Consider the following 144,179-nt stretch of genomic DNA (forward strand, 5'->3'; position numbering starts at 1 on the left):
TTGAATACTAATGCTCTATCACTGTATAATTTGCCACTTTACAGACTTCTAGTAACACTTATGGTTCTAGAGTTCTGAACATTTATTTGAACTTTGAGGTAATAACTTCATTTTTTAAAGGTTCAGGCCACGCCCACTGGACATTGAGAGGACAAACACAAGAGAGCTCCATTGGAGGGAATGAGTTATGATATATGGCACTGAATATTTGTTGTTCTATTTTGCTGACATTTTCCTCAAATAGATGCACAGATGTTGACCGCAAATACAATTGCCATGCAGAGGGTAGTGTCAGCCAAAATATAGTGCAGGGCCAGAGGAAACTGAAAAAGGGAACTAGATAAGGAAAGTCATAGGTTAGCTGAGGGAAAAATGGGAACTACAATGTACTTGTGCAGCTTTAATAAAACGTCTTCATACTACAAAACATAAGGGAGACCTTCATTACTCTGCTGTCACCTTTAAACTACACCAGTCATGATAATAACTGATGAAACTACTCAGCACAGTTTCATTTCAACAACACTGTGTTCAATGACAAGGGCATAATCCTTTTAGAGACATCTGCATCCATAGAGATGTGCCCTTACCTTAACCAGACTACATTTCATTGTGTTCTAACTGTAATTTGTAGCAGCAACATGTTATCTGGAAGCATCCCTCTACAGTATCAGATGGTAATCATAGTGTAGCTCATGAGTTCTCGACATCTAGCCCGGAGATATAGTGAGGTGTTGATAGTAATAATGCACAAGGATGCATGTACATCCCATGGCACTGAATGATGTTTTTCGTCTCTTGATACCTTTGATTATCTCTTTATCCCATTATCTATGACAGTTTTGTCTACAGATGGTATTGCCAGGCTTTTCTGTGATAACTCTGCCTCTGTTGTCTGTCTGTCCATTCTTGTGTTTTTACTTCATAAGACCACTGTTGGTCTCAGATGCTCTCTTCATTTACCCAACATCTTCATTTTATTTACAAAGATCTCTATTATGTAGCTCTGATTCTTTACTCCTGCCCTTTTCTCATCAGGTTCCACAAGCACAAGCCTTCTATTTAATACTCTGTTTCTTATCAGTGTCATCTCAATAGCAGTTATTTTCTTCCTCTTTGCATGCCCTGCTCCTTTGCTATTGCCTTTTGTCAGTGCATATTCCTCGTTATGTTTCTGATGTCATGTGCGTCCTTCTGTCAGTCTTGTCATCTGCTTCTCTGTTACTGAAACCCACCTCTTAACATGATGAGCTGCACTGAACATGATTTCTCTTCTCCCTGCTATAGCTATCACTGTTAGTTCCTCAGTCTACAGCAAACATAAGACTCCAAATTTCCTGAAATTAACTGTAACAGTCCTTAGAATCTGAGCTTCATAATCCTAACTAGTGTCCTCTTTCACTCTTCTTCCAAATATTCCACCCTCCTCTTCACTCTGCATCTCAAAACTATCATGCTGCCTTTTGGAAGAAAAAATGTCCCATGCATCCTTGTCTTACTGCATCTTATCCCTTTCGGCACTGAACTGAAAACTCAGTCTGACACAAGAATATTTTCTGTATTTGAGTGCCCTGAAATTACAAATGTTGTATAGAGACATCACATTTCTTATGATTCAGACCCATATTACTTTTATTCTGGTTAACTAGTCTTTGAAAAGTTAAACTACTTAAAGAGAAAGCAATGAGTATCACATGATATTTTAGATAAAATAATAATATCTTAACTGGGAAGTGCTGGAACAGGAGAGGAAAATGAACAAACTAATTAAAAAAGCAACCTGAAAGCTAAATTTTGCCTTCAAGGCTTTTGCTACTTGGTAGCCAGTGTATTTCTTGTACAATGTTAGTTATTATCTCCAGTTCACTTAGTCACCCATTCAGTTCATTCATTCACTCATGCATGCATTCATTCAATTGATAACTGGGTAAATGAACTGGTCTGGAGATCTTATTCACCCATGCCACAATCCAAAGGCAAGGAATCGGTTGAATGTTAAGCAGTTTCTGGCATAAATGAATAACAATGCCATCAGCAATTCAATTTCTATTTCATTTTATATGTGTGCTTTTAACGATGCGTACAACAATTAAAAATAATTTCATACAGAAAGCAATTCAGCAAGTAATAAGACAAAAATCCCATGAAAAGTAACATATAAATAAATGTTACTAAATGCAATGAGCTAAACTGAATGGGATAATAGTTACAACATCAGCTAAAACAAGCAAAATACTAATTTAATTTAGACTTTCAGATGATAAAATATATATTTTTCAATTAGGCTGAACAACAAAATTCTCATTTGAGAAAAACAGCAGCACAGGTTGCAGTAATATTTAAGAAATTAAAAAAAAATCATGGTCCTTTACTGCTTCTGTATGTGGAAAACGTCATAAATTACCAGCTTTGTTGAATAACTCCTGCAAAATAACAGAAAAAAAATATGAGAACATTTAATGTCACATGTTCACAACAGACAGAACATTTAAACCCAAACTAAGCACATTATACAGAATATAATACCGTGTTTGCCCACACAGTATGATCATGGTCTCAATGCATGAATTAGAACCAACCATTATGTAATTCAGTACTCACTTCAGCAAACTCATTTGCTGCGTTGACTCCAACTTCCATACTGAAATTCTCTAACTTGTGGAATTCAGCAGGAAGTTGCAAACTCGGATTTCTCCACATATCTCCAGCACATATGGATTTAAGGATTTACAGCAGCTGGTGACTCTCACCCCTTCTTGGCATAAGCATACAAAACATGAGCATGCAGTCCTGAAATGGGTGATCAAAAACTAGGTTCAAACATCAAATAAGATACAGCATAGCTGCTTTTTCGGTCAGGTCCTGGATAGTTAAGTATCTACTAAAATGACATAATTGCTGAATTTGATTTATCACTGTCTTGAAGGCACTAAGCATGGATTGCACACTCAGAACATCAGCTGAATGTGTTAGTATGCTGACCTTCACAATGATCCGACATAGAAGTAGTGTTAAAGTGGATAGTTAGAAAATAGATTTTCTACGTGAAAATGTAAGTTTAATGGATAAAAGCAATTTCTTGTGGCACATGCATGAGTTAAGAATTCAGTTCATGGCATACCATAGTACTGTGAGCATCATAGCAAAGTGAAACTTGAGACTGGACACACATATTTATTTAAATTCCTGGACTGGCAACTGGTACTGGAATACCAAGCCAAGTTGCTTCTTATGTGCTCCCTGGAATGTTACAAAACGTAAATGCAAAGCACCATTTTTGAACTTTAAGATGTTGACTTCATCAGTGTAGATAATAGGAAAGCGCTCAAGAAATAGTCATATTTAGAAGCTTAAGCTGGACACAATGATTTACATGTCATCTACTACACAGTTCCCCAGAGAATTAATTTAGAAAACAGTTCTTATAGACATTAAACCATATATACGACATCTGTGTGATTATTAAATTAAGATGTTGGTGAGTGGAAAACAAGCACCTCCAGAATTAAAAAAAATATATAACTGCAGAAGTAAAGAAATATATTTACTTCCAAGAATTTTTGTGACTGGAATAGAAAAATGCCATGGACATAGTTGGGCTGTCCTGGAATTCCTGTGTTTCAAGGAAACTTTGTAGAAAACTAGAAGATAAACATATAGATATCTGATTTATTCTTCAGTGTAATTGAATTAGATAAAAATGTTAGAAAATATGCAAAGTGTTGTATTCCTACATGTTGTTGGGAATAAAACCAAGACTGTATTTGCTTCTTTTACTTTCCATGATGCAGAAGAAGACAAAATAGCAGCATGCAAAGATCAATTCAGTCATTACTGTGTGTCCAAAAAGACTTTACCGTTTATAGGATATTTGACTTTTACATGAACACAAGGTCCTACAGAGAATGCAAATTCATATGTTGCTCAGTTAAAGAACAGAGCCAATGATTGTAGACAAGACTGACATGATTCTCTAAAAATTAAGAAAGAATAATCTGAGATAAAGAAATGATGAAACAAGAGGCAGACATTTAGGAGAAGCAGAGCTTACCTTGTCAAAAGTTGTACATTTCATGAGTTAAGTAAAATGATTATTGCACAGACACATCCATTAACAAAGAAAAAGAAAGTGTGCAAAATAAAATGTGTCGAATAACAAGCAAATGCCTCACTATATAACAGAGGGGGTTAAAGTTTACTAAAACCACATTTGAGGTAAATTTGGCCTCCCAGGCCAAGGAAAGCCACAAGGGATTCTTTAGCTATATCTGCAACCTCAAAGGCAATACACAATTATATGTAGAGGTCATTGTTAATGGATCCACATATGCTGAGCAAGAAGATAGAGCAAACCTATTGGGAGACAAATTCAGTTCTAATTTTACCCCTGTCTTCCCTCAACCTCACCTCAGGAAATACCATCAGCTATAAATACTCCCTACTATCACTAAGGAACAGGTCCTCAGTGCTCTCTCTAAGGTCAAGAACACTGCATCAATGGGCATAGACAATATCCCATGATGCCTGTCAGGCTCTCTGGAATCCCTATTTAACTGTGGCCTCTAGACAGGCTTCGTGTCTCATAAATGGAGAAGAGCAACAGTCATCCCTTTGCAGAAAGGTAGACCATCTGCAGACACTGGATATTACAGACCCATAAGGCTCACTAGTCTCATATGCAAACCCATGGAAAGAATTATCATGAAAATGATCAATAATGACATTGGAAGACTCCAAACCTAACCCAATTTGATTTTGTCATGAACAGGTCATGCCTACTCAGTCTGGTGGACTTCTTTGAGAAGGTCGTCAAAGCAATGGATAATGGCAAAATGGTGCACACTGCCTACTTTGACCTGGTCAAGGCATTTAACATGATAACCCAATTGGGCATTGTTGATAAACTCAAGAGATTAGGTATAACACTTAAGCCACCCAACTGATAGCCAGTTGGCTCACAGATATGACCAAGGATGTTAGAATTGGGGATTCCAACTCTACAAAGCAGTCAGTAATGAATTGGGGATTCCAACTCTACAAAGCAGTCAGTAATAAGCAGAGTCTCTCAGGGATCAGTTCTGTGACTGCTCCTATTTGGCGTTTAGTTCTCTGAACTCAAGGATCGAGACAGATTTGAGGTACTATTGAATTTTCCTCATGAAATTCTGGCTAAAGGAAGTGCAAGGATAGATGAAGCCATATAATAGAATTTTGAGGAGTTTCCTTGTTGAGAAACTCCTCTTATGTGTTAGATTTGGGAAATGCTGATAGTAGAAAGAGACTTTCTCTAGAGAGAGGTAAGCTACCATCAGAGAGGTGTCTAGAAGCATACTAGAAAAACTAACCAGTGAAAATGGACCAGGAAAGGCATTTCCAGATTTAACGTGAAGTCTAAACTACAGAACAAATTCCCAAAGAAGTGAAGGGATACCAGCCAGAAAGAGACAATTGCCCAGATAGGGGACGATGTGAATTCCCTGAAGTCTGCAAAAGGCAATGACAGGACCCATGTATTTTGTAAATACCCTTGCAGTGTCAGAGGGACCAAAGGGGAAAGATGTAAATCCAAGAACAAAAAATCTTAGATAACACTTGTAGATTTTTTGAGTAGAAATATGAATATATGTATCCAAGAAATTCTAATGTGGTTAAGAAGACATTGGGAGGAAGAAGAAGAAAAAGTATCTGCTTGGTTAATATTTTGTACTTTTTGATTAGGAGGAAAGTATTTAAAACTGGTAGGTCTACATTTTCAATGTTCAATGTTCATTAAAATAAAACTTAAAGCCTAGAAAGGCCTTGAAAGAGTTTGCCATCTAAATAAAAAAATGGTCTCCAGATGCCTTCCCTTTTGGGTACTAGAAAAATCCTTGAATAGAAATTTGCCCTGTTGGGATGGAGGAGTAACAGGCTCTATTACTTATTGGGGTAACACACCTGATATGATTTGGGAAAGCAAGTGTGTTTGATTCTACTGATGCAGAGGAATTTGTGACTTAAATTGTGGAGATACCCAGTGAACCTTGTAGCTATGCTGAATTATTTTCAATACCTTATATCTGACTCCAGAGATGTAAACAGTGGGAAAGTTTGCCTGCAAACATGGAAGGATATCCAGGCCGGGGAAGAGAGAGAGAGAGAGGGATTAGCACTAAGGCTAGTCAGGCATTTTTTTATGGATCATTGGAATGCATTCCATTTCTTTGTTTGAGTCTCTCTGCAATTTTTTTTCTTTAATTGTTTCAGGATTTCTGTGCAGGTTTGAAGGGATTACAAATGAAAGGCCTGGGACTGTAAGTATAGTTCCTTTGGTACTTTGTGACAAGAGATAAAAAGTGTTGTTTAATCCAATAAATCAATTTTCATCACTTTCTCTCTTCTGCGTTTTTTACATACAGCAGCAAAGGAATTTCCAAAAAATAAGTCTTTCTCCTGTACAAAAAAAGTAAATAAATAAATAAAATAATAGCCTGGTCTACAACAGATTTTCTGAAAAGAAACTTGTGAGTGCTTAGCATTTTATAAAGTCTGTCTGGTTTTCTTCGAGCAGGGGGCTGTGAATCAGGAGAAGCAGCAGCAGCAGCAATAAAAGCATCTTCCAAAGCTCCCAGAACTGGAGGGATAGCTTCTGGGTGTCTATGTAGATTCATGCCATGTTTTTTTGAAACCCAGAAACTTCCCTACCCTCCTTCTTAAAGATCTCCTTCATCTTAGAGATGGTATCAGAGAAAGATATTCCTTTAGTAGGAGAATCTATGGTCAGGGCAAAGAAAAGGAAAGCTGCAAAACATAGCCATGCTCTTCATCTGATGCAGAGATGAACTCCTCTTCAGAGGAAGAAGATCTCTTCCTCATAGCTGGGGTAGACATGGGACTGGGTGTCTGTAAATACTGCATTACCTTAAAAATCTTCTGGGCAAAATTGTACCAGTCTTCCTGAGAACACTTTCAGCTGAAGGGTTTAAAGGGAGGGGTAATGCTTAGTTTTCTGAAGCTTTTTCTTAGGTGCTTCTGGTCTGATAATTTTAAGGGAAGAATCAAGCATCTGGGCCTCCTTCGATGAGGCAGTGACTTCTTCAATTACCAGGATCTGGTGGATTCCTCCCTAGCCCTCAGAAAGAATAAAGTGAAGATTCTGCTTCTCAGCTAAGGCTGCTTGACGTCTGGTAAGAATGAACATGTGCTGTTACTGAGCCTTAGTACCTTCCCATAGAGCATAGTCAGATGGACCAAGTAAATCAGTTTGATAGTCTGAGACCTGAAAAACTGTCTCAGTGGAACTGTGTGCCCTAGACCTCTGGTGGCGGTGACTAAATTAGTCTTATCAGAAACCTCTTTAGATTACTCTGTCTTTTATTTTATTTGAGGGGAGAGATATTATGAAGGAGTGTCAAAGCTATAATCGTGCATAACATAAAACCACACCCTTAAGATAACATTGCCCATTTCTACCAGGTGGGCCCACCGGACTCAGAATCCCTTTTATGGAGTGACCCAGAAGAAATGTCTGGTTAAGTTGATTTGCTGAATGTCACACAGGAGGAGGCAAATAAGGAATGAGGTTATCAAATATGCACTAAAGGAGTTAGAGCACACGGCCTTAACCGTCGTTACCAACTGCCAGATATCAGTTCTCAAGAAAATACCTCAGAGAATTCTGTCTACTTCTAATCATTTTAGATGTACAGGATAAGCAAATGTCACAAGCCATAACATAATGATGTTCTACCTCAATAGAAAACACAGGCCATTCACATGGACATTCACTTTTCCTGACAGACATATGCCGAAATGGAAGTAACCTTTCAACAGACAAAAGGAAGATCTGCAATGCAGCATTTATCTTCTTAATAACTGTTGAAGAAACCATCTACCAATACTCCAACTACTATGCCGATGAGATGCCTGACTAAAGACAGAAATCTCCGAAGTTTGGCATCCTTGCAACCTTCATATAACAGCATCAGCATCATCATTATCATCATCATCATCAGCCCCCTTTTTCCCATTTTCTACATGGGGTTGGGTTTTCATGTTAACTGTCGCCATCTCTTTTAATTGAATACCACACTCCTGCCTTCTTCGACACTCATGCTTGACTGTCACAGATCGTTTCTCACACAACTCATCCACATCTTTGCTCGATTTCCTTGTCTCCTCTTACCTTCTTCCTGCCTGTCCCAAATCTTCTTTACCAGATTGTCTTCTGCTTTTCTGCACATGTGCCTGAACCACTATAATCTGTTCTCTGATCTTTTCTGCAAACGGAGCTACATTTTGAATGGAACACCAGATGTATGCTTAGGGTTATGGATGCACCACAGTCTGATATCTGTGATTGCCTCCACTGCATTGAGGACACCTTGGATCAGTTCATTGTCTGTGCTGGAATGTGTGGTTGGAGTAGGGCATCAGACCCATGGACATAGGTCAGCAACACCATCTGCTGAGAGTCCATGCAGCCGTGCACAGTTACACTCCCATAGTGTCAGTGTATATCCAGGGGTACAGAGGGGAGTGTGCTATCCACACCACAACATGGCAGACCATGGGTTCAGGATCCTGGTTGGTCACGTGAGGGACACAGTCCCAGCAGACAGCAGTCACCATCAGGTACTAGCACCAATTTTGACTTTGGGCATGGTGGTGCTAGTGCAACTCCTGGCAGAGCCAGTTCCCATGTTCAGGGCTGGAGATGGTGAACTGTCAACTCTACCATGTATGGCCCAAAGCTGTCCAACATACACACATGTAGGGCTAGCACTGAGCTTGACTGTTCATGTATACACTCACACACCACTATCACATGCAGATCACCTACAGACACACACAGCACCTCTCCATGGTCCATCTAACCTGCTCCCCTTCCTGACTTACACACATGCTGTCAACTGTTTTTGGCAGCCTAGGCCTCCAGTACCCCCCCCCACAACATCCTGTGCATGATGATACCTATGCAACATCCCTGTCATCCTTCCAATTGATGCAGGAAATTGAAGCTATGTGTCTGATGCACAGGGTGACTATATTACTTGTCATGTATTTGTGTAATGCAATATTGTTTTGCCATGCCACTTGTAGCAGTCACCAACATATATGGTATATTGGCATGTGTCATGAGTACGGAACATACTTTTGTGTACCCTATGTTGTATGATATTGTACTGGCGGTATTGTTAAACAATGGCAGGTATGTCATGGACCTTGTATGTTTTTGTTCCAGGAGTCTGAGGGGTTAGCTTATGGACACACAGCAGCAGTAAAGTGGCACAAGATGGCATGGCAGCACAGCAGAAATATGACTTCAGCAAGGTACAGCAGTATACGTGCATGGACCCATAGGTTCATATGTGTATGACAGTCTAACAAGGACAATGGCAGCAGTCAGCATACTCATGTATTTATAATTTGTGATAAGGTCTGCTAACCTTGATATGTGTCACCTGTGTTTTTGGAACTTACACATCTACATGCTGTGGTGATGGAGTGTACCCACTACAAATATCATGTGTCTGGTTCTAACAGGTGGCCAACATCAGTTATGATTGTCGCGTTCTGCATCCCACTGTGTAACCTGTACATGATGTGTGTCACAGCAGATGTGTGCTTTACATGCATGGGGGGGCCTGCTTCATGTAGGGTGTACTGTCTGTTACTTAGCAGTCTCCCCAGTATGTACTATGTATGCCACCTTGATGTTGTAGATGTATAGAACATGTGAGACATGTATTACCCCTGTTATGGCAACGTAGGAGGTACACAGAGGGATCCGACACCTCCTTGTATGGGGACATACACTTCCCCTTCAAAGTATTTAGGAGACAGACTACATTTATATGGTCATGACATGGACTTCATAGGACATGTTATCTACACTGTGTATTGGTGTACCATGGCACCTGTTTGGCTAATACAGTTGTACGGTATGCTTGTGTGGTGACATGACAAGGATGCCATTGCACACAATGATAGGTGTGCTGGCTGCCACATTCAGTATAGCAGTGACAGTCTATCATTTATATCCAAAACCTGTCGGTAGAGGTGGTACAACAGTGAATGCATCCCCACAGCCTAATGAATAGTGACTGTCAAAGGGTATAATACAGTGTGTCCCTACCTTCATGTGTAATTGCTCAAGTGTGTGTGGTGTGTGGACACAACAGTATTGTGCTGCGGTGGATGATATCCCACAGGGTAGTATTATGCAGTGGTTGGCATGTTGTCTGTGTCAGTGGCTCAGACAACTGTGTCATAAGCCATTTTGGATAACTGTTGGGTCTGTGTGGGAGTCAGTGATGGCTCCCAAAATGTAACCACCTGCTAATGTACCAGTCAGAAGTCTCTGACAGTGGCTGTGACTACAGGGAGGGAATACCTAGAAGGGGCATGCCATTAATGGTGGATGGTGAATCCCACTGGTGAGTAGTGTTAGTGCAGTGTAGGTCTCCCAATGCTATGTTCCCAGGGTATGACTCTCAGTCATATGCCTATACACCAGCTGGCATACCACTCTGAACATGGTGTACACAGTTTACAGCATGGCCTGCTGCCCTATATACACATAAGCCTTGTCAGGTTGGTGTGGTGAGACTGCTGTCCAACATCCATCTTAGTGTAAAAGTCATAAGACTCCACCAGTCACAGTTAGTAGGCATGATCTGGCATTGAGCAACATTAACAGTGTTTGGTAACCAGAGTCAGTAGGTGTATGGCAGTGTTAGTGCTGGTATCCATAACATGAATAGGAAGCTTGTTCCAAAGGTGGGGCAATCTGTGTGAGACAAATCTGTCTCTCCAGCAAGTTCTGTTGATGTCACATACAAGGTTAAGGTGCTTTGAATGAGTGACCAGTGTGCCATTTGACTTGTGAATGTGCAGCATTTCCATTAAAGCTGGGTCGGAGATTGCTCTGTATGCCAGCCATGTGTCGCCTCTGAGCAGTCTGTATGACACAAAGTAAAATGACAATGATTTCAATCTGTCCACATAAGACATATCTTGAAAACCCTGAATTTTCTTTGTAAGGAACCTTTGTGGTCTCTCCAATTGCTGCAGCTGATAGGAAAGGAATATACCAAAGGGAGCATTGTACTCTATTATCAGCCTGATGAGGAAAGACTAGAAGGGGCTTATAACCTCTTTTTTTCAGGAGGCAATGCCCTTACTTATGAAATGAGCAATATAAAATGTCCTTCTTACCACTGTGGAGACATGGTGATTGAAGTTAAGGTTGTTGTCAACCTGTGTACCCAGATCACTCACCAATGATTGTGTACTTAGGGTATTGCTATTGATGTGGTAGAACATCACCCTTGCCAAAGAGGACGATAATGCATTTTTTGCATTAAGATTAAGCCCATGACTTTGGCACCAGTCATTAGTCTGCAGAAGGCCTTCTTTCAGGATGTTGACAGTGCTAGGGGTTTCAATGATTGCTATCAGTTTGCATTCATCAGCAAACTTTGTCAGCCACAGTCCTTTAGTTTTAGCTTGCACATTGGAGAAGTAGATTCTAAACAGTAGGGGTCCCAGAACAGCGCCCTGTGGAACACCACTGGTTACAGGTCTGCTGGAGGAGGTAGACTCCCCTATTTTGACCAGATCTATCTGATAAGACTGAAATCCATAATATTGAATCCCACAAGACCGAGAAGAAATTGCCAAAACCTCACATGAGTGCACACCCGGAACATTGATGAACAAACTCCTGAAGGCATGCAAATTATAAAGACATATATAAATAAAACAATCATGCCCAGGTTGTCATGTATCTAGGATTAGGTCTTGAGATATGACCTGACCTCGTAATCTAATAAATAGAACTAGGTTTAGCAACAGGGACAGTCATTGGGGAATATTCTACTTCAAGATTTTCAAGGATACTTTCAGGAACAGCAACAGATGATGAAATGTTCTCTGGAACAGCAACATTGGATAAATCACTAAGAGAATTAGCGCCGCCATTACAGACAAGATGCTGTAACACTGGCTCGGATACAGATAATAAATGTTTCCAATTCTGCCTGCATTCCCTCCCTTGTGATTCCACAATGTACAGTCTCAGTTCTTCACACAAATGGTTCACAAGTCCAATTTGATCAAATCCTTTTGTTGTCTGCATCCTCACTATCCCTCCTTCTTTCAATGGATTCAGAGGTTTGCTGGTTTTGTCATAGTAGGATTTTTGGGACAAATGCTTCTTTAAGAGTTGATCTTTTACTGCTTTGTTGTTTTTAGCACTTGGAACCAACAAATTCTTACTGACTGGTAGTGTGGTTCAGATTTGTCTCAACATAAGTCTCTGGGCAGGTGAACCAAGTAAATTATCACAAGGAATGTTTCTGAGATTAAGCACATTTAGAAAAACATCAGTATTGTCTCATTTGGATTTCTCTAACAGTTTTTTTGGACTTCGAACTGCACATTCAGCCAAGCAATTTGACTGCGGGTATTCAGGACTACTAGTAACATGAACTGCTGACTTGTAAACTCTGCAGCATTGTCAGACTTTGTGCAGACTACCATGGACAGAAAAAATGTTTCTTCAACTTAGTAATCACAGTACTGAATGTTAGGTTAGGAAGTAGGTCAATTTTGAACCAATTTTAATAAGAGTCTACTAATACCAAGTAATGTTGACCATTCCACTTGAAAATATCTGTAGCTACTGTCGACCAAGGTAGTTTAGGAATCTGGCTTAACCGAAGTGTTTTTTTTTTGTTTTGTTTTGTTTTTTGCTGCAGTTTAGCACTATTACAAACAGAACAAGAAGACAGTACCTTCTCAATATCTCTTGACATAGAAGACAAAATATTAGTCCTTTTGCCCTTCTTTTGGTAGAATCAGTTCCTGGGTGGCCATGATGCAAGATTTTAATATACTCTTGTTGCATGAATTTTGGAACAATCACTTTTGGACCTTTCGTGAGGATACCATCTTCCATCAAAATCTCGCCTCTCTAAGGAAAATACTGCTGCACATCTAATGGTAAATAAGATTGTTTTGACAGCCATACTTGACTGATAATGCGGTTGAGCTTTTGAAGAACTGGATCTGAAGCTGTATTAGTTTTAAGCTCATCAAGACAAGTGGAAGAAAATGTTCACTTCCATGACTTCAAAATCAGGTTTCTCATTCTCATGATGTTTAGTGTTTTTCTTGGTGATTGGGATAAAGTATCAGCAAGATAAAGAAGTTTGAAATTGTACTTTTGTAATCTGAGCATCATGCGCTGCAATCTTGCATGAGCTGTGTGCATTGTTTTTTTGAAAATAGTGGCCAAAAGTTGGTGGTCAGTTTCTGTTTGAATAGGACGGCCATAAATATAATCATGAAGCTTCAAACATGCAAACACAATTGCCAAAAGCGCTTTTTCAATATGAGCATACTGCATCTTGGTTTGGGTATGAGTTCACAATGCATAGGCTACTGGTCTACACTCTTGAAGAATGGCTGAACCAACACTAAACAATGAAGCATCACACGAAAGCTTTACTGGTTTGTGAACATCATAGTATCTTAAAGTAGGTGAATTGACAATTTTCTGTTTCAAGACATCAAATGCTCTTTGGTGTTGTTCTGACCAGGACCAGGTTACATCTTTGCATGTCATCTCTCTTAGTGGTGTTTGAAAGCTCACTTAGCTCTGAAATGAACTTGCCTAAATAGTTGACCATGCCAAGAAAATGTTGTAAGGCTTGGACATTGTCTGAAGCTGGCATCTCAAGAATTGCTGTTTGCTTAGAAGGATCTGGTCATAAACCTGAACTGGTAGAACAAATAACCCACGTAAGTAACTTCTTTTAGCTTGAATTTAGGTTTCTGAGGACTCAGCTTAAGATTCACTTCGCAAGCATGTTCCAGAACTTTCCTGAGGTTTCTATCATGTTTGACTTCACTATTGCCTCCTACAAGAATATCATCTACTATAATAGCACATGGATAGCCAGAAAAAAGTTGCTCCATTGCACATTGAAAGACTTCACTATCAGAATTTATTCCAAATGCATTCTCAAAAATCTGTACCTTCCAAATGGTGTACTGAAATTGGTTAGCAATGGAAATTTTTGATCAAGAAAACTTTGACAAAATTAACTTTTTTTGCATCTAAGACAGAAAAAAAACAGTGACATTTGGCATGAGGGCAGCAACTTCTTTGACTGTATGCATAGGATGATTAGGTTGTTTTAGTGCTTTATTCAAGTCTGTTGGATCAATACATATTCTAATATCATATGAGTTTTTTTATGAGCTACTACCATGGAAGATACCTATTCATTTGGTTCTTCTACTGGACAAATTATTCCTAGCTACCCCATTCTGTCTAGCTCATCTCTGACTCTGCTCTGCATAGCTACTGGAACTTTCAGTGCTGGTCTGACAAATGGGCTGACCTCATGGTCTAACTTCATGGAGTATACAAGTGGGAGTTTGCCTAGTTTGTCTTCAAAAATATCAGCAAAATTCAATCTGTTATCACTCATGCTTACATGGTGGACTTCTTCATTAAATGAAAATAGTCCCATTTTTAATCTGTCCTTGAGGTCCAGTAATGACTGCATGTGTCTCTTGACTATGTAAAACTGCAAGTCATGGCTATCCCCAGCAGAATAACATGAAAGCACTACCGAGCCTTCGGCTTGAATTTCTTCACCACCATCAGCAACAAGCTTTGCACACTTTGCCAGATCAAGTTTCTCACCAGCTTTTATCTTAGCAAACACATCTGCTGACATAACATTGCACTTTGAACCAGTATCAACTCTGAGCTCTACAGGTCTCCCATAAATCTGAACAGTACAAAATATTTTGTTCTTTTTCCATAAATCTACTGCATCAACTGTTTCACCAAGCACATACACACCATCAACATAAAAAGTAGGGTCAGAGCTTCCTAACTGATCAGCTTACTTCTTCAGATACTCTCTTTTAATAAAAAAGTAACCCTTTAGATTTACAGACCCTTTTGAAATAATTCCACTTTTTACATGTATGGCACTGCTGACCAAAAGCTAAGCACTTCTCTCATTTGGATTCATGGTTTCCACCACATTTATGACAGTTGATTATGAAGTTTGTCACAGGTTTTGCTGAGTCATCCCTCTGTTTTACTGAACATGCCCTGGGTTTTACTGAAGCTGCTTTGGGTTTTGCTAAAATAACCATGGGTTTTGCTAGGGAGGCCCAAGGCATGGTCCTGCCTGTAGGCCTGTATCTTTTAACCTCCTGCAGCATACTATCAACATTAGCACTAGAAGAAGCTGCTTGCATGCCTTTCTCATTTGTAAGCATATTCATGGGATTCTCTGTGAGCTCATATATCTGACAAATCTCTATGGCCTTATTCAAAGTTAAATCACTGTCTCAAAGCAAAATCTTTCTCACTGCATCATCTCACCTCTCAGATCACCTGATTTGCATGTTTTAACCTTGTTGCCCACGTCAGCTACATATGCTGAAATGTTTCACCAGGCTTTTGATCTCTTATATAAAATGTGTCTTTCTATTGTAACATTTGTTTGCGGGTTGCATATTTCTCTAAATTTACATTTTAGGCACTCAAGGTATTCACACATTTCAGCCTATACCACAATATGGCGGTCTTCCCCCTCCCCTGCAAACACAGCAGGTGCATACACAAATAAACGCACCCTTTCAATGGCTTCTGAAACAGATTAAGCAGAATAAATGATTTTGTACATGCATCTTTGTCAGAAAATGCAGCCTGCATGAAAATATCGTACTCTTGCTCAAACATTCTCCAATTTTCCAAAACATTATTATCAAACGCAAGTGGGCTTGGTTTGCGAAATCTGTCTGCCGTGCCAATAAATTGTTCTTGTAATTATGTTCAAACATACACCAGGTACTTGTAATAATATTCAAATGAACACTAATCTCTTTGAAATTACTGTTATTTGTGAAATAACTGTACTGCAATACTGCACACACTGCCAACACTTTGCACACTTCGGATACTTTGAATAGCTTAAGTTAATATGAAAATGTAGCACACTGCAAAAAATGCAGTTGTTTTCTTTTCTTTGTACATTTCATGTGATTAAGAAGTTGCTTTAAGCAGTATAGTAAGTATTTCAAATAGTTCTATCAATATGTCACAGTTTCGAACATTTTGTTTAATTAGAAATTCATTTTGAATGTTTTGAATGCTTTATTTTACAGTAGTTGCATAAGAAATCATTTAAGTGAGTTTTAGTACCTGCAAATTCATTTCTGACCTATTTGTAAGGTGTTTGAGCTTCGGATGATCCACTCCTGTATATTCTTCCATTACTGACTGTGCTTCTCATGGTTTTGACTCTGTGTCCCACTTCTGACACCATGTCACTCGTCTTGTGTATCTAAATAAGATGATGAGGTTCAGTGTTCTTTTAAGTAGTTTATTACACAAACACATCTGGATGGAGGACTGGAACATTAAACTTAAATAAACTAACTGACTGACTGCTACATACATACATACATAAATACATGCTTTCACTCTGGCTGCTCACTCAAAATGGCACTCTTGCTTGCACATGCTCAGTATTTATATGCATGTGTCCACAGACTGGAATGCTTCTTAAAGGTACAATGCACACTCTGTTCTATGAACACAGGCAGCCTGTAAATGTTTTATTTCTCAAAATCTGCTTACACTTATCAAGGGTACCAGTGATCATTAGACAAGTGCACACCTATGAAAACAGATATATATGCTCCCACATGTGTGCAGACACACACACACACACACACACACACACACACACACACACACACACACACACACACACACACACACATTATCACTGACACTGACCCTTTACTGATAATTCTATGTTAAAGCCTCCTCCATCACTAAATGGATACACAGCAGTACATTTTACTTTTGTAATCCTCAGCACTCAAACATTTCCATGTGAAAGGTATCACTCTTGTGCTCCCTTCTCCAAATGTGCAAATGATTCTAACTGTGCCCTCTCCCTTAGGTATATTGTTGGGTTGTCTATGTCTGATGCAAAGCATGCCAGTCTATGCATAGGTAAGCACAGCTTGCTGTTGATTTTGCATGCATTATTTTTACTTTAGCATATCTGTTTACTTTTGCTAACTGTGTTGCAAAGCTATGTGTAAGCTACTGCCTCTTTCTTAGTGCCACAGTATATCATGCCAGTCTACATCTGGGATGGCCATCCACTGCTGCTGGTTCCACTGATTCCTTATCTGACTCAACTGCCACTGCCTGGTGTGTTGAGGACTGCTGCATGTGCAAATGCCCACCCTGCTGTAACTGCTTCCCAGGTATGATATTGCATAAAATTGCACACACTAACAATATTTTTGCACATGTGCCAGGATCATACTGCAGAGTATCAGAAAAATCCACATAGTGAACATGTGGCTTCAGCAGCCTGAACACTCATTGAATATTGTTCATCGTTTGTGATAGAACATGGTTGTACCAGTAGTCTGACTGATTTTGTGGATTTTTTATTGGTGCCACAAGCCAGGGTTCCAGGACATATTTGACAACACCAAAAAGATGCCCCTGGGGAAGTCACCTTCTACAAACTTTTAATACAAGTCACATGTGTGTAATATGTGGGAGTAATGATAACTGCCTGGGTGGCCTGCACATACACATTGTAGATGATACCCTGTGCATCACAGACCACCCGGCAGTTTCTGAAGTGATGATATTTTTGCTCATGTACGTCTTTCCCAGTTCACAGAGTGGAGCCTTTATTTTAATATGGGTACAGTCTATGGCCCAGTACTTCAGGAAAATAAGCTGTATCATAGAAATCCTGTATAATGTTTTCTATCTCCTCTGGGGTAGGTGACAACCTTAAATGCTCCCCTACAAGCTGAAGCATGACAATAAGAAATTCATGAAATATTCTGTGGATAATTGTCTGAGATACTCCCACTGTGTCCAAAGTAGGCTGTTTAAAAGTGCCTGTAGCTAATATATGTAAAATCACTCATACTTTAGTGCCCCATGGGATAGGTTCTCCATGAAAAAAAATGTTCTTGGGTAAAAAAAGCCAGGGTACCATTTGGCTAGGCTTATATAGGCCCTAGGGCCAATAGCCTAGTACCTAGCTATGAACCTATGACTTCCACAGGGCTGCAGATAAGGGCAGACTAATGTAGAGGTTCTTGAATGGTGTCCCTGTCTACATAATATCAGTCCACAATATTGCTGTTGTTGTGTCCATGAAATGATATGAGTAATTGGAAGATCTCATGCCACCAAGGGCAACATAAATCACCATAGGCCACAGCAGCAGCAATTAGGGCCTTATTCAGATACACATTTGCTAATGAAGCAGCAATCCCTTACATTCTTTCCGGTTCCCTAACTCTGAACACAAGCATTTGTTTGAGTTCAAATTTGCTTTGGGCACAGCACTATTGTGTGGCATTTATACATTTATGAACTGTTCCATTATCTTGTTTTGCCTCATTGCCAGGCACCAAGAACCTCATTTTAATAATACTGCTCATTAATGTTATTATATGGCTGACTGTGCTGTTTGGCCTACCCAGTTCTCAAAGCCTGTTTCTGAATTGCATACACCTTGATGGTTGCTCATCAAGAAAATTCTGCTTTCTGAATCCAGCTTTAGGTTTTTTTTCCCATTATGGGATCAACAGAGAAATCCCTTATATAATTTCTGTTGCATCAGTTGTATATAAATGAAGAGTATGCACCAGAATTTTTTCTCCTTCGGTTCAACAAATCATTATTTTATGGACTGGAATTACACTGCTTTCTTTACTTTATTTGTAGTGTTATATAGCTTATCACCTTCTTATTAGTTTTCTCTTGTCTGTATTATTGTTATTATTGTTTTTAATGCTGCTTGTTTAATGCACTCATTATTTATGCTATTATATCTGAATATGATTTAGAAAGCTAACTAGATAGCTATCTTGATAATTTCAGACTAGTAATCTGCCCACAGCAGCTTTAACGGAATACAAAAATTGGTGTAGAGTTAATCTTCAGGTATTTGGGCAGAAACACAACCACAGCAGCTGAACAGAAAAAAAATCATATGAAGGGAATTATAACTATGAACAAAGCTACAAACCAAGACTACAAAAATAATCAAGTTTGTAAAAATAGATCAGGAAAAAAGTATTCCATAACATTTCACAATTATAAATAAGTAAATGCTTGCAGATGTATACAACCCAAAACAAAATGAGAAATGCAATTGAGAAGGAAAAGTTTCAGACTCGTTTAGAAGACATGGAAAGAAGTAAAACACTATACTTCAAGGTATAAATAAGAATTTTTGAAGGACATTTCTAAGTCATCTTTATTAAAATTATAGAAGTGAGCAGTATTATGTGCTTGAAAATGGTGGCAAGAACTTTTAAGTTTGTCTACTTAAAGTGTATACAGTCAGGCCTAGTATGTTTCTACAGATTTTTGTTTAGACATTTAGTCAAGTCTGACTTTTTCAGGTTCTATAGTACATTAACACTTCAGTCATGTCTGTCAACATCTCCTTAAGGTTTCAGCTTCTTTGTTTCAGTAATGCTTTTTATTCATCCTAGCCTCTGCCAATCCCTTCTTCTTACACCTTCAATTTTTCCCAGCATCGCATTATTATTTATTTATTTATTTATTTACATTTGTTGACCGGGAGTGTCTGACTGGACGTAGGTCCATTTTCAGTGGAGGCCCGGGAAGAAAAGTTCCACAGTTAAAATAAACAGACAGTAGTTACATTGGATTACATAGCGATTAACAATTTAACATAGCAATTAATTACAAACATATTTACAGATGAAGAACATAGTACATCAGTAGACAACTGGAATCTTTATCTGTGAAGTACATAGCAGACATTAACAAATGTTACAATAAGAAGTTCCTGCTGTATAATAAGTACCAGGCTTATGAGCACCTGAGCTTGCTATAATGTAGTTAGTGGGGTGGAAAGAAAGGTAGTGGTTGGATGGGGTGGGTGATATTAGAGTGGGAGTTGCAAGGGCATAGCCAGGATGTTTTTAGGTGCGCTTTTAGTAACGTTTTGAAGTGGGTGCATGATGGCACGGAGGTAATTGTGGGTGGGAGGGAGTTCCATAATTTGGATATGGTGCAAGAGAATAGTGCTTCACCAGCAGAGTTATTGGCTTTAGTGATCTGCAATTTTTGTTGTTGGATCTTAGTGGTCTGGTGGTGCGATAGGGTTGGAGTAGATTCTGGAGGGATGGGACATTTAGTGGATGGTTTACTAGTTTGTGGGCGAGTGATAGTTGATACCATTGAAGGAGGTGAGGAAGTTTAAGCCAGCCCAGTTCAGCAAGTGAGAGACAGTGGTGACTACGGTAGGATGCCCCTGTAGCGAATTTGGCAATTTTGTTGTAGTAGGTCTCTAGCTTGTTTAGATCGCATTGCCTTAGGTTGGTATATATTAGAGAGGCATAAAGTAGGGTGGAGATAAGGTGGGAATTTGCTATTGGAATCTTTGCTGCTTTGGTGAGAAGTTGCTTATTTCTGTGTAACGCTCCTAGTTTTTTGTGGACTTTTTTATGGTCATGGATATGTGAATGTCAAATTTTAGTTTATTGTCTATTTCCACTCCTAGCAATTTGGTGTGTTCATTTGGATGTATAACCAATATTTCTACCCTTATGAAATGAAAACAAGCACCTGTCCCCCAAAATGGTAGAAAAATAATCATCAGCCTGTAGTATATTCCAATGTCTCTGCATGCTATTAAGTAAAAGATCTGTATTTCTGCCATAAGTGGTCACCAAACAAATGACTGCTTGGTTGTTCACTGATTTCTGTTTGTACTTTAAGGTATCCTGCCTATCCATTGTAGACACAGCATTGCTAGCGCTCAGGAAGTGCCCCATTGCATAACCTCTATCTTTGAGTGTAGAAATAAGATCCTCCCTATAATGTTCATATGTGTTAGTCTCAGAGCAGATACGTTTGATCCTGAGAAACTGGGACTTGGGTATGTTCCTGCAGATGTGGGGTGGATGAATGCTGGAGGCATGCAGAAGGGAATTATACTGGCGATACTTGTGGTATACCTGTGTCTCCAAAGTATGATCATCATTCCTCATAATTAATGATGATCATACTCTGGAGACACAGGTATACCCACCATTTTGGGGGAACAGGTGCTTGTTTTCATTTCATAAGGGTAGAAATATTGGTTCCCATTTGAGTCATTATAAGCACATCCTTAAAGGACCAGATAATTTAAGCCAAAGGGCATTGACTGGGGACCAATTAGTAGGTTGTGTACCCTGTGGCCACTGCACCCATTGTAGAAATGTCAGCAAAACAAAGGACTTTTCCAGTTATAATATGGGCAATGTCTATAATATTTGTTTTCTTGCTAACTGTGGGACTGACTGGCTGTTTTTTCTAGCCACCTGCACATGCTCTGCTTTCTATGTAGGTTAGACCTCTAGACCACTGAGTATTCGGATTTCAGAACATTTAAGTGAAATTAGGAATAAAAAATCTAGCAATGCTTTATTTAATCATACCAACAAACACCCTAATGCTGTATTCAGGTTTACAGTTATTGACAGCATCATGGGCAATAGGGATAATAAAGCCAGATGGCATGGCCTTTTAAACTCAAAAGAAAAGAAATGGATAATCAAATTAGGTGCATTATTTTAACCTGGATTAATTGAGCATTTGTGAGGGACCAATGGTTGCTCTACATTTTTTCATAAGAATAGTATTTAAATGTGTTCATCATTATTCATTTATTTTACACTGAAGAAGGCTAAGTCAAATTTCAGCTGAAACTGGTCTGTCTTTGTGGACTACCTATGTATTGTGTAGGAGTTTATTAAATTCACAGTTTTGCCATTGTCTGCTGGCTTTGTTTTTTTGTTGTGTTTTTACTGGTTTGGAGCCCTTTAGTTGCCGTACATGCAGGGAACATTTTCTGGTTGGGGCATCCCATATGGCCATTTACTGGAGGATGCTGGCTGCACACTGGAACCATGGATGATGACACCCATCAGAAATGCACACACACCAACTGAAGAACACCATAATGAGGCACAAGCACAAACTAGAAACAAAAAAAAGCATGTGTTTGGGCTGCTCAAGCTACAGTTCCGCTGCCTTGACATATCCGATGCAGTCCTGCAGTACGCTCCAGCCACACGTGCACACGTTTATAGTATGTGCCATGCTACACAATATGATCCTGCAGAAACAGCTGTAGCAGGCACATCCAGGGAAGGGACACACAGCCCCCCAACAGTGCCAAGGTCCCCACAGGCACAGGGGAACTCGGAGGAACCCCCTGACCCTTTTGGCAGTCGTAGGAGTGCCCAGTACACTCTGGCCTTGGCAAAGAGGCAACACATATCACATGCACTGACAACCTAGGGACCCAGGGACTGACACCACACTCTGACCCACATACATAGTAAAAAGGATGTCAGCCACACCACACTACCTGTACCTTACCATGTACAGGCTGTGTACTGCATGCATCCAACAGAGTCAGACCTGAAGCACCGTGCTCTCTACTGCTGTATGCACAAGGTAAGTCACTCTTCTTAACAACAAATTAATGGGTTAGTAGACTGTGGTAGCATATTTATGTTATTGCTGCATGTATGCAAGGGAATGGAGTGGGCTACCAGGATAGCAGCAGACAACTGACAGATATGTGGGACAGCAGGGACTCTCTACCAAGTACTGGCTGCCCCAGAATATGAAGTAGGCCCCAAGCCAGCAAAACCCACTACACTATGTGAGGGACTTACAAACAGTGGGATCATGGGACAGATGCATGGATGTCAATGTTGGAGTCCCCTACATACGTCTCAACCTCTTAGAGCAAGATATCTGTACAAAGCCATAAAGAAAAGTGGGACAAAGGCCCAAAAAGAAGGACAATTGTTAAATATTGCATTTACAAACTTAGAAAGTTGATAGAATAACAAGTTTTGCATTAGGATGAATTTTCTGAAGGGTATGAATTCTGAAACTCATGTCTGTCATTATTTGCTAACTTTAGTCTTTAATGATTTGCTAGTAATTTGGCAGAAAATCATAATTTTATAAAAAAGGGACCCAAAATACGAGGCAATCATCTGTTCACTCTGTGAAAATCTGTACAGTTGAAAGGTATGGTCCCCTACCCCCGACACACCTGTGTTCCCATACAACTACAGTAACATTTATGTTTGTAAGGTAATAGCAGCAGACCACGCATTCCCAGGGCTGTCCCAATCAACTTGCTAACATGTTCCATTTCCACAATATGCATGGGTTGATGTGCTATGTATGTGTGTGGTTAATAGTGTCATGATGTACACTGTACTGAGTGGTGGCCATCATGACTTAGTGGGCTAAGTATATTACTGTGGTTGATGGGGTCCATGGCTGTACCTACTATTTTGCATATGAACTACACCTATGGTAGGAGTTCTAAAGACTGCCCAGATGTCAGTATTTCTTACTGCAGGGAAGCTGGACAAAGCCAGAGACAATGGGTGGACAGGGAGCCACAAATATGGACAGTACACAGCTCTAGTAGAACAGCAGGTTGTGAAAAGTCACTGTAGTGCCAGGATATAAAGGCTGCCATGTAACTGTGTCAGTACTGACAACAAGTCAGTGGACACCATCCACACCCCACAAATGACAGGGTTTCACAGAATGCCCACGTGTATACCTCATATATCTGTTCCATTTGTCATAACATTGCATTTGTTTGGCAAACATTTGGCAAACCAATAAAGGTTGATGTGAAAACATAAATGACAGACAGTTGAGATGCAGACTTCATAAGACCCATAAGAAAATGCAAGCTAATATGAAACCAGTCTACCAACTGTCTACATTTGTAACAGCAATATTAAGATCCTGTCCCCATGTTTGGGCCTGTGTACTACAGTTATATATGCATATGTTTGGCTGTAAGAGTTTGAGATGTATGGCCAACATGTAGACTTATAATAACAGTGCAACACAAACCATCTCAGGACCAGTAGATGTATATGGTACAATGCTGGGCAACCTGCAAAACAGGTACAGTCAGAGGTGTGAAGTCTGTAACCTTGTGTGTGGTATTACAACTTCTACCTCAGTCACACCATATCTATAAGTACATAGAGCAGCAACTGTGGACAAAACCTGGAACTGGAGCAGAGCAGGACATAGGCCCACATATAAGGGGAGGGAGGAAACACTGGCCAGATAAATGTAGAATGTGCAGACTACAACAAATCGTGCAGTAGCATGGGTTCCCTGCAGTGTATGGAGTCAGTACCCAAATGTCTGTCAGTGGTTACTCACATTAATCTATATCAATCTGTCACTGACATACCAGGAAATCACAGTGCTATGTAAAATGTACCACACATATTATGCAAAACTCTGCTCAGTCCAATACACTCTATACCCACCCTACATGAATTAATAAGGATAGCACACAGCCATGAGATCCCTCAGCCAGTATATCAGGAGGTGCTGGGCAGTTTAAACAGGTTCATCAGCCAGGTGGCTGTAACACACAAAATCCTGGACTAAAGTATAGGTAGGTCTGGCCTGGAGTCCCACTATTAGTATTGATGGTCATACTAGGCATGCTCATACACTTATGTAATTTCAGCCCATGTCTGAACCTACATCTGACTATAGAACTGTGATGTCCATATATGCCTGTGCATACAGACAGCTATGTACACCTTAACTGTCTACCCCCATCAGATATGATTACCCTCATCTATCCGTATGTGGCACATATAAGATATATTTGGATCTGTTGAGTGTGATATATATATATATATATATATATATATATATATATATATATATATATATATATATCAGTAACATATGCAAATATATCATGTACAAAGAAGCAGACACAGGAGGAGAGAGAGAGAGAGAGAGAGAGAGAGAGAGAGAGACCATGAAAACCATACAGTGATGTAGTGCTGCAGCCATTCATACACCAATAGTAACCAGTGGCACGTGCAAATACTATGGTGAGCTCCATTGCATAATAGTAGTTAGGTAGGGATTGCAATCTCACATCACCTGCCTTTGTGTGTGTGTGTGTGTGTGTGTGTGTGTGTGTGTGTGTGTGTGTGTGTGTGTGTGTGTGTGTGTATGTATGTGTGTCACTTTCTGTATGTATTACACATACAGCAGAATACACACACCCAACAGGCCTATGTCTGTGTAATGATCACCCATTTTATGGCTCTGTGACTAGTGTCCTGCACAACAGTGGCTCGTCAGCAGCTACTGATGTCATGCACCCCAACAGCAGTGGCAGACACTATCCATATGCATAAGCTCTGTGGCACATGTGCTAAGTATGTAGTACTATAGTGTAGACAGTTAAATAGGTAGGGGTTCTAATCCCAACAACAGCAGCACAGTGACTGTATGTGTTTAAATATATCCCCTTGTGGCTATGTGTCTTTCCTGCCTGTGTGTGTGTGTGCAATGCCCCTACATTTTAAGTCCTGTTACACTCGGTTAACCCCCCATTGCACTAATTTACAGGGCCTGTCAATGTCATCCACTTTTAGGGTTACCACCTGTCCCATTTTGCGAGGGACAGTCCCTCTTTGGGTAGTTGTATCCCTGCAAATAAATTGAAAAAATGGCAAATGTCCTGAGATTTTAGGACAAAAATATTCTCTATATTTTATGTAATAGTTGCATAAAACAGTTATTCTGTATCTGAAACACATAAATGTTATAAGTAACAGAATAAGCAATTAAAATGCTACACGAATAAGCTTATATTTTGGCAAAAAACTGAAGTTCTGTCCTTTGTACTAGCAGTGGGTATGTTTTGCCCTGCAAAATCTGACATTTCTATCAAAAATGCCTCACTTTGACCATTTGAAAAGGTGGCAGCCCTATTCACTTTAGATGCACCGTTGGACACTCTCCAGTTATTATAAGCTCCATGGTGCACGCATTAAGTACATAGCACTATAGTGCAGGCAGTTAGATAGGTAATGGTCTGAATCCCAGCAATGGGAACTTCGTGAGTCTGTGTTTAAGTATATCCCTTTGTGGCTATATGTCTTTCCTGCCTATGTGTGTGCAATGTCACTACATGTTAAGGCCTCTTCCACCTGTTAACACTCCATTACACTACTTTACAGGGCTTTATAGATGTCATCCACCTTAGATGCACCATTCTCATCTAACCTCCACTGTGCATGCGATAAATACATAGCACTGTAATGCATACAACTAGAGAGGTAGGGGTTCTAGTTCCAATGCTGGTAACTCTGTGTGTGAGTGGGAAGTATATCCCCTGTTACAGTGTGTGTGTTGATTATACCATTTTGAGGCCTGTTCTAACCTGTTAACCCCCCATTGCACTACTTTACAGGGCCTGTAGATGTCATCCACCTTAGATGCACCGTTGGACCCTCTCCAGGCATATAACCTCAGTGGTGCATGTGATTACATAGCACTGTAATACATACAACTAGATAGGTAGGGGTTCTAATCTCAATACTGGCAAGTGTGTATGTGTGTGAAACATATCCCCTGTTGCAGTGTCTGTGTGTGTGTGTGTGTGTGTGTGTGTGTGTGTGTGTGTGTGTGTGTGTGTGTGTGTGTGTGTGTGTGTGTGTGTGTTAAGTTGAGGCCTGTTACACCCTGTTAACCCCCTATTGCACTACTTTACAGGGTGTGTTGATGTTATCTGCCTTAAATGGACCATTGGATACTTTTCAAACATATAAGCTCTGTAGTGCACATGATAAGTATGTAGCACTGTCTTACATACAACTAGAGATGTAGGGGTTCTAATCTCAATACTGGCAACCGTGTGAGGGTCTGTATATGCATACCCCCTGTAGCAGTGTGGCTGTCTTGCCTGTGTGAGAAATGGTTATACCATTTTGCGGGCCTGCTCCACCCTGCTAACCCCCCATTGGCAAACATTCAGGACCTACTGATGTCATCCACCTTAGAAGCACAGTTAGACATTTTCAATCACAATAGCACTATAGCGCATGCAATATGTATGTCATTCTATAGTGTATGTAACTAGTTAGGTAGGGGGTTCTAATCCAAAATGTAGTAACTCTGTGAGTGTATGTGTGTTTGAATGCACATCCCCCTGCAGCAGTGAGTGTGGGGTTCTAATCAGAAATGTAGCAACTCTATGACTGTATGTGTGTTTGAATGCATATCCCCCTCCAGCAGTGTGTGTCACAGTTATACCATTTTAAGGGCCTGTGCAAACCTGTTAACCCCACACTGGCAATCCTTACAGCACCTGCAGATGTCATCCACCTGAACAGTAGTGGCAGACACTGCAAAAACATGTAAGCTCTGTGGCGCATGTGAAATGTATTTAGCACTATAGTATGTGAAACTAGGCAGATATGAGTTCTACTCTCAACAAGGGCAGTTCATAAATGTGTGTGTGTGTGTGTGTGTGTGTGTGTGTGTGTGTGTGTGTGTGTGTGTGTGTGTGTGTGTGTGTGTATGCTATTTTATTTATTTATTATTTGTTAACCAGGAATGACTGACTTGGAACAAACCAATTTACAGCAGAGGCCCAGGGAGAAACACTCCAGACACATGTCTTTTTAACATGGAAGGAAACCAGAGCACCTGGGGGAAACCTACAAGAACACAGAGAGGACATACAGGTGCCACACAGAAGGCACCCCAGCCAAGAATTGAACCAGAGAACCTCTTGCTGTGAGGCAACAACACTAATGCTGCACCACTGCACCATCCAATATATCCCCATCCAGCAGTGTGACTGTGTTAGGGCCACCACCTTACCTCTCAACACCTTAGAGCAAAATATCTACATAATGTCGTACAGAAAAGTGGGACAAATGCCAAACATTAGGGTCAATCTTTAAATATTGCTCTTACAAACATAGAAAGTAGATAGCATAACAGGTTGTGCACTAGCATGCATTTTCTGTAGGGTATGAAGTCTGAAATGACAATATCTGTCATTATTGTCTAACATCAGTCTTTAATCATGTGCCACTAATTTGCCAGAAAACCACAATGTTATGACAAATGGACTTAACTATGAGGCAAACATCAGGACATTCTGCAAAACTCTGTACAGGTGAGAGGTATGGCCACCACCTTCCCACCCTGCGGGTTGCAGTCCATGTTTGGCTAGGTGTGACTTGTGAAAACAACTCAAGCAATACAAAGGTCCCAAGAGTGTAGGACAACAAACATTTCCTAAAGTTGTGTAATAATTGCATAAAGCAGTTATGTCACATCAGAAGCACCTTAATGTTATGAGAAATAGCATATCTTATGGAAATGTGACACAAATAATTTGTCATACTGGAAAACCAAGAGAACTCCTGTCCGTTGCTCTTGCCATGGGTATGGTTTGTCCTGCCAACTCTCACGATACTATAAGAAGTGTCCTAGATTGCACATTTTATAAGGAGGCCACCCTACTCTGTGTTGCCTATGTGTGTGCAATACATAAACATGTGGAGGCTCTGTGAGTAGCTGCTGTCCCCAAAGGCCCACATGTATCTTGGCATGAATGCTAACTGGCACCACCCACATTTGTAGGTACTGCCTAAGCTGTGGTGACTGTAAGTAGTGCGCTGTCTGTCACTGACCCACCAATTGATGTTACCCCACTGCAATGGGGTCATACATTGAGTATGGAATGGTGCCAAAGTCCTGGTGTCAAGCTGAATGCAGAAACAGTACCATCATACCATACGTCAAGGACATGGCCCCACTATTTCCCACATCAGTGCCAACACCATAAACACACAACCTGGATAGTCAGGTTGATAACACTGTTGCATTCAGCCATCAAGTAGCAGCAGTGGTCAGAAAGGGCTTGTATGTGGTTCACCACATAGGTAAAGGGAGTGCATCCAGACTAAAGATGGACATTACCTCATTATAGTCCCCAGTCAGCACAACAGCTTAGTACTATGGCCCATTTGGTGTGCACCTATCTAGACATCTGCAGAAACTGGAAAGGCCATAGTAATACCCACAAAGGTAATCCATGACCCCCAACACCTGTTCCATGCAGGCAGCCTCAATTCAGTAGTGGCCCACTTGGTATTGGACAAGTTGCCCACAGGAAAGCTGTGGCATGCATAGATGGCAATGTTGTGCCCAGCCCTTCAACAGTTGTCCCATATATGTGAGTATAACTCTTCATGCATTACCAGCACAGCAGGCTTGGATCTGATATGCAACATCAACAAAACCTGCGGTAGAGAAAAGTTTGTCTCCCAGAGACTGCTCTGTTGCAGGAATACACTTCCCAGACATGACAGAATACCATGCAGACCCTCATCAAGTGCACCCATAATGAGTGGATGGGGAACCACAAATCTGTCCCAGGGTTTGCACCTGTGTCCCTCAATGACAAAGGCAACAGGTGCTGATTGATGATTCTGTCAGGAATAAAGTAATGGCTAGGCTTGTAAGGGACCCAGGGCCATTACTCTAGTAATCTTCTATGATCCTATGAACCTGTGATCTTACAGAACTCCCAGGTGACATGTATCAAGATTAGCATGCAGTGTTAAGGGAAATGCATGCAAGATTACGCTGTCCACCCCCATTGTCCCTCACACACTGTTCTACACATATGCTCCTAGGTAACCATGCACATACACAACCATACCTTGGAGATGTCACATTTCTGTGTTGCCACTATGCCATCCTGAGCTGCTGTACTGGCAGCAGGTCCCCATGATATACACACACAAACACCTGTAACAGAAACAGAATAAGGTGTGGGAGACAACAGTCACTCACCAATACTAACAGCAATACAGCATCATTGCACAAAGGTACATACACTTTGATGTGTACACATGACAATTACCAGCAGACAGCACCTCACAGGGCATGACACTACTGCACTACAAACTACCATTAACTGTTCTATATTCACCCTGTGCATCAGACACATATTAGCATGTCCCTGCATCGATGGTATGGAGGACAGGGGTGTGACACAGGTATCAACACATGCACAGGGTGTTATGTGGGGTTGTCAAAGGCCTAGACTGTGCCACACAGTTGACATTGTGTGTGTGTGTGTGTGTGTGTGTGTGTGTGTGTGTGTGTGTGTGTGTGTGTGTGTGTGTGTGTGTGTCTGGAGGGGTGCTGGTTAGCTGGGCCATGGAGAGGAGCTGTGTGTGTCTGGTGGTGATCTGCATGTGGCAGTGATGTGTGAGTGTGTGCATGTACACAGTCAAGCTATGTGCCAGCCTGACATGAGGATATGTTGGACAGCTGTGAACTGTATATGACAGAATGGACAGTTCACTGTCTCCAGCAACAAACAGGGGAACTGGTTCTGCCAGGAGTGACCCTGGCACCACCATGCTCATGGACAGATGCAGTACTACTTGCTGATGGTGACTGGTGTCTGCTGGGTCTGTGTCCCTCATGGGGCTGCCCAGGACCATGTGCTCATGGCCTGTCATGTTGTGGTGTGGTCCCTTCGGTAGTGCTGGTGGTACTGCTACTATGGGAGTGTGACTGTGCATGGCCATCTGAGCTCTCAGCTGATGTTGTTGCTGACCTTCATCCACGTGTCCAAAGGCCTCCTCCCACCACATTTTCAAATACAGACATTGCACGGTTAAGGACTAACAATGCCTCACCCCACCATCTATCCACTACATCAGCAAAAGGACATAAGGCATCACCAATGCCATGGATGGAGCCATGTATGCCAGGCAGTGTGGCATCCATGACCCTGAGCATCCATCAGGTGTACCATTCACAATGTGCCTGTGCCTCCATGATGGACTGAAACATGCATTGGGTGACACTTGCTGTGACACATCTGACAGGTGCCGGATGGGCAGCAGTCCTCCTTTAAGCACTCTTGTCAATCTGCTTGTGGGCAACCATGCCAGCTCTCTGGCTATGGCTAGTGTCTACAGTCAAAGATGCCATAGTCACCACACTCACCTGTTTGATGCCACCACCCTCTGTCTGTCCAATATCTGTGGCTGCTGGGGATTGGATATGTGTGGGCAAACTGACTGTGTGCGGGGACATTGGGGGAGGAAGTGGGATGTCAACCAATGGGACAGATTCAGCCCACAGCAACCCCACCTGTGCCTCACTATGGCCACCGTCATCATCAGAATCTGATGAGATGCTGACATCAGGTTGTGAAGGGGACACACTCCAACACCCATGGTCACCTGTGAGGGGAAGACAACATGACTACATTAATTCCTGCACTATAATGTCTGCTGATTGACATACATATACACACACACACACACACACACACACACACACACACACACACACACACACACACGCATATGCACACACACGCACATGCACATACACATAAATATAGGTGAGGTGCCACAAATGCATTATACAGACCACGCATTATGACTGATGCCATGCACAACACACAAGCAGACAACAACAGACACACACAAAACAGGCCCTTAACAATATGCAGTGCAGCTATTTCCAGTTAATGTTGCTAGTACTATACACCTGTGAGATAAGTGACATGTCAGTATATGTGCTGGACCGTCACCTAAAACACAGTGCAACCATAACCACAATAGTAATGCACCCCTTTATAGCAGAGTGCCTACACCTCTACAAAAATATGTACTAATATGTTACAGCACCTGCAAATATGCTACTGTGATTACTGATGTAATGCACTGTAGTGAACCCCTCCACAACGGAACATGCAAGTATTGCAAGCTTAACAGTTGTGTCCAATTGCAAACTGGTAGCCCTTAACATTCCTAGGGTATAAATGAGCCATAGCAAAACAGTTCCACACTCACAGGCTACAGCATGATGGACCCCAGCCACACCAGAGGTACCTATGGATTTGTGTGGGAGAGGTATTGTCAGCAGACACAAATGTGGCATTGGTACAGGATAAGATGTGCATGTATCAACATGTACAGTACAAACTGTGATACCACCCACATTGATGACATTTACAATATGTGTGCAAACATGTGCATTACAACCTCCTCCACAAATGCAGATTGACCTGACATATGTGTACAGGTATGCAAAGGTTGCCACTATGAATACTACAGTATTAACATGATGACAACTGAATGCTTATCTGGATGCTTCTCAGCTGTGAAAGCTGTGCGACCCACCTCCATGACATGTTATTATTGATTCTTGTGAGCTGGTGGCTGAACCCAGGTTTGCTAGGAACTCCTCTGTGAATGAGAGTGGTCATTGTGTATCAGGCCCTCCACTGGTGCCAGTGCGGTCGCTGACCACAGCTGTGGCCCTTTGCCATGCATGATGTATGACATCAGTGGCCCGGTGTCAGACCTCCTCATAGCTCCTGTCATGCTGACCCACATGATTAACTGATGCCATGAAGTCTGCCCACAGTGCAGCATGTTCTTGCTGGTTATTGCGGCTCCTTGACAACAGCAGCTGGTGATGTAGTCTCAGGGCATCAATTATAGTGGCGGTCTCAGCTTCTGAGAAGGGTGAATTTCTCCGGCAGTACATCCCACCTAAAAGACATGAAGAGGGGAACACATCACAGGACCACATACATTGCTCACCATTATGTACACACCTTGCACACCACATTTGCCACCACTATCCACTGTTAACTCCCACATCATACCCTGCCATCTATCACCACAGTAGGTATGTCGCTATCAGCAGCATAGTGGCAATACATTATGCATTGCCCTCCAGATCCTGATGTTTCCTCCTACTTGCTGCATGTCCTATAAGGTGTTCAAATGCATCCCTATTGCACCTATTACTGCTTGTTCATAGACTGTCTACATTGTATGCGGTGGTGTTAGCATCCTACTGTTGTATTAAGGTACCTGGGCTGTAGGCCCACCCCTTAGGTCTCCCTGTCCTTCTTCCCTCAGATTCTGGACTATATGGCTGTACAATGTCCTATGGTTTCCCCTGCCAGTCCAGTTGATATGGGCATCCTGGCACAGTCTAGCATCTGCTTCATGTGCATGGATGGACAACCATCTACAAACACCAGGAAGTAACACACTGTGTGAGAGATGCAATGTGATTAGGAACCTACAGTCCATGGTTTCTCCCTGTCAAGCCTGCATATCTGTCCCTGAACAGGTTGTGAACACAATCAGTACACATCACACACCACACACACACACACACACACACACACACACACACACACACACACACACACACACACACACACACACACACAAACATATATGCAGAGGTCTTCAACATACACATCCACAAACAAAGGAGACCTTTGAGGCAAAGCCACACATGAACACCACAGCCTTACACAGCACATACCACACATGGCCACACAACTGTGTCCCACGCAGGTATCATCACATGTCAAACATATTACACATAGGAGACTCCATTGTGAGACACAGTGATGTGCCTCTCACCTGGCTGTATATGTGGATGGTCACAGTTACTTGTGTGTTAGGTGACAGAATCCACCATATCGCATATGCACTGATGTCTCTCAACAACAAGTACTATCATGAGTCTGTCACAGTCGATGTTGGCATGCCTGACCTGAGATGTACATCCCTGGACTATATGCAATGAGACATGGGTGAGCACACTGATTATGTGTCCCAGGCAAGTATGTCCCTAGCCTTATGCAGCATTCGGCTCTCACCCAGACTGATGCAGCAATACATTCAGGAAATTATTGACCTTAACATGTGACCTTTTATCCTGTGATAGTCTAGGGGGTTCCAGTACCTGTGTGCCTGGGATGATTTGGTCAATAGAGCATGATGCTTTGCCAGAGATGGCCTCCATCTGTCTCAACTGGCCTTCAGGTGTCTGGCAATGGTTCTCGCCACCCCATAGTGCCTTCATTAGGAAAAGTGGTGAGGTTATCACTACCAACATACAACTGTCAATGCAGCACACATTGAAGGCCATGCTGCTAAATGCTAGGTGTCTACACATGACTCTGCCCTCAATCCAAGCATTCTTAACCCTGGGATTGGCTGACATCGTTGCAGTCACACACACATGATTCAAAGCTGCAGAGAGCACCCCAGTCTTACCTAGTTCACCATCCTATCATACAGTCATACCCCAAAGTATGGGCAGAAATGACATGGGACATGTGATTTCAGTATATATGAGATACATACACACCTCCATGCTGTACAGGCAGTAAGATGCACAGGGGACACTGTAGGGGCAGTTCACCATTGCCAACATGCCTATTCAAATCATAGCTAGCTACTAGCCACCACATGTGACCAGGAAGCACATTCTGCCTATATGGACCTCATCAACTGTATTATGATTTGGGTCTCTACCCTGAACCTGGGTCACTTAAATGACCCAAACATATATTGAAAGATGTACCCATGCCAGCACACAAATGGCCAGAGAGCCATCAATAGTGGAATTGCAAACACCTATTTGCAGCTAGGGGCTACACCCACATGAGGTAAAGGTATGTTGCAGTTGATATTACACAACACAGGTTATCACAGCAACAACTCTACAGTATCATCCTCCGTGACAAAGAAACCATCATGCAGTCATGTTTGCAGTCACCATCTCCCATAATACCCATCTAGCTAGGGTTAGACATACATACACCTCCGTGCAGTCACACACACATGATTCAAAGCTGCAGAGAGCACCCCAGTCTTACCTAGTTCACCATCCTATCATACAGTCATACCCCAAAGTATGGGCAGAAATGACATGGGACATGTGATTTCAGTATATATGAGATACATACACACCTCCATGCTGTACAGGCAGTAAGATGCACAGGGGACACTGTAGGGGCAGTTCACCATTGCCAACATGCCTATTCAAATCATAGCTAGCTACTAGCCACCACATGTGACCAGGAAGCACATTCTGCCTATATGGACCTCATCAACTGTATTATGATTTGGGTCTCTACCCTGAACCTGGGTCACTTAAATGACCCAAACATATATTGAAAGATGTACCCATGCCAGCACACAAATGGCCAGAGAGCCATCAATAGTGGAATTGCAAACACCTATTTGCAGCTAGGGGCTACACCCACATGAGGTAAAGGTATGTTGCAGTTGATATTACACAACACAGGTTATCACAGCAACAACTCTACAGTATCATCCTCCGTGACAAAGAAACCATCATGCAGTCATGTTTGCAGTCACCATCTCCCATAATACCCATCTAGCTAGGGTTAGACATACATACACCTTCAACATGGAATACAGCCTCCTGGGGGGTGATATACACAGCATCACAGCCCCAAACCCCTCTTTAGGGACTGGCACCAATATCCACACATACACACAAGTGCTAGATGTGCATTGGTGTAGATGCATGGAGTCAGGTATAACAGACAAGACTACATCATCCTCTGCAAGGATACATACTATCTGGTGGACATCTGCAATACATAAGTGTCTATAACAGGGATGACATACCCTTGTCTGAGACAAAGTAGGAGCAGCTGCCTATTTTGGAGCAATGTCTCGTTAGCATGAACAAGCAAATGGGATCACTCCTGGAAACCTGCACAGCAAACCCAGAGCCTACATTGTCGACATCCACTACACACAATCATCTCCTATTCTGCACATGTGTCTGCAACATCACAAAAACCACCTGCATCTGCTCACTTGTGGTGGTCAAGGACACCAGCTATACCAGTGATGTAGGTATAGCATACTTGATGCCTGACAGAGTCAGTGTAGGCTTCACCCCTTGTCCCCCCATCAGTACATCAGGATGTCCACAGTACCTGCCCCCTTCTCCTAAATGTAGGGAACAGGTGATCACTGCCATGTGAAAGTCATGGTATACATCTGCCATGGGAGCCTATCACATCACAGGATACATCCTACATACCCCAAGCATAACCTTGCAACACCATAAGTCACTGTATTCAAAGGAGGCCTGACTACCACCTTTGTTCCAGCTGTGTGCAGGATAACCACTGCCACCCCTTTGCACTAAGGTGGTGCATCCACCAATCTGTCACATTATGCACCCATCAGACTAACTTGGCTGTTCTGGAAGGCCATAGCACAGTTTATAGTGCAGCTGATTAACAAGGAGATTGGTGACCTCCACACACTTCATCACACACAGTTAGGCTTTGTCAAGGAAGGGATTGTGTCTGTTCCTCTTTGATACAGTCACCAAAGCCATGAATGGGGGGGGGGGTGATAATGCACACTGCCTACCTTCACCTGGACAAAGTCTTTGACAGTATAACTCACCTGGCCATAATATATATACACTCCCATGTATGCATCACACCATATGTTACCATAGGGGTAGCACACTGACATGCTGATTGACCCAACTAATCCACATAGGGTAATCCACCTCAAGTGGTTGACCCCCAACTAACGGCATAACCTGTTGTTCTGCGTTTGGGCCTCTATTATGTGTGATGTACAGTTCTGAGGTGCAGGGCACAGCCATTGGCCTATGGCTGACCATGTCTGCAGATGACTGCATGCTGTGTGCTGTCACCGGATTATCTAGTGATGTTGGACATCTGCCTAGCAGGGTCTCATACAGATACATGACTGGTGCCAGAAACATGGCCTCAGGCCACATACCAGGAAATGCAGTGTCAACCCCTTTGGGGAGAGTGATGTCCTCACATATTATTACAACATCCTAGGTACACAATCAGTTGTGAGGGATCTGTGCACACAGGTCAATGGCAGCATGACATTTCACCACCATGTTGCTTCCATTGTATGGTAAACCTTCTACATGGCCCACCTAAAGGTATGTCATCCAGAGACCTGGGGTCCTAACATCCCTGTATTCCCCCCAATAAGGCACATTATTGTGTAAAATGCCCCATTCATCATTCACATCACACAGCACATGCAACAGCTGGGGACATCACAGAGGCTCCCCACCAGGGAGTACCAGGGCCTCAAACATCTACCATGCACAGATATGCTATAAGCCCAACCCACTATCCTGTTTCATGCATACTCTTCAGAGGTGACCTCTGTCTGGCATGCAAGGCAATCACAGACTCCACATTGTTGAGACTATTGCGCAAGTGTAACTCAAGCTCCTCTCTATTAACACACACACACATGCCCTCAACCTGGTATGTGACATCAGCTGGTCTTGTTGGCAGCTCCAATATATGTCCAACACCCTCACCCTGCTGTGGAATGGTCACCCTGTCCACATCAGGCAGGGTAGCCATTTACATCTTTGCAGGCAGAACCTGGATAACTGGATGGTTAACTGCACAAACACCCTTGGGATATGACCTGTGTCCCTGTTGGACTGGGGCATCAGGTGCTGCCTTGCATCCACATGAGTTAACATCTGGCCTAGGTATATGGGGGCTCAGGGTCCATAGTCTTGTAACCTTGTATGGTCCTAGGTATACCAGCTATGGCTTGGTGCTGTGACAGACTGTATTGTTATGTGTTCACATGCAACACTGCCATCGACTGTTGGGTGTCCCCTCTGGGCAACGTTACAGTACCATGTCATCCAGCCTACATTTGACAAATAGGTGAGCAGTACTACAAGTACATGTGACAAACATCTGTGCTACAGAATAACTGAGAGCAGTGCATATGTGGTGTAGGGTTTTCTCCTCGTAGGTGTCCGACATATGCAGTACCCAGATGTTTGTGGAATGTGTACATGTGCCTGATATACGTGGACCCCCTGCCAGACAAATGTGGATGTCTGGAAACCAGTTGGACAATGTGTAATGGTTGTCTCCAGAGTGTGGAGGATGTGTCTGTGACATGCCAGACCCCCCAGAACACAGTAATGGTACATTAATATCTGGTAGTGTAATCATTCCCTTACAATTTATGCTCAATATGTACACATTGCTGCTGAGGCAGAGCCTGTTTCCCCCCATCACTACTGCCTATAACCTTCTGTCCTGCAGGTATGCTAGCCATGGCTATCAGGCAATGAGATACAGCTGTGGAGTACACAGTGACCTAGCCAGAGTACATCAGGAAGAGTCAGGGACACCTGGAAAATCTTGAACTAACCCTGTATGACATTCACAGACTGAGAGGAGCTCACTGACAGTACATGATGTGATATGCCAGCTGTATCAACCAGTAGTTACTGTCATTATTGAACAACAGACAATCCATTAGCATTCGTATGTGAGTGGGCCTTTGCTGGGGGGACTCAGCGGCCAGAGCTGTCATCTATGTCACTGCAGACAGAGACAAAAGGCAAGACTGTAGGTGCTAGACAGCAGACTAACAACAACATGTCATTCCAAGATATGTTGTTGAGACCTACTGTTGAAATTCCTATTTCCCATTATTGCATCCCCCATCTGCATTCCATTACATGGTTAATTCTATGACATACCTGGTATATTGCTGTACTCCTTTGTGAGCAGAAATCCAGTGGTAGTTTTTCTTGGAAATCACAGTCTGTTTTCATGAAGAAAGTCACAGACTACTTTACCATAGGCAGCATGCTCATGAACATGTGATTGGCTGTGCACCAATCTGGGAATCACACTTGCTAATAGCATCCAGAATAGCTGGGTTGCATTTCCATTAGCCAATGGCATGGCAGCACAGTGCTATAACTAAGGCCTTCATGTAGGCCTTGGCCTGTTTCCTGGCCTGTGAGGAGGACATTATTGAGGCATGGGAGCTACAGCATCACAGAGGGTAGGTAGAAATACTGTTCACTGTTTGGATTGATGGGGTATGGCCACAGCTTTGCATGCTATGCTCGGACATTGTTAACAAACTTTCTGATTCTGTGGCAGGTTACTGTTTAACAATGTGTGCTGGAGTCAGTAAGGAGACAGGCAGATGTGAGTGCCATGTATTATTTTTATCTGAATGTGCATGCTGCTGCAGTTGATGCAGGTCTATCAGCTGTGTATGTTTCAAGGGGGAGACTGTGACACATGTCTCTGTCACCTGAACACCCCCCCAATCCTTTATGTATGAGTGTTGTGTGGATGCCCTGTTCTAGGTGCTTGTGAGGTATGGTAGGTCTGTAGCAGGTAGCTGAACATACTGCTGCATTCTGGCCAGGAGTCATTCTGGGGATTGTGAAGACATTGGGGGACAGCAAGCTGTATATGTCAGTGAGGGAACAGTGGCAGCTCTTGTATCACAGCATGGCCAGGGTGAGGGTACCCATAGCAGTTCAGGTGAGGCATGTGCCTCTGGTTCATATGTTAAGTAGTATTGCCATCCAGAGAGTGGTGGGGACATTTAGGACATGTATTCATATTTGTGACATGTCCCACCCACCAGGCCTTTGACGTGCTACTGTGGGTGGCAGTGACTGCAGTAGCAGCAACCAGTTCTGCTCGACATTGCAAGGTTCAGTTATTTCTATGTTGCATTGACAAGCATGTAGTTGTCATGCAACAAACTGGAATATGGACCAGAACTGTGGGTGTCCAAATGTCAGACATGCAAGGAATATAACAGATAAAGCTACTGACTCATTATTATGAGAGGTGTAATTGCAAGACATATGTGCATGCATACAGTGTGTTACACAGGATTGGCATGAACATGCGTGTTCGGATAGCTACGGCATGTGACACTGACCTGTCATGCTTTTGTAACCTCTACCTGCACTGACTTGCCAGTACTTCAGCACATAGAATAGGTTTGATGACAACCATGCCATAAGTAGGTGGCACAACTGTGGATATTCTGCAACAGCCTGTGCAGTTGTCAGCTCTACCTGATATCATAGGCCTCCTGTCAATCCATCAGCATGTCTTTCGCTGTGTACTGGTTCAGTGTTTGCATCATAGGCCCAAGTATTCTGTCATTTATCACATTATATGCAGAAGTATTGTGTCACTGATAATCAGGATATCTTTGTAAAACCAGTAGCTATTATTTAGTGTGGTGTTGGCCTAGTTGGCTATTCCACCATATTGTAGGTTAAAGGGTAAAGGGTCCTGGGTTCAGTACTTAGGAAGGGTGTATATTTTTCCTGATGTGACATCACTGTACTGAATGATATATTTATATAAACACCAAATGCTCTACACAGCTGAGTTGACCAAGTGGACTAATGTGCTATGCTGTAGCTTTGAGGGTCCTGGATTCAATATAGGGTGTCTTTTTTTTCCTGATGTGACATCACTGTACTGCATGATATATTTATAGAAACAACAGCAATTTTCCACAGCTGCATTGGCCTAGTGGGCTAATGCACTATGCTGTAGTTCAGAGAGTGCTGGGTCCAACACTTGGCTAGGATACCTGTTTATTGCTGTGCATAACAGTGTCAGAATCAAATAAGGTGATTAAACAGCTTTAAGTGGGCTTGTGTGATGCACCACAATGCCAAGCAGTTCTTAGCCCTGTTTAAACCCACGCTATTTCCAAAAAAAAAAAAAGAAAAAGGGGTGATAGGAAAGTAGTGAAATGGGGGCAAGCAGGGGGAAAAACAATATGAAAGGCAGGTAAGGATATGCATGATAGGTGTAGGAAAGGACCATATCTTTCCATTTCTTGCACAGCAACAGCTGAGCATGGTGTGGACAATCTGGAATTTGAAGTCTTGCATCCCACAGGGAAGGGTGTGGGTGACATAACTTGGCTGATTAATTGTTGTGATGATTGACTGATGCCAGTGTATGTGGGGGTGAAATGGAGAGCTATGTATGGGACGATTTTTTTTTTTTTTTTTTTTTTTTTTTTAAGGAGAGAGTGGAATGTTGGGGAAGGGTTATAGGTACATTTTGGGAAGTAAGTTGGGTGTGAGAGGTTGTGTTTTCAGGCAGACAAGACAGTGGACAGGGGTGGTGTATGACACATGAGTGAGGTAAACACCTTGGACTGGGAGGGTGTTTGGGAATCGGAGGACCAAGTGCCCCCAAATGGAAACAGTGGGACTGAACTCCTCACCCTTGGGCAGCCATCACTACCCCTTCATGGCCCTGAAGGTAGATGTACTGGGGCTGGGCTCCGGGGCCAGCCTGCCATTCCAGGTGTGCCAGTCTGCCCTTGATCTGACCTAGTCGGTCATCGAAATCACACTGGATAACCCTGCGCACCATCCCTGGGAACTGATTTTGGGTGACCACATCCACTCTGCACCTGTGCCTGGGGGGGACCCATCCCCTGAGGTGGTTCCACCTGTGGGTGGTGCAGGACCAACCAAAGAGGCAGCTCCAGGTTGGGTCCCAGATGTGCTGGGACCCGGTGCCATGGCCAGATGAGGTGGGATAGGTGGATCCACTGGAACCAGCCTACCCAAGTGTCCTATGGTGTTGAGGCTTGTCAAAGTGTATTGGTTAGTCATGAACAGAACTTTTCAATGTTAGTTATAACAGCATGCATGGGTGTTCCAATTAACCCAAAACAACAGAATGTCATAGCATACAGAATACAGGCATAAATGGAATTACAGTCATTATTGTAACAGCATGCCAGTAAAAGTTACAGCAAAAGGCCAACAAAACTGGTATTTCAACAAGGTATGTTAGTATGCAACCATTATAATATATAACCATTAATACAACACAAGGCCCAACATTAGGTTTTGAAAACAACATATGTGAAAATGGAACCATACCCATAGTATAAAAATAATAATTTGTGATGCAGATAAGGGGTGGGGGGAGAGAAAGACATTCCATTACCAACTGTATAGGCTATATTTTTCACAACAGTACTGCTCGATATTCTATAGGTCTGCCCTCACTTTATGTCTACAAGTGCCCTATAGCTTCTGTAGCATGTACATACCTCTCAAACTATCCAGATGGGATGGTATTGGCCAAGGTGTAACACCTACAGGTACATAAATAGAGGAGACTATTAAATGTCAGGGGAACATCTATGACTACCAAGTTTCTCTCTGCACTGATGTGTGAGTGTGTCACTGGCATACTTCAACTGGGTTTATATCTGTGTCCAAGGTTTCTGGCAGCAGTGATCACTATCCATGACAGCGTGACACTTGAGAGATATGTATCATGCACAGTACAGACAGCTTACACTTATCCTGCCGTCATTGGAAGGTATGGGGTTAGACTATCAGCAGACATTCATAGATGCACCAGGCATACAGCCATACCAACACTAGACCATTTAATTTTTCTTATTAACTTGGAATAGTACTGTACTTCATGTTGTTTTATTTAATGGAGTGTTATCACCTTGCTGTGAAATGCTGTTTATACACTACTACACCTGGACACAGACATTAGTATACCCTTCATATACCTACTGCAGACATTTATTTAACTGCAAGTTCTGTGGGGGGAAAATCTGTTAACAACACAAAGCTGTTTCTATAAATATGTCTAAGTACCTGTCCCTGGATTCAAACCCTGGTCTATGTGTAACAAAATGAACAACATATATATTGTGTATCATACTGACCTACTGGGCCACTGCTGTGTGCTGATTGAATATGTACCTAAAGCTCACCTGGTGACAAAGTGTGACCTCGTGATATAGGTAGTGTGTCACACAAGACGGCAGTGGCAGTTGAACATACATGCATGATATTCATGCATGACCGAGATAGTAGGTGAACTATGTATTAATACTTGGAATGCAGGTGCGCACAATTAAAACCTCATGGTTGGGAATATGTGCGATCTGTACAGACCATACTGGGGTGCTGGGTTGTCAGGTTTACCTGACCCATATACATTTGCAGATGGTATATTTCCAGTCTACACTTTCATACTTGCCTGCATCAGCATACCTACGTTCAGGGATTCATATAGCTGAAATGCAAAGGTTAACACAAGACAATCCTGGGAGAAACACACTATAATACCTTAGCCAGTACTACTGTAGGTTCAGATCTTAATGCAGAACAAATATCATATTGCATCATATCTTGTAGTACAGCTCCACATCTACACTTTAGCATGACAATTAGTTATTGGCCAACCTTTGTTTATTTCATGATGGTATACCCATGTTTACTTCACAAAACCTGTAATATTTGATTTCTTGAACAACAGTCCAGAATAAACACAACAATTGACAGAACACAGATTTATTGAGAGTGACATGGTACAGTGATTGGTATACAGCTGACAATCTTTATTGTTCTACAGTTTAAATAATGCAGACATAGGAAGATATGTATTATCACTCAGTCTATGCAATATTACCTTTATTTCTTCACACTTCTGACTGTAGTTGTACTGTATTGCCTGTAGATTAGGAATGCACTTAATTGATTCACTTTACCATTTTAAGCGCCTGTGTACTTTATTACCAGAGCATGTATTATTAATACAGTATACACATGTTATTTGCAGGCATTATTAATCCAGTATTAACTTTCTTTACATAACAGTAGCGTGTTTCATGCTTTCATTTATATTGAACTGTACCTGCCAATGCGCACTTATATCAGTCCAAGTCTATGTACATATTCACTGCAGTACACCCACAACAGACTATACCTATTGGCAGTTACTACTGTACTCTTTCTTAATTAGATTACTATATATTGCAAGAGATATCTGTACTCGCCACATCCTGGCTAGGCATCCTGCATAGGCCTCCAGGTTGCAAGCCCTCTCCTCTGCAGCTGTGGGGGGAAAACACACCATTATGCATACCTGTCTATCAGATATTCATACTAGAATTTGATAAAGCAATGGTTCCTATATTTACAAACTTCTGAGGCATTGTGGTCCCGAGCATCTTGAATCCATTGGGCCAAGAGCTCTCCCTTCCTTCACTTCAGGTCATCATAGTGATGATGCACCTGCTGACCAGTGTGGGGGGGCTTCCAGTTGCAATGGTGAAGCCATGTGTCAGACCGAGGAGCCCAACCCTGACCTCTGGACTTCAATATGCCCCAGCACTGCACCCAGAAGCACGCACCCTCTTCAACTCCAGCCATAGCTGCTGCAGTGATTAAACTCCAACAAGTTCTGGCTGTATTCCCACCTATTGAGCTTAAATAAGGCTGTTTTCCCACCCTTTCCCACCATTGGATCATTTTTACAAACTGGCTAAGCTTAGTTGACCACTGCTTAAGCGGGCAAACATTTAGCAATACCTAGCGGTGTGCAAACCCGCTTAGCTGAGCTGAAGACTGCTGAAACTGGGATTGCTAAGCAGTGCCCAAGCCAGCTAAGTGGAGCTGCACGTAGCTAAGTACTTCTAAAACAGGTCCTATTTAAGCATTGCTTGGCTTAGCTTAGTAGAGCTTAGATAATGGAAAACCAGATGTTTACATGATAACTAAAATATATATTCACATGAATCCCTCATTAATGATACGTTAGAATTATGTGTATTTATTTTAATGTACATGACCTAATCCTATATTTTAATTACATTATCTTGGGGTGTGACTGTAATGTATTGGATACTTGTGTACAGCTGGGGCTTTTCCCTTCATATCTCCACTGAAAATGGGCTTCTGGACCAGCTGGACTAACCCAGTTAACAAATATCAATAACTACTTCCACAAAAAAAAAAAAAAAAAAAAAAAATTACATGTCAATGCTATCAGATGTAAAAGCTAAATGGCCTGTCTGGGCATTCAAACCATGCATCTATTGCATAGAAGGCTATAACTCTACCCATTCAGCTAACGTTCTTCTATAGCTTTTAGTTACATTTAAGCACTGCTGAGTGACACACTGCACCATGCAAACTCACTCAGCTATGCCTAAAAGTGACATTTTCCAATAAAATTAAAAGCATCCGTTTTTTTTTTATTTTTAGATATCTGCCATGTGTTCATTGCTAAGTGCTGAGCCACACAAACAGGAAACACAATGGGAAAATGACTTTTTTAACTTTATATTTCAGTGGAGGGTGTGTGTTACACACACTGTAACATACCCCCTGAAAGCAAAAAAACTGGCTAAGTACAAACAATTAACTGCTGTATTTCAGTGCCGTCCAGTACTTTGACAGTGTAGGGGGTGTGTTACACATCTCCGAGAACTGTAAGACTACTACAGTGATTCAGTAACCATGTACATGGATCTCCCTCAGTAGCATGCCTTCATTAATATGCAAGGCGCATTGCTGAAGGGAAGCTGCAGACACAGCCACAGTACACTCCATGTAGGGTTTGCACTATTCCTACATGGAGTTTATTAAATCTCAGGTAGACGTTTTGAGGGGTGAATGGAGCAGAACTTGATACCTAAACTATGGACTCTGAACTAGTATTTCAGGAGACTGAGCTACGTGCATTAATTGAAGTTTCTTTATGATGGGTATTTGGGCACCAGTAATCTGTACGGATAAGGGGGTTGTAGGTTCAAACATTGCGTATGTACTGTAATGATTAGAATCCCAATCCTAAGCATACATTTTGGGATTGTAATTATGTTAAATTCATCAGACTGGAGATTATGCAGCTGGTGAATAATATTCTCCTTCTTTAATATACACTGTCTACAGGTAATTGGAAGACATACTCTTCTTCAGAGTGTCTTACTCTGAATAACAACTATAAAGTTTTCGTATTGTACAGTTATTGGTAATAACAAGGATGTATACAGCTTCTTTGTGGAAACCCCTGGCAAACTTTCCTTTAAAGGAATATGAAAGTTTTGTTAAAGCTGTGCAAAGTTCATTTTGGACTATGACATTATAATACGCTTGTCTTCTACAGCATGGTATAACAATGATGTTGTGGTATTACTACAGAAATTCTGACAATAATTTATGTTTTACTCTGCATCATAGGTTGCTCTTGCTACAGGTATTTAGTTGGATAATGTGTCTTGTATGGCAGTTTAATAATATTATACTGTAGATGATTTGCTGGATTTTTCTGGCTTCTTGTTTTTTTTTAAGTTTGCATGTTTTGTAGCTGCTAATTTGAGTTTAAAATTAAAAAAATAAAACATCTATCACTGCCTCTCCTTCTTCAAATACTTGCAAAGAAATAATAGGGGTAACTGACATACCTAAAGAATACCTTAAAGGACCAAGCATGAGCCTAACAGCTTGTGCTAAAAAAGCCTTAATCCCACAATGTAGTATTTTCTGATTCAGAGATAAGTAAAGATATCATTATTGTCAAATTGCATGTCTCTGAATAGCAGTTACTACCGCAATGTACAGTTCATTGCTGATCTTCACATTACAGTAGTAAAGTGGTGCTCATGTTGTCATTGACATTCCCAAGAGTCATTCTCCCACACACATAAGTGCATATGCACACACACATGCATACACACCCACCAGAGTTCCAATACCTGTCTCTGAATGGTCTATCCCCCTGTGCCCCCTCCTATGCCTGTAAAAGTTAAAGTGCCATTATGGCAGTTCTGTGAATACCTGATGCTGTTATGGCACTTCACTGTAGAGTCATCCCTGGTCTCTAGTGTTCAACCCCACCCCAATTCCCTTATGGATATGGTTACCATTAGGGCCCTTCACTGGAATGTAGCCACTGGTGTCTTGTGTCTCCAGTCATTCCTTCATCCATGTATGGATGCTGGTGTCAAAATTACACTTTACTGTAGAGTAATCCATGGTGTCTACTGGTTCCCTCCTCATAAGATACCTGTACTAAAGTCGGTGCCATTATGCCACTTCGCTGTAGATTAGTTCCTGATGTCTAGTGCTTCCCCTCATCCCAGATTCCTCTACTGAAGTTGATGCCATTATGGCATTTCACTGCAGACTAGTCACTAGTCTTTACTCTATACCCCATACCCCCCATTTTCATATAGTTGTTGTCATTCTGACACTTCACTGCAAAGTACTCATTGGTGTCTAGCGTTTCCTTCCATCACCCTTATTTCATGTATGGATGTTGGGGCTGTTATGGCTCTTCACTGTAAAGTAGTCCATGGTGCCTACTGGTTCCTGCCACCGCCAATACTATACTGAAGTCAGTGGCATTATGGCTTTTCACTGCTGAGTAGTCTCTGGTATCTAATGTTTCCCCCCACCCCTCTATCTATGTACAGATAGATGTCAGTGCCATTATAGCAGTTCACTGTAAAGCAGTCCTTGGTGTCTAATAGCAACCCTCCGATCCCTGTCGAATAGTTGCATTAGGAAGCTTAACATGGGCTTTTGGCCATGTTCACTACAGTAACAAAGTTGGGATGGCCATGCTGATCTGCATACATAGCTAAGGGATTTCTTGAATCACTTGGCATATAAATGCATTACTTGTGGTAGGTCCAGGGGAGGGACAGCACATGGCTAATTAGCATATGTCTCTCAGATGGACTGCCTCATTAGAGTTAAGCACAGCTGTGGAGCCAGCCCTACATTGCTTTGCATGCCTTTCTGCTAGAGTACCAAACAACACCATTTTAGGGCGTTAATGAATCCCAAGAAGTTACCACAAACTCAATGTTCCACTCAACCACAGCCCATAAGGCATAACAACGTACCCAACATTCTAGTCATTGGTAACTCTATAGTCAGGCACACTGATGTTCCACTCTACTGTCAGCTGCCTGTCGGGTGCCAGGATCTGCCACATAATGCACGCACTCAGCTCATTCCACAACAAGTACAAATACGACTCTGTCATTGTCCATGTTGGTGTGAATGACCTGAGATGTACCTCCCTGGACTACATGAAAAGAGACATGGAGGAGCTCTCCAATCTTGTAGCCCAGGCAGGTATGACCCTAGCCCTGAGTAGTATCTTGCCATCACACAGAATGATACCACAGTACAAGGACAAAATGATTGACTTCAACAATTGGCTAAGCTTCTGGTGTCATTCTAAGGGTATCCAGAATTTGTCTCTCTGGGATGACATGATCGACAGACCAAGATGCTTTGCCAGAGATGGCCTGCACCTGTTGCCCTTGGGATTCCGGATACCAGCTAAGGCTCTTTCCACCCCTATAGTACCTTTTTTAGGCAAGGTTCAAATGACAAATTCACCACCATAACAGGTACAAACAAGCAAAATCTGAGGGTAATGCTACTCAATGCTAGAAGTTTAAACCTCAAAATGCATTCACTCAAGACACTCCTTAAGATGGAGAACATTGACATCTGTGCAGTGATAGAGACCTGGTTCAAAGTTCCAGAGAGCACCCCTGCATTACCATGCTATAATTCATACCACACCTTTCAGCCACCTAACCTGGACCGAAACACTAAAGGTGAAGGCATGTCCATATTCATTAAGGATATCCACACCTCCAGGTTTGTTGCTCAGCATAATGCATCCAAGATTATCCAAGTGCAACTAACTTTGGGCAAGACCGCAATCCAAATTGTAACTTGCTACAGATCCCCAACCATGCCCCAGAATTCCCACTTCTTATTTCTTGATACACTGGAAAATATTAGGGTACAACCCAACACACTAATAATGGCCGATTTCAACTGCCCCACCATTAACTGGGAAAACTACTCATGTACCAACTCTTTTGCTCAACATTTTCTGGAATTCATAAATTCCAATGCCTTGGATCAACTTATCCACACCTCCACCAGGAACAGCAATATCCTAGACCTGGTCATTACCAACATGGGTGGCCAATGTTCCACACCAGAGGTCAATTCCTCTTGGTCAGATCTGACCACAAGCTAATCAGCCTAGACATCCACATCTCACCTCCATTAGGGAAGCCACCATAAAAAAATTTTCCAAAGCCAACTTCACGCTTCTTAAGACAGAAGTGGCAAACTTCATGACACCCATGCAGATGGACAATAGAGGTACAACTGCTGACTCCTACACAAATGCACATTATAAGCACTTACATGAGTGCATGGATTGTGCTATCCCTAACAGAACCAAGATGCTATCCTCCAAAAAAAAGGAAGCCAATCTGGTGGTCCCCTGCCATAATCAAACTCTACAACAGGAGAAAGAAACTGTTGCAAAAAAAAGAGTAAAATCCCATGACTGGAAGAACTCCCTGGTCAGCCTCAGTAAGAAGCTGAGATCCCTCATAAAATCCTCCAAAGCTAGTTTGGGAAACAAAATTGCCACTGATTCTAAAGACAACCACAAAGCATTCTATAGCTATGTCAAGAATCTCAATGGCAACACTCAGATCTGCTCTGAGTTACAGCACAATGACATTAAATATACAGAATCAACTGATATTGCCAACATCCTGGCAGATAGGTTCAGTGCTAACTTTACCTCCCCCTCACCCCCTAAAGGGCCCATATCTATACTGGAAGAATGCAAAGTTCCTGTAATCACGGCTGCACAGGTAAAAAATACACTCTCCAAAGCCAAGAACACAACATCCATGGAACCTGATAACATCCCAGACTGCGTTCTACATGAACTACAAAATGAACTGGCACCCCACCTATGCACCATGTTCAATCATAGCCTCACCTCAGGCTTTGTGCCTACTGAATGGTGCACAGGGACGGTTATCCCACTCCACAAAGCGGGAGCCACCATGGACCCTGGGAACTACCGCCCCATTAGCCTAACGAGCCTGGTCTGCAAGGCCATGGAATGTATCATCATGGATCTTATAAACAAAGACATTGGTTATCTCCAAACTCTGGAACCCACACAGTTCGGGTTTGTAAAAGGCAGATCAGGTCTCCTAAACCTGATTGACTTCTTTGAAGCAGTCACCAAAGTCGTAGACGAGGGTAAGGTGGTTCACACAGCCTATCTAGATCTCGCCAAGGCATTTGACACCATCCCCCACTCTGGAATTACAGATAAATTCTCTAAACTAGGTATAAATCCCTATGTCACAAGATGGGCTGTGAACTGGCTCACTAACAGAACCCACACTGAAAGTAGCAGACTCCAAATCCGACTTCAGACCAGTGACAAGTGGAGTACCACAGGGTTCAGTCCTGGGTCCTCTCCTGTTTGGTATCTCCTTTTCTGAAGTACAGGCTAACACAGAAGGTCTTTGGCTAATGAAGTTCGCAGATGACTGCAAACTAGGAGTCATAATTGAAACTCCTAACTATGTGGACATCCTACAAAAGGGCCTCACTGAGACAGATGCCTGGTGTCAAAGCCATGGCCTCAAGCTCAATGCCAAAAGTGCATTGTCATCCCCTTTGGTAAAAACTCTGTACCCATGAGCTACTACATAGGTGGTAGTCTACTTAACAGCAAAAGTGTGATAAGAAACCTTGGGACAAAGGTGGACAGTAGTCTCTGCTTTGATAATCACATTGCCACAGTAGTCAGGAAATCCTTCTACATGGCACACCTCATCACAAAAGGTTTCTCATCCAGAAAAAAAAGAGGTCATTGTTCCACTCTACTCGTCACTCATTGGACCCATTATAGAGTACAATGCCACTTTTGGTATGTACCTCACAAGATATCTACAACAACTGGAAAGGCCGCAAAAATACCTCACAAAGGGGATTACTGGCCTCAAACAGTTGCCCTATACAGACCGTCTCAAAAAACTCCAACTTTACTCCATCACATATCGCCTACTCAGAGGTGATCTCTGCCTAACATACAAAGTTATGTCAAACCCAGAGTTGTTGGACATGCTCCACTTAAAGAAATCCCAATCCCTCCAAGCTACATGCTTTAGGGACCTAAACCTTGTCACCACAATAAACAGAACATGCTGGAGGGATAGATTCCTGTCCCAGAGACTTCCCATACTCTGGAACAAACTACCTATCTATATCAAACAAAGCTCCTCATTAGCACTCTTCAAGAGAAATCTTGATGACTGGATGGGAAATAGGAAATTCACCCCGGGGATCACCTCTGTGGATCTGCTCAACAGGGGCACAGGAAAATAATTTTCTTGGGTGGCAAAAGCCAGGGTACCTTTTTGGATAGGCTTGTATAGGCCCTAGGACCAGTAGCCTAGTCCCTACCTATGAACCTATGAACCACATTGTATACAGGATCATAGGATCATAGGAGTTTACAAGGCTATTGTCCTGGAGGTCATTTCAAGCCTAGCTGATCCCAATGTAATACCCTAGATATGTTAGTTAATACCCAGGATTGCATTTAGTAATGACTACCCATGTCAAGGAGAGTCATGAGTGCTATCCCCGGTAAACATTTATGGTGCCCCATCCATTCGTCCATGTTCCTCTTGAGCAGTGCCATGGAGGTGCTCTGTTCAAATGAATTTGTAGTCTATTCCAAAGATGGGACAGTTGCTGGGAGACAAATCTGCCCCTCCAGCATGTCCTATTTAAGTCACAGGCCATATTTAGGTCCCTGGAACAGGTAGCTGTAGTCCTGCTCGATTTACGGATATGCAACAAGTTCATTAGGTTTGGGCCTGAGATTGCTCTGTAAGCCATGCATAACTCTCCACTAAGAAGTCTATATAATACAGAGTATAGTGACAGGGACATTAGTCGGTCTACGTAAGATACATGTCAGATTCCTTTGATCTACTTTGTTAGAAACCTCTGAGGTTTCTTCATTGGCTGGAGGTGCTTTGTATGGTACATGCCGAATGGGGCATTATACTCAATTATGGGCCAGATTAATGTCGAGTATTGAGGGGTTATTACCTTCTCTGCTCTTGGGTGATGTCTTTACTAATCAATTGTGCTAAGTAGAAAGCCTTCATTACTACAGTAGACATGGTGGTCAGAGCTAAGGTCGCAGTCAACTTGTGATCCTAGAGCCCTTACCACTTAGTGGGTACTTAGCATATTGTTCTTGATTTAATAGTTTGAAGGGACATTGTTTTTGCTGAAGGGATGATGATGCATTTCTTTCACTCAGTCTGAGACTGTAACTAAGACAATAGTCATTGGTCTGCTAAGATCGTCCTAGACTATACTGACATCATTTGGGGATTCAATAATTGCACCCAGTTTGCAGTCATCTGCAAACTTGGTCAGTCACAACCCCTTAGTTTTAGCCTGAACTTCTGAGAAGCATATACCAAACAGTAAGAGTCCCAGCAAAGATGTACATGTCACAGTACCTTCACAAATTCCACTCATAATCTTAGTTTATTTATTTATTTTTTTTTAATGTTCAGTAACAAGCCAGCTGAACATCTGAGATTATTAATATTTTTCTTGGTAACTTTTATTCCGGAACGTGCCTCATCTAACCTATCATTTCAAATGATTTATTCAGCATATACAAATTAAAGATGTAGGATGACCATACAAAGCTTTATTGCACTCATTTCCTAGTTTTGAACCTGTTAAAATGGAGGAACAAAGGTCCAAAATAGGGACACATTTTAAATATTGCTCTTATAAACTTAGAACGTTTCTTGGAAATCTGGACATTCTGCGAAAATCTGGACAGTTGAGAAGTATGGTTCTGGTGTCACTGTTAAAGAATATGTTTTGCCTTGCCAAATGAAAATAAGCATAATTTTGAATGAAAATTGATATGTCAGAAAAATGTGAACTCAGAGGAAGGATACAGTACAAAATAACTGATCCATGGAATAGTAATAAATATTTCTAGACCTAAGATCATCAGTCAAACATGAACAAATTAAAATACAAATTAGCCTGAAATACACAGATGACTGGAGTTAATTTTGAAAACTGGTTTGATATTGCATATTAAAAATGATTTGATTAACTAGCTACAAATGTTTGGGATCAACTAGGCAAGAAGACAATAAAACAGTTTCATACCTTTAACTTGGTTTACAAAACATTAGTGTATCCCGGGGTTTGAAGGTGGCATCAGTCACTTCAACACTAATTACATGCACATATCTGCAGTATTATAAATGCATATAAATTCACTGACACCTTTATATCCAGGCCATTGGCAGTACTCAGATATAAGGCAAACAAGTGTAAGATGGCATCCGTCCTTAAACTAGCAAACTGTTTACAATTGGAACAGATGTTGAGATTGTTAGAATGCCAGTACTGAACCAGAAAGGTCTAGAAAAAGAATAAATAAACCCTATACATAACAATAACACAGAAAAGAGCAAAATATAAAGCTGTTAGCTATTATGACCATTGGCATCCCCCCACCAAGGATTACCAGATTATTCCCACTAGGCTAGTAGTCTGTTTTCAAATGAGACCCAAGGTGGTATTTATACTATGAAGGGAAATCTGGCCAAGGCTTCAAGGAAAGTCCCATTATCTTTTGTGTATGGGGATGCTATTTACAGTGGTACTTCCTACTTCTGGTCCCAGTGTGTAGGCAGCTCAAAGAAGCAGGGAAATAGAGAAGATAGACAGAGGGAAAGACAAGTAGCAAGAGAGAAAACAAAGTTTTCAGTGGTGTTATTAGTGAAGCAGATATGGATGTTATACTGCAGAGTTGTTTCATGGCAAGGATTCATTTTTGAAATGAAATGGCAAGGTGAAGTCATTAGAAAAGGCAGTCAAGCCTTTTCAAGGGCAGTGTAAGGATGTTGAGAAAGAGGTAAAACCTACAGTGATGGATTTGGAAGATTTATCTCGATGAAACGTCTTTGGGGAAGACGGAAGAAGTAGTAACACAGGAATGTGTTGTAACAACTCTCCAGTTGGGAGCCGGGTTGCAGGATGAGTTATTAATGGACATGGTAAATATGAGTGAACCAGAGAATGGTAGAGATATGTCCTGGGGAGAGCTGATGGACAAGATTCAAAGGGAAGGTATGCAACAATTTGAAGAAGCAGAAGTGGGGAAAAAAATCACATACAGAGATGGTAAAGACAGAGAAGAAAAATAAGAAAGAAAAGAGAGAAATGGGTATAAAGAAAAAATAATTTCTAAGGTACGTATTGAGAAAAAGAAGGACACTGAATTGGACAGATATAAGGTATGGGATGAATTTATTGCAACATTAGGAATCAAACCATAATAATCAAACATATAAATAATGAGACATTTTGTGACATTATTTTTGAGACTGGCCAGATAATGGAGACATTTTTAGAAGAATACGAGAAAAAGAAAAACTGTGCACAATGGAACTTATATGTATTTAAACTCTTTTATAGGAAAACTAAGAAAAATGAATATACCATTAAGGATTGAAGTAGAAAAAGAGACTTTAAAAGGACATATATTAAAAGTATATAAAGACGTTTTGGATTTGTCAAAAGTTTATGATAATAGAGGTTTATGGACAGGGGTGTGGGATTGTGATTCTGAGATTATAAAATGAGAATATTTTGCATATACCAATCATTATAAATGTTGAAGGTAACAAAGGTATGGTGAAATATTAGGGACAGCCTAAAACATGTTTTTTTATGTGGAAAAACTAATCACTTAATTGATAATTGTGTTAAAATATGTTTTGTATGTGGAAAAATAGGACATGATGCAAGAAATTGTGAAATGAGATGTTATAAATGTAATAAAATGGGACATTTGGGGGGAATGTGAAGATGAAAGGAAATGAGACAGAGATGGTTGAGACAATAACTGAGCAAGGGCAAAAGAGCAAAGTTGTAGAGAAAGAACTAGGAACTGTGGAAAGGCAAATAGAAACTGTTAGTATATTAGATAGAAAGCAAGTAATGCAAAAAGATTAAATGAATTAATTTAATATAGAAAGAATTGAGGAACAAGAGTCAGGGCTGAATGATAGTGAGGATGTTAAATGAAATTTCATTAAGCAAGAAAGAAATTCTATTGGTAAAAGGGTGCAGTTAAAGGAAAAGGAAAATTACAAAAGGATTTAAAAAGGAGAAAAATGGGAAAGTATAAATACTTATTGCAATAAGACAAAATTACTTCTACAATTCTAGGGTGTAATGTTAACAGTTAAAAATTTAGAAATAAGAACAGGCATTTTAGAGTGGTGTGAAAAGAAAGAAAGTGAAATTAGTATACTGAAAGATATTAGATTTTTATCTTGTAGAAATATATCAAAAGGAAGTATGGTGGGTAAAAAATCATTTGAAATTTAGGGAGAGAGACTTGTTTGGGGATACTTATTTTGTATATAGCAGTTCTCTACCATCCCTATAGCAGTTCTCTACCATCCCTACAGCAGTTCTCTACCAGCAAGCTGCATCTGCAAAAGTCTGTGGCCAATTTACTTAAAGTACAGGAACATTACAGTGTATGTTAATGATTTAACCCTTCTATGATTGTAAGTTTCATTAGAATGTATTCAAGGAGTGCACACTACTGGTAACCCTCACCCCCACCAGAGATCTCTCTAAACCCAACACTTTCTAGTTTGAAATCATTGTTTTACTCAGTCTTCTCCTTCTCAATACACTTGTCCATATTTCTACCACTCCATTCTCACTCCTGGCATAAGGTTTCTATTTCTCTAAGAATTCCTAGTCTACAAAATTGTCAGCTGCATAGATACTTTTCACAGTACTTGGTAGTCTAAGTGACTGTTCCTTGCTGTGCAGTTATAGAACTTGGCTCTGCAGTTATTTCTGTTTTTGCCCTCCCCTTATGTACCTCACTCCCTCTACTGCTGTCTTCTTCTTTTGGCTTTTCCCAGTTAGGGGCTGCCACAGCAGATCATCTGTCTGCTCATGACTGGCAGTGGATTTTTACAGTGTCAAGTTGCCAGCCTGGCACCCAACCTTCCACAGAAAGCATGCACACACTCACACCTAGGGCCAATTTAGAGTGTCCAATCCACCTACTGCATGTCTTTGGGATGTGGGAGGAGACCAGGGCACCCAGAGAAAACCCAAGGGACCACAGGGAGGACATGCAGACTCTGCACAGAAGGCACCCCAGCTAAGAATCGAACCAGAGAACCCCTAGCTGTGAGGCAGCAATGCCAACCGATGCACCACCGCAGCCGCACTTGTTCCACATTATGAGAGTATTATTCCACATTCAAGAGGTGGTGGGTTAACAGTTATGATGACCTTTCTTCACACTTACATCTAGAGATGTTGAAACCAGATGCCACAGTGTTTATTTGTACGCAAACTTATTGCATTCCTGAATGCTGCAGCATGTTTCAATCACTGATGCCATTGCAAAGACAATATCTAGCCAATCTATTACCTAAATTGCATTTCGCATCATGCAGTAGCAAGATGAGCAGGGCAGAAGACTTCCCTATCCCAGGGAGGGGGTGAACAGCTTTTCCTTACAGTTATACTGCAACAGGTGGTGAAAGACAACTTTTTCCATTTAGTCTAACCTCGAGTAGAAAACAAAAACACGAGTTAAAACCAGGTTTATGCACATTAAACATATTTGTATTAATTTGGTCATTCATTTCCTTAAATAAAGGTATAATTTATAGTTATATAGTAGATGTTTCAAAATAATAGGCAATGCATCAAGGCTTAGCTCTTAAGTTAAATAAACTAGTTGGACCAAGAGCTTGACTAAACCAAGCCTTGATTTTGTGTACAGATAAGCACAATGCTGTAGCAGTCAGCTTGTAGAGCCTTTTCCTCATCTAGTTATAGGGTTACCACCTGTCCCACTTTGCGAGGGACAGTCCCTCTTTAGGCAGTTGTGTCCTGCAAAAAAATTGAAAAAATAGCAAATGTCCTCAGATTTTAGGACAAAGATATTTCCTATATTTTATGTAATAGTTGCATAACACAATTATTCTGTATCTGAAACACCTAAATGTTATAAGAAACAGAATGTTGTCTTTCGGCTTTTCCCAGTTAGGGGTCACCACAGCGGAACTCCGGTCCACTAATGATTGGCAGTAGATTTTCACGAACGCCGAGGTGCCGGCTCGACGTTCAACCTTTAACGAAAGCACGCCTATTTATGTGTGTCTTTCGAACGCCCACCCAACCACGGGAAGGACATGCAGACTCCACACAGAAGGCACTCCCCGCACTCCAGCTGAGAATTGAAAGGGAGAACCTCTTGCTGTGAGGCAACAACGCTACCGCTGCACCACCGTGGCATTGTTATAAGAAACAGAATATGCAAAACATACCCACGGCCAGTACAAAGGACATAATTTCACTTTTTTGCCTAAATAAAAGCTTATTCTTATAGCATTTTAGTTGTTATAAGAAACAGAATAAGCAACTAAAATGCTATAAGAATAAGCTTTTATTTAGGCAAAAAAGTGAAGTTCTGTCCTTTGTACTGGCTGTGGGTATGTTTTGCTCTGCAAAATCTGATGTTTGTACCAAAAATGTCCCACTTTGGGCATTTGAAAAGGTGGCAACCCTATCTAGTTATAACTCTTAAATAATTACAGAACATTCTTCTAGCAATATAAAATTGTAAAGCTACAAATCTACTACTATAGATATTAAGAATACACACAAAGCTTCCAGCAACAGCTTTGAATTTTACATATTATAAATGAAAATAAACCCTCAGTGAGTAGCATAAGAGACTATTCCAGGCATTTTCTTAACTGGCTTAGTAAATTATGGTTATATTACAAATAACCAGTAACTCCTTCTACTGCTGTCTTCTGAATTTGCTGAACTCTACTCAGTTATAAATCTCCTTTACTTCTAGCTGTTCTTCTGCTAGACCTTTCTTTTTACCTTCTTCTCTCTCTCAGTTTTATTTTTATCTAAGGGCTGTAAAATCCAGTAGCAGTGTATCTGTCATTCTCTCTCACTTTTGGTGAATATTACCTCGCCCCTCCTGCAGAAACTCCAATTACAAGCTAGCAGAACATTTCAAATACACCTCACTCAGACCAGTGCCATAATTTTAAACTATTCTAGCCTGTTCTGCCTGCTGTTTTGGCGTCTTCCAGTAGTGTAACCTCCATGTTGTTGTGTCTTTTGGCTTTTCCCGGTTAGGGGTCGCCACAGCGGAACTCCGGTCCGCTAATGATTGGCAGTTGATTTTTACGTGCTGAGTTGCCAGCCCTAACGCACAACCTTCAACGAAGGTACGCCCATTCACACATGTCTCCACACAGAAGACGCTTTAGCTGAGAGTCAAACCGGTCAGCGTCTTACTGTGAGGCGACAATGCTACCGCAGCACCACCACCGCTGAGATCTTTATATAGAGCGAAAATCAAAGTCACATATCTTCTCAAATACTGTTAAACAATGCGCTAAAGGGGTTAAATAGACTTTTTTTATGCAAAATAGCATTGATGGTATTGTCAACCTTGTTATCAAACATTAAACAAAAATTCAAATTTCTCACAAACATTTTTAAATCTAGAATCACTTCTACTAAGTCAGCACGTTTAGTTAACACAAAATTCAGGCCTTTACTACACAAATTAGCTATACCTTTATCATAAAACTGTGGTGTAAAATTGAAAACTGTGACCTCCATGTAAGTTCTGTTAAATGTATTTTTTTTTCTCTGTAGAAATCCAAGGATTCTCAGAATATGTGCTAATTATTTGTTATAAGCAGTAAGATATGCCACCATTTACAAGTGTATATATTTAAAAGGTTATGCTCAATACCTGGTCTTGGTATCAAACTGAACTCTGCTTATGCATTACTGTTTTAAGATGGTTTATTATTCTTTGTTTGTTTTTATTGTGACTTTATTGACCATTTAGCTCATATTATTGAAACTATTGTGTAAATATCACTGTTTTAAAATAAGATACTGTGCTTTATCAGCTGTATTCCCAACTAACAGCAAACTAATTTAACTGCTTACTATGTGCTTAAACTGGGATGTAATGTAATTCCTTATAGTTTGCAGACATTCAGCTGCTATAGCGTAGTAATGCCTTGTACTATATATATTCTGTTATAGATAATACTGTCATATGTTACAGTGACAGTTTTACCCAGGCCAAGCTGGATATTATAGCAATAACCCACGCCTGGGTGTGGATAATGCTGGATTTACCCACGGTTGGTGTGGTTTGTTCACGAGGGCAAAGCTGTTCTTATTGATTCATCCATAGTATTCTTCAATCCCTCAGTGATATGAGCTACTGCCTGCTGAAATACCTCTGGACCAGACAAGATTCCAAAAGGCATTTGAAGGAACCAATATCACTCCAGAAGAGTATTGGAAGTACAAAAGCATAGAACAGATGACAACTGATTTAAACTTCCATAAAATACTGATTGACAACAATATCAGAAAGATTATGTTGCTCTTGGTATCAGGAAGATTACTTCTTCCAGTGATTTTTGTGGATAATGTTTCCTCAATATTGCCTTATTCAAGTCCCATGGGGCAGTACAGATACGTACATTGTCAGATTTCAGCACAGTCCTTGTTTAACTAATGATGTTATGTCAGTCTTTGGCTCTTACACCCATATATTCCATGTATTTCAGTATCTTACTAATTCTCTATCCGATTGCCACTGGCACTTTCCATTGTCCATGGAAGAAACCGAGTCATATTTGAATTCATTTTGAAATGTATTGTCTAAGTACAAAACCAAGTCTGCTAAATTGATTAGAATATTACTCAAAACTTCCAAATGTAGCCTTTGATATCATGTTTTTATTTGCTGTCAATGTACACTGCACTTTTCCCTGAAGGCTTTAGAGGTTATACTGTACGAATCTGTGAATTACTGCCCCTGCAGACTTGTTCATAGGTTCATAGGTTCATAGGTTCATACTAGGCTATCTGCCCTAGGGCATTTATAAGCCCAGCCAGAGTGTGTTTGGCTTTGTCCACCCATTTTAAATTAATTTTGCTATGTCCTTTTTCGAGGTTAGTATACTGTGCCTCTGTCTAACAGTGACACAGAAGTGATACCCGGGGTAAACTTACGATCTCCCATCCACTCATCATGATTCCTCTTGAAGAGAGTCAATGAGGGACTCTGCCTAACCTGGACTGGGATTTTATTCCAGAGTGAAGGGAGCCTCTGGGTTATAAGTCTGTGCCTCCAGAATGTCCTATTTATTTCAGTGCTGAGGTTCAAGTCTCTCGAGCACATAGCTCGATGGGATTTGAATTTTCTGAGGTGCAGCATGTCCATTAATTCCAGGTTGGACATGGCTTTATATGTCAGGCACAGATCGCCTCTGAGCAGGCGGTATGCCACGGAGTAGAGCTGAAGTTTCTTTAACCGGGAAGCATATGGCATCTGTTTGAGCCCTTTGATCCTCTTGGTGAGGTACTTTTGGGGTCTTTCCAGTTACTGCAGGTGTCTGATAAGGTACATCCCAAAAGGGGCATTGTACTCAATTATGGGCCTGATGAGTGATGAGTAAAGAGGCACGATGACCTCCCCTGATCTAGATGTGAATCCCTTCATAATTAGGTGGGCTATATAAGATGTTTTTCTAACCACTTTGGCCACGTGGTTGTCAAATGAGAGATTGCTATCAACTTGGGTCCCCAGGTCCCTAATTACTTCTTCTGTACTTAATGGATTACCACCTATGTGGTAATTTGTGGGCACTTTGTTTTTGCCAAAGGGGATGACTATACACCTTTTGGCGTTTAGCTTGAGACCATGGCTCTGGCACCAGTTGTCTGTTTCTATGAGGCCCTTTTGGAGGATGCTTGTGTTGGCTGGAGTGTCGATTATGGCACTCAGTTTGCAGTCATCTGCAAACTTGGTCAGCCACAGTCCTTCCATGTTGGCCTGTACCTCCGAGAAATATATACCGAACAAGAGAGGTCCCAGGACTGAGCCTTGTGGGATGCCACTTGTAACTGGTTTGGAGTCTTACATGGCTCCAGCAATTCTAACCATGTGGGTTCTGTCCTTGAGCTGGTTTGCAACCCATCTAGTGACATAGGGGTTTATATTTAAGCTGTTGAGCTTATCTATAATGCCCGAGTGGGGTATTGTATCGAAGGCTTTTGCGAGATCCAGGTAGGCTGTGTGGACCACCTTCTCCTCGTCAATGGCCTTGGTGACTGTTTCAAAGAAATCAACCAGGTTTAAGAGGCAGGATCTGCCCTTAACAAAGCCAAACTGGGTAGGATCCAGTGTCTGTAGGTCCCCAATATCTTTATTTATGAGGTCCATGATGATCCTTTCCATAGCTTTGCAGACCAAGCTAGTCAGGCTTATGGGGCGATAGTTTCCAGGATCCGTTGAGCACCACCTTTGTGGAGGGGGACCACTGTTGCTGTACGCCACTCTTTGTGTACATATCCTGTAGTAAGGCTGAGATTGAACAGTAGTTTTATGTTTGGGTTTAGCTCTTTTTGGAGTTCATGTAGGACACAGCCCAGGACACCGTCTGGTCCCATTGATGCTGTGTTTTTTGCTTTGGAGAGGGCAGCTCTTACCTGAGCGTCTGAGATGTCAGGGGGGCAGCACTCTGCTGGGATAGATATTTGCCTTTTTGGTGGGGGGGGGAGTTTGTGCTGAACCTTTTAGCTAGGATGTTGGCAATGTCTGTGGTTTTGGTGTGTTTTTTGTCATTTTGGACTAATTCTGGGCATATCTGGGAATTCTCACCCAGGTTCCTAACATAACTAAAGAAAGCCTTGTGATTATCTTTAGTGTCCTGTGCAATTTTTCTCTCGAAGCTGGCCTTAGACGATTTTATGAGTGCCCGTAGTTTTTTGCTAATAATGATCAGAGATGTCTTCCCTTTTTGGGATTTTGCTCTATCATGTAGTAGCTTCCTCCTTCTATTGTATAGTTTGTTTATGGCTGGGGTCCACCAGACAGGACGTCTGCCTTTGGAGGATTGGGACTTGGTTTTATTTGGGATTGCATGATCCATGCATTCCTGAAGGTGTTCATAGAATGCGTTTATAAAGGATTCTGCAGTCTGGGCCGTATTTTCCACAGGCCCGGGGGCTTTGAAGGATTCCACCTCGGTTTTGAGGAGTGTGAAATTTGCATTAGAGAAGTTTTTCACTGTGGTTTTCAGGGCAAGGGGTGGAGTCGGGATGTGAATATCCAGTGAGATTAGTTTATGGTCTGATCTTACCAATGAGGGATACACTTCCGGTCTGGAGCATAGAGTCCCCATGTTGGTGATGATCAGGTCCAGTATGTTTTCCCCTCTTGTGGGAGTGGTAACAAGTTGTTCCATAGCATTTGAGTTTATAAATTCTAGGAACCTTTGGGCTAGGGTGTTGGAGCTAGAGTAATGCTCCCAGTCTATGTTTGGGTAGTTGACGTTGCCCAATATAATGGTGTTTGGAGAGACCTTCATATTTTCCAGTGTTCTCAGGAAGGCCGAGTGGGGTTCCTGGGTTTGGGAGGGTGGTCTGTAGCAGGCTATAAACTGGAAGGCAGTTTTACCCACTGTTAGTTGCACATGGATAGTCTCTGATGCTTCGTGCTGTGCCACCAACCTGGAGGTGTGGGTATCTTTGACGAATATTGAAACTCCCCCTCCTTTTTTGGTTCGGTCCAAGTTTTGGGGCCGAAAAGCATGGTATGAGGTATAACCTGGTAGTGCTGGGGTGCTCTCGGGAGCCTTGAACCAGGTTTCTGTCACTGCACAGATATCGATGTTCTCCATGCTAAGGAGAGTTTTGAGTGCGTGCATCTTGAGGTTTAGACTTCTGGCGTTGAGTAGCATTACTCTTAGTTTCTTATCCCTTGTGATACCTATGGAGGTGGGTTTGTCTTTTGAGCCTTGCCTAAAAAAGGCAGTATGGGGGTAGCAAGAGCCTTTGCCAATATCCAAAAGCCCAGGGGTGACAGGTGCAAGCCATCCCTATTGAAGCATCGTGGCTTGTCGAGCATGTCATCCCAGGCTGACAGGCATTGGATCCCCTTTGAATGACACCAATATTTAAGCCAATTGTTGAAATTGATCATCTTGTCTTCATATTGTGGCATCATTCTTGGTGAGGGTAAGATGCTACTCAAGGTCAGGGTCATACTGGCCTGGGCTACATGCTCAAAGAGCTCCTCTATGTCTCTTTTCACGTAGTCTAGGGAGGTACATCTCAGGTCATTCACACCAGCATGGGCAATGACTGAGTCATATTTGTACTTGCCTTGGAGTGACCTGAGTGCTTGTGTTATGTGGCGGATCCTAGCGCCCAACAGGCAGCTCACCGTGACCTTCTCCTTGTTCAGCCTGGTGAGCGGGACGTCAGTGTGCCTGATGATAGAGTCACCTATTACAAGTGTATCAGGTGTGTTGTTTAGCCTTAAGGGCTGTGACTGTTCGGCACACTGGCTTTGTGAGCTATGTGTTGCATGTGTTTTGTTTTGGGGTAGCGGTTGCTTGGGTGTCTGCTTTGGAGGTCTCTGCTGCTTAGGCAGATTTTTATTTAGAGCCTCCAAGTATGTTTTTGTGAGTTTATGTGTTTGGTTTGCTGTTGTGGTAGGTCTATGTGAGACTGGAATTGTAGTGAGTGTGGTTTCCTTCTCCTCCTGACTGGTTTCACCAGTACTGAGTTGAGAGAGCTTAGCCTCCAGTATGGCTATATGGTTGCATCTCTCACATGTGTTGGAATTTGTTGGGAGGAGGAGAGGGTTGTCTGTGTACATGAGGCACTTGTAACATTGCCTCAAGATTCCCAGATTCACCAGCTGGACCGGAGAGGAGATTGACAACTGACCTTTGGACATGCTAGAATAGTATTGGGAATTCCTTTATAATTGAAAAAAAGGGCTAATGGGGAACAAGGTACTCAAGGGGAGTTTGTGAGGGTGTAGTGCTTTTAATTTATTAGTGCTGACTTATATAATTGCTTTAGTGAGCAAGTGCCAGGTATCTTAAATGCAATGTGTTACAGGTAACTTAAATGCAAAAACGACAAACAGTAACTTTCTTTCAAGTGAAACAAGGAAATAAGCACAGTAAGCAATGCAGATATCACTAGGGATCCACAGAAGTGCTGAAAAGCCACATTTTAGGTGGAATTAGCATTTCAGGGAAATAACAAGCAAACAAACAACAAGCATACAAACAAAGCTAGATTCAGCAGGCCTGGATCTAGTCTATGCTACAGCAAACAAGGTATACCAATTCCAGTAAGAAACAGTTCAAATATGCAGGCACTATAAGCCTTTAACCAGAAATTCCCAGCTCAGAAGGGCAGAGTCCAACCTCTCCTCCCACAAGAGTGCAGACCACGAACCTTCTTAATGTAAAATAACTGGCCTGAAGCCCAAGTGCTTAAACCAGAACTAATATACTTTTAGAATAACAGACACTGAGCCCTCAATCAGCAGTTCCCAACTTAGAAGGATGTAAGCTACCTGTCCTGCCACCACAGTGCATGCCACAAACCTTCCTAATGTAAAACAACTGGTCTGAAGCCCAAGTGCTTAATCCAAAAGACTTAGAATGATAGCTACACTTTAATCAAGTTACTACCAAGCAGTAATAAATACAATTGAATACTTTAAAGAATGCCTGGATTAGTGCTCAAGTTATACAAACAAAGCTCGATTCAGCAGGCCTGGATCTAGTCTATGCTACAGCAAACAAGGTGTAGCAATTTCAGTAAGAAGCAGTTCAAATATACAGGCACTATAAGCCTTTAACCAGAAATTCCCAGCTCAGAAGGGCAGAGTCCAGCCTCTCCTCCCACAAGAATGCAGACCACGAACCCTTCTAATGTAAAATAACTGGCCTGAAGCCCAAGTGCTTAAACCAGAATTAATACACTTTTAGAATAACAGACACTGAGCCCTCAATCAGCAGTTCCCAACGTAGAAGGATGTAAGCTACCTGTTCTGTCACCACAGTGCAGACCACAAACTTTCTTAATGTAAAGCAAATGGTCTGAAGCCCAAGTGCTTAAACTAAAAGGCTTAGAATGAGATACACCAAGCAGTAATAAATACAATTCAGTACTTTTAAGATGATGCAAAAGCAAAATAAAGTAGGAAGAAACACAAATTGACAAACTATAATACACACACACACACACACACACACACACACACATATATATATATATATATATATATATATATATATATGAATGTAAATATGTATATGTACACACACACACACACACACACACCTATATATATATATATATATATATATATATATATATATATATATGTATAGGTCTACTTCACATGACTGAAATGTCAGTAGACCGACTTTTACAAGACCGAGACCAGAAAACCGAAAACTCACAAACCTGACACTTGAACTACCCGACATACACAAAACCGAAACAAAAAAATCCAGACCTGCAACCCAGTCTACACAATTATGACACTAAAAACTAACACCACAGCAACAGTACACAATTTTCTAACCCAAATTATGTACATAATCTCACCTACACCTCAACCACCTACCAATACCCCGTTACTCAAAGAAAATCCCACTGAATATTCATGATAGTATCTATAGCACCAACATGAATATTCATTAAAAATTCTTAAATGCAATAATTGCAATTATTTACTTTCAACTTTTACATTTTTTGCAGGAGGCTGCAACCCCCTGCTCCCCCATGGGGGCTGCACCCCCTCAAACTCCCTGTAAATCAAATATACCCAACTCTGAGATCATCCTACAGTACAGAAATGAGTGGATTTCATGTTCCTGTCAGCTTGGACAGTCAGCATTTCAAATGTTAAGTCTTCTGAAAGTCAGTATAGTGAAACTTTGCTTTTTTGGTCTCGGACTTTACATATATATATATATATATATATATATATATATATATATATATATATATATACACACACACACACACACACACATATATATATATATATATATATATATATATATATATATACATATACACATACACATATACATATACATATACATACATACATACACACACACACACACACACACACACACACACACACACACACACACACACACATAGTTTGTGGAGCATTTTGGCCTAAAAAACATATGTTTCTATATAAAGCTGGAAATTTCATTTCTTATATGTTTAGTTATAAAAATGACACTGAAAACTTTTCATTCATATTCGGTATGCAGCTGTTTATTTACCATTGTTTCTATGAGGACATTGCAGCTTGTGTTTTTTTTTAACTAATTATCACAGTAGGATTAATTGAAAATGTTATTTTGGAATCACAAATGTTTATATGCATTGTTTAAAAATAGCTGTAAATGCTTATTTACTACTTATTTACTTATTTTTGGGGGGGTGGGTCAGTCCTCTTTTCAATTATCAGTAAGGTTGGGCGGATGAAGGGGAGGGCTGCTGAAAACTAATAGCCACTGATTTCTTATAGCATTTTTCTACTGCATGTTGTAATCAACAGTACCAGAAAATTGTGTGCTATAGATATGGGGCCAGATTCAGGAAGCCTCCGTGTAAGAGTTATAACTCTTACACGGAGGCTGCAGTTAAACGGTGTGATGTCAGCATGTCATGCATATGCATGAGATGCATGAGGCATGCTGAATCACACCGTAACTCTTACACGGTCCGTGTAAGACAGTAGGGGGCGTGTCCGTAGGCTAAGCCCTGCAAGCGGACATGCCCCCGGAAGTCTAGAATGGCTGAAAGTAAACAGCCACGAGAGAGGCCATGGAAATGTGAATAAACACACTACACAACACATGCCCCCACAGACCAGCAATGTAAAAAGTTAACAGATGTTATACAATGAAAATAAAAACTGTTTTATTTTTTTTTAAACCCCGTAAATGTTTGCTACTGTGTGCGCTCGTGTGCGCGGGTGTGCTACTAGCGCAACTGCATTTAGCAATCAGTGGAAAAGGATATAAGAACTAAATATGCCAAGCAAGCCGTGAAATAATAGCATAGCGGTAGAGTTGTTGGCTTAAGAGCAGGCAGACAAGGTTCGAGCTCACACAACAACCTTTTTTTTTTTTTTTTTTTTTTTTGTAAATAAGCACTTAAAAGGCCCCTGACACTATTGTACAAATGTAAAAGTATTTCCTTTTGTAAAATGGAATGAAATGGAGCATATATTTTCAAATAATACAATAATAAAAATATTTAGAAATGTACTGATAGCTAAGCTGCTGTGAGACAGAGTGCCCGTAGATGACTAGTGTTTCAAAGGCTGCAAATTGCTTGCCCGTAGCTAAGCACTGGTTTAACAGGCTCAAACTGTGTGCAACTAGCTGTGGACAGGTCCTCAACTCATTTCTAGACAGTCATGAAAATTAAAAAGCAGTGGTCAGACTCGAACCCAGGATACCATGCACTAGAGTCAAGGTACTAAAATCACTAAGCCATGACAGCAGTGCTTAAAAATGCAGAAACAGCATATATATAGGATATAATCCAAAATGGAGCATGATAAAGCAGTTTCTGTGAAGTAGATACAATTCCAAAACGACCAATCATAGAAATGTGCGGGAAAATCGGCATATATAAGCCCCATAGGTGGGAATACACAGCATAAATGATTGCAGAATAGACATGCAGGCAGAATGAGTGGAGTAGGGGAGGGACGTTGCTTTCGAGCACAGCGGTGGGGCGTTGAGGAGTCCAGATACATGGTCTGGCTCCTAGTTCACCATCATGAGGCCCAACTCATGCAGGGCCAAGTCTCATGGGGAGCGTACAGGGCGGAGGCATGGGCCCAGTTGGCTCATGATCTCACTAGTGCTACTGGGATTCCACGTACTGGTGAGCAGGTCCATCACCACCATGTGGACCTGAAGCGATGTAAAGAAGACCAGTTGACCCAATGGATCCAGGAGGCCCGGGATATGCCCAACGCCCCACTACTGAGTAAGTGACATTTTATTTATGTATGTAAGAAATTCAACTAGCTGATACCATGGAGATGTGTATTCCAATATTACTTGTTTTGTATACAGCTGCAGGTGTCCGCTCTACGAATCGAAGGGCATATGACCGCAGGCTGGCGCGGCTGCGCCACCATGCAGGTTAGTAACCCCACCTAGTACTTGTAAATAAATATTATAGTGTAGCATGTAGCAGAAGACTGCAGTGTATTGATTAAAAGTAATAGAATGTGCAAGCAACAAGTGAAAGTCTGCAGGTATGGCTGCAACAAGTTCATCAGTATGCAAGTGAAACTGGAAATATAATTGATAGAAATAAATAGTGCTGTAATACAGATGTCCCACCATTAATTAAACGTATTATAACCTGCAGTAGTCTCAAGAGTACAGCTTCAGAAGCTGAGGTAATCACATGTGAGATATATCCCCTGTTGAAATGCTGAATCATGACAGAAGTGAGGCTGCTGGAAAGTGTTTGAATCACCACAGGTCTAATATGTGAATAAAGCCTAGAAGTACCAACCTGAACTGTGAAATAGCAGGATGTGTGAGAGTGACAGAAAGGGTCATGTATCAATAAATAAAGTAGTAATAACTCCTGAATATATAAGCCTCAGTGTGGTTCTACAGAACTAAATGCATGTGGGAATTAAAACTTAACATCCCAAACTGATTTCAGTGTGTCTGAATCTTGAATGTTCAAGCCAAAATCTGTATATGGTGATGACAGTCAACAATTTTCAGATAGAATGAATGATTGGCTGACATACTAAACATCCATAGCTGTCCCCTGCCCTGTCATCAAAGTGTAGCAGGATGATGTATCTGATCAAATTCAAAGTAACTAGGATAGTGATGCATCTGTAACAGGTCTAGCATGACAGTCAATTAAAAATCATTTTGAAACTATCACCCACAAGTTAATTGTGTTTCTATTACAAATGTATATCAATGTATAATTTATGAATGTGTCATCATTTTCTTTCTCCACCCACCCTATAATTGCAAATTAAAAAACCCACTAAATATTGGTATGTGAACATTTCATTAACCATGGACATTTGTCCTGTTGTTTCAAAAATATATGCATGTCCGTTGTTGCATGTGCCCTGTTCATACCTGCAAACCTGATGGCCTGTTGCCATTAATCAACCCTGCATGTTGTTTGATTGTGTATTTCTGTTCAAATAATGCATGTGATATAGATATGTCCGTTGTTCAATGGTGTTAATATCTGGGTGTTTGTTTAATGGGAATACCAATGCATGCTGTTACAACTAATTTGAATGGAATAATATGCTACTAACCCAAACCAACATAACATACTCACAAACCTAGAACACTTGGGAAGGCAGGTCCCAGCAGACCCACCTCTCTCACCTCAGCTGGCGATTGCACCTGGCACTAGTGCCCAGGCTGGACCCTTCTCCGGTGGCCCTGTGCCACCTTCGGGTGAAAGCGCTGCAGGGGATGGGGCCCATTCCCCCTCTGCAAGCGTGGCCGGAGGAGCCCGTCCACTCACCCTCCAAGGTGTCCGGTCTGTGGTGCGAAGGGAGATCCAAGACTCTGTTCTTGGGCCCCTATGCCAGCTTGAGGCCCGGGTGGCACAGCTTATGGGCAAGCCCATTGTCCCGCCTACACAGCCCCCAGCACAGCCCCGTCCTGGGCTGTGAAGGAACAGTGGCAACTGCCTATGGGTGGGGATATCAGTTCCACTGTTGCCATCTGTGGGCTCATGTGCCCTGGATATCCTAACCTCCATCCCCGTCAATTGTGTAACCCCCCCCACATGTGTCATACACCGCCCCTGTATGCGGCTTGTCTGTCTTGTCTGTTAATCTACCCAACCTACCTCCCCAGCTATACCGACTACCTCACCTGACATACCACTCTCACCTGATAAAAAAAAAAAAAGGGCACTCTGTACCCACAAAAAAATTATGCCCCATACATAGCTGTCCATGTTGCACACATGTCCACTGGACATTGAAACAAACTGTTAATTACAATTGGCTGTACAACAGGTATTAATGTTGTCCTGACACCTCTCTCAGGGGTGGAAGGTTCCAAATGTCACACCAAATTGCATACAAATGCACAGCTGTTGCTGAGAAAGACATGGGCAGCTATGGGCCTCACCTACATCCTTCCTGCAAATTCCAAGCTTGTTTCCCTACTGTCTTACCCTCTTTGTGACCCCTTTTTCACCACTTTCCTGTCACCCCTTTTTCTTTTCTTTCAAAGAAAATAGCGCGGGTGTGCGCTTGTGTGCACGGAGCTCACTGCCAGTGCGCATGCGTGAGCTCCGTGCAAACGAGCGCAGACCTGGTTTTAAGTGCTTAAAAGTGCCTTTGGCACTTTTGATTGACAGGTGCTGTACTCATTTCGAAAGAAAAATAAATTCCCACTGCCAGTCTTGAACCCAGGACCTTAGTAACACTAGTCTGTATGACCTACCACTAAGCCATAACTCTCATACAAGAATGCAGTGCTAAAATAAATATAACATGTAATACTAGGAATCAATATAAAGACAATATAGGATGTGCACTACCCAAAGCATGTCAGGTAGATTTTTAATGCCCAAATTACTGGATTCCCATACTAGTTTAGTGTTAACAGAAACAGACCTGCTAATTGTTAGCTTGTACATAATAATGTAAGGTAATGTACATATATGAAAGTATGTATATGCACACATACATATGTATATAGTGGTAGGTGTCAGTATTCATACACACTCACTACAGGAAACAGTGAAGATAAATGCAGCAACCAGAATCTGCAACACAGTCTGACCCCTGTGAGACTTACTAACCCTTTTAACTGCTTAAAGGTGCCTTCAGCACTTTGATTGATAGGCCCTGCACTCAATTTGAAAGCAAAATAAAAGCATACTATTAGGCCCTACCACAAGACCATTGTAACACTAGTCTGTATGACCTACCAGTAAGCCATGACTCTCATACAAGAATATAATGCTAAAATAAGTAGAACATGTAATAGTAGGAATGAAGATAAAGGCAATATAGGATGTGTACTACCCAAAAGCATGTCAAGTAGACTTTTACTGTCCTAATTACTGGATTCCCATACTAATTTAGTATTAACAGAAACAGCCCTGCTAATTGTTAGCTTGTACTTAATAATGTCAGCTAATGTACATATATGAAAGTATGTATATGTACACATATATATATATATATATATATATATATATATATATATATATATATATATATACATATGAAATATAGTTGTAGGTGTCAGTATGCATACACACTCACTACAGGGTACAGGTGAGAGAAATGCAGCAGCCTGAAGTTACAACACAGCATGAATCATGAGAGACTTACTAACCTTCACACTCACAGAACACTGTCGACAGCATAGCAGCATGGTCCACGCCCTTACAATCTGAAAGGGCAACGCCTATCTCACATACCCTTTTATAGCACTGTCCTGAAATCACAGTGAGACATGCAATCAGTACACAACTGGCTGCATGCCATTAGCAAATGCTGCCTTACAATTGGTGCAGAGGCCATCACATGGACCCATGCAGATACCTACAAAAGCATCCAGTACTAACACTCCACACATGCAATACATTCATTGCACCAAACTGACAGAGAAAGAGAGAGAGAGAGAAAGAAAGAAAGAAAGAAAGAAAGAAAGAAAGAAAGAAAGAAAGAAAGAAAGAAAGAAAGAAAGGCAGTGAAAATAAAAACTGCATCAGCACAGCAGCAAAAGCAGCAGCAGCAGCAAACAGCAAGTAGCAGCGGTGACACAGCAACAGCTGACACAAACACAGGTAATGCAAAGTAGCAGGTTAATACTGTGTTTACTGTGAAACCTCCAAATGTATCATAGTTCACTATCTATAGGTATGTCCATGAGATAGGTTGTGTGTACATAGTCCTGATATATATACATATGTAATATTGCTGTACATGTCTTCCATACTTAAAACTTCCATAGCTTAGAACACAAGGCCAGTTATGCATATGATGCAGTAGTTCCCAGGGTCAGTAGAGGTTCCTCCTCATTGGTGTGGGACCACTGTGTATGTATGGCACTGTTCAGGTACATATCCTGTAGTATGGCCAGGGTTTAATATTAGTCTGTAATGTGGTGCTATGTCCTCTAGGGGTGAACGTATCACACATCCAGGGATATCATTTTGTAACAGTGATGCTGTGTGTTCTGCAATGTTGAGGGTGGCCCTCACCTGGACATGTGAGATGATAGGGAGGTTACATTCATCTGTGATAACTAATTCCACTTGTGTAGGAGAATGGGGGGGATACCTGCACCCAAACTGTCTGCAAAAATGTTGCCAATATCTGTGCATCAGGTGAATGTGAAGCATCATACCACTGCTGACCACAGATGCCTTGCCTTCATGTGAATCTGCTCTGTGCTGCAGTAGCCTCCTGCTATTGTTATACAATGTGCCTGTATCTGTAGTCCACTGGACAGGATAAATAAGTGGTGTGCATATGGTTAGATATGTGTGTGCACATTACATGCACTATGTGGGATGTCTGTGGTAAGCTTTTGCAAAGGGGCCAGCAGTGTGTGTTGTGGCTTCCACTGGCCCAGTGGGCTGCATGGATAGCATCACAGTCCTAACTAGTGAATAACTGTGTAATTACATACATACATAGCAAGGTAGTGTACTGTGCTTGTGGTATTGTTGGTATATATATATATATATATATCTAGGCTGAGTAATGTTTGTCCACATCACAGTGTTGGATTGCAACACACATACAGTATGTTGGGATGAACACCCAGAGTGTTTCAGAAGTGTTGTCTGTGCAGAAATATCTGGCCATTACCTGTGCATCCCCCACAACACACACACATGCAACATATGGCAGACCTACAATAGCAGTACACATAGGTTCATAGGTTCATACTAGGCTATTTGCCCTAGGGCATTGATAAGCCTAGCAGAATGTGTTTGTCTTTTGCCACCCAATTAAAATTTATGTTGCTATGCCCTTTTCCGAGGTTAGTATACTGTGCCTCTGTCTAACAGTGACATAGAAGTGATACCCGGGGTACAACTATGATCTCCATCCACTCATCCAGATTCCTATGGAAGAGAGTCAATGAGGGACTCTGCCTAGCCTGTACTGTGAGTTCATTACAGAGTGAAGGGAGCCTCTGGGATATGAATCTGTCCCTCCAGCATGTCCTATTTATTTCAGTGCTAAGGTTCAGGTCTCTTGAGCGTGTGGCTGTATGGGATTTTGATTTCCTGAGGTGCAGCATGTCCAGTACTTCTGGGTTGGACATGGCTGTATATGTCAGGCACAGCCTGCCTCTGAACAGGCAGTATGCCACTGAGTCCAGCTGGAATTTCTTTAACTGGGCAGCATATGGCATCTGTTTGAGCCCTTTGATCCTCTTGATGTGGTACTGTTGGGGTTTTTCCAGTTGCTGTAGGTGTCTGGTTAGGTACATCCCAAAAGGGGCATTGTACTCAATTATAGGCCTGCATCACCGTAACATATGTGTTGAGACTGTAACCTGTGTTCCCTGTTTCCCTCCCGTAGGTTCTGGTGCTGCTCTGGTGACCTGCAGCAGGGAACCTGAATCTTGTGCCCCAGGTACTGATGATGATGAAATGTCTATAATGGTGCAGGAAGGTGTGTCTGGGTCCGCCATTAGTCAGCCAATTGACAGTACACAGCTGTCAACCCCTTCAATGCACACAGTCATCCTGCCGTTACATCCTTTGTCACCATTGTCCCTAGGCGATGGACAGTCTGCATTGGGCATAGATCAGGGTAATGTGGTACCTGTGGTACATGCATCCCCACAAAGCAGCCATGAGCAGGGTCCTCCAATGGTACCACGCAGACAGTCACCCATGGGATCTCATGGGGACATCCGTGGCTGTACTGCCTCTGGCCGACGTGCCCAAGGAGGTATGTCATCCTCCACTATGTTTCGGACTGTTATGCAGGCACAGGCACATATAGAAAGGTACACCAGACAGGGTCTGAGGGAGCTGAGAGCATGTCGCACAGCCATGACAGATGGCATGCATGACATTGCGAATGCTATTCGTAATTTCACAGATGTCGTTGACAGATGTTGTGGGGACATACAACAGCTGCTCCACAACCAGATGTCCATGGGCCAGGGCGATGGTGTACGTTTGCGGCGTCGATGTGGCCGTATGCTGGCAACAGCACCAGCTGGCAGTTGCCGTGGACAACAGGCCCACTCACGCACCTCAAGTGCCAGCAGCAGCCCCAGCAATGCTGGGTCAGTGCTGTCATCAGGACACCCCAGGAGACCACATGCACGTGGCTCTGGACAGTCCCAACAGGGAACTGTGTCCAGTCAACACACCCCCGCTTCTGATGACAGTACCCAGTCTGGGTTAGTACCAGATACGGTCCGTAGCACCCCTGCCAGGCACAGGTACCGTGTCCGTGCCCACAGACACTGATCTGGATGACCTGACAGGTGCAGTCTCTGGCTGTCCACAAAACCCTGTACATGGCAGCCATTATGTGGGACTGTGTGCGTGCTTACACACATGCAGATATTTAACACCTAGGGCAAACACATACACACACACACTGCACCAACACTGGTCCACCCTGTACTGCTGCCCCTCACAAACACACATACACACACATGTCAATTGGTGTTACCAGTGGCTGGCTTGGGCATACCTAACCCACACCCTGTGCATATGATGACACTATGCCACCTCCTGCATACTACAACATCAGTGCAGGTAAAGGTAAACACGTTGCTGATGCACAGGGTGATTACATAGATGTGTATAAGTAGTAACATGTTGGTAACTGTTCACTGTTCCACTATGATTGTGTGTATATCCCAGCATTCCTGCTGCAGTAACTGTATGAATGTCCTGGAATGTTATCTGCACCCATACTACTTACCAAAGTGTACCAGCTGCACACCATCACATGCTACCATTGACTATGGGAATGTGCATCATGTGCTGTATTGTAGATTCAGTTATATGTATCTGTTCTGTCACACATGCATTTACACACACCCTGCTACCCCCACACATGCACATGCTCACCTGCCATTTCCATTATTTATTACCCTACATGAGTAGCTGTCAACACATGACAGGTACACATTTGAAAAGTGCACTATTTGGATTACTACTGCTGTCCTCTTCTCTACCTGTATTCACAGGGTGCAGGCAACCTCATTAGTTTATAAGTGTCATGTGCATCAGGTACTGTGGTTCCCTGATTGCCACATCCAACATGTCTTCCATATGGAAATGCACACACAGAAACATCCCACATCCACACACTTGCCACATTCAGGTCTCAAAACACTATCTAGGTATATTCTGGTACATGTGCGTGTTACAGTAGCATGTAGCACTATACTGAGTACTGGCAGTTGTCTGTTGTCATGTTGTTTGTATAGGGTGCTGTCAACATCACTGTTTGTTAAGGGAAATGTGCACCCTGCAGTGCGTAGCCCCATTTGGCAAAAGCCACATCCCACCCCCAGCATTGTGCAAACACACTAACCCCACTCACACTAAAACACATACTTTCCATTTGCAAGATTCAAACCCCTACCTAACTGTGTTATGACACTAGCGACAGACACATTAGCAGAGTGCGCTATTTGCATTACTGGGCAAAAATCCTTTCTAATGCTGTACTTAGAGGGTGTTGACATCATCTGTGTTTAGGAAGAGGGATGTGCACCCTGTAGTGTGTTCTCCCAGTTGGCAAAAGGCACTTTCCCCTACAGCATTATGCACACACACAAACCCCACTCACACACATTCCCTTTGCGGGATTCAAACCCCTATTTAACTATATTATGACACTGGAGAAAGACGCATTAGCAGAGCGCGCTATACGAATAACTGGAGAGCTTTAATTCAGGTAATATAGTTATAGAGTGCTGACATCATCAGTGTTTCAAAAGGGGAATCTGCATCCTGTAGTGTACTGTCACAGTTGCTAATAGGGGCATTTCCCACACACACATAGATGTGTTTGAGGTTTGCATATGTGGGGGATCCAGTACTCTAGTGTGATTAGTATACGGTTCGATTGCAACAATGAGGGATATGCTTCAAGTGGTGAGCATTTTGTACTCATGTTTGTGATGATCAGGTCTAGTATATTTTCCCCTCTTGTGGGAATGTTGACTACCTGTTCCATAGCTAAAGAGTTTCTGAACTATGGGAACCCTAGAGCTTGGGTATTGTGGCTTGAGTAATGTTCACAGTCTATGTTTGGGTAGTTGACGTCACCCAGTATGATGGTGTTTGCAGAGAAATCTATACTCTCCTGTGTCGTCATGAAGGCTGTGTGGGATTCCTGAGTTTGAGAGGGTGATGTAAGAGCTCCTCTGTGTCTCTTTCCATGTGGTCCAGGGAGGTACGTCTAAGGTTGTTCACACCAGCATGGACAATGAGTGCCTCATACTTATACCTGCTGTGGAGTGACCTGAGTGCTTGTGTTATGTGGCACATTCTATCACCCGACAGGTAGCTAAATGTGACCCTCACCTTGCTCAGTCTGGAGGGAGGGACATCAGTGTGTCTGACTATGGCATCACCTATTATAGGTGGGTCACACATTGTGTTTGGCCTTATGGGCTGTGCCTGTTAAGAACACTGACTTTGTGAGGTCTGTGTTGCTTCAGATATGTGTTCATGTGGGATGCAGCGTGTCTGGCCATGTCATTTCTGTCCGTGGTCTGGTAAGTATCACCTTTGGTGACATAGGTATTCATATGTCAGCTGGTGAGCATTTGCAGTGTTACCTACTGAAAGTGGTGCAGCTTGTTTGTTGTACAATGGACTACATGCAGCCCTGCTTACAGTAGCCATGTTTGCATGCATGTTTCCTTGCAGTTACCCTGGAATACTGATCCGACCTGCCATGCAGAGTTACACAGCTTCTGTGGACTCCTAGTGACATCTGCATAGCTTACTATATGTATGTTCATGTCTCTCTTGACAGAATGTCACTGTTTCTCCTGTGCACATGTACGTTGCCTGTGACACTTTGCATATGACTTACCTGGCATCTGTCCACGTGAGCAGTCATATATGCCACTGCAGGACTCTAAACCTGATGATGCACACACTCAAAACATTCCTCAGCATGGAGAACATCACTATCTGTGCAGTAACAGATACCGGATTCAGGGCTACCAATAGCACTCCAGCGCTACCAAGTTATACCTCATACCATGCTTTTCAGGCCTAAAACTTGCACAAAACCACAAAAGGAGGGGGTGTATTGATATTCATCCAAGATACCCACACCTCCAGGTTGGTGGCAAAGCACCAAACATCAGAGACTATCCATATGCAAGTAACAATGGGTAAAACTGCCTTCCAGGTTATAGCCTGCTACAGACCACCCTCACAAACACAAGAACCGCACTTGGCCTTCCTGAAAACAGTTGGAAATATGTAGGTCTGTCCATACACCATTATATTGGGGGGTTAAACTACCCAAACATAGACTGGGAGCATGACTGTAGCTCCAACACCCTAGCCCACAGATTACTGGAATTTATATACCAATATGCTATGGAACAACTTGTTACCACTCACACAAGAGGGGAAAACATACTGAACCTGATCATCACCAACATGGGGACTCTATGCTCCAGACCAGAAGTGTATCCCTCACTGGTAAGATCAGACCATAAACTAATCTCACTGGATATTCACATCCCAAGGCCACCCCTGCACAGAAGAATACAGTCAACAACTCATGTCAAGCATGTTCACACTCCTCATAAATGATGTGGAAACCTTCAAAGCCCCCAGGCCTGTTGAAAATATGGACCAGACTGCAGATACCTGTATAAAGGCATTCTATGGACACATTCAGGAATGCATGGATCATGCAATCCCAAATAAAAGCAAGACCCAATCCTCCAAAGGCAGACGTCCTGTGTGCTGGACACCAGCCATAAACAAACTATACAATAGAAGGATAAAGCTACTACATGATACAACAAACTCCCACAATGTGAAGGCATCACTGATGAGTATTAGAAGAAAACTACAGGCACTCATAAGATTGTCTAAGGCCATCTTTGAGAGAAGATTCCACAAGACACTGAGGATAATCACAAGGCTTTCTGTAGTTATGTTAGGAACCTGGGTGGTAATTCCCAGATATGCTCAGAGGTAGTCCAAGATGTCCCAAGAAATACCAAACACACAGACATTGCCAACATCCTAGTGGACAGGTTCACTGCTACCTTCCCCCCCCTCCACACCAAAAGGGCAAATATTTCTCCAAGCAGAGTGCTGCCCCCCTGACATCTCAGATGGTCAGGTAAGAGCTGCCCTCTCCAAAGCAATAGACACTGCATCAATGGGACCAGACCGTGTCCCAGGCTGTGCCCTACATGAACCCCAAGAAGAGCTACACCCAGACATAACACTACTGTTCAATCCTAGCCTTACTACATGATATGTGGCCAAAGAGTGGCATACAGCAACAGTGGTCCCTCTACAGTTAGGTGGTGCCTTAACGGATCCTGGACACTATTGCCCCATACGTCTGAATAGCTTGGTCTGCAAAGCTATGGCAAGGATCATCATGAACCTCATAAATATAGATATTGGGGACCTACAGACACTTCATCATACACAGTTTGGCTTTGTTAATGGCAGATCCTGCCTCTCAAACCTGTTTGATTTCTTTGAAAAAGTCACCAAGGCCACTGTCAAGGGGAAGGTGGTCTACATAGCCTACCTGGACCTTGCATAAGCCTGTGATACAATACCCCACTTGTGCATTCTAGGGAAGCTCACCAGTGTACATATTAACCCCTATGTCACTACAGATATTGCACAGTGGCTCAAGTGCAGAACACACATGGTTAGAATTGCTGGAGCCATGTCAGCCTCAAAACCAGTTACAAGTGGTGTCCCACAAGGCTCAGCCCTGGGATCTGTCTTGTTTAGTATATATTTATCAGAGGTACAGGCCAACATGGAAGTACTGTGGCTGAGCAAGTCGCAGATGACTGCAAACCGGATGCCATAATCAACTCTCCAGCCAACACACGCATCCTCCAAAAGGGCCTCTTAGAAACACATGACTTGTGCCACAGCCATGGCCTCAAGCTGAATGCCAAAAAGTGTATAGACATCCCCTTTGTCAAAAACAAAGTGACCACAAAGTACCACATATGTGTTAATCCATTAAGTGCAGACGAAGGAATTATGGACCTTGGGGTACACAAGTTGATAGCATTCTCTCATTTGACAACCACATGGCCAAAGTGGTTAGAAAAACATTTTATATAGGCCACATCATCATGAAGGGATTCACATGTAGATCAGGGGAGGACATTGTGCCTCTTTACTCATCCCTCATCATGCCCATAATTGACTACAATGCCCCTGTCGGCATGCACCTTACCAGACACCTACAGCAACTGGAAAGACCACAAAAGTACCTCAACAAGAGGATCAAAGAGCTCAAACAGATGCCACATACTGACTGGTTAAAGAAACAGCAGCTCTACTCAGTGGCATGCTGCCTCTTCATAGGCAATCTGTGCCTGACATATAAAGCCATGTCAAACCCTGACTTAATGGTCATGCTGCACCTCAGAATATCCAGATCCCATCAGGCTACACGCTGGAAAGACTTGCACCTCAGGAGTGATATACATAGGACATGCTGGATGGACACATTCATAACTCAGAGGCTCCCTTCACTCTGGAATATTATCCCAATAAAGGTTAGGCAGAGTCACTCAGTGACCGTCTTCAAGAGGGATATTAATGACTGGATGGGACATTGTAGGTTTATCCTGGGTATCGGTTATGTGTCACTGTTAGACAGAGGCACAGTATACTAACCTTGGAAAAAGGCATAGCAAGATAGATTTACAATGCATGGTGAAAGCCACACACATTCTGGCTAGGTTTATAAATGCCCTAGGGCAGATAGCCTAGTATGAACCTATGAACCTATGTATCTTGTTCACCATTGGCCCTATGTGCTGTTAATCACCAATGCAATCTCAATACTATGGTAGCATGTGCAAAGGTCAGTTGTCAGTCACCTCTATGGTACAGTTGTGGAATATGTGAGTCATGTAGTAATGTCACAGCTGCCACATGCACACAGTCAACCCTATCCCCTACCCATGGATGTACAACACATGTATGTGATGGAAACACATGGCCAAACTGTGGACTAAGCACTCTGAACCCAGTACTGGCATAACCTGTCAGGTGGCATGAAATACTACAGTGACTGCAATACCAGTCTGATGTGGACCTACACTGACAGCAATACAAGCACAGAAACACACCGGGCCATTCATGGAGCCTAAGGATAGCATCCTGCCTGAGTGGCAGACACCTCTGCAGCTGGCACACAGGCATACGTTAGGCCTGAACACAGCACGCATAACACATAGCACACAAATCCTGTGTGCCAAACAAGCACAGTCTGTACAGCTATACAACACTACTGCTGCAGTTGTGTTAGGTGCTTTTATTGTCCAGTACAGTGAGGTCATGCTCACCAGGCTGGACAAGGTGAAGGTCACAGTGATATGCTCATGGGGCACTATGGTCCACCACATAACACAAGCATACAGGTCAGTCAGATGCATGGACACATATGACTCAGTCATTGTCCATGCCACTGCAGCTGATGTGTGATGTCCCTCACTGGGATACATGATAGGGAACATGGAAGGGCTCACTGAGCATGTGGCACAGGCTGGTAGAACCCTGACCTTAGTTGGCATCATACCCTCACCAGGAATGCTGACATATTACTGAATGCTAATGAATTACTGTAGCTACAACACCCTAGCTGACAGGTTCTTAGCATGCGGTCACTGCATTGCTATGGAACAACTTCTTACCACTCCCACAACAGGTGTAAACATGCAGCACCTGTTCATCAACAACATGTAGACTATATGCCCCAGACCAGGTGTGTATCCCTCACTACTAGGTTGATAGCATCTACATCTCACACTGTATATACACATCCCACATGCAGCACCTGCACAGAAGACCACAGTCATAATGTTACCCAGTGCAAATACCATGTATTCACATGTGGCAGGCATCACACATGGTAACTATTGAAGGTCACAGGTACATATGTGTATTTGGCACACACATACATCATGTGTGCATTGCCATAACTGGTTTAATCGATGTCATGCATTATTGTGAGAAACAACCCACACACATGGGCATTCTGTGTAAGCAAAACACACGTGACATGTCTGGAATCAAAAGTCATAAATAATTGTGATATCGTTTAGAAAGGGGGTTGTGCATCCTGTAGTGTGTTTTCCCAGTTGCCAAAAGGGATGATTTTTCATACACACTTACTCCATTTCACACACACTTGGCGGATTCAACCCCCTACCGAATTATGTTATGATACAAGAGATGGATGCATTAGCAGAGTGCGCTTTTCGCATGACTAGGAGGTTTCTTTTCTCCTGATTTACTTATAGGGTGCTGACATCATCAGTGTTTAGAAAGGGGAATGAGCATCCTGTGGTGTGTTTTCACAGTTGCCAAAAGGGATGTTCTTTTCATACACACACACACTTACCCCCTTCACACCCACTTGCTGGATTCAAACCCCTACCTACCTATGTTATAACACTAGAAACGAATGTATTAGCAGAGCGTGCTATTCGCATTACTGGGAGGTTTTTTCTCTCCTGATTTACTTATAGGGTGCTGACATCATCAGTGTTTAGAAAGGGGAATTAGCATCCTGTGGTGTGTTTTCACAGTTGCCAAAAGGGATGTTTCTTTCATACACACTTACCCCCCTTCACACACACTTGCCACATTCAAACCCCTAACTAACTATGTTATAACACTAAAGATAGATGCATTAGCAGAGTGCGCTATTCGCACTACTGGGAGGTTTTTTTTTCTTCTGATTTACTTATAGGGTGCTGACATCATCAGTGTTTAGAAAGGGGAATGAGCATCCTATGGTGTGTTTTCACAGTTGCCAAAAGGGATGTTCTTTTCATACACACTTAACCCCCTTCACACTTGCTGGATTCAAACCCCTACATAACTACGTTATGACACTAGAGACAGACACATTAGCAGAGAGCGCTATTTGGATTACCAGGAGATTTTTTTTCTCCTGATTTACTTATAGGGTGCTGACATCATTAGTGTTTAGAAAGGGGAATGAGCATCCTGTGGTGTGTTTTTACAGTTGCTAAGAGGAACATTTCCCTCACACAGACTTGCACACAGACCAACCACACTCACCCACACACACACACTCTGGATAAGCTGTCATTCCCTAGGGCAAACAGCCTAGTGTTGACCTCTACACCCATATGTTTAACTGTCAGATGCACATTATTTGGTGCTGATAGCAGTGCTTGCTGGTCTTTATTGCCATAACAGTTCCTGTTTGTATGAACAACTTGTGTATCTGTGGACGATGTTTGCATATGGGGGAAATCCACTATATCATGTATGTCTCTGTAGTCATTTAAGTGTGAGCACTGGTCAGACTGCTATAATGTTGTTGGTTACTGGAATAACATGTACATATACCAGATATATGTGGCAAAATGCTAAACTGATATTTGGACTAAGTGTGCGAGCATGCCCAGTTCAGCCTTCCCATGGCATGTTGTGTGTAAGATGTCTCATTTATCAAAGTGTGTGAGCATGCCCAGTGTGAGCTTTCCATATGTTGAACTCTGCAGCCCATCACATTTGTGGATGAGTGTGAACTTCAACAAATATCTCCAGTTTATGGTCGTGTGTTCTGTGCCATGTTGTGTAGTTACTGTCCAAATGCTTTTTGTGTGAACACAACAGGGATTATACTGTGCCTGCAGGTTTTGCATGGGATACTTTGCATACAATTGTCAACATCCGTTCATATTGACCTAACACTGTAGTACTGTATAGTGTAGTGGTTCAGCACTTTCACTGTGATGGACAGTATCCTGGGCTTTATTCCTATCACTGCTTTACATTTCCATAGTGAGCACAACAGCCTGGTTAGCGTCCAGTTGTGCACATCTGCACAAAAGCGGTGCCTCTACGGACCCTGGTAATTACCGCCCCATAAGCTTAACAAGTCTAGTCTGCAAAGCTATGGAGAGGATCATAATGGAGCTCATAAACAAAGATATAGGGGACATGCAGACATTGGACCCGTCCCAGTTTGGCTTTGTCAAGGGCAGATCATGCCTTTTGAACTTGGTCGACTTCTTCAAAACAGTCACTAAGGCCATTGATGAGGGGAAGGCAGTCCATACAGCCTACCTTGACCTTGCAAAGGCTTTCGACACAATACCCCACTTGGGTATTGTAGAAAAACCTACCAACTTAAATGTAAACCCATATGTCACAAGATGGGTTGCAAACTGGCTTAAGGACAGGACCCACAGGGTTAGAGTTGCTGGCGCTATGTCAGACTCCAAGCCGGTCACAAGTGGTGTCCCACAGGGCTCGGTCCTTGGCCCCCTATTGTTTGGCATCTACTTCTCAGAAGTGCAGGCCAATATGGGAGGACTTTGGCTGACTAAGTTTGCAGATGACTGCAAACTGGGCACCATAGTGGACAGTGCATCAGACACGGATATCCTTCAGAAGGGACTCATGGAAACTGATAGCTGGTGCCAGAGCCATGGCCTGAAGTTAAATGCCAAAACATGTATAGTCATACCCTTCGGGAAAAGCAAGGTAACCCCAAGCTACCATATAGGTGGCAATCCTCTAAGCAAAGAGGAGGTTATCATGGACCTGGGGACCCAGGTTGACAGTGGCCTTTCTTCTGACACTCACATTGCTAAAGTGGTTAGAAAGACCTTCTACATTGCCCACCTGATCATGAAGGGATTCACATCCAGATCTAGTGAGGTCATTGTTCCCCTGTACTCTTCACTTATCAGACCAATGATCGAGTACAATGCCCCATTCAGGATGTATCTCACCCAACATCTGCAGCAATTGGAGAAACCCCAGATGTCCCCCACCAAAAGGATAAAGGGACTCCAACAGCTGTCATATGCTGCCAGATTGAAGACACTCCAGCTCTATTCAGTCGCATACCATCTGCTCAGAGGTGACATGTGCCTGACATGCAAGGCCATGTCCAGCCAGGAATTAATGGACATGCTCCACCTCAAAATCTCCAAATCCACCAGAACCACTAGGGCAAGTGACTTAAACCTTAGCAGGGATATACGTAGGACATGCTGGAGGGATAGATTTATCACTCAGAGACTCCCTATGCCGTGGAATACAATCCCGGTCCATGTGCGGCAGAGCACCTCGCTGGCTCTGTTCAAGAAGACTCTTGACCTGTGGATGTGAGATCATAGGTTTACCCCGGGAATCGTCTCTGTGTCACTGCTGGACAGAGGCACAACAAACTAATGGGCACAGTATTGTTTCCATATAAGGGGTGGCGTAAGCCACAAAACGCTGGGCTAGGCTCATAACTGCCTTAGGGCAGATAGCCTAGTATAAACCTATGAACCTATGCACCTATCTGACCATGTTGCATTATGTTCAGATATGAACTACTTACAACAGCCTCATCCAACATCAGTAGTGTATTCCACAACATAGGTGTACATTGGCAGACACTACTGATGTGCCCTAGGCCATTTCTAATGCTAGTCAGAGAGTGTGTTTGTCCTTCGACACATTGTAAGTGTGGTTTGCCATGACATATGTCTTGTTTAGTATACTGTGCCTCTGTCTACCCGTGACATAACAGTGATACCCAGGGTAAACCTACCATCTCCCATCCACTCATTAAGATTCCTGTTGAGGAGAATCAACGAGTGACTCTATGGATAACCTGTACTGGTAGTTTACTCATGCGTGGGGGTGGCTTCTGTGTTATGGATAATGCAGTACAGCTTGTCCTATGTATGTCAGTGCTGGGGTTCAGGTCCCTCATGTGCATAGCTCACTGCCATTCAGATTGTACAAGGTGCAGCATGTTCATTGATTCCAGCTTGGACATGGCTTTCTACATCAGGCACAGCTTATGTCTGGGTGGCCAGCATGGCAGTGTGTGGAGTTGCACTCTGTTTAATCAGGCAACACATTACATCTGTTCAAGCTCTTTGATACTCCTGGTGAGGTACTGTTGTGGACTTTACAGTTGATGGAGGTGTCTGCTGAGGTACACCCCACAGGGGCTGTTGTGGTCAATTATAATGCTGATGAAGGATAACTGCAGAACCACAATGACCTCCCCTTATCTAGATGTCATAACCTTCATGATTAGGTTGGTATATGGATTGTTTCTGTTAACACTACAGCCACATGTTTGTCCAATGCAGGATATCTATCACCTTGTGCACCTAGGTCTGTCATTACATGTTAAGTATGTAATGGGTTAACACCTATGTGGTAATTGGTGGTCACTTACTGTATATTCACAGAGGTTGACTATACAGTTTTCTCCATTTAACATGCTGATATGGCTATGGCACCGGTTGTCTGTTTCTATGTGGCCCTTTTGTGGGATGCTTGTGTCAGCTGGAGTGTCAGATATGTTAGGTGGTTTGTATTCCTCTGCAAACATGTTCAGGCACAGTCCTTACATGTTGGCCTGTACCTATGGGGCATATTTACCAGACGGGGAAGGTCCCAGGACTAAGCTTTGTGGGATACCTGTTATATGTGGTTTGTAGTCTGACATGGCTGCAGCATGTCTGACCATGTCAGTTCTGTCGTTGGTCTGGTTTGCAACCCCTCTAGTGACATTGGGGTGTATATATAAGCTGGTGAGCATATCTATATTGAACACGTAGGGTATTGTATGGAAGGCTTTGCAGGGTCCAGCTACACTGTGTGGACCACATTGCCCTCATCAGTGACCTCAATTACTGTTTCAACTGAGTCACACATGTTTAGGGGCGGGGTCTGAACTTAATAGACCCACACTGGGTAGGGCCGGGTGTCAATAGATCCCCAATATCGTTATGTCTGCGGTACATGCTGATCCTTTCCATAGCTGTGCAGACCAAGCTTCTCAGGAGTCTGTGGTGGTTGCTTTTAGTATCCATTCAGGCGACACCTTTCTTGAGAACGACCACTGTTGTTGTACACTGCTCTTTGGGTACATATCCTGTGGTAAGGCTGACATAATGTCAGGGAGGCAGCAGTCTGCTGGGAAAGATATTTTGCATTATGAGGGGGGGGGGTTGCACTGCACCTGTCAGGATGTATGTTGGCAATACGTGTGTGTGTTTGGTATGTTGTTTGTAATATTTGTGTGATCCGGAGCATATCTGGGAATTCACAACACGCTTACTACCATCAGTTGCAGCAGCCTTGGGGTTATCCTTAGTGTCCTGTACAATTTGTATCATAATAGGTTCATAGGTTCATACTAGGCTATCCACCCTAGGGCATTTGTAAGCCTAGCCACAGTGTGTGTGGCTTTTGCCACCCCTTGCTATGTGAATATTATGGCCATTTATGATTTACTTAGCTGTGCCTCTGTCTGGACATGACACAGTAAAGACCCCCAGTGTACATCTACAATTATCCATCCATTTTGCTAACGTCCTGTTGAAGAGTGTCAGTGAGGGGCTCTGCCTAACATGTAGTGGTATTCTGTTCCAGGGTGTGGAGAGACTCAGGGTTAGGTATCTGTCCCTCCAGCACATCCTATTTGATTATGTGTTTAGGTTGACATCTCTGACCCACACAGCTCCGATGGCTTTGAGTTTTCTGGGGTGGAGCATGTCCATTACTTTTGTGTTGGACATGGACTTGTACAACAGACATACAATGCCTCTGTGTAGGCAGTATGTGACTGCATTCAGCTGTGGTGTCTACAGCCAGGCAGCATATGAGATATATTTGAGACCCTTTCTGACTCTTGCTGAGGTACCTTTGAGGTCATTCTAACTGCTGCAGGTGCCAGGTAATGTACATCCCAGATGAGGCATTGTACTACAATATGGTCTGATAGGGGAACAGTATAGGGGCACAATCACCTTTGTTGACATAGATGTGAATCCTTTCATGATACAGTGTCCAATATAGACAGTCTTCCTAGACAAATTGGCGATGTGACTGTCACATAACAGGTGACTGTCCACTTGTGTCACTAGGTCCCTGATTACTCCTTCCACACATAATGGTTTACCACCTATGTGGTAATTTGTGTGTACCTTGTTTTGTATTTGGTGGTACATTCATACTGTCCAATGTCTTCAGGACAGTGGGGTGGGGTTCCTGTGTGTGAGGGTGTGGTCTGTAGCATGCTACAGACTGTACAGCAATCTTGCCTACGGTTAGTTGCACATGGGTGGACTGCAATGACATAAGCATTGTCAGTTAACTGGACGTATGGGTGTCTGTGCTGAATATGGATACTCACCCTCCTTTCATGTTTTGTTACAGGTTTTGTGGCCATAACACATGATATGTGGTATTACCTGGTAGTGCTGGTGTGCTGTCACAAGGCTTGCAGCAGGTTTCTATCACTGGACAGACATCAATGTTCTCCATACTAGGGAGGGCCTCAGGAGCATGCATATTGAGGTTTACACATCTGGCATTGATCAGCATTACCCTTCTGTTTCTTTCCAGTTTTGTTTTCTATGGTGGTGGGCTGGTCTTTTCGGCCTTGCCTACGAAAGGATCTCTGTAGGTTGCAAAAGCCTTAGGCAATATCCAGACGCTCATGGGTGACAGGTGCAAGGCATCCCTGGAACAGCCGCATGTCTCACTATGGAGTCACCTATTACAACTGTATCAGGCATGTTGTTTCTCCTTCTGTCCTGTGACTGTTTGGCACACCAGCTTTGTGTACTATGTGTTACATGTGCTATGTCTGGAGGTTGGTTTATTGGGTGTCTGCTTTGGAGGCTTGTGTTGGTGTTGTGTGTTTGTAATTAGGGCCTCTGGGAATGTTTTTGTGTTTATGTGTTTGGTTTACAGTCGTTGTAGGTCTATGTGGGACTGGGTTTGTGGTGTATGTGGTTACCTTGTCCTCCTGACTAGTTTTGACAGAACTGATTTGGGGGTGCTCAGGCTCCGGTTTGGCTACCTGGTTGCGTCTATCACATACATTTGTATTTATTGAGGTGAGTTGTTGTTGTGTGTGTACTTGGGACAGGTGTCACATTGCCACTGGATTCACAGATTCTACTTGTTTTGCCTGGCCTTAGTGGATTGTATGTGTGGACACATTTTATTGCCATACTAGTGATCACTGATTACTTCACTTTTTATGTTTGATCTATCATGTGGTAGCTTCCTCATTCTCTTCAATGGTTTAGTAATTGCTGGAGTCCAGCATGCCAGATGCCTGGGTGTATGGCATTGTGTCTTGTTGTTTGTGATTGCAGACTCCAAGCACTCTTGGCTGTGTTCATGGTATGCCTGTATAACATGTTCTGCAGTGTGTCCCATATTCTGGACCGGCACAGGGCTTTTCATGGATTCCACATTGGTTTGTAGGGGTGCAAGCTATGCTTTATACATGTGTTTCACTGTGGTAATCTGGCCAGGGACTGGGGTCGGGATGTGTAACTACAGTGTGATTACTCTATGGTCTGGTCTTACCAGTGAGGGATGCACTTCTCATCTTGACATCCAGTACACATATTTCTGATTATCACATCCAGTATGCCTACCCCTCTTGTGGAAGTGTTACATTTTGCATGTCCATTTTGTTTGATGGATTCTGGGAAATTGTCGACACTTGTGCCAGTGCTAGTATAATACAAAGAGTATAGTGACAAACATCTCAAAAGCTGACTTCACACTTCTTCAGACTGAGATGGTATCCTTTAAGCCCACTGGGCCAGTGGAAACCACAACACACAATGGTGACTCCTTCACAGACGCTTTCTACGGACATCTCCGAGACAGCATGGACCATGCAATCACAAATAAAACCAAGACCCCCTCCACCAAGGGAAAGTGGCCTGTCTGGTGGACCCCAGCCATAAACAAACTGTAAAACAGATGAAGGATACTAATGCAGGACAGAGCTACATCTCCTAAAGGGAAGGCAGCTGTGAGCAGCACTAGTAAAAAGCTACATTATCTCATGAAGACATCCAAGGTCAACTTGGAGACATAAATCACCAAAGACAATGAAGATAACCACACTGCCTTCTTCATTTATGTCAGAAACCTGGGTGGGAACCCTCAGATATGCTCAGAGTTGGTACACAACAACATATATTTCAGTGACCTGACAGATATTGGCAACATTCTGGCAGACAGGTTCAGTGCAATTTTCCCCCTCCCTCACCCCCAAAAGAAGATAGTTATCACAGCTGAATGTAACCTCACTGTCATCTCAGATGTCCATGTGAGAGCCACACTCAGCAAAGAGAAGAACACAGCATCAATGAGACCTGATGGTATCCCCAGTTGCGTGCTGTGTGAACTCCAGAAGGAGCTAAACCCGTATATGCAAATGCTATTTAACCTTAGCCTTGCTACAGGATATGTACCTGAACACTGGCGTACAGCAACAGTGGTCCCACTCCACAAAGGAGATGCCTCCACAGACCCTGGCAACTACCACCACACAAGCTTAACCAGCCTTGTCTGCAAAGCTATGGAAAGAGTCATTATGGAGCTCTTAAACAGAGACATTGGTGACCTACAGACCCTTGATCCCACCCAGTTTAGCTTTGTACAGGGCAGATCCTGCCTTTTGCACCTAGTTGACTATTTTGAAACTGTCAGTAGGGCCATTGATGAGGGCTACACGGTCCACACAGCCTACTTGCACTTGGCTAAGGCCTTTGACACAATATCCCACTCAGGCATCATAGACCAGCTCAACAGCTGAAATATAAAACCATATGTCACAGGATAGGTTGCAAAATGGCTAAGAAACAGAACCCATAAAGTCGACATTGCAGGTGCCTTGTCAGATTCAAAGCCAGTCATAAGTGGTGTCCCACAAGGATCTGTCCTGGGACCCCTCTTATTTGGCATTTACTTTTCAGATGTGAAAGCAAACATAGGAGGGTTGTGGCTGACAAAGTTTGCAGATGACGGCAACCTAGGCACCATAGTGAATACATCAGCCGGCACACACATCCTACAGAATGCCGTCACAAAGACAGATAGCTGGTGCCGGAATCATGGCCTGAAACTGAATGCAACTGATGTGTAGTCATCCCCTTTGGGAGGAACAAAGTACCCACAAATCAATACATAGACAGCAACCCACTGAGCACAGAAAACAAATCAGACACATGGGAACACATGTAGATAGTGACGTCTCATTTGACACCCATGGTTCCAAAGTGGTTAGACAGACTTTCTATCTTGCCCACCTTATCATGAAGGGTTTTCTATCCAGATCAAAGGAGGTCATTGTACCACTATACTTCTCCCTTATCAGGCCCATGATTGAATACAAAGCCCCATTTGGTATGTACCTCACCCAGCACTTGCAACAGCTGGAGAGACCCCAAAAGTACCTTACCAAGAAGATCAGGGGTCTACAACACGTCATAGGCTTCCAGAGTAAAGGAAATCCAGCTTTATTCAGTAACATACCGCATACTTACAGGTGACCTATGCCTGACATACAAGACCATGTCCAATCAGGATTTGGTGGACATGCTCCACTGCAAGCAATCCAAATCCACCAGAACCATGAGAGCTAAAGATTTGAACCTCAGCACATACATGTACAGGACATGCTGGAGGGACAGAGTCATAACTCAGAGGCTTCTCACACTCTAGCAAAGAATCCCAGTTCATGTTAGACGGAGTCCCTCACTGACTCTCTTCAAGAGAAATCTGGACAACTGGATGTGAGATTGTAGGTTTACCCCAGGGGTCCTCCCTGTGTCACTACTAGACAGAGGCACAGTCATGTTATTTGATTACGTAAGGGGGTCATAATGTGTCAGTACTAAGTCAGAGGCACAATATTCGGAATCTATTCTGCACACTTATTACCACTATAAGGGGTGGCAATAGCCACATCACTATGGCTAGGCTTATATATGCAGTAGGGCAGATAGCCTAGTAGTAAACTATGAAACTATGGTGTATGTGTAGGTATTTTCAGTCAAGCAATATAATGTGGTTTGGGGGGCTTGATATCTTCCTGTATTCCAACATAGGCCTGGTGCAGTTCCTGCTATTAGGACAGTGGTCTGCAGCAAGCTATATAGTAGTAGGCAGTTTTAGCCATTGGTATTTGACCATGGCTAATCCATGCTGCTTCTTGTTGTGGTACCAACATGGGGGTGTGGTTATCCATGACATTTATTGCTAGTCACCCTCATTTTGTAGCTTGTTACATGTTTTGCAGCTGTACATCACTGTATGGGGTGTGACCTGGTAGTGTTAGGGTGCTGATGTGGGCTTTGACTCTTTTTTCTATTGCAGCACTGATATCTACATTCTATATACTGTGTGCGTTTACACTGCACACATCTTGCTGTTTATACTTCTGGCATTGGGTAGCATTACATCTAGGTTCCTATTCCTTGTGGTACCTATGCAGGTGGGTTTGTGTTTTTGTGGTTTATGATTGGTGAGGGTGGATGTTAGTCAGGGTCCTCAGGTGTGCATATGGTACATGGTGTTACATTACTTAACACATGGCATTCATGCCTCAGGTGGTGCTGCAGGGCTGCCTCTGTCGGATGCACATACTACACTCCCTGTACATGTTTGGAAGCAGGTTGTGTCATGTTAGGCATCCCTGTTACTATGTGAGTGAGTCTGAGGGGGTATCAGTCCCAGTGTTCCTACTGAGCCAGTGTATGTGCTATGCGTTGCCTCTTTGCCAAGGCCAGGGCATACTGGGCACGCCTCCTTCTGCCTACTGGGGCAAGGTCAGGTTGTTCCTCCTCCGAGTCACCCTCTGCCTGTGGTGGCCTTGGCAATGGTGGGGGTATGTTTGGCCCAGCCCTATGCTGGTCCTGCTGCAGCTGTTTCCGCAGGATCATATTATGTAGCATAGCACATATCATGATCATCTGGGTACATGTAGTTGGTGTGTACTGCAAGGCTCCACCAGATGTGTCCAGACACCGGAACCGTGACTTGAGCAGCCCAAACACACGCTCTATGACATTACGTGTTTGTGCGTGTGCCTCATTATGGCGTTCTTGTTCAGGTGTGTGTGCATTTCTGATGGGTGTCATCAGCTACGGCTCCAGTGCATAACCTGCATCCCCCACTAGGTGTCCGTGTGGGAAGTCCCCACTGGCAAATGATTGGTACAGCTGCGTCAGATGCCAGATGTGGGAATCGTGGTAGCTCCCAGGGCAGCCAGCACACACATTCATTATTATGCCCTGGGCATCACACACGACCTGGCAGTTGATGGAGGGGAATCCCTTGCGGTTAATATAGTATACCCCACTCACCGGCTGGTGCTTTGATGCATATGTGCGTGCAGTCTATTGCACCCAGTACCTCAGGGTATCCTGCTATTTGCTGGAAGAGACGCATATTGCTGGCCACAACCTCACGGGCATTAGGGAAATATACATGATCACCGACATGTGCTGACATGGCATCCAGGAACTGGTTCAGTACCCTGGAGGCTGATGCCTGTGATATCCCCATCATATCACCAGTTGGTCTCTGGAAGGTACCTGTTGCTAGTATTCTTAGGCCAACACATACCTTGGTTTCCACTGGGATGGGTTCCCCTCTGTTGGTTCTGTGTGTGAGACGTGGCCTGCACAGCTCAACAATTTGCTGCAGAAGGTCTCTGTCCACTCTGTAGCGCTCTACTATCTCCAGCTCATGTAACCCATAGTAGGTGACCCTGGGCCTGTATACTCTTCTCCTTCTCCACACTCTGGGTTGTCTGTCAGCATCTGCATTGTCACCACCCTCAGCAATTTGCCTATGCCTGATTATAACAGCTATGGCAGCCCCTAGCATTTCTGCTCTGAGTTCAGCTTTTTCAGTTTTCAATTCTGATAGCTTACTCCTTTCTTGCAGTATCTCTTGAGAGAAACACCCTGCACTGCTGTTTGCAGTGTTTTAAGTGCTGGGTTGGGCTTCTAGTCTGCCTGTGTAATTGCCTGCTTCCAATTGTTATCACCAATTAACTCCAGCAGTATCCTCTGGCAGCTTCCTTGTAATCTAGTTGTTTCCTTTTTCCTCTCTATTTCCTCAGGGGGAGCAATGTGCACACCAGCTTAAGCATGCTCACAGTTGCTTACACGCGCGCACACATTCTTACACGGTGTGGACTTGGCTGATTCACAGTAAAACGCGCGCACACTGCCTTATACATCAGGCAACAGGCTTCCTGATGTTTACATTGCCTTACACACGTGCACGCCCGCGCAAACCATTGTAAACGGTTTGCAACATGCTCCCACATGTTGAACCTGCCTTACACGCGCACGCACGCGCGCATGCACGTATATCAAGAAAGTTTGAGTGTAGGGTGTAGGGATAGTGTGCACCCTCTATTTCTTGACTTTCTTAGTGTTCTGTTGGGACACACCTCTCTCCCTGATGTCTGTCTGTCATCTGTCATGTTACACTGCCCTCCAACGTTATACATTTATTTCTATCATTCCCCCCTGTGATGTCACCTACCTCTTACTCTATTCTTCCCCCTTCTGTAACTCTTACACTACTCAGACAGTGCTCATTACCTATGTGGCAGTGTGATTCAGTATTGTAACCCTCATTTACATAGGATTGCCTAGTAATGCTTAGTTACATCTCTTACACGGAGCTTCCCCCCCTTGGCAACCAATACACGGTGGCCATATTGTTTTTGGTCTGCTAGTCCCTGCATTGTCATTCCATGTAATACATAAAACCCACAATTGTGGGCTTATAAGCTTCGGTTTTCACTTTTAGGCAGCACACCCCATTTGCGCGGGTGTGCGTTGCAGTTAAACATCAAAATCCCCCGAAAAAAAAAAGTTATTTTAAATTATTTTGCAACACTTTTTAATGCCAATGGCCACATATTTGGCCATTGGCATGCTAGATGAAACATATGCACCCTTTATTTGGAGCTGACATAGCTCCGTTGTCAATTTTGCAGAATGTACTCAGTTGTCAGCTGAGTACATTTCTGCAGCTAAAACGTCCATTACACGGACTGCTTTGGGCTTCCTGGATTGCTCAAATACCTCATTTGCATATCTTTCAGCTGCAAATGAGGTATTGAGCATTTCCACGCCCAGTCCGTGTAAGAGACATTTTAGCTGTCTCTAACACGGAGGTTTGGGCTGTTCCTGGATCGGGAGGCTTACACGGAGGCTTACACTACTCTTGAACTCCGTGTAAGCCTTCGTGAATCCTGCCCAGGTTCTTTCACTTCTCCCTATATACATATTTAAATGTTTTCTTAAAAAAATAAGCAGTATAAAATTTCAGTATGTAACAGGGTTGGGAGGGTGGCTTAGTGGTTAAGGGGTTTGTCTTCCAAACACAAGGTGCAGGGTTTGAGTCTCACAAGGAATAATTGGCTAGGCTTAAAATTTCTCGCAAGAGCAGTTAGCTTAGTGCTAACTTATGAAACTCCTTGCCCACTTATTAAGGAACTCAAATACTAAGACAAACAATTACAAACTGTATGGTTATTGAAAATAAAATGCATATCAACTTCCCTTTTAGAAATGTTTCTTATTATTAAGAAAATGGATAAATGTTCCGCATCTTCACAACAGGCAGCAAGACATGATGCACTTCACATTTTATATTAGACCCACATGTATGTTGTCATGGACTGCTGCTGCTACAGGCTGAAGTAAAGCATGATAGAATTTCTGTCACTATTATTTTTGAGGGAACATCCTCTAACATTTTCCCTCACAATTTACTCCTAAAACTTGTGGCTGGGGAGAGAGGTGCCAGCAGGTCAATTCTGCCATGTAAGTTACTGAAACACTCTTAAAATGTGTTTCTGCTGTTGTACTTTGTCAATGACTGTGTGGTTTCTGTGAAAGGCACATATGTAGAAAAGGTACATTTCAGCACAACATTCCTCTCACTTTCTACCTACCCAGTGCTATCTGTCTTGTATTCCTTAGCATTACTCCTGCCAAGCATAGTACCTTTGCTTTTATTCCAAGCAATCACATTATAGATAAATTTCACAGGGACTGTAGTACTGCATACTTAAAAGTATTGTGGTACATAACTCTTTCAACTGGCATTATCATCTGAAAAAGACAGTTCAGACAAACATAAATGATGAATTGTTTAGACTAGAAACAAATAACTTCTATGGGAAAAATTTGAGAACAAACCTTTTTATTTCATTTCAAAACAGCACAGAAATACAGTAACTCCTAGAAGGAAAGCACCAAAGACTAAGCGTATAGCTCCAATAATGGTCATCTGAAAATGAGGGGAAGCTAAAATAAATAATAACAGATATTAGTAATATGTAACAAATGGAAAGAATATAAACATTTCTTATTTATGAAGCCAGACATTAGAACATTTAAATTTACAAAAAATGGTTTTGAAATTAATGACGTTTATAAACAAAGGCAACAGAAGCAGTTTACTATAAGTATGATTAATGCAGTAGCTAATGTTAATACAGTTTTAACCTATTTTATTAAATTACATCGTATGCATTATTACAGCGATTATTTATCAGGGCAGCTTGCAACAAAGAAACAGCACCATACCTTCATATTTAGAAGCAAAACGCTTTAAAAATCATATGTTGCAAGATAGCAAACTGTCTGAAACACAAAACCCACACAGTGCAAGTTGCAGGCCTTTCATCTGAAAATAAAAAAGTGACTAGTGGTGTCTCTCAGGACTCAGTACTGAGATCTCTCCTTTTTGGCCTTTATTTCTCATATCTCCTAACAAAGACTCAAACTACAGGCTAATAAAAATTGCAGATGACTTGATAGTTTTGTTAAGTCACTTTCTAACACCCAAATCCTTCTGAAGTAAAATTTTCCTATTTGTTCTTGGTGTACTAAAAATGGTATCAAACTAAATGCTAAAAAATGTAGTGTCATCATTTTTAGTAGACAACCCCTCCCTTCATCATACTGTATAGAAAACATACCACTACAAAACAAGAGTCACGGACCTAAGAACATGGATTGATAATTTCTTGTCTGACCATCATGTGGCAACAGTGTTAAGAAATCCCTTTATTTATGACAGCTAATTGCCAAAGGCATATCTTCAAGGTCTAAAGAGGTAATCATTTCTTTATATTTATTGATCAGATCAATTATCCAGTACAATGGCTCCTTCCAAATGTACCTCATTAAACATATATCAAACAATTAGAAAGACCCCAGTGGGTCCTAAGCAAAAAGATCACAGCCCTAAAGTCTCTGAGCTATCGGAAGGGGGGGGGGGCTGAAAACTGTATCCCTTTGTGCTGTGTCTTACAGACCTTTGAGGTTAGTTCTTTCCTTCATTTACCACACTGTTATAGATCCCCTTGTCTGGATCTTATATACTTCTGCAAGTTCAGATGCTCAATCAGTATTATAACCAGGGACCTAAAACTTCACAACAGATAAATAAAACATGTCGAAGCGTCAGGTTTATAGCCCAGCACTTCTCAAACTTCTAAGATAAAAATAAATTTCCTCTACAATTGAAGCAATGCCACTCACTGTATTCTCTTAAACATATGCAAAAGGACTGGATAAAATTTCACAAATTGTATGCAGTATTGATTGGAATAGTACATCTGAAAAAAAAAAAAAGAGGTATGACCTGAGGGATAGTACTGAAAATCTTAAATATTTAACAATCTATAAAACTAGGTTTTATTTCTGTTGATGCCTTTAACTCTATGGTCATATCAGAATGTATATTTTTAGAATGTTTTTGCAACACCAAACCAAATTTCATGTGGTCTACTTCATAAAGGTGTTATTAGAAATATTTAGGAAGAACAACAAATTTCCATAGCTTCTGCTGTAGATGCATATTAATATCGACCCATGACCCCACACTAAGTTATTGGGAGTAGTTATAGATAGTAACTTAAGATTTGGTATTCATATTGCACAAACAATAAAAAGTCCCCAAAAAGCTGGAAACCCTATACAGAAACAAACAATATCTCACTAAAAATGCAAAAGCAACTATTGCTCAAACACATCTTATTTCAGGTCTTCTCTATGTCTCACCAATTTTCACCAAGCTAAAGAAATCAGACTTAGCTAAAGTGCAACCATGTTCTAACAAAATTGCCAGGTTTGCTCCAGACTCTCCATTCTGGTCACACCACTGCACAGCACTCAAGAAACTTAATTTGTTAGAACTTCCCCATCTTGTACTCTATAACCAAGTCACCACAGCTCAGAAAATTCTAAACCACCCAGAGAAGACTCCTTCCTACTAAAATTTCATACTCCCTTACTCGCTCTACGCTCAAGAAATACAACTCTATTGACAACAGTTAGTCAACAATGCTGCAGATGACTCCCTCTACTCTAACTATATAACCAAAAACTGGAATAAACTCCTTTCTGACATATCTACTGCCACTAACCTATTCCAGTTTAAAAAGATACTTAAAGCACACCTATTTAAATCTTGGCTATGCTCTTGCAATTCCCCTAGATAAACAGCAGCTCTCTTTTTCTGCTCTGTTTCCTGTGTTACAAGAACTGAATGCAAACTCATTCAATTTACAAATTATGCATATACCTAGTGATCTGTAACTGTTACATATGTAAAGTGTAATTATTATAAGTAACTATGTGTACTGTATACATATGTTGTATATACTTATAGATCCCTTACTTTAATACTCCTCTTTAATTGTGGGCATATTGTTATTTTTCTTATATTTGTAAATGTTTTACATTTTCCATTACATGGAGCTTTTCTCCCCAGGCTTCTGCTGAAAAAGAGCTTGTGTCCAGTTGAACTTTCCCGGTAAACAAATGTAAAATAAATAAAATCCTAATTTCTTGTGGTTTAAAGTCAAACATGATTCCTGATTTCTTTTACACACTTTTCATTTGTACGGATGATGCCTCATATGTCTAACATTTTTTCTTTCAGTAAAATATTATCGAACACTGTAAAAGTAAACCATAGTTCATGCATCACTTTAACAAATGATGTGGAATATTTCATAAAGTATTAGATTTTATTTCTTTTAAATACTTTCATTCCATGTTCATGTTAAACTGTGTGTTTTTAGCACAATTGTTGCTGTTGATGCCCAAATCTTAATTTCCCTGTGGCTGAAACTAGGAGACAGACTTTTCAACTCTCCCTATTTTTTAGGAATGTTCCTATTTTCAGGGCTGATTTTCCCCTTAAACAGGATGTCCGTATCTTTGGGCTTGATTTTCTCCTTCATACAATTTTCTGAATCTCCCTTATCATATTTAATTTTTAAAGCTGTCTACTACACAGAAAACCATATTTCATAACCAACATATTAGTGGCAACAAAAATTTAAAGAAAGGGTACACATTTGATATCTCCCTTTCTCTGAAGCAAAAATAAATGAACTTGTATGGTAGAATTTTTGTAATACAGTTCGTTAAAATCTACAAATTTATTCAGTAATTGGCCTAAATCAATGTATATAAAGGACCCATAACCTCTTTCAATGTGAATGATATTCCCTAAGCAATTAATGTTGCTGTATAGAAGGACTTCTGGACCACTGACATCACTTAATGAATAAAGGAGACAGAATTATTAATCCAAGTTCTAAGGTCCAGTTATCAAAATTCCATGCTGGGGGTCTGTCTAACAAATGTGACAATATTGCACTTTTTTGCATTTAATCTGAACCCAATTTTTTTACACCAGTTTTATACAAATGTAAGTTCTTGCTGAAGGGTTTGGGCATCAGATGAAAACTTGTCTGACTTTCAGTTTACAGTCAACTCGCAAACTTCATTAGCAAGAGGTCTTGGTTCTTGGCCTGGAGATCAGAACAGTAATTGCTAAAGAGAGGGTTCCCAAAATTGAGCCCTGTGGGACACTGCTAGTCACCTTCATACTGTCTGATGAATACCTGTCACCTGAACTTAGTGTTTCTGGATTATAGCCAATGCACTCTCCATATAAGGATCTGTTTTAATGCATTAAGCTTACTAATTGTGCTAGCATAGGGGATAGTGTAAAATGTATTGGGAAGGTCAAGGCGCGCGGTGTGGACAGCATAACTACTGTCAACAGTTTGCATTACTCTCTCTAAGAATTTAAATAAATTCATTTGATAGGCTTTACTCTTGATAAAACAAAACTGATGCAGGTCTATTAATAGTTTGTCAGGTGAGTTATAATATGGTACATGGCTTTGCAAATGAGACTTGTCAGGCTGATGGGCCTATAATTCCCAAGATCAATGGTAGAGCTACTACTGTGTGCCAGGCCTCAGAGACAAAGTCTGTGGATAAAGTATTGTTAAACAGCTTAAGGAGTGGCCATGACAGAGCTTGTTTCATATTATGTACTGAACAGGCATGTATATTAGGTGCCATGGATAAATTATTTTTGGTCTTGGAAAGTACGTTGTTAGAAAAATATGTATTAATGTGTGTATTAGTAATATGCTTAGTGTATTCAGAGTCTAAAAGGGTTGACACATTTATTCTATTTCATATTGCATAAATCTGTGCAAACTGCAGTTGCTTTCTGACCTTGTACTGTCAGCTAAATCTTGCTTGTGCCTTGGAAATTTACTGAGAAGTAGATGATTTCTGCTTGCGTTAGGAAAATAATGAATAGAACAATACTGCTTATATGAAACTTAGACAAGAAGTTCTGCTGTGCTATGAGAACATACACAGCTGCAGAAGTAACAGATAATTAGACAAAGCCTGCTTGAAAAATATGAACTGCAATCAGCATTTGCTTGTATCTGTATTAGAAGAGTACCTTGAAATGTAACACTGTACAATAGAGGCTTGTAAGTGAAGTACTGGTCATCAAGGCCAGGTTGTTTTTCTGAAAAGTTTCTCACAAATCTAGTCATGTCAGCAGAAAATCTGAAGTAACACCTGCTGTAGTACAATGCTTAAAGTTGTGTTTGATTACATCAGCTTAGAAGGCCATGTCTTGTAAAACAGTATAAGAATGAACATACTTCCTGTTAGTAGTTAGACAAATCCTTGTATTTGCATGTTTTTGTCTCCTTACAGCAAGTAAATTAAAGTGCCTTAACTGAACCTTACGTGTATTGGTCTTTGAAGTTTTTTCCTTTGACAGATTGGTCCTTTGGACCGGAAACCTTCACTTTGCCTCGGATCAGACAGGCCAGGTGGCTTGAAACCGTACGGGGAAGAAACCACATTGGTTCTTCTTATCTGAAAAGACCTCTGACTGAATTGTCGTACAAAAGAGGCCAGCCACTTTCTGATCTGTGACTGAAGGACGGGTTTACCTCGAACCAGGTGATCAATCACGAAGGCTCAGGTAAGGTGAATTTACCTTCTCCTTTTCTGTTTTAGATCAGGGACTTGATTAGCATTGTTTTGTCAGGAGATTTGTTTTGTACAGGTCAGGGACAAAAAGATTGCTGTCTTGTCATAGATCAGGGAAACAGAATAGGTAGGCAGTCATTCTGGAAAGACTATAAAAAACCCCGTGGTACCATGTAAAAGATAAGAAGGGTTATGTAACATTCTAAAGGATAGAACAAAATGGGAAATAAGTGCACAAGAAGATCCCAAACTCCGCCGTTAACCAAAGACGTGAAATTTATGCAATCGCAATGTGCCGATAATGTTAAATACTACTCAAAATGGGTTAATAAGTATAAATTTAATGGTAAATTAGAAAAATCCTTGCTTGTTAAACTTGTCAAACAGCTTAAAACTGATTCCAGAGGTCGGGTAAAAAAGCAACGTCAATTAGGAATTCCTCAGGCACACAGGTGGATTGAGGAAGCAAACCGTAGGGAACAAAAGAGCAATAACTCAAAAACAATGTTTTTAGATAAAGAGGATAATAACTTAGTAATAGCATCAGCCCCTCCGCCTCCCTTACTGGAATATGTGGCAAATGAACAAGTTAGTCCACCAACGCGATATCCTACTGTCACTGTAAGTAGAGACGCTGCAAAAGTGAAACCGTTTGTTAGAGATCCCATCGAGACCAGGTCTTGAACACGGGCAGGAAATTCAAAAGGGGACATTGAGTTGTATCAAATGGGTAAAAATTTGCAATCTATGATGTGCCCACTTATAGAAGTACCTAATCCTCAGACAGGGCAAGAAGGTCAGGACCCAACTATTCTAGTGTATAGACCCTGGACTCTGGAGGACATCCAGAAAGCCACTGAGGGAATTTCCCAGCCAAAAGTTAATTTTAGAAATTTCTTAGAAGATTTGCAAGGAATGAGGCTAAGTTATAATTTAAATGGAGAAGAGGTAGAAAAAGTAGTCAGACAAATTGTGGGACCAGATTGGCACATGATCAGTGGCAACTGGAATCCCCGTGATGCTGCGTTCAAGCCCCTCCCACATGGCAGCGCAGAGTTAGACAACAGAGTGAAAGGTCTTACAGACCGAATCTCTGAAAAATGGAAGCCTAGGGCAGACTGGACTTGCATTAATCAGTGCATCCAACAAGAAGGTGAGACTGTTGACAGATATGCCAGCCTGTTAGAATGTTTTAATAACCACTGTGGAATGCAGGTTCCTGAAGACCAGACACATGATTTCCCATATGAGCAGCAGTTAAAGAATGCATTTTTAAAAGGCAGTATTGCACCCATAAGCAGCTTTATCACAAAACACATGGTAGATCATCGTACAAGCAGGTTACAGTCATTGCTTGAATATGCTAGGCATGCCGAAAGGCATTTTAATAGCAAAAAGAAAAAGAAAGCCCAAGTATTTTCTGTAGAAGACGGAGCAGAAGTTTATGTAGTACAGTCCGGGAAAAAGGGCAAGAAAAATGCCCAGGGAAACAAACAATCTGATCAATGATCAGAGGACTTTGAAGGGAGAAAGAAAAGGGGTGAGTGCTTTAAATGCGGTAAAAAGGGACACTTGGCAAGGGATTGCAAGAAAAACAAGAAGGCAACCACGGAAGATAAGGAGGGTGAGGACTGACTATATGATAGTCAGGAATCACTAGAAGGGGATAGCAGAGAAGGGACAGATGAGAATATGATAGAGGGAGTAGAGAATGTGACAGAAGAAATAGAGGAAGTGCAGGAAGTCACGGATAGTGAAGAAAATGAAATATTGGATTTGGCTTTATTGAGCTTAGAGCTCTATTTAGCAGACACAAAACCAGAAGTCAGACTCCTGGTAGAAGGGAGGGAAGTCACATTTTTATGTGACTCAGGGGCCTCACGAATGCTGATACATCCCTCCAAGCTGCCAGGGAACTCAGAGTCACCTGATTACATATTAGTGAAAGCAGCTAATGGACAGCTGTATCGGGAGCCTCTCTCCCATAACATTGTGATAACTGATCCTGTTTCAGGATTGGCCCAGAAAAGCAAAATTGTTGTTTCTGCAAAATGCCCAGTAAACCTCTTGGGCAGAGACCTTATGCAGCTATTTGGTATAGCAGTAGTTCCGACTATGCAGTGTATGGAAGCACAGCGACAAATTGATACCTTTGCAGTGCAATCGGAGGGTGAAATGTTTTATTGGTACAGCCAGGACTTGGTTACGACTGGTCCAGGGGCGGTGACCGAAGAGTTGATGAACGTAGCCATCAGCAAGTTCCCTTCCCTTGATATTGATAGACAACATTTGTTGCACTGTACTCTGTATTATTGTAACACACCAGGACCTGATAAGGAATATGAGCGAGAATTGTTTAGAAATCGTGCAAACAGATTGATATTGTGTAATCTGTACTGGGACACAGAAGGGAACAGTGTAGCCAGCTGTTCATTGCCCCAGGAGTTCTTTGCACTTCACAAGTCTAATTGATTACCAAATGTTAGCTTGACTAAGGACAAAAATGTGAAATGGGTAGACTTGGGAGAAAAAGTCACGAGATGGGAGAAACAGACAGAGTTAGAACTATCAGAACAGGGAATACAAATGCAGAAGTTGAATTGGATAACTCAGACCTGCCCAGCTGTACACTTGCAGTCTAGCAAGGACAGCTGATTAGCACTCCTATTGAAGGAAGAAGAGAATGCCTTACAGAATATACCAGAAACTCTCTGGTCAACAGGAAAATCAGATGTAGGACTTATTCGTACAGCGGGACCAGTTACTATTATGCCAGAGTCAGCATTTAGACCACAAAAAAGACAGTATCCCTTAAGAAAAGATGCAGAGTTTGGAATCAAACCTATTATAGCAGCTTTACTTAAGGAAGGGGTGCTGGTGGAATCTCCTGATTCACCATGTAACACACCCTTATTTCCTGTTAAGAAAGCAAATGGGGAGTGGCGTATGGTCCAAGATTTACAAGATGTAAATGACGCAGTAATACCAAGGGCACCTACAGTGCCAGACCCACACACCCTGTTGAATGATTTAAAACCTCAACAGAAATATTTTTCTGTGGTAGATATTAGCAATGCGTTCTTTTCAATACCGATACACCCTGACAGCCAGTATTGGTTTGCATTCACATTTCAGGGGAAAAGGTACACATATACGCGACTATCACAGGGATATTGTGAAAGTCCGATAATATTCTCACAAGAGATGGCAAGCAACTTGGCAGGATTTACCCCACCAAGAAGCAGTCAGATTTTACTTTATGTTGATGACATCCTGCTGGCAGCCCCCACCTAGCAAGATTGCAAAGAAGATACCGTAGAATTATTACAATTTTTAGCCACTCAAGTACATAAAGTAAACAAAAACAAATTGCAGCTTTGGAGAAAGCAAGTTAAATACCTAGGATATGTAATATCAAACGAAGGCAGAACATTAGATGAAGACAGAAAAATAGCAATTTTACAAGCACCAAAACCTACTACCAAGAAGGAAATGATGTCTTTCCTGGGTACGACCAATTTTTGTCGGAGCTGGATTCCAAACTATGCCTTGGAATCTGCACCTCTTACTAACTTGATATACAAGAAGCCTATGGCAGCACAAGATTTATTACAATGGACACCAGAAGCAGAATCTGCTTTCTGCAATTTGAAACAGTTGATAGCATCCTCATTAGTTTTAGGATTACCAAACTATCATAAACATTTTTTTCCAAACTGTGGATTGTAAGCAAGGTTATATGACATCAGTGCTAACACAACAGCATGGGGACAAGCAACGCCCCATTGCTTACTATTCATCACAACTGGACCCAGTGGCACGGTCTTTACCCCACTGTATACAAGCAGTAGTCACAGCTGCAATGGCAGTGCAGGCTTCGGCCTCAGTAGTGTTGTTCCACCCTCTCACATTGAGAGTGCCTTATGCAGTCACGATTATTTTACTGCAAGAAAAAGCATATCTTTCTCCTGCTAGGCATCTTTCCTGTATGACTATATTGTTGAGCCAACCTCACATGACAATTGAACGATGTACAACTTTGAACCCTTCTACCTTGCTCCACACCCCTGCAGATGGCACGCCACACAGCTGCCTGCAGGTGATTGAGCAAAAGACACTACCTAGAAAAGATCTTACGGTTGTTCCCTTGGATGATGCCGAGGTGACATATTACGTGGATAGCTCATGCAAAAGGGGTCCTGCAGGACAGAACCTAGTGGGATATGCAGTAGTTTCTGACACAGACATTATAGAAGTGAAATCTTTACCACACAGTTTATCTGCACAGGCAGCAGAATTGATTGCCTTGACACGGGCATGTACCTTAGCAAAGGATAAATGTGTAAACATTTTTACTGACAGCCAGTACGCTTTTTCTACTGTACATGATTTTTTGCGCAACAGTGGAAAAATCGAGGAATGATAACATCTACTGGCAAACCGATTAATCATGCACAGTTTATTTTAGATCTTTTAGAATCTATTCAGTTACCTCAGAAAGTAGCTATTTGTAAGTGTGTAACTCATACCAAGCAACAGGATAGGATTTTAAAAGGTAATGTAAGAGCTGATACAGCTGCAAAGCAGGCAGCTTCAGAAGCATTTCTTTTGAATGAGGAATTACAACCCTCTGAGATTTTAGACTTACAAATGTTAAAAACAATGCAGACACTTACTACGAAAGTTAAAAAACAAAGATGGGTAAAATGAGGAGCAATTCTTGAAAAGGGGCTGTACATCTCTAAAGAAAGGAAACCGATATTGCCATCTAATTTGTTTAGATATGCAGCTTTGTTGAGCCATGGGTAGAGCCATGTCTCAACAGGGGGGATGGTACAGCTGGTGAACCGAGTGTTCACAAAGTATGGCTTCCCCAATTACTCTAAAAACTTCTGCACGGTATGCCACATTTGTAACAAACATCATGCACAAGGGGCGTTAAAGCCCAAGAAAGGGAGTTTTCCTACACCACCATATCCGTTTCATACTATTTGTATGGATTTCATAGAGTTGAATAAATGTGAAAATAAGAAGTATTGTCTTGTCATTGTAGATATGTTTTCCAGATGGGTGGAAGCCTTTCCGACTAAAAATCCAGATGCTACAACCGTGGCCAAGGTCCTTGTAAAAGAAATCATCCCCAGATTCGGCATTCCGGAAAGGATCTACAGTGACAATGGCACGCACTTCATGAACCAGACCATACAACAGCGAAGTAGATTTTTCGGTATTTCTTTAAAAAAACATTGTGTGTATCACCCACACTCTGCAGGGCTAGTAGAGAGACATAATGCAGTTCTGAAGAGTAAATTATGAAAGTTAATATCAGAAACACAGAGAAATTGGGTGTACTGTCTGCCCCTGGCACTGTTGAGCATGAGAACTGTTCCAAATGCAAAAGGATTGACTCCTTTCGAAAAGCTCTTTGGAAGGGCTTATTATATACCTCAGTGGAAATCTCTCATGCCCGCAGACCAGGAAGCTGATGGTACCTTAGCAGATTATATGCGCAAGTTATTAAATTCTAAACATTTGTTGCAGTTAAATTCTGTTTCGGATTAAGAACGAACCGGACCATCAGAAGTGGCAGTGTTGCCCAGGACGTGGGTCTGGGTGAAGGTGGTAAAGAAAAAGAACTGGATGACTCCGAAGTGGGAGGGCCCATATCAAGTACTTTTGTCAACAACCACTGCAGTCAAGATAGCGGAGCGAGCCTCTTGGATCCATCTGATGCACTGTAAGTTAGTTAAAAACTTTGAACTGGACAAAAATCTTGTTACATGCCAAGAGTAAAAATGATAGAGTCCAGAAGAAACAGGAATGTAGAACAACCCTTTCCTCAGAAGTATTGCATAATCATCCTGTTAACTGTACTAGTGACAATAAACTTTTTGTTGTGGCCTTTCCTTTTCCCAGCCACACAGACTGAACTGAATAAACGTGAAGCATTACTCATAGACTGGCATCCAAACTTTAACACTTACCAGGCAATTAAATATGTGTATGCTGAGACTTTCAATGTTTCGAATTGCTGGATTTGCACAGCTTTGCCGACAGCATACGGGGGGGGGTTATTAATGACTACGGTCCCCCTAGGGGTCAATGAGACCTGGGAAAACTTGATTTATGCTACCTCAACCATTACAGCGCAAGATAAAATAGCATTGCATTTGTCTGTTCCACAAAAGAGAACTGTGTGTTTTTATAAAAATTATACTGTTTAAGTGGGTTGGAGCAATTGCACTGTGACTGTTCCTTATAGATGTTATACTAAATGAAACAAAGTAGATCTTTATTGTAATACAAACTATGATTCATTTCTTGGATTGATGCATAAAACACTTGATGAAGTAAAACATAATTCTGTTCTTTATAAACAGCTGTTTATAATTGATAGAAAAATGTTTCATGCAGGGCAAGTGTATATTCATAGCAAGGTTACTACTAAAGTAGAGGACTGTTATTTTGTGTGTGGCAAAAAGGCATACAAGTGGTTACCTGAGAATTGGTCTGGCAGTTGTTTTTTGGGTTAGCTGGTTCCGGCCATACGACACACTGCAGTTTTGCCTCGAGGAAAAATGCAAAATGTCCACGAGGTCGTCAAGAAACCTGTGAATCCAGTGGGACAAATCGATGCACGTTGGGAAGACCATCATTCCCTAGGCAAAGGGCTAACACATATGGACTTGAGTGATAGCGTTATATCGTGGGAAGGCATATCACCAGCATATGGAGCAGTGAAATCGATCTGGGAGCTGAGAAAACTGTTGAAACTTCTCAAAGTAATGAGCAATGCAACTTTTTCTGCTCTCAAATTGGTGACTGATGAACTGAATGCTATGAGAACTGTAGTGCTCCAAAACCGCATGGCTCTTGATTTCACCCTAGCGGCGAGAGGTGGTACGTGCGCTTTAATCCAAGAAGAGTGCTGTTCGTATATTCCTGACCATAAACACGAGATAGACAATCATCTTGCGGTAATTCAGCAAGTGTCGGCCATAACCAAACCAGGCCCAAACCCTCTGATGGACTTTTTCCAGAAATGGTTTGGGGGGTGGGGTACCATCCTAATGAACATCCTGATTGCCATTTGTGTAGGTATGCTCCTACTGGGAGTATGTGTTTGTTGTGGTATCCCCTGCATGAAAAGACTGATCAAAGACTTTATAGACATGTCAGTTTCTGAAATATTGTATCAAAGTACTGAGTTTGAAGAACTGTTAAAAGACTAAAAATGCTTTCATAAGTTTAAACTGAATGACTCTCTTAACTGCAAATCCTGAGTGGAAGAGGTTAGGAGAAGAAAACACACTGTTTATGCTTATTTTGAAAGTAGAGTAAAAGTATTAATAGGGGGAAATGTTAGAAAAATATGTATTAATGTGTGTATTAGTAATATGCTTAGTGTATTCAGAGTCTAAAAGGGTTAACACATTTATTCTATTTCATACTGCATAAATCTGTACAAACTGCAGTTTCTTTCTGACCTTGTACTGTCGGCTAAATATTGCTTGTGCCTTGGAAATTTACTGGGAAGCAGATGATTTCTGCTTGCGTTAGGAAAATAATGAATAGAACAATACTGCTTATATGAAACTTAGACAAGAAGTTCTGCTGTGCTATGAGAGCATACACAGCTGCAGAAGTAACAGATAATTAGACAAAGCCTGCTTGAAAAATATGAACTGCAATCAGCATTTGCTTGTAACTGTATTAGAAGAGTACCTTGAAATGTAACACTGTAAAATAGAGGCTTGTAAGCGAAGTACTGGTCATCAAGGCCAGGTTGTTTTTCTGAAAATTTTCTCACAAATCTAGTCATGTCAGCAGAAAATCTGAAGTAACACCTGCCTTAGTACAATGCTTAAAGTTGTGTTTGATTATGTCAGCTTAGAAGGCCATGTCTTGTAAAACAGTATAAGAATGAACATACTTCCTGTTAGTAGTTAGACAAATCCTTGTATTTGCATGTTTTTGTCTCCTTGCAGCAAGTAAATTAAAGTGCCTTAACTGAACCTTACGTGTATTGGTCTTTGAAGTTTTTTTCCTTTGACATACGTTCACTGTATTTTCTTTAATAATGAGGGTGGAGGTGAAATTTTCAGGGATCTGTGCATTTTCAATGGCCATTTCTGGTGCAAAATTTGCACTGAATTTGTTTGCCAATGTACAGGTAATGTCCATTGTGTCAGAAGAGATGGTACCATTTTGAATATGTTGAGGGCAACATTGGTGTTATTTCTTCATTTTTTTTAATGTAACTAAAGAAAAAATTGTAATTGTCCTTGTCATCAGATGCTAACCTAAGGTCAAATGCTACTTTAGTAGACATAATAGTATGTTTTCAAGTTTTTGGTAATATTTCCTATATCATTATATTATTCATGATATGAGGGATTTGAACTTGCTGTATCCCTTAAGGAGTGCTTTTCCTTAATGTAGACTTTATTTAGGTTGGTAGACTACCAGGGTGCTTCATTTTTGAGTTGCATATTATATTTAGTCCTGGTTGAGACTGCTAGCTCTACATGTTGGTCTAGATGGGCAATAGGCATAGAACTCCTTTCCCAAGCTACCTGCTGTGATAATGCTAGGACTAATGATGTAATAAGTGAATTGTGAAATTTGTCATAGAATTTGATAAGGCTCTTATGTTTTGAAATTCTTGAATTCTGAAATATTGGTGGGGAGTTTAGACATTGAAGGTGAAAGTCAATAGTTTATGATCAGACAAAAGCAAGGAAGGAGATTTCAGGGGAACAGTGCAGGAAGAAGGCCCGTGTCTAGAATATTGTTATCTACTGGGCTTGTTATCAATTTTATCCGGGAGTTTTTGTTTATTAAATCTATTAAATTAGAGCATATATTGCATTGAAGGTATAGGTGTTCCATTTTATTGAGGAGTAGTTAAAGTCTCAGAAAATAATGGAGTTGTTCTGGTTTATGGGGAGTGATATGTTTAGGAACCTTAGATGCTTTTCTGGGAACATAGAGTGTGTCCTGTAACAGACTATCAACTGATAGTTGGTCCAGTTTAGAGTTATGTTTAGTATGCTCTAGAGCATGATGAGTTTAATTTTTGGGACTCTGGAAATCTGTCTGGAGGTGATATGGTCTTGAGCAAATATAGGAATACCACCACAGATGTCATCACTCCAAAAGGCATATAGACACACAATCCAAGTATTGAGAGAGCACTTGCTACATATTTAAACCAAGTTTTAGTGATTACACAGATATAGATGTTATTTCAAATACAGGAAAACTATGTGGTGATGCAGTTTGTTGTAGAAACTTCTAGCATTGATCAGAGGCACCACAATTTGATTCTGTTTTTGATTTAATACAGTAGTTACACTGGGATGCCCATTAGGTGGACTTTTCCCAGAAAAGCACTATGTGGAGAAGAAGGGCTTTAGCCAGTTTTAAGAAGCCTTGGAATGAAGGGTGCAAGCAATGCTTTGCAAAGCAAGTAATACTGTTGAACACCTTGTTGCATTCTGACACATACTGGATCCACCTAGAATGGCACCAACTATTTACCCAGTTGTTAAAGTAAATTACCTTTTCTTTGTATCTAGGCTTCATTCTTGGAGAAGGAAGGATACCATTCAGGGCTGATGTCTTGCCTACCCAAAATGTATTTCTGCATATCACTCAAGAGTTTTGATCACCAAATCATTCATTCCCACATGAACCACCATGTTGTAGTTGCATTCATTAGGAAAAAGTGTGTTAAGATTCCTTGAGATATCAGAGATCCTTGCACCAGAAAAGGCAATTTACCATCATCCTATAGGTTCATAGGTGTTTACTAGGCCAACAACCACAAAGGCCTTTTTAAGTCTAGCCATGCATCCCAAATCTCTGACAAGTTCTGATGCCCTTGATAAGTGTAAACAGGGTCTTGGGAGATGAAACATTTACAGGCTAGGGCCTGTGAGATGAACCATTAACAGGTTGCCTGTGTCCATTAGAGACATAGGTTCCAAATCAGGGATGAATTTCCTGTTCCATATCTAACTGTCCTGGGTTGCACTTGAATTGAATTAGGGAGGAACTCTGCTTCACATGGATGGGGAGCCTGTCTCAGAGATGAGGTAATCTCTGGGATACATGGCTGTCTCTCCAGCAGGTCCTATTTATATCACAGGTAAAGTTTACATCTTTCAAACAGGCAATTCTAGTACTCTTTGTTTTGCTGATATGTAGGAGGTCCATCAGAGTGTATGTCATGCATAGATCTCCCCTCAAATGCCTATAGGAGACAGAATACAGGGATAGAGCCTTGAGGCGGTCTGCATAGGACATTTTACTTAAGCCCTGTATTCTTTTAGTGAGGAACCTCTGTGTTCATTCCAATTGTTGGATATGCTTGGATAGGTACATACCAAAGGGGGTATTGTACTCAGTGATAGGTTTGATGAATGTGGACTACAATGGAACAAGGACATCCTTGGACTTAGATGCAATGCTTTTGTTTATAAGTTGTGCAACATAGAAGAATTATTATCTATGTGTGTCGGGGTCATCTCTAAGCAGTGTGTTGTCAGTATGATAGTTTCCAGGGGTGGACAACTTCCCGAAAAATATTATTATGCATCTTGGCATTTAGTTTTAGTCCATGGCTTTGACACCAGTTGTTTGTCTGTGTCAGCCCCTCCTAGAGAACATTTGTGACAGTGTGGGATTCAATGGCAGCTCCTAATTTGCAATCATCTGCAAATGTAGTCAGCCAGAGACCACTGACATTGGCCTTGACTTCAGAGAAGTAAATGCCAAAAAGGAGAGGTCCAAGGACTGATCCCTGAGGGGAATCTACTTGTGACTGGCCTCTTTATAGAAGTGGATTTCCCAATTCTGACTTTCTGTGTCCTGTCTGTGAGCCAGTTGGCTATCCACAGGGTGGCATATGGGTTTGTACCTAACCTTTTGAGTTTGTTAACAAGGCCCAAGTGGCGTATTGTGTCAGATACCTTGGCCAGGTCAAGGTAGGCAGTGTGAACCATTTTGCCCTCATCCATTGCTTTGGTGACCTTCTCAAAGAAGTCTACTAGATTGAGTAGGTATGATCTGCTCTTGATGAAACCAAACTGGGTTGGGTCTGGTGTCTGGAGGTTTACTATATCACTACGGATCATGTCCATGATAATTCCTGTCATGGCTTCACATACAAGACTAGTGAGACTTATGAATCTTTAGTTTCCTAGATCTGTAGATGGCCCACCTATGTGCAGAGAGATGACTGTTGCTGTTCTGCATTCATGTGGCATGAAGCCTTTTTGGATGCTATAGTTAAATAGCAATTCCAGAGACTCTGATAGGTCATGTTTCATGCTATTAGAAGGCATCCTGGGATATTGTCTGGGCCCATTGATGCAGTGTTCTTGGCCTTGGAGAGAGCATTAAAGACCTGTTCCCTAGTGATAGCATGAGGAGTTATATTAGATGGTATTTCCTGAGGGAAGTTTGAGGGGGTGGGGGGTAAAGTTGGAGCTGAATTTATCGGCCAGTAGGTTTGCTAAATCTTCTGGCTCAGTATAGGTGGCTTCATTTACAATGAGCTCCACACACAATTTTGTATTGCCAATGAGGCTGCAAATGTAACTAAAGAATGCCTTGTGGTTGTCCTTGGCCTGAGAGGCCAAATTCACCTCAAATTTGACTTTGGTAGACTTTATTTGTCCTCTGAAATGTTTGTTTAGCTTGATGAGACTGTTTCATCCTTCTGGGTGCTGCACCTCCTAATTTTTGCCATGATTTTCTTCCTTCTGTTATACAGCCTATTGATTTTGTAATTCTACCAGAGTGGCTTGTTTTTTGAGTTAGTTTGGTACTTCTTCCTGGTGGATACAGCTGCCTCTGTGCAGCTATTAACATGCTTGTATAGGTTTCTGTGACAAGTCCAGCATAGGCAGCAGTGTTCACAGGGTTTATGGGGGCTTAACATTTTGCTAGGTTATCACTTAATAGCAGGAGGTTAGCCTTAGAGTAGTTCCTGAATATTCGAGGTTTAGCTGGGGGTCCAGGTTTTATTTTTACTTCAAAGGAGACCATTTTGTGGTCTGACTTTTCAAGGGAAGACATTACAGTAGGGGGTGTGCAGCACTTTCCCATATTAGTGAGGGCCAGATCCAGTATGGCTGCACCCCTGGTTGGTGTACTGACTATCTGGCTCAGGGAGTTTGTGTTTACCAAATCCAGGAATCTCTGTGCCTACATGCTTGATGTCATATATGATTCCTCATTAATAGTGGAGTAATTAAAGTCATCCATGAATATGGTATCAGGTTGGATGTTTAGTGTTTCCAATAAGCTTAAATACATGTTATGGGCTTCCTGGTTCATGAGGGGGGGGGGGGCTTATAACTTGCAAGGACGTGGTATGAGATTTTGCCTATAGTGATTTTAACATGGAGAAGCTCAAGTGCATTGTCTTTTTGACCAGTCTTCAAGTATATTTATTTCTGATGTAAATCAAGACATCTCCACATTTGTCCCTGTCTGTGTAGTAGCTGGTCTAAATATGTGGAAGACATTATATCTTTGCATGGTCATTATGCTCTGTCTGACTTTACGCTATGCAGTGACTGCACTGATGTCCGCATTCTGTATGGTGCAGCGAGCTTATAAGGAGTAGAGTCTCTTGTTTAGACTACTATCATTGAGAAGTAACACCTTTAGCTTTTCTTGGTTTTGATTTATGTGAAGTACTTTCAGTTAGTCATTGTCTAAATAAGGCACTGTGGGAGAGGACAATGTTTTAGCTAATATTTGAAAGCTTAGAGGAAGAGGTACAGGTCATCCTTGGAAATGCAGCATGGTCTGTTGACCATCTCCTTCCATGCTGAAAAATATTGTACCCCTTTGGAATGATACAAGAATGACACCAGAAGCCAAGCCAATTATTATAGTCAGTCATCTTCTGTTTATATTGTGGCATCATCCTTGGAGAAGGTAAAATGCTGCTCAATGCTAGGCTTATCCCAGCCTGAGACACATATCCTGAAATCCCTATGATGTCTGTCTTCATATAGTTTAGGGAGGTACATCTTAGATCATTTATATCCACATGGACTATGGCCGAGTCATACTGGTACTTGTGGTCTAATAGCTTGAGTACATGTGTAATGTGGTGGATCTTGGCCCCTGATGAGCAACTGACTATTACCTTCTCCTTACACAGCCTGGTGAGAGGGACATCAGTGTGTCTCAAAACTGACTCTCCAATAACCAAAATGTGGGACTGTGTGGTGGCTGGCATTATGGAATTAGAATTAGAGGCAGTATAAGATGGAACTGGATGCATTGAGGTGAATGTTGTTTTGAAAGAGTGCATTCAGGGCTGCTGAGGGTAGTTGTTATGTGCACTTCATCTAGGAAGTCTTTGGGATATAATAAGGTTAAATTTAAGTGCCTAAGTATATGCAGGCATATGTGTCTGCTTTAAACTGTGTGAGTGTAGCATATGTATACTGATAATCTAATTGACATTAGGAGAGCCTTTATGTGAGGGCTTTGCCTCCAGTGACATTGGGTAAATACATGTCTCATATGCTTTACCAGTTTGAGAATTATCTGTTTGTTAGTAAACATGAGGCAATTTCTACATTACCTCAGGATGCCCATATCCACCAAGATGGTAATGAAAATACTGGGAAAGTTCATACCCGTGGCAATAGGCCCTTTTTTATTGATTACACGGTTATGCCGACGATACAAAGTAATGTCTTGAGTATCTGGATTCCATCTGTGGGAATAGTGTTCATCACTGCAAGCTACTTGACCTGTGTTCAACTAGGAATTGGTGAAATTTCAATGGTACTTTCACAGGAAAAATATCAGCTCAATGTGTTTTTGTCTATACAGGGCAATGTCAAACACTTGAAAGGAAATTAAAAAGTAGACCCTGATGATTTATACATGAAGTATTTAGGGAGATATTCTCAAGTTAAGTTACACAGCAGCAGCTACTCATGCAGTACTTACTAAAAAGAAGTAGCTTTATCAAGAACGATGAAAAGGGATTCGCCTGATTGACTGCTACCTGGCTACTCCCAGTACGAGGATTCGCCTGATTGACTGCTACCTGGCTACTCCCAGTACCGGTCTCAGCACAGCTTCACACTGCTGGGAAACAATGCCTTTTTGCTTTTTCACTCACAAGAAGCAAAACAGTAGCAGGAATCCAAAGATGAGAAGCAGATGTTGTACTTGCATATACACTTCTCTACAAACTTCTGTGGAGACAGTATGTATTGACAAACCATTTTTGTAATAGCTGCAAATCCTCAGCTACTACCAGAGTGCCTTAAACTGTAGTCTGTTAAATTATATGCTTGCAAAGACTACATATATGCTATTGTCAGTTGACTATAAGTATACTATTATCAGCACAGTTCCACTGCCTGAGATTCAGGCTGCTACATTTTGACAATCAAGAATCAGAGGATTTTACAAAGTAACAAGACCTGAGTAAGACTACTTTCACTTTAATTTCATTCTCTGTGTTGCAGTCCCTCTGCAAAATATCTCAGAACCAAATGTATCTTCACTTGTAACTTTTTCTAACTTACAAGTATTTTTTATTTTATTTTTATTTATTTTACATTTGTTGACTGGGATAGTCCAACTGGATACATATACATTTTCAGCAGAGGCCTGGGGAGAAAAGCTTCAAGGGCAAGCAGATACAGCATTACATAATATCAGCATTACATATTACAAACAGATTATTTACAGTGATTACATAATTAAGCAAGTTAAACAAGTTCCACAAATTAGAGTTAATCCCGAGCGTAAATCAGGATTAAATTAAATTACACAGTAAACTGGTTAACAGATTTTTACACATTCTAGAGAGTTAGCCAGGCTTGATACATTGGCATAGCCAGTTCTCTTTCTAGAGTCTGCTTTACTTGAATTTTCTGCTGTATGCTATCAGAGATGGGTTTAGAATTCAGAGTTTTCTTAACTATATGTCTTCTAGTATGTTCTGTCCTTTCTTTGCCTTGAAGGCCCTGACTTAGGCACATTGCTTCTTTTACTTTTACCCTGTCTGTGTCTATGCTAACACTTCTTGGAAGCCTTTGTGCAGGCTCATGTCTCGTATTAATTTGATGTTAACAGTCCACCTCTACTGAAATGTCTTAGTTTAATTTCTTCAAATGCTTAGGTTTTTACATACCGCATAATTAAAGTTCATGAAATCAGCATTATTTCACTCTTTGATATTTGATACAAGTGCTCTCCTCAGCACCAGCAGTGTTCCCAGAATTGCCTCCTTTTGTAGTTCAAAATAGGTTACTTTTATCTGTAACATATTTAGATTTGTTTGAAGATGAAATTTTATTAACTCGGTTAACTATCTGTGCATCCTTATTCCACATTACTCTAGTTTCTGGTTGCACGTCCTGGTATGCTACAAATCTATGTCTTTCAGTTCATACGACACTGTAGTCACTGAGGGTAGTAATTTCAATAATCAAGCTATAGCTGTCTTTTTATATTTTACCTCCTTAGCAGCTGGTATGGAATAATCCCATGTAATCATTACTTCATCATTTTTAGCAATCTTTTGCGGTTCATGTTTCCACTGTCTCTCAGCTGCTTCTGTGTTGTAATGTTTGCAAAGTCTCCAATGTAACAACCTTGCCAGTTTTGTCTTTCAGTGTACAAACCTTCACCAATGAGTGCATCATATCCTGCAACATGATATGTAACGTTTTCTAGTTCTATACCATACAAAATACATTTGTCTGTATCGCCTGTCTTTTCTATGGATTTTATGAACCATTTGGTACATAATCTACTGTCTTGGGCTGCCAGTAATATCCTTTCATTTTTTTGGTTTAAATTCACTCCATTTAAACCATTTACATGACAACTCTTGGTCAACATTCAGCTGTTGCAGCAGATTTCTATACTTCTTGATATAATTGTGATCTTTCCATTTGTCTTTTTTACTGATCCCATTCTTTGTATTCTTTCTTCTTCTTTTTGTACTTTCTGTTGGCACCTGATTTTTAACCACATTTGATTGGATTGCTATGCATGCGTTTTTTCTACAGGCTTCTACTAACCTAAGCAAAGAGGTCATCTTGGACTTATTTTGTTCTTGTTTTAGAACTTTTAATATGTTTGGATCTGATGATGTCAATAAATCCATTTTCAATCCCACAATTACTAATCTATATGTATAGTCAATTTGAAGGAGATCCATGCCTCCTTCAAACTGAGGGATATATAATCTCGGCAAACACTGGTTCTTGTATATCATTTGATGGGAACTGAGTAATTTTCTTATTTTCCTATCATGCTTATCTAGCTCTTTTTGTGGCCAGACAATCACCCTAAATCTATAGGTTAAACTGGGTAGTGCAAGTTGATTTATAGATTGAACTTTATTTCTAGATGTCAATGCTGTTGTTAAGTATTAATTTTAGTCTTCTAAAATATTCCTTATTGAACTTTTTTCTAATTTTTGCATGCTGTATCCTTGCTTCTTCATATATTACAAGATATTTGTACACTCCTTCTTTTTCCAACTCTTTTATATCACATTCTTCCCCAAGTTTTACATTTTCTCTAGTCTTCAATTGCCCTCCTTTTGCACATTTGTCAAGCCCAAATCACATTCCTCTATCATCTGAAAAGGCTTTTCCTACCTTGTAGTTGTTTTCTTAGGCATTTATCTGATGAACTATATAGTTTCAGTGCATCCACTAAAAGTAGTTGAAATATCCTTTCACATGATGAATTTCTTGGAGTCAGAGATTGAATCCATGACCTAGGCTGTTGAGTAAACTGCTTAACGGATTGAGGACAAGTCAAAGCACTAATGGTGACAAAGATTTACCCTGAAATATTCCACACTGGATTATCATAACTTCTATAGCAATTTGTCCATTTTTGTTATTCAACTGCAAAGCGTTTTCAATTTCTTCATAGTAAATGTAATAACATTTATCAATAAATGATTGATCTTGTATACTTGTAAACATTTTATAACCCAGGAGTGAAGAATACTATCAAATACTTTTTATAATCTATCCATGCCATACTGAGATTCCTGTTTTTACAGGTCTGCATTATGGCTTTATTTAACAAAAGATGATTCTTTGTTCCATATGAAGCTTTTATTCCTTCTGTGCTATATCCATGATTGAATGTTATAGCTTGTATGTCATTGGAAGATAAGTTACTGATCAATAATTCTTAGGGTGATCTACAGGTTCACTTGTGTACATAAAAATAATTTTTACTTGAGGATAAATCACACTGCAAGGATGACAACACCTTTAACCAAAAGTTAGGTACAGCATCTGGACCTGACGTTTTTCAGTTGGGAGCCTTTCTTAACTTTAGCTCAGTCTCAGTAGAAGTTACTTCATTCCAATTCATGTCTTCTATGTCAGAGTCTCTTCATTGTTATTTTACTTCTTTTATCCAGTCAGCCATCTTATTGTGCTCAACTGGATCCTCAGATATTTCTCCAGAATGCATTTCCTCTTTTCTTGGTGGTATCTCAACTATTGCTGTTTTGTTTCCTAACTCCCTGTAACATTGTGTGTCATTCCTAAACTGTGCATCTCATAAGTTTTTCAGCCTGCACTATTTTTTTAATTTATTGGTAGAGGTAATATAACTCAAATCCTCATCTGTTTTGATGTTGTATTTTTGTTTTAACTATTTTATTTTTCTAATAATCTTTTTAGATTGGTTTCCTTTTCTATATTCTTCCAATAAGTATTTTTATTTTTCCAATAATGATACTTCTTTTCTTAAATGTTTCACAAGTGTTTCTAGTCGGTGCTTTCATGGTGGTAATCTATTTGTCCCTTCATTTTTCTTTACTAATTTATGCTTTCTTGGTAATACCTTGTCCGTTATTAGTTTCAGTGCACAAAAATGGATTCGGTTAATTCCTGTTATATCATGTGTATCTCTCTTTATAGTTCCAATTACTTTATTAGTTTGACTTAAGTTTTTAACAATCCAACCCCCGGATTCAACAAGCTCTGCACAGAGTGCCTGAATAGTGTCAGAGCAGCTGCACGCTATATGACTGACGAGCGATCCAGGAACGGGCCCCCGAGATGTGAACGAGCGCACCTACACTATTCCTGCGAAGACACCACGGTCATATGCTAATTACTGCTGGTGAAAACCATGCAAATGAGGTGAATTAACGATTCAGGAAGCAGGCAGGCATCTGTGCAGGAATAGTGTAACCTGCAGAAATATATTCAGTTACTAACCAAATACATTTCTGCAAATTACAAAATGGAGGCACGACAGCTCAAAAGAAAGCATGTATTAAATGTAGTAGGCATGCAAATGGCCAAATATATGGCCATTGGCATGGAAAATATTTGCAATTTTATAAAATACAAGTTTTTCTTTTTGTTTAAGCATAGGGCAGTGGTACGCAAATGGGATCGCCGCAAAAATACGAAAATAAGGGGGAAATAAGCTTTTAAACCAAAATCACTATTTTTCCATAATAGTCAATGGCATGCATAAGACAACAATACCAGGAATAGTGGTTGCTAAGGGGAAAGGCTCAGTGTGAGTGAGGTAACCATAAATTAGCATTCTGGTTTATGTAAATGAGGGGATTGATACTAAATCACAAATTTCCTCAGTGTGAACTTGCACCCAACCATGTATAAGTATAAGGGGTGTCATGCATGTTGTAAGCTTATTGGAGCTCTGTGGCCTGTGTCTGCTATTAGCTAAGCAAAGCTAAGGAAGGGGGTGTGTCTGAGGCTGCCTAGCAGTATTTACATTGCCTAAACGGGTGTGCATGCCGCACATCAGGATTTAAACAAAAAAAAAAAAAAAAAAAACAGGAAATAGCAGCACTGTTCACATCTGAGCACAGGGTATGTGTGGTACACCTTGGGGCTTAAACAGGTAGGCAATGGGAAGGGAAAACAGCAGTAGGAAGGCAATCAAGGAGAACTAGCATAGCTGGCAGGTGAAATGTATCAGAATCAGCCAATTACACAGGCAGCAGCCCAGCAAACTACTATAAGCTATGCAAACACCTTTCAGTCTGTTTTTTCCCACAAACTCTACACCACCGGTGTACACAGATGGGAAAATCTTACTTGACAAAACTAACAAAATGTTAGGGGCTGCTGTCACTCTCATACATCAATATGTGCAAGAGGCTGAGTGTGGTGAGGATGTGAATGCTGACAACCATCCCACAGTGAGGAGGAGGAGGAGAAGAGTGTACAGACCCAGGGTAACCTAACAGGGGCTACATGAGCTGGAGACAGTGGAGTGCTATAAGGTGGACTGGGTTCTACAGCAAATTGTTGAGCTGTGCCGGCCACACCTCACACACAGAACCAACAGAGGGGAACCCATCCCAGTGGATACCAAGGCATGTGTAGGCTTAAGAATACTAGCCACAGGTACCTTCCAAAGGCCAACTGGGGATATCATGGGGATCTCACAGGCATCGGCATCCAGGGAACTCCACCATTTTCTGGATGCCATGTCAGCACATGCCGGTGAGCACATATATTTCCTCAACACCCATGAGGCGTTGACCAGCAATATGCATTTCTTAAATCAAATAGCAGAATACCCTGAGGTAGTGGGTGCTATACACTGCATGCACATACACATCAAAGCACCAACCAGTAAACAGGGTAGGGTCTACATAAACCGCAAGGGCTTCCCCTCCATCAACTGCCAGGTCATGTGCAATGCCCAGGGCATTATCTTGAATGTGTGTACTGGGATCCCTGGAAGGTATCACCACTCCCACATCTGGCATATGACACAGCTGTACCAGTCATTTGCTAGTGGGGACATCCCATATGGCCACCTAGTGGGGGATGCTGGCTTATCATTGGAGCTGTGGCTGATGACACCCTTCAGAAATTCACACACACACCTGAACAAGAACTCCATAATGAGGCACACGCATAAACCAAAATCATAATAGAGCATGTGTTTGGGATGCTCAAGTCATGGTTCCACTGCCTGGATATATCTGGTGGAGCCTTGCAGTACTCCCCAGCTATATGTACACAAATGTTCATAGTATGTGCTATGCTACACAATATGATCTTGTGAAAACAGCTGCTGCTTGAACAGCACGGGGCAAGGCCACACAGCCCCCCACCATTGCCAAGGCCATCACAGGCATAGATTGACTCAGAGGAGGAAAAAGACAAGACAGGGTCATTTAAATGTGAGGCATGTAACCAGTGTCGACACATTGCTACAGGGTCAAAATTCATTATTAGGGGGCGAGACTATTTCCTGAAGAACAAGTTTAACTGTAACTCCAAAGCCTTAGTCTAGATAGCATTATGTCAGTGCTGCCCTAGTTTTTACATAGGCAACACTGATCGTAAGTTTAAGGAGAGGATTTATGAACATATTTATTACATTAACAAAAGGAAAATGGAGAGCCCACTAGCTGGACACTGCATTGAAAACCCTAACCACAGTTTCAAATTTAAGGCCATTGACTCAATTGAGATGAATAGTAGAGGAGAGGTGTCTACACTTATGTTGGAGAAATTTGAACTTTTGTGGCTGCTTAGACTCAATGCATGCTTTCCTCTGGGCTTGAATGAAATGACTTCTATTCTATGTGTGCTAAAATTAAAGAGCCTTAAGAGATAGTAGCTGCACACACATTATTTTTGTTGGATGGTTAAATAATAAATGTTCATTAGCCCTAGGGAGGTTACAATTGCTAAGTTATGCCCAACTTTTATAGGTTAAAAGAAATATTACACAACACAGTTTTTTATGAAGCGATTACTACATCCAGTTCCATGGGTCCCTGAACATTAGTTATAAGTAAAGTGAACTAACTACAATTTTAATTAATACTATTTAATTTACTATATGTTCCGTTATAAGACAACAGAACTTTGTTTTTTTATAAAACTAAGGCACTCATTTTATCTAATGACTTAACAAAAAACAAACTGTTTGACTTCAGTATTTTAGGATTACACCTTTAAATTATGTGACTGTGCTTAATTAGCTTAATTGTATTAACAAGTATGAGTCACTAGGATAGTACTTAAACTTGTTTTTTCTTTCTGATCACTATTGCCTGAAGAAATTAGGAGAAGTGTTTCCTAACAAAAAGCACTTTACACTTTGTGACTTGGATTCTGTGCAGCCAGATCATTTTTAACTTTTTATTGCTTGGCAGTTACCAGAGTGTGCACTGGACTACTGATTGCTATAAGCTTGTTTTACTCAGCTATTAAACCTTGTTGGACTTTGCAGTTTACGCTCGTCTTGTCTTGTGCCTATTAGTTTTTGGATGTTTTTAGTAAACAAGACTTAGAGGAGGAACTACCTGAGCCTGCCCATGTAGGCAGAAGGAGGCATCCCCAGTATGCCCAGGCCTTGGCAAAGAGGCAACGCATAGCACATACACTGACATGGTAGGGACCCAGGGAATGACACCTCTCCCTGACTAGCACATACAGTAAAAGGGATGCCAAACATGACACTACCTGTGCTTTACCATGTATAGGGAGTGTACTATGTGCATCTGACATAGTTAGCCCTCCAGCACCATCCTCAATACTGGCCCATCCACAAGGTAAGTCAGCCTTCCTATCAATTACTGAATGGAGTAGTATGTTCTGATAGTTGTATCTATGGTGTGGACGTGAGCATGCAAGGGAATCGGGTGGCTGAATGGGATGGCAGCAGATAGTGGACACCTATATGGGCAGCATGAAATCCATAACAAATACTGGTGTCAACATACTATACAGTACTAGACAAGGTGACAAATCCCATGATAGTACATTGGTGGCCCAAATAACTGTTTGTCCATAGGACACACACATGCATGTCAGTGAGGTTCACATAAGCACCACCAGCCTCAGCCAGCTGTACAGGTATAGATGACCATAAAGAAAGGCTGGACTAAGGCCTCCAATTGATGGCAATGGTGAACAACCCCCCCTCCAGGCCTACACAGACAGACTACAACAGGTCTGGCAGTTGTATGTTAGTTCTGAAGGGTAAGAAGTCTGAAACTGAAATGTAGGTCAATAAAACCTAAGATCTGTACTCTACTGATATGCCTCTAGTCTGCATGATAGGTCAGAATACAAAATGAAATGGAAGCCAACAGAGTACCTGAAATAAAAGTACAGTCATAGCAAATGTTTAAAGTTGTCAGGTGTACCCCCCCCCCACAATCCTATGTAGAAATGCAGTAACAAGTAAGTGCGAGGAGTAATATCAGTGGACCACAGATTACTCAAGCTGGCCCAATCTACAGGATAGATTGTTGCATGTGTACAATATGCAAGGGTCTGTGTGTTAGGTTGTTGTGTTTTCAATATTGTCTGGAAGTGGTCAGCATGTAGGCATGGAGGGTTGTGTCTCTGTAGCCTATAAGCAGTACTGTGGCTGACGGGGCCATGTTCTGACAACTGCAGTGCCAACCACAATGCTTCTCAGTAATACCCATGTCAGAAGTCGTCCATACTCACTGTCCAGATATCAAAATCTGTCACCGTCTGAAAGATGGGCATGCCATGAATGTGGGCACATACATACACACAGTACACAGGTGGAAGTACCCTAGACATGGTGTATAAAATGTAACTGTCAACTGCACACAACTTTAGAATTGTACATACAGGTTAGGAGCACATTAGTTGTCAGTGTAGTATGGAATACTGGTGTAGTCTGGCCAGTCACTGGCATAACACAAAAGGCACAGTTATGAAGTAATGAGAGAATGCCTATGCCCCCCCTACAAGGCAGCATAAGGTGAATGTCCCAGGTATATCTGAGTCAGCTGCAAGTAGCTTCAATACCACACATGCACTCGGCTCACCCCACTATCAGCCACAGGTTTAATACAGGTCATATCCTTGCTGTTGGGAATGAGTACAATATGACCCTACTTCTGTATGGGAATACTCACAGAATGCAGCATGCTGAAGAAGTGTCCTATGCAGGTGTGTCCCTAGCTGTAAGCAGCTCCCTGCCTGCATTCAGACCAATGGAACAATATGAACAGGAAGTATTGTCATTAACACCTCGCACACTTAGTCACCCCAGGGGAATCCACTGGCTCATAGCCTGGGAATGTAGGAGTGACAGAATGCACTGGCCTCCTACAGATGGCTTGCATCATTACCAAATGGCCTACAGTCTTCTGTCAATGGCCTGTGCCTCACCTGTAGTACCAATGTATGGTATCTCATGGGGTCCTAACTCACAACCTAACACAGTCAAGAAAACAGAAATGCAAGGCCATGTTGGCAAATCCCAGTAGCATGCCCCCCCATGTCCTACTGCATGAACTGTGGACCAATCCATAAATACCACTGGGATAAAAGGTCAACTATAGGGATACTTCTCAGATATCGCTCACATAATGTTAGGAAGTGGATAGAATAACAGGGGGTGGTGTAGAAGCATGGACATCATGGAATGTGTGAAGTCTGAAACTCTGATGTGTGTCCATACTACCTCTGCCTGCAAACCCAGTAATGGTTGTCTACAAACCTGCTCATAAACCACAATGTGAAGGGGATTTCACCAGATATATGAGCCCCTGCCTCTGTGTAACCTATGTGAATCTGTACAGCTGAGTGCTATACCACAGGACATGGCCATTCTTTTAAGTCAATATATGTACAAGAAGGGGATCCTCAGCCACTATACTACCAAGGTGTTGGACCATTTACCCATCAGCAAGTGTCTGTAGTTACCCCTCCAGAATGGCAGGAGTGTGTAAGAATGTGTAAGCTGCAGACCACAATACTGGACTCAGCTTCATTCACATTGTATTTCTAGGTAAATATCTGTGAGCAAATAATCTTATCTGTCAGTAGCTGATGACATAATACATCAGTGTAAAACAGTACATATGTCTGAATATTCCTGCTAACACCAACCATGTAACACAAGCAGCACAGACAGCAATAGTTACAGTATCCCCCTATTATTCGCCCATTGTGACTCCATATTGTCAACCTATCTACAGATATCCTGCAGAAACAGGTTGCTAGCTGTAGGTGTAGAACACCAAAGCCTGGACTGGAGGTCATACTGGGCATGCTCCTACACTTAGAGAACATGAAAATGTGGGTGTTTTTGTTAACACCTGGTTTTGTGGACATTCACACTTACTACACTTCCCTTACCCCTCCTTTAGCACTGCTGCTGATGTCACTCACCTTCAAAGATACCTTTGGACAACTTTCAAGCATATAAGCTCCGTGACGCTTGTGATAACTGTGTAATACCATAATATAGCAAACTAGTTAGGTAGGAGTTCTAATCTTGCTCCTGCTAATGGTGAAAATGTGTGTGTTTTTGTAAGAGAGTGGGTGTGTCTTTGTTGACACCTGATTTTGTGGACATTCAGACTTACTACACTTCCCTTACCCCTCCTTTAGCACTGCTGCTGATGTCACTCACCTTCAAAGATACCTTTGGACAGCTGTTCAACATATAAGCTGTCTGGCGCATGCGATCAATGCGTAACCCTGTAATAACAATACATAGCTAGGTAGGGGATTGTAATTCAGTACTGGCAACTTTGTGTGTGGTATTCTGTAATAACAGGATCCACTGTGTGGTGGGTTTTGCTACATTATTATATTGAGGACTCATATGTCCCAATGTCCACATTACAAGGCCAACAGTTGTCAAACACAGTAGAGGTTGTAGACAATCCACAGCCATAAATGTCTACTGCTATGTGCAGTGACTATGTGACAGTATAGATTACTGTACAATATAGGCAACCATTATAATACCCAGAGACCACTCTCCACCCATGGATCATACAGAAACCCACTTGGCTCTTTCTCTCTTCCTTTCTTTATCTCTCTCTCTCTCTCTCTGGTAGATGTGGAAAAGTACATCTGTTTTGCATAGGCAGCAGCTTGACCTTTGTAGGTAATGCTCATGATCAGCTGATGGCCTGTGCATGAATTGGAGTCTCCCACTTGCTAATTGCATGTGGAACAGCTGTGATATCATTCCTATAGCCAATTGCATGGAAACACACACCTGTAACTAAGCACTGCAAGTGGGTGTTGGCCCTTTTCCTTCACTGTGAGCAGGACATCGTGTGAGTGTCTGAGAAACAGCATCACAGAGGGTAGTTGGAAATACACCTTATAACAAACACTGGAGATAGGCCAACAAACTGGAGGGGGATGTTCCAGACATGGGGACAGAATGTAAGTATTGCTGGTTAGTGTGTGACTGGCAAACATGATGATGGGTTTTGTTCACACAGTCCAATTACTGTACTATTACTTGGCTTACCATTATGTGACTGTGACTGTGCGGAGATTGGTTGTGGGTATGCACTTTCACACTGGTGTCTGTTACTCCGTGCTCTTACATGCCTGCAGTACCTGCTATATTTCCAATTACATGTGTATTCCCCCATAGGAAAATTGTGTTAGTGTTGTGGGAGTCTGCCTGTAGTTTAGACAGTGCTTGGTGACATGCCTAGCAGCTCAGTGTATTTACCCTAGTGTGATGCTATGTCCAGATATTTGTCAGATGTACTGTTGCCTGGCCACCATACATGTGTATTTCTGACAAAGCAGTGGGCTGCTGTGAAGATGTATGTCACTAACTAGTGGGAAGTATGTAGGCTTGGGACCTCTGCTCCTCTAGTTAATATGTGTTAGGACAGACAGGAGGGTGTGAAAGCATCAACTGTCTGAGCTTATCTACTGCAGTAGTTGTGAAATATCCCCATTTTCATGGCTTTAAACATCCCCTTTGTTAGGCTTAGTCCACATTTCTTGCACTAAGGAGTTCTGTGTATACCTCTTGACTGACCAGATTGTTTCAGACTGTGCACGTTTATTGCTCATATTTCTGCTGTATTCCACAGGATCATTACTGTGATTTGTGTGGTACTTCACTATGATGATTTTATGATGTCTGTTAGTAACTGATGGCATACATGTCAGTTTCAGAAGAGCCTTCCTTCACAACATGTATGTTGCCACAACCCCAGTTACTGTTGCAACATTCTAAATTTATAACTGCAATACGTACATTACGATTCCTTGCACTAAGAAGTTGAGACTTATGGTGTTGCGGTATGACTCCACTACATGTTATGGGCATATATTTTATATATATATATATATATATATATATATATATATATATATATATATATAGATAGATAGATAGATATGTGTGTGTGTGTGTGTGTGTGTGTGTGTGTGTATGTATATATATATATATATATATATATATATATATATATATATATATATATATATATATATATATATATATATATATATATATATATATATATATATCCTTTTATGTGTAAACATGAGTGTTTTATATACCTTCTCAGATGTACCCCACCATATTTATCTAATATGTGTATATTTAGATATAAGAACATGACTGATTCACCACTATTTTCACTAACAAGTACTAAACAATTGTAGTAGTCAAAGCAGTTGTTCACTACTATTCAGTGTGTATACTGAATGATATATTTGAAAATGCAACAGGCATCCTTACAGCTCAGATGGCTTAGTGGTTAAGTGCTATGACTAAGGTGTACAGGGTCATGAGGTCAAGACCTGATTGGGCTATTTATTTTGTTGCTGGGCAGAACAAGGGCTGATGGAGACAGAGTGATTAAGGTGCTTTAAAGAGGCTTTAAGCAGGTTTGTGATAAGCTAAATGCTGCTAATGTACGGTTAAACAAATACTCGCTTATGAGGTGTAGGCTTTGCTTATCAGTGCGCAAATCCGCTTAGCATTTACATTTAAGCAAGCCTTAAACCTGATATGCATAGCCCAGCCCTGGTAACCAGTGATCACATTCCAGTCTGATCAAATTGCAGGGTAAGACATCTTTAATAACTATTTAATTCCATTTACATAACCTGATTCTATGTTCTTTCTTTACAGTAGCAAGGGGTGTGAGTATACTGCATAGGACACCTGAATATATATGGGTAGTACCACAATCTTTTCTCTGTGTATGTGTTTCCTACTTGGGTAATATCCCAGGTTATATGCAGTCAGACTTGCATGTCTTGTTTCATTATGTTACTACTTTTAGCAGTGCTTTTCCAAGTAAGAGTAGATTTCAGATTGTAGTACTGGAACCGTACACCCCACATGCAAAGCTGGACTCTGAGTACTGACTATTGTGTTCTTGGTGTATGAGCTATATGTTTTTATGTATCTCTTATTGGATATTGATCTGATATGTTGATAGTAACTGTAGACCACCATGTTTTTAGAACAAATCATTGAGGACTGCTGTCATGTAATAATGACATACCTATTAGTTTCAGACATCTATCTGTCAAAACATTCATCCTAATGCATAACCTGTGTGCTATCTAATTTCTGTCTGCCCTCTGTACAGATGTGCAGGTGCCAGGTATTCATCTTGGCTGTTTACAGGAAATCTCTGATTGACTGTCACTGGCATATCTGCCCAGCTGTGTTATGAATGCCACAGCTAGGAAACCCCACTCTGTATGCGCCACATGCCATGGATACCTCAACCAGACTACCACAGTCAACTGAACATGTTTGGGTACAGGTCCCTAACAAATCACTGGCCATGTTATGCAATATATGTTGCATACATGTCAGTTGGAGCACCTCACTGGCCCTCTTCAATAGAAAACCAGATGAGTGAATGTTGAATATAACTGTCACCCTGGGGATCTCGCAAGTGGCATCAGTTGATAGATGGCCTGCTGACAAATATCCGGTGCCATGATATCAGTGTTTGCACATGCCCTACTCTTCTCATCTCTTCATGGACATTAGCCTGGTACACACCTAGGAACACCTGCACCTATGGACCTCAGTATGGAAAATGTGCATGTGTGCATTACTGGGTATAACAGTGTTTCTAAACTTGTACTTGAAAATACTCTGAGTGCCTGCTCACCCACTACACCCCCATTGCTATACTTAGAAATGGCAGCTGCTGTAATTCAAATTAAATGTACCTTGTGACACTTTTCACCATATGGGATACCTGGAGCTTGCAGTACCAGCATAACACTGTTCTACAAATGGGTAGATATGCATGGGTTATCCTCTGAGTCCTGTAAATGTGAGTATGTGTGTGTGTATGTCTGTGTGTGTGTGTGTGTGTGTGTGTGTGTGTGTGTGTGTGTGTGTGTATGTGTGTGCAATTGTGTGTGTGTGTGCATATTTGTAGGAGACAACATTATGAGGCCACATTCTCCAAATATATTAAACCTTGCCATACATTGTAAGGGATGGTGATGTTGCTGACATTAGGAGAGCTATGACAAAACCCTCACCCTACTATCTCTGTGGAGTGTGCAATAAATGCATATCCCTGTAGTAGCAATAATTAGATAGACAAGGGTTTGTATTGCAGTCCTGGTCAATGTGTGATTGTGGGTATGTCAGAGCATTATCATGGGTTTCAATGAGTACAATATTCAATGTAGGGTGGGGGGTGCTGGGAATACTGTCTTTACACCATGGTACCCCCAGTACATGTCCCAACGTCCACTGTATGAGGACCAGTGTCACCATCAACCATACATGTAACTGATGACACTCTTCAGCCCAATGATGCATGTGCTGTTTTCAAAAACTTTGTAACAGTATGTACTCACTGACATGGTAGTCAGCACTGCTAAACCCAGGTCTGTCAAATGGGTCTATAACTGTATGTGTTTGTTAATGTGTATATGACAGTATATTATACTATGTATTGTCCATTAACACCTATTACATCCCCCATTACCATACTGTACAAGTCCTGTTGAAGTTGTTCACTTTACAGGAAGACTGAGACACACCTCACCTTACAAGCTCTGTGGTGTGTGCAATTAAAGCCAGACACATTAGTAGCAACAATTACCTATGCAGGGGTTCTAATCTCAGTGTTGCCAAGTAAGTGTGGGTGCATGTGAAGGGATCTACTTCAGACTGCAGAAAGTATATTTCCCAGGAGATCATTTGTCAGAGAACTAACTGGCAAAATGTAACATTGCAAAGCAATCATCTTGTGGAAAATCATTCCGTCAAAACTAGAAGTGGATGTGTAAATGTACTTTTCCCCACTGTACAGTGATACTGAAGTTGGTATACATAGTTGGGTGTGGTTGTGGGCACAGCCACCCACATTGGGGGTATTGTGTGTATCCGCCCGCTTACTGTGCTGTTATACTGTCCAGTTTATGTTAAGAGGTTAAGCAGTTGTTAATCACACTATGTATGGTTCTACACCACCCACACCCTCCCCCCACACCAGCACAACTATGTATACCATCTCCAGGATTGCAGTACATGGGGGAAAAAGGAATATACCCTGCCAGTACCATTTCCATTGAAATTAAATTTGGCAGACTGATTATTTACTTATGTGATGTGTTGGCAATTTGGTCTTGGTGGAATTACAAATGCCAAAATGAGTTCTCTGCACAATGAAGTACATCCATGTGAATGGTATTCTCTGTGTATTGCATCAACAGAAAACTCTATGTGTGTGTGTGTGTGTGTGTGTGTGTGTGTGTGTGTGTGTGTGTGTGTGTGTGTGTGTGTGTGTGTGTGTGTGTTTTATTCTCAAACATTTAGTGTGTGCCACCCACTACACTTACCATTGTCCACTGTAGAAGAGCTGCTTACATCAGCCACCATGCACTCACCTGTATACACCCCTCAAACCTATCAGCCACGTGGCACATGCAGTAACTGTTATACAGACCTGTCACTTGTGTTCAGCTGTACCCAAGATATGACACAGTCAATGTTTTACCACAGTGTCACACCTCTTGTAGGAAAGGACAGCAAAGCAACATCCTTCTGACACACAGACACCTAGAATACAAACAGAATACATTGTGGAGACAACATTCAGTCAGTATTAATAGCAGCAATAATGCATCATGGCTGGATGGCCACACACCCTGACATGCAAGCATGAAGCATTCCAGCTGACAATACTTTAAACAGCATTACATTGCTAAACTGTAGTACATTCACCCTGTGCATCAGAACCATATTAGTGTGTCCCTGCATCGATGGTATGGATGACAGGGATGTGGCACAGGTATTATCATCATATGCACAGGGTGTGGTGTGGATTTGCCAGAGGCCTAGGCTGAGCTGTTTGGTTGACATCATGTGTGTGGGTTAGGGGGTGGTTCATTAAATGGCCTGTGCAGATGTGGTGTGTGTAAATATGGAGGTGCCCTAGCTGTAATGCTGATGTGTGTGTATGGATTATATATACAGTTCTGCCATGTAACTGCCCTATACAGCAGTATGTTGGACAGCTGCGTACTGTACATTGCAGGGTATACAGTTCACTGTGTCCAGCCTCAGACATGGGAACTGCATCTGCCAGGTGTTGCACAGGCACCATCAGGCAGGAGCCAAGTTATGGTCCTCTCCCCAATGATGGCATTTGTCCACTGGATCTGCATCCCTCTTGGGACTGACCAGGATCACGTGCATGTGGCCTGCTGCATTGTGGTGTGGACAGCACCCCCCATGCAGTGCTAGTGCTGGTACTGCCACTACAGGAGCAGGAGTTAGATGTTGCACATCCACATAGACCTCCACCTGTTGATGTTGTTGACCTACATCCACGTGGCTGATGCCCTACTCCCACTACATGCTCTACCACAGACACCACACAGTTGAGGATTCCCACCATCTCACCCAAATGTCTATCCATGACCCCTGAAAAATAATGGTGGGCATCTGCATGATTACAGATGTAGTGACATACAGCAGGAAGAGTAGCCCTCTGGAGCCTCAGACCATCTCTGGTGTGATGTTCCATATGTGCCTGTGCCTCCATGATGGGCCAAAACATGCATCTGGTGACACCTGCTGTGGCACTTCTGCCAGGGGCATGATGACCAGCAGCCCTCCTATGAGCACTCCTATCAATCTGCCTGTGTGGGACCTTTCCAGTCATCTGACTATGGCTCCTGTGTACAGACACACTTGCCATAGTTACATGTTCCTGTCCCGTGTGACCACCCGCATCTATGGCCACTGGTAATGAGGTATGTGTGGGCATTGTGACTGCATGAAAGGATGGGGTGGATAAAAGTGGGATGCCAACCAAGGGCAAAGATTCAGCCCCTGGCAACCCTGCCTGTGCCTCACTATGCCTATCATCTTTGTCAGAGTCTGTATGGACACTAACATCAGTTTACTTGCAGAAGGGATCCTGATCCACCTCACCATCTGAGATGGGCATACAAGATATTTAAATTAAGACCTGTACATTATGGTTTACTTCTACACACACACACACACACACACACACACACACACACACACACACACACACACACACACACTTACATGTGATTTGGCACAAAGATATTACACAAATCTCTCATTACCCAACAGTTGACATGCATGACATATGGCACTCAACAGCATGCACTGCAGAGATTCGTAATCCTTGTTACCAACAATATACATCTCTGTGATGCATGAGTTGTGTTAGTAGGTGATGCCCCTTCCCCTGTACAGCACACTGGCATATAGGATGCACCATACCTCACAAGTGTACAGACCATTGGTGAATGTGTAGATGTCTGGCAGTTATGTTTGCTCTGTTGCTTACAGCCCCTATGTGTTTGCCTGACACATAACTGGGATGATATGAGGTCTGATGTCAATAATTAATGCCTGACCTTTGATTTGCAGATCTCATCATCAGCAGTGTATGTATGTGCAATAAAATCCAGTTACACTGATGACCTTCAAAGCTTCATGTGGATATGAGGAGTGTACACACCTCTGCTGACATGACAGCCTCTTCAATGATATGAAATGGGGCCATGATACTACATCTGATACCATTACACACACCTGATATGTGGCATATGACCTGTGCAATCCAATGCAGTATCAAACAAATGTGTTAGTCATGGAGATGCTGAATGAGATGCATACAATATTTGGGTCGCATAAGTGCGCACACCCTTAAAACAATGGTTTGTTGCAGCACCTGTTAAGTGACCTACAGCAGTCACTATTCCTGGAAGGAGTATACTAGCATGGCCCATCCTCACTTGCCATTATTTGGTCTGTCTGCCCTACAAATGTCCCCAAACTCTGCCAGATTGCAAGGTCAGCTCATGTGCACTGCCCTTGGAGGTCACACAGTGGCTTCACTATTGCTGTAGAGTCTGGGTTATGTCTGGTACAATTCATAACCTTGACTGTGTTCAGATCCAGCCATTCTTAGCTATCTTTGGATGTATTCTTCAGTTCACTGTTGTGTTTGAAGCTGACACCCCTACCCATCCTCCGCCTTACTGCAGATGCCTAACAACTATAGGCCACACATGAGTGTTATTTTGCAGTGTTCCAAATTCCACCCGCCATGTCTACCGTCCTAGTTCCAGCAAATAAACAGCAACCCTAAAGGTGTATACTGGCACCAGTAAGCTAAAGGTTGGGGATGGTGGAACTGAGGTGGAGTGAGGTGTTGCTTGTGCACCACATGTATCTTTATGAATACTGTCTGTAGGTTTGAGCCTTGGTCTTATGACAACATTACACATTACAACACATGCCTTTGGGAGACTTGATGTTATGCTTATGCTACCCGTACAGATCCCTGGATGATGTTTCATTTGGGGCAAATCTTCTGTCTGATTGCCCTAACCCATAGACCATATTTATGCAGAATCCAGACAATTGTTGACAAAGGTACTCCACAGGCAGTACTTGCTAGACATTCCTGCAAACTCTATCAGTGTTGCTGCATGTCTCTGGGCAGCATCCATGACCTGTTTGCAACATGTTTTGTCATCTGTTTTGGATGGGCATCTGTTTATTTTCTGCATCACTGTTGTCCCATATTTAATACACCTCTAGATCACTGTCTGCACTGTTTGGCATGGTATATGTAATGGTGAGGTAAGGTTACTTTTCCCACTTCTGAATGCTACCTTTCAGATATGGGATCCATTTCATGCTTTGTAAGATGTGTGCAAGCATGGCTGCCTCTGTTGCAGGTGACTGGGCAAATGTCATGGACATGCATCTTGGACAGCAGACCATTACTTGGTGTGACATTGAGGCTCTGTACATGATGGCCGGTGTGTACTCAAGAGTGAATGTGGTCAGTACATCACAAGCTGCCTCCACAATATATCATTTGGAGTGTGTGCCCACATATGCTTCCAGTGTTATGTACGGTTTGTATACCCCATATTTGTTGTCCTAACATGGGATTCTGTATTACACATTCATTGATCATGTTAGGATCACATCACAGGTTGTAAAAGGTGTGGAATGTGTTATTGTGGTCTGCAGTTGTATATATCAAGAACAGTTGCCATTGTAATAGTGGTGTATACACTGTTGTATCCATTGTATAAGGGTAATGTTTCATACATGTCCCTACTGTAGGTCATTTGTCCCACCATTTTGTTTATCTGTGTCCACGCATCTTGCACTGACAGTTAGTGAGGTATACTGCAGGAATCTTACATACCCTGCAGATATCCCACCATGGTGACCACTGTGATGCAATGCAGTTAACACCAACAAAAATGAACATGTATGGCATGCGTTATGTGTAGGTGTGTTAAATGTGTGCATGGCAAATAGCATGGCCTTAACATGGTCGGTGAATTGGCAAACCTGAAAAAAACAACACCATACTCATCAGCTATATGCTGCTGCCCCAGTTGTATACCAGAAGGACCTAAATAGTTGTGGGAGAGAAGTAATGTCAGTAGGCACACCTGTTGCATTGGTACATGGTGGAAGCAGCATTTCAGCACATCAACAGTACAAACCGCAATACTAAGGATTATGCACATCTGTGCATTACTACACTCCAGCAACATACTATCTTATCTGACATATACATGTAGATACTTTACAGATAAAGATAGATAAGCAACAGTGTTCTAGTGATGTGCGCTGGGGCCTTACCTGAATGTTCCTTGTCCATTGTGTGGGTGGCACCCACCTCCACAATGCTGTCTTCCGCTTCATGGTTTGTCTGGTGGATGGGTGCCCCAAGGCTGGCGAGGAGCTCCTTGGCTTCTGTCAGTGGGGGCTGGATGGCTTGACCCCCACCTGTGACTAGCCGTTCCCTCTCAACTGCAGCAGCCCACTGATGGGCATGGCAGATGAGGTCGGTGCAACAATGTCACACCTGCTCATAATTTCGGGTGTGCAGGTGCTCATCATTTACCCTGTGGATGAGGTCATTCCATAAGGCGGTCCTCTCCTGCAGATCCTGGGCTCTGCAGCTGAATAATATATTGTAATGCTGTATGACATGTAGTATTATGGTGTCATTCTCTATGTTGGTGAATGCTGGCAACCATGGACGTTGTGTATTACCTGGGAGACATAAACAGGAAATAGTCATAGGACCTCATACGGTTGTCCACTTGCACATCAGCAGTGGATATTACTTGCAAATAATCCAGAGTATACCATAACAATGTAAGCTATCATGGCTTTCTCATTCTGCATTACACTCCTGGCCCTGACCTGTCTAGTTCTCCAAACACTGGACACTTACTTGCATAATCCTCTATTCTCCATTCATTTCTGTGTAGAGAAATGAAAGTGGCCATCTTCCATGTGGATGGTGTGTGGATGGTGGCAAGTCTGTGTCTGACTGTAGTGTGTGATGGAGCTGTGAGCACATGCCTGAGCTCATGTAGGAGGCAGACTGTGATGTTCCCATGCCCCATGGAGACTTGCTGTTGTTGTCATCAGTAGGCGTTATGTACATGCTCACCATTGATGAGGGCAGGAATGTGGTTGATGTGCATATCCCCCTGTACAAATGTTGTGAACAGAGTGGCACTGTTCCTACCTAATCTGTCTGATGCAGGTTGCCTGTATCCATGGCATGTGTGTGTATGAGGTGTGCTTTACCCCCAGTACAGGTTGGTAATGTGGATATGTCTGATTTACAGTCATAGTCAGCCTTACAGGAAGTCACCTGTGAACCTACATGCTTGCCCAGATAGACATGGACTTGCTTCCAAATTGTGGTCTGCACCTACAGTATGTATCCCTGTACAGCCACTATACCAAACTATTTTGTGCTTTGTGTATTGCTGCTGTCCACCAAGGGGGATTACTCTATTGTTGGTGGAGGTACAGATACAGGTCAGGTACTGCTGATTACCTATGGCTACAGTGGATATAAAGTGTACACACCCCTGCTACAATGCCTGATATTTGTGCAATTGAAACATGACCCCACAAATGCTTATTTCAACACAATCCCTACCTGCAATGTGACCTATAGCCTGCTCATTTCAATTGAAAACATAACCTGTTCTGAAAAAACATATGGAAAATAATACTCGCTGCAGTAAGTCAGCCGAATGTGTGTGCACACCCTTAAAATGATATGTTGTGTAAACACCTGCTGAGATGATTACAGCATCCATTTGTCTTGGTTTGCACTCTAACATCATGACACATCTCCACTTGGCAATAGTTGCTCACCTTCCTTTAAACAGATTTGTTTCTTTTTCAATAGAATTGTACAGGTTATGAGTCACATGTGAGGTAAGAAATATTTTGAAATGATCTTTTGTGGTCTCATTGGCATATAGCACACAAACCTGGCATTCCAATAAGGGTGTGTAGATTTTGGATATCCAGTGTATATGGGTGTTGATATAGCTGTTAGTGGTAGGCATGGGCAGTGCCTCATAACACAGTTGCACACTTCTCTGATTACTACCTGATAATCATGCATACTGTAGTACCCATATCAGTGTCATGGCAATGCAACAATCAGGACAACATGTGTGACCCTGTACAGTCAAGAGGTCAGTGTATAGAGGATGCTGTTATATCCCCTTGTAAGACACTTTGTGGGAGAGAGTTATTAAATGTTTTTAATCTAGGCTGTTAGAACATGTGGGGGATATTACTAATGAGAAACATTAAAGTATATGGCTGTACATTTTCATATATTTCAACATAGGGACAGTGGTGAGTTAGAGCTTACTGTGTTGCACACAGTTCTGTTTGTCAGTGTGATAGTACATTTTGAAGTGAAGCATTGTTATGTAAAGGATCCATTTACATTGTAACATGTGATACGTTTCCCCCTTGGGGGTTAACTACAGAGTGTAATTGGAGGCTGTTGAACTAAATCTGTAATTAAGTTTTGATTGCTTCTTATCTTCAAGGCAAGTGTGTTTTCTACTGTTGTACAACTTGAAGGCTTTGGCCAAGACAGCAGAGTATCTTTTATTTTGCAGATTACTTTGGGTTACCACCTGTCCCTCTTTGTGAGGGACATACCCTCTTTGTGCAGTTGTGTCCTGCCAATGACAACTGACAAATGGCAAATGTTATGAGATGGTAGGACCAATAATGTATCATATGTTTTCTTTGATAGCTGCATAAATCAGTTATTTATTATTTCAAACACCTAATTGATGAGGGATCTCAGACTTTAGATGAGGCTGATAAGGGAGGTTTCCAGTCTTAGGACTTCACCTTATTCCACATCAATTTCATATATATATATATATATATATATATATATATATATATATATATATATATATATATATATATGTATATATATATATATATATATATATGTATATATATATATATATATATATATATATATATATGTGTGTGTGTGTGTGTGTGTGTACATATATATATATATATATATATATATATATATATATATATATATATATATATATATAGGTCTACTGCTTTTGGTTGAAATACATTTGGTCGAAAATGATTTCAGGCAGCCCACTTCACTGAAAGTACATTTGATTGAAAGCACATTTGGTCAAATTCCATTTGGTCAAAAATGGAATATAGCCCCTGCCCCACTGCAGTGCAACCCTGGAGTGAGAATATAAAGTTAGGGGGGGGGTGTGGGGGGCATTTGCAACTAGTTTTTACAGACATTATATGTTTCAATGTAATTTTAATGGATTCACAAGTATATAATAATGAATACACTGCAATTATGTTGGGGGGGGTGCCCCCCACACCCCCCTAAATTTATATTCTCAATCCAGGATTGATCTGCAGTGGGACAGGGGCTATATTCCATTTTCAACCAAATGGAATTTGACCAAAGGAGGTTTTAAGTGAAATGCATTTTTGGTGAAGTGGGCTGCCTGTAATAATTTTCGACCAAATGTAATTCAACCAAAAGCACACATTTCCCCTACTGTTGAATGACTGTGCTGCATGATATGTTTGAATAAACATCAGACATATCTACAGCTCAGATGGCTTAGTGGTTATTTGCTGTGGCTATGGTGTGCAGGGTCCTGGGCTGAAGACTTGCTAGGGCTGATTATTTTGTTGCTGGGCAGAACAAGGGCTGTCAGATACAGAGTGATTAAGGCACTTTTAAGCAGTTGTAAGCTGATTTGTGTGGATTTGCATGGCGGTAAGCAATGCTTACTTCTGGTTAACTATGCCTACACAGAGTTAGCCTTAAAAAGTGTGTAATCTGTGTAGGCATCGCTTAGCACCGTGCAAACACACTTACTCCCACTTATTCCCGCTTTCCCCCATGCTAATTTCTTTAAAAGAAAAGAAAAAAAGGGTGATGGGAAAGTGGTGAAAAAGGGGGCACGAAGAGGGTAAAACAATATGACAGGGATGTGCAGGATGGGTGTAGGGAAGGTCCTTAGCTGTCCATTTCATCTACAGCAACAGCTGTCCATATATACTGAATTTGGAGGTAAATTTGGACACTCAAACCCCTGAGAGAGAGGGGTGAGGACAACAATAATGTGTTGTGAAGCCAATTAGAGAAGATTACATGTGTCCAATGGACAGCTATGTATGTGGGCAAAATTTTTTGGGGGCAACAGATTGCCCTTTTTTTTAAGGTGAGAGTCGGATGTTTGGGAAGGATAGTAGGTATATTTGGGGATGTAAGTTGAGTAGGAAGACAGACAAGACAGGCTACAGGGACAGTATATGACACATATGGGGGTAAACACCTTGGACGTGGAGGGTTGTTTGGTAATTGGAAGCCCATGAGCCCCCAAACGGATACAGTGGGACTGAGGTCCCCACCCATGGGCAGTCACCACTGCACCTTCACAGTCCCAAAGGTGGCTGTGCTGGGGGCTGAGCAGGAGGGGCAGGCTGACTCTCTAAATGTGCCATGCTGCCCTCAAGCTGGTGTAGCAGATCTCCAAATTCTATATGGATCTCGCTATGCATAAGAGCCTGGACCTGGCTTTGGGTGACAGGATCCTTTCCGTACCCGTGCCCGGGGGGGGGTAAGCCCCATCCCCTGAGGCGGTTCCACCCAAAGGTGGTGCAGGACAAGTGGACAAGGAGGTCCCGGGCTGGGTTCCAGACATTTTGGGGCCCAGTGCATGGCCAGATGAGGAGGGACAGGGAAATCTGCTGGGATCAGCCTTCCCTGATGTGTTATGGTGTTGCAGTTTTAGAACATATGCTGGTTAGTAATGGTTAACACATTCCGGGATTAGTTATGACAGCAAGCATGAGTATTCCCAATAACCCAATATAACACATTTGGAACATTTGCATATCAAACAACATCTATATATGGAACCACAGTGGGCATTACACCAGAATGCAGGGCACATTGATAGCAACAGGCCACCCATGATGGTATTTGAACAGGGAACATTAATTGGAATACATTTCAATATTTTCAGAACAACAGGACACATGTCCCAACAGTAGGTTTGGTGGAAAACATACCCATTCATTTATGTGTTTAGATTATTGGTGAAGATAAGGTGGGGAAGAGAGAGAGATGTCAGTTAACAGATGTAGATTCTTACAGTGGTCACAGCTTTAATGATCATTGATCTACTCATTACTCTACAGGTATTATTACAACTATAACCTTAAGTTGGGCAGTGGTATGCTTGTACACAGTATAATTTCATCCTTCATATAGCTACTTTGAACTTTCTCTTACCTGGTAGACCTGTGGAGGGAATGTTTGTTAATACTACATGACTGTTTCTACCCATATTCCCATAGTCAGGGTTATATATGTGCACTGTTACTCTGTGTATGTGAGTGTGTGTGTGTGTGTGTGTGTGTGTGTGTGTGTGTGTGTGTGTGTGTGTGTGTGTGTGTGTGTGTGTGTGTGTGTGTGCACGTGCGCGCTACTGACACACTCTGCCTTGATTTATATCAGTCACCCTGGTTGTTGTTAGCAGGGACCAGTAGCTGTGACAGCATGACACTTTTAAATATTTCTTGGGGGAGACCACTTGGTGTATGTACTTATCTTGCTGTCATTTGCAGTCTTGGAGTTGGACCATGGGTATTGGACACAGTATAACTACAGCCTTTTTATAGCTACTTTATACCTTATTTTACCTGGTAGACACGTGGAGGGAATGTTTGTTAATACTACCTGATGGTTTCTATACATTTTCACAAAATCCTAGTTGAAATTATGCATACAGCTTACTACCACTCCCAGGATTTGAACTGTAGCTGTTTCTGCTAAAAATATGACAACTGTGTGTTTCATCATAGGGAGATATTGAGAAACCGCTCTCTCTTCCTTGAATGATTTATTTCTCATTCTTTCTTTGTTGTACAACCTGACCTAGTATTTACAACATTACATACCTGTTCACATAGCACAGTGTGAAAAACAATGGTTAACACAACATATCAGATCTTTGTGCATGACACATTTCATATCATTTAATCTTGTGTCTTACAAAGGCACTAGCTTTTTCAGATGAGGCTTGATTGTTTAATGCTTTCAGAGCTATAGTTGCTATGCATAACCTGTACACATTTCAAATCGTACCATACCAGAGTAAACACAGCCAGTCCAGGGTTTAGAATTTTATTCCCAGGCAATTACTTTTTATTATATGACCTATATGAGAATATTACTGTACTATTGTCTGCTTTATTCAGTTCAAACTATACCCAGTTTTATTAATGCCAGGTGCCATTCTGCTCCTTTATATTTATTCGGTTTGAATAGTACAAGCTAGATTGTTACTCACCAGTCTCGTGATGCAGCCTTTGCAACCTGCTGGCATGGGTTTCCTCATTCGCAACCTGCTCAGCTGGAGCAGTAATGAAAATAGTGAAACATTTATGCATACCTATCCATCACATACACAGGCTGGACTTTGATAAACAGTTATTGCTATGAATACTTACACACTGCTAGGACATCACCCTTCTGTCTTGCTTCTTGGACCCACTGTTCCAAGAGTTCCCTCTTCCTCCACTTCAAGTCAGCATAGTAGTGCTAGACCTGCTCACCAGTCCGAGGGATGCCAGTGGCATTGATAAGATCATGGGCGAGACTTTCCCAGGCTTCCACTTTGTATTGGGAGCCCTGGTACTGGTCCTGCAGCAGTCTCACATTATGTTTTTTTACAAAGAGTCCTACATGGCCTTGGACACCTGTATGCACCAGTGCTGCACCTGAAAGTGCATGCCCTCTCCAACACCTGCCATACTGCCTACAGTAGGGAACTACAACCAGTTATGAGCTGTATCCGCACCTGCGAGGTTTATATATGGCTGAGTTCCTGCCCTTTGCCATCATTGGACGGTTTTGAATATGCTGAGCTAAGCTAAGCCACAGGCAAACCTGCTTTAGCTAGGGTTGGCACTGCTTAAAGGGGCAGGTTCAGCACTGCTTACCAATGGGCAAATCCACTTAGCTGGGCTACTCATTGCTTAGCATTCATATTTACACAATGCTTACACCTGGTCAGCATAGCTGTGCAATGCTTATGCTTTATTTTTTGGACTTCCACCTGTATTGGCTTGAATCATCATTCATTACATATTATAAATTTGTTTACCTTCCCTGACATCCCTCAATGTGCTTTCATTACATTTATTCTTGTGCGACTATATTGTATGGGGCACTCTATTTGTGAAATATAAGTTACGTCCTACATAAATATACAAATAAATTAAAATTGTAATTATTCCACATACAAAATGGAAAAGGCTTTGGTGTGGCTCGAACCATGAATGACTACATGCAAGGTATACACTCTAACCACTACACCATTGCATTACTGCTTATGTTGGATGTCTATTTCTATTTAACTTTTTGTGCTGTTTAAGCTGGGCTAAGCATAGCTAAGAAACTGGCACACCTGTGCAGCTACGCTTAAACTTTATTGCAGATATGAAAAAAAAAATGCATTTGTTGTGTTTTTACTACATACCCTTCAGAATATCTATGCTAATACTAAACCTGCTGTTCTATCAACTTTCTAAGTTTGTAATGGCAACGTTTCGGAGTTGCCCCTTATGGCTTTGTCCAGATTTTTTACTCTAACGGGTTGTGAGGTGTGAGTTATATACTTCATACCCTTCAGAAAATTCATGCTAATGTTAAACCTGTTATTTTATCAACTTTCTAAGTTTGTAATGGCAATTGTCCTTTATGGCTTTGTCCAGATTTCTTACTCTAACAGGTTGAGAGGTATAATGAGCTATCTTGCTCTATTTAAATTGCTGTATGGCAATTCTGGTGTGCAGGGGGTGTATGTATTGTGAGATCACTGCTTTCAAACATGCCCCCTATGCTCATACACATCCCTATGTATGTTTTACAGCACGGCAGTGCGCCTTCATACATATGCATGGTGCACTGCCGTGCTGCATAGGAATGGTCCCTTCCATGAGGGAATAAGTTATTCCTGCATGGATGCTTGCTGAATCCAGGGGCATGTCTTATTCACTTTTGGTAGCCTCTGTCTCTCATCCATATTAATATAGTTATCCATTTCTATCAAATCCAGCAGGTCTTCTTTTAAATTGTTTTTATTCCTGATTTAGAGTTTCTTCTTTGGGTTGAGTCTCCTGCTCTTTCTGTCTCTGTGTGGAAATAACTTGGCTTTGAAATGACTATTCCCCCAGATTCAATAAACTCTGTGTAGGAATAGTGGTATTCCTACACAGAATTAATGGTGTTCATGTCCACATCCGCTTCCCAGCAGAGCACCTTTCATATTAATGAAGGTGCACTACTGAGATGGATCTGCGGACATGAACACTGAATGAGTGCAGGGAATGTGTTGCAGTAGTACTCGCAGATCCGTAACGCACCCCCTGCACTGTTAAAGTGCCATTGGCACTTTTTAAATGTTTTCAGTGTCCGCAGACACTGAAAGCAAATGAATACAATGCATTGCAGGGGGTGTGTGACAGGAACTGTAACACAACCCCTGCATTGTCAAAGTGCCGTATGGCACTTTACAGTAAAATTGCACCCGCGGACACACGCATCATCCTCTGCCAGCAAGAAATCTGGATAAAGCCATGAAATAAATATGGGACAAAGGTCCCAAAATAGGGAAAATTACTAAAATGTTGCACAGACAGACTTAGAAAGTTGATAGAATGACAGGTGGTGCATTACCAAATATTACTTATTAATAGTAGTAATATAGCTAATTAAAGTTATTGTATTAATTTTTTTCCATTATAAGTGAAGTTTAAGCATAACTGAGTGGGTTTGCATGTTGCAGTGCTGTGCTCAGCATTGCTTAAACATCTTATAGGAGCTAAATACAAATGTATAACCGAAATCTTCAATGGTGATTTAGTGTAGTGGTTAGAGTACCAGCTTTGCGTGCAGTAATTCATGGTGCAAATACCAAGACAGGCCATTCATTTTTACATGGGAAATCATTGTTAAGATTATTTTTTTTAAATGATGTAGTAAATGATATTTGTTAACCAGGGTAGTGTAGCTGGTTCAAAACTGCAGTGTCAGTGGATAAATGATGTGAAATCCCCCATGTAAACACAAGTGTCCCATACAGTACAGTCACACCCCAAGATAATGTAATCAAAGTACATAGGGGGACATTATGTAAAGTAAAATATATACACTTAATGTAGCAATAATGAGTAATTAATGTTTAATACCTCATTTAAGTTTTTATTTGTTATGAAAAATCTTGTTTTCCCTTAGCTCAGGTCTGCTAAGCAGTGCTAAGCCACGCTAAGCAATGTTTAAACAGGAAACGTCTGAGCAATACTTAGAAGTGCTCAGCTCTGCTTAGCTGGTTTGTGTATTGCTTAACATTTGCCACTTTAAGCAGTGGTCAACTCAGCTTAGCGGGGTTGCGCATTGCTCAGCTTTGCCCACCATTTTCGAAAATGGTCTAATGGCGGCAAAGGGCAGGAAAATAGCCTTATTTAAGCTGCACAGGCAGGAATAAAGGCAGAACCTGTTAGATTTTGACCACCGCGGGAGCTATGTCTGGAGTAGGAGAGGAAGTACGCATTCGAACACAGCGCTGGGGCATCCTTGAGTCCAGAGTTATGGCTGGGCTCATGGTTAAGAACCATGATGACAGACTATTGCAGGGCGAGTACCAGGGTTCCCAATACAAATGTGAGGCCTGGGGCCATCTGGCATCCCCCAAACTGGTGAGTAGGTGCATCATCATTATGACGACATGAAGTGAAGAAAGGGGGCACTCTTTGCCCAATGGATCCAAGATGCTCGAGACCAACATGCCCCAGAAGTTTGTAAGTATTTTATATGTTGCTTTATCAAATTGTATGATAAATGTCTGTTAGACAGGTATGCATAATGGTGTGTTTTCCCCACCACAGCTGCAAAGGAGAGGGCTCGTAACATAGAGGGCCATGCTGGATGCCTCGCAAGGATGTGCTAACAGTGTGGTGAGTACAGATCTAACTTGCAGTATATAGTACAATAAATAGGAAAGTGTAATTGTCTACTGCCATTAGGTAGAGTGTGTTCTGAGTCTACTGAATAAATTGTGTTCTCAGACCAAGAGTGATAGAACTGAGTAATGTGTGTTCTCAGACCAAGAGTGATACAACTGAGTAATGTCAGGTACTGTCTAATACAGAGGAATGCAGCATGCAAGCTACTAGTGATGAAAGAAACCAAATACTGTACTAATACTGTGTAGGAATGAATATGGAAAGAAAGTACACTGGGATTGCTACTGTGAAAGTAATACATGAGATTCAATCCTCATCTACAGGATATGCAGTACAAATTAATTTAGAATTGGGAATTTAATAAACTGCTGTGTCATGTTGCCCATAATAAAATATAGTATTACAAACTGTTCTGTTTATTCTGGTCTGTTGTTCAGAAATGCAAGTGTACAGGTGCTTCACAGCAAATATGGCTATGACAGCATGATTCCACTGAGGTTCCTTTGATAATAACCTGTGATGGTAAACTGTAGATTGTGGAGCTATAAAACAAGATACATTGAATTTGATATATGTACTGCAGCAACACCTGAGCCTTGAATAGTAATGTGTAATGATTTATAGTGTGCTCCCTACAGCATTGTCTTGTGTTAACCTTTGCATTTCAGCTATATTTACTCCTGAATGTAGGTATGCTGATGCAGGCAAGTATGAGACTGTAATAGGTGGAGACTGCAAATATGTGATAAGAAATA

The 144,179-nt window shown here is 41.7% G+C and overlaps 1 long non-coding RNA gene across 1 annotated transcript; it reads right to left on the reverse strand.

The window, feature by feature from the left end:
• Positions 1–2,162: 2,162 nt before the first annotated feature.
• On the reverse strand, positions 2,163–94,689 carry LOC122802072. Its single transcript, XR_006364871.1, has 2 exons — positions 94,582–94,689; positions 2,163–2,423 (listed from the first exon to the last, which is right to left on the reverse strand). It is a non-coding gene; the product is annotated as an uncharacterized LOC122802072 (long non-coding RNA).
• Positions 94,690–144,179: the final 49,490 nt, after the last annotated feature.

The sequence above is a fragment of the Protopterus annectens genome, chromosome 5.part0 (genome assembly GCF_019279795.1).
Source record: "Protopterus annectens isolate FY-2018-M chromosome 5.part0, PAN1.0, whole genome shotgun sequence".
NCBI classification, from domain to species: domain Eukaryota; kingdom Metazoa; phylum Chordata; order Ceratodontiformes; family Protopteridae; genus Protopterus; species Protopterus annectens.